This window comes from Sabethes cyaneus, chromosome 2 (assembly GCF_943734655.1).
Source record: "Sabethes cyaneus chromosome 2, idSabCyanKW18_F2, whole genome shotgun sequence".
NCBI lineage: Eukaryota > Metazoa > Arthropoda > Insecta > Diptera > Culicidae > Sabethes > Sabethes cyaneus.
In genome coordinates, this window is record NC_071354.1 from 246418003 (window position 1) to 246562181 (window position 144179).

Here is a 144179-nt window from a genome sequence, read left to right on the forward strand (position 1 = left end):
TACATAAATAAAACAGAATAGTAACCGAAGAAAATGTTGCGGCCATTTCAATTTTCAATTAAACCATTGGGGCAGGAAAAAAAATAGAAAAATGCTACCTATTTTTATGATTTTCTTGTTAGTAAAAAATACTTGTATGCTTGTGATCTAGTGATAATTGCCCCTTTATAGATTTTCAGTTGATTGATGGGAATAAAACTTTTATTTAACTGTAGAATGTTGTTTTGAAAGATTCTTTTTAGTGTTTTAGCTCATCAATTCGGATTTTTTCATTCTTGAGATTTTGATTTTTATTTACTTTAAGGTTTGTTAATGTTCTTGAGAACATGTCTCGCATTTCAGTTATCTTTACATTTAAATATAAATAACTATCACTTTTGTTAATTTGGATTACTGGTTTTACAATCGATTACTTTGAAACCATAAATAAATATGGTATGATTTTCGCTCATTGTTCGAAAATGAAAGAAAATAAATATTTTTCGATGTAGTTTGTCGGGTGTGTTGAGAGATACGAAAGGTATAAAATAAATAACTACACTATTACGCTTGGAACTTTGATGTCGCGAGGGGAATCATTTAATGCTTCCCATGGTTTCGAGGAATCGTTTCCGTGTCATTTTTATGGGAATCGCAAATTTGCTATAGGAAATCAATAAATAAGAGACTTGCAGAAGCAGATCTTCTTACAGGGCAAGTGTGGGAAGCTAAACTTACATCGTGCGATCGTCGAGGGAGAGGAATAAAGGAACTTTTTTGCTTGGTTTGGAGTGTAAAACATACTGGCCACAAGCCTGGCATCATCCTGATTAATCAATTATTAATTTTTATACAATCTTTTACAGATAAATCAAAGGTCACTAAGTTGAAGCCGTTTATTTTCTATTTTTATTCCGCAGTCATTTAATAGGTCTTCCCTTCTCTTTGCCACCACATAATTTTCTTCCAGATTGTATTATGTTTGTGTTCGAAATAGAGGTTGATTAATTTTAATATGCTACGAACATTCAAGAGAGCGAAAATTATAACCATTTTCCACTTGTTGAGTGTACTTTTTCGATTTATTTGCTTGCTATCAGTTAAGTGTCAGCTTGCTTCAAATATGTATATATGCGCGTGTGACTTAGTTTAAATTTAGTTAGCTGTATTTGCAGTATATTAAATTAATGTTGCATGATTTCTCAATTTTTGTACACTTTTGATTAAAATTTAATATCATTAAGTTTAACATTTTACTTAAACAATTCTCGTACTTTTTGTTTTTTCTTAAAATAATCCTTTAAGATCATTTTTATCTCTATAAAACAGAGTGATCCACTTTTTTCGAAATTAAAGGTAAAATAATATACTAATCGTCATCTGCGATCTTATTTTGTACAAAATAAATAATTTCCTTTTCACAAAAGACTAAAAACTATTTCATGGAAAATAAATATTGAATTACAAATTAATGCTGTAAGCATTCCATGTTTTCTCAGTGACGAAAAATAGGTAGAAGGTTCCAAAACCATTTTGGCTATCACTTGCAAGGTCCTTTTATTTGTTTGTTCGTTTGTAACCTATGATTTGAATTAGATTAGCGCCACATTCGAAATCACATTTCATTTTTATATATACTTAAATAGAGTGTTCGTTTTTACATAATTCTGTTTTGCATTTCCAGCGAATTAAGCGATATTCTTTACACATTTAGGAAAACAATTGATCGTTCTGTACAAACAATTTTGACAGTGTTCTGACAGCTGAATGAAAACAAAAACAAAAATCATCACATTTTAGCTTACATTACGATTTTCTTTTTCTATTAGTGTTGACTATTGTGACACGATCGAGCCTGCTGCTCTAGTCGAATAGTGCCGCCAGAATGTCGTCACTGTTGGCATTGTTGCTGGAGCCACTAGAGGGTGGTGTGTTCAGATCAGGTGGTGGGTCTAGATACGATAACAACTCCATCGGGTCAACCACGTTGTCCGGAAGTAGCTGGCAGAGGAGAGGATAATTGATTTCAAATACAGCATTCAGCAGCATTAGAGATATTTACTTACATTTAAGTCGTTGCCACTTTCACCTTCAATAACTGCGGCAGGATCGAAGTTTAAATCTACCGGTAAATCTACATCTGTTAAACCGACCAATCCAGTCTGATGCTGGCCTTGCATCATCGAGTTCATTGTGTTCATCAGATTCTGCTGGAGATTATTTGCCGAATTTATCATGCTTTGAGGAGAGTTCATCATATTTTGCGGTGAGTTCATCAAACTCTGGGGTGAATTCATGATGTTGGCCGCTGGATTGTTTGTCATTGCCATTGCTTGCTGTTGTTGTTGTTGATGTTGAGGTGAATGCATCAGACTGCTTGCACTCGGGTTGCTATGGCTACTGTTATTTTGGTTGTTGTTACTAGCTGCGTTGCCGGGATTGTTGCTATTATTATTGTTATTGGAACTACTGTTGTTGCCACTGTTGCCACTACTACTGCTGCTACTGTTGCTAACGTTTCCGGCACCACCCGATTGACTGGAATTGATATCGCTTGCAGACGGTACACTGGGAGGACCACCTGGGGTCATTGGGTGACCGGAAGAATTTCCACCACCAGGCGTATGTGGAGTGTGAGGTGTATGTGGCATCTAGCAGAAATTTTTAAATTTGGTTTTTGGTTTGTTACAAACTAATGATTTCGTACACTACCTGATCGTTCAACGACTTTTCCATGGCATTTAGAGGATCGAGTGAATTGACTGAATCACTTAGATGTGCTAGTGGATTGTTTCCGAAATCACCGGTGTTGCCGGCACCACCGCCGTTAACTCCGGTTTGTGAGTTAGAGTTGGCTTCCTGCTTAATGGCATTAGCGAAGGTTTCTTGCTTTATAGGGTTGCTGAATGACTCAAATTGCGTTCGCTGATTATAGTTGCTGAAAAAATATCAATCTAATAAGAATGTTCGAGTTTTTTCAACAGCAACACAACTTACTTTGAACCCATCATGCTACCGCTAGCGATTGAGCTCATGTCCGGACTCATATAAGGACTCATTGCATTCATATTATCCCACGTTGGAAGAGAGGTCGATCCAGGAGACATAACCTTACTGAACTGCTTGTTTTCACCGTCTGGATCCGACTTGATGCCTGTCAGAACCGGAGTAGACCTACCGCGTACGCTACCGTCTGCCCCAGGAGTATTACTACCCGGAGGTACTGAATTTCCTCCATTGGCTGGTTTTATCGCTCGCCAGTTGGCCTGTGAATCTATAACAACTTCTTCAGTTTCCATACCATTCGGAGTGTTGGAAGAGTTTAGTGTGTTCAGGATTGCCCACATGTACTGATCGATTTCAAGACCTTCGGTCAGAGCTGGTTTACTGGAAGTAAATGGAATTGATAAAGTAATTCTAAAGAATAATTAATCTGCGGTCGATTTTACTTGCACACAGGACATCGCCAGTTTCCTCGTTCACAGTTAAGTGCTAGATACGCCTCTACATCGAAACATTGAATGTGCTTGCAGTCATGGCCACGGGCAGGAAGTGCTATGCGTTTCGAGGTGATAGTACATTTGAGGGAGACCTGAAACAGTAAGGATTATACCTTAATATGCAGACTTTGAAATCAATAAACAAAAAATTACTTTAGTTGAGACCGCAGGTTCAATTGATTCCTTATCAACACCTGATCCACTTCCTCCCAAGGATTGGTTGGGGTTTACAGTATGGCCAATTGCAAAGTTTCGTTTGATTTTGGCCACTGCCTGCTCGGCTGAGAGGAGGTTACGCTTCAGCAATGTGTGTAGTACGTGATTTACAGAGGGCCTATGTACTAGTTGCAGTACAAACAAATGAGACTAGAGTGGAAATAAAGTTTAATAGTAGTAAAGAATCCAATCACTGATCTATTTATCTAACTTACACAGCAGCATGTGCTAACAGTAATCTGAATTGTATTTCGGCCAGGTTGGCAGACTTGCTTCAAGTAAAGAGGACGATGCGAATTCTTGTTGTCACCCCGATCAATTTCCAATGGAGTTGAGTTGGCAGATACTTGCACACTTGCTGGCCAGTTGGTATTCATCTGTCGATCTTCGTGGTGAAAACATTTAAGCTGCAGTTCAAGATCCGGCCGGCACATGAGGGTATTATACACTGTCGATTTCAGTTGGAAAACATGATTGCTCACGGCCAAGTTATGTTCTAATCGAAACGGTGGCAAGAGAATACCGTCCCTCACAGGAAAGGTTAGTCGTAGCTCTTCATCTTCTAAAAAAAAATATATATATATAATTAAAATTCCAAATAGATATTTCCAAAAGTGACATACTGTGTGGTAAGTTTGGCTTAAGATCCGGATTGGGACTGATGTACGGTGTCATGGAAGAGGCAGGGGTGAGTGGAGGTGTAGGATTACCGGGCACTGGACTATGCTGATAATTCATCCGAATGTCCGGTTGATAGCTTTGCATATTCTGGTATCCTGCGTTATAATACTGTTGAGTATGGCCACTGTTGGCACTATACGGAGGAGTGTTTTGTCGCTGCTGCATCATTGGAGGCCCTCCACGATAGCCCATTGGCATTGGACCATGCCTTCCATAACCGGTATTAGCTTGCATTGGTAAAGGAACGCCGGTTGATTGATGAGGTGGAAACTGTGAAGTTGTACCGGGCATCGCTTGTTGGCTCATTCCGTACATTGATCTCTTTTGTGCCATCTGCATCTGTGGGTTTGGGTACGGTGTCATCCGCCTTGGGTGCGGAGGATATCCATTGGCCATTCCTTGCATCTTCGACATCGGTGACATCTGGTTCATTTGACTAAGTGGATTCATACTATTCATCTGATTAATTCCGTTTATGCCAGCTCCTGGCCCCATCTGACTTCCCATGCCCATGCCCATATTCATCATCTGTGCCATTGGGTTCATTTGCTGGTGATGCCTACCGTAATTGCCCATTCCATTCATCGAACCCATCTGGTTCATCTGCATGCCTGCCATTCCACCCATATTACCAACCGTCCCACCACCTCCACCTGTTCCCCCACTGCCACCTCCAATACCAGCTCCACTCATCTGACCCATTGGATTCATTTGGCTAAGGGGACCACCACTACCTACGCCACCACCACCCATTTGATGATTTATTCCCACTATTTGGTTCATTCCGTTCATTTGGTTCCATGATGTCTGCGAATGCATTGCCATGTTGTTCATCTACAAGAGACGGAAACGTTGAATATTAATACAAAATTCAAGATTTTTTACCTTCTTATTGATTATCATCGTGGGAGCTGTATCTCTACATTTGCATTGGTCAGAGGAAATACTGTTCAACTTAGGGACTATATGCTTCAAGAAATGCTTCATTAGTTTCTCTCTGCATGGTTTTTGCTATCAGGTATGGTGAACCAATTAGCAATAAGTCATTATCTTCATCTTCATAAAAATCGCCAAGAATTTGATACTGTTTCGCAGTGGTCAATGTTCCTATTTTATTTTTGTTCTAATTATTTATGTAGCAAATTATTATTCTCAGTTTTCGTTAGTTGGTCTGAGTTGTTCAGGTTCTAAGTATTTCATTATAAGGGATCAGCATCACTTGCTTTCGTGCCTCGTTCGTTGCAAAAACTTTAATAACAACCTTTTTCCGAAGCCGTGACAATTACGCAGTTGTAAATTCAAGTCTGCGGCTTTGTATTATTGAACACGTAAACTAACGGTATGCGGAAATTCACAATAATATTTGTCTTAGGTGGAGACCAGAATACATGAGTCCCGTACCGTGGTGGACGGACGCCAAGATACGTTACTTGCGTATTTTTTGTATGAAACGAATTCACGCGAAAATGTTAAATCAGAACATGTTCTAGTACTCAGAGACTTTGCAGAAGTTAATTTCGTTATCTATCGCAATAAATTGTCAACCTCATCTAACAAGATGGACGCAATGTTTTCCATCTTTAGTACAGATTCACGCGGGATCAGTTCATATTTTTCTTTTAGAAATAAATGTTCAAACAATTATATTTTTGTTTGGTAGTTTTTACAATAGATTAAATGTAATTACTGAAGTGCGTATTGTTTCGTTGGATCAATTGAACCGTATATTGGAACACAATGTTCAACTTCTGCCTTAAACCTTTTCTTCTGATACCCATATTATGGAGTTTTTGCAATATTTCCAGTCATGTACGATCATTTTGAGAAAACCGGAAGTCGCCATTTATTGACATTTACAAATCCCGTGGATATAGACCACTATATTGCGGAACATTTTGGGGATTTCAGATAAATTATAAATGAAATCGTGGTCTATGCACATTGGCATGAATAAATCGCATATTTTGACAAAAGTTGTGATTTTTATGTATTCTCATGTTGAATCCCTTTATACCCTACCCATCAGAACAGTTGGTTTGGTGAAAATGATTGAAATTAACTTTTTATAGCTTTCTATACACTTGTGTATCCTGTAAAATTTGCGAAATAGGCCACTATAATTCGAAACGGCTCAATGGATCATTGAAAAAGCTGAAAAATCTCACAGATGACTCCATGGACAGCATAGACATGTTCTGTCAAATATACTCGACGAACGTCTGAGGACGACTGTCAAACTGAATTTCGACCTGATTGGTCCACCCAAAAAGGCCGATTCAGATTAACCATCAGCAACCGTCAACGACAACGGATCGGAAAGAAATTATGACGTGTAATCTGTATCAGCCTCAGTATCAGTTTACTCTAAATATGGTACGTGGCGCTATAGTGTCCATCTAGCGGAAAGCATGAGCAAAAGCTACCTAAAATGATCCATTGTTATCCAATGGATAAGTGTGATCCAATTAAAAAATTAAATATCTCAAAAAGCACATAATTTGAAAATTTTAGTTTTTAACACAATAAAAAAACAATTTGCTTGTCGAAGCCTAATCATGGACAAATAATTATTTTTTTTAGAATTTCATGTTTTTACATTTTTACCAGAAACAATTTTTACAGCTATACTGTACAAATTTTCTGAAGACCTTTAATCAAAGAAGCCGTTATTCGGATTATTACATTAATTAGAATTCATTAGGATTGATTTCGCCAAGCCACTATTCGAAAATATATTACATTTTGTTTATTGATCTTCGGCATAACCAAATATCGCTAAGACATAAAAATTATCTAATATCCAAATCTAAAATTATCCAAGTGAATTTTATTTTGAAATTCAAAATGACAAGGTGGTTTGCAAGAATGCTATGACCTTGTATTAATTATTAGTAAAGTTATTTTGCCGACCAGGTCAATAATTTATGGGGAAATTAAAATTGTTGAAAAAATCATTTTTTTCATTTCAGTTTTCGATTTTGCAGACTTTTGTTTGTTTGTATTTGGATTTTATAATTATCTGAAAAGAAATCATGGAAAATGGATGAGAAACTATCATACATATAAACAGTGCCGCACGGAACAAACTCGACGGAATAATACACCGCTCTTGTAAAAACACGGTTTTGCCTTTCTACTATATAAATATATAGTATAAAGGTATAGAAATCACTTGAAAAACCGGAAATGGAAAGAAGGTCCTGCGGACCGAATGTCATATACCATTCGACTCAGTTTCGAAAACTGAGCATTTTCTGTGTGTGTGTGTATGTATGTGTGTGTGTGTGTGGGTATGTAACGCTTTCAATCTCACTCACTTTTCTCGGAGATGGCTGGACCGATTTTAATGTTCTTAGTGTCAAATGAAAGGTCTACGCGTCCCATAGGTTGCTATTGAATTTCATTTTGATCGGACTTTTAGTTCAAAAGTTATGTATAAAAATACGAAAAATATGGGACTTCATTATCTCACAGGTCCCTTAACCGATTTGAACAAAATTGATTGCATATGAAAGAGGAGTCTTGCAAACCCTTAACTTCCAAATTTCATGACGATTGGCCTTGTAGTTTGAAAGTTACATAAAGAAATGTGAAAAAATAGTATTTAAAACATATTTTTGAAACATATAAACATTAATTCAATGAAAAACATCACACATTTTATTATTATTTGAAAATTACTGCTGAGATCTATCAAACGAAACCGAGTTATTTAAAATCGGACGGTTCATTCAAAAGTTATTCAAACTTTAACACTTGAGCACCGTATATTAAACCGTTAAAACGTGTGAAATCAAAACATATCAATCAAATGTTGATTGTATTCAATGTATGTATGTATGTATGTATGTATGTATGTATGTATGTATGTATGTATGTATGTATGTATGTATGTATGTATGTATGTATGTATGTATGTATGTATGTATGTATGTATGTATGTATGTATGTATCTGCGTGTGTATGTGATGACAATTTGCAATTTTCTAATTTGCATTGAAATTCAAGAAAAGTGAGAAACATTTCAATTGTCTGAAGTTTTTGAAGCCTCTTAGTGGAATACGATCTCTGAAATTAAAGAAAAGAAAAAAACTTTTACCGACTAAATTCCACTATTTAATATTCATTCGCGACAGATACGTATACGCTTTGAAATAAGACACTGATGAAGCCTGCACGTCGTAGGCGAACTACGTATCTGTTGCAAATAAATATTAAATAGTGGGATTCAATCGAAAAGATTTTTCTTTCTTTGATTTCAGATTTCAATTGTCATTTTCTTCACTTGCTGTTACTCACAATTGTACAAGAAAAGCAAAAAGCGAAAAAAGCAGTTAATACAAGCATGTCGGTAAAGTGGTGTATAGGATTAAAAATACTAGTGAGTTGATTTTTCCAAATAAATTTATACAAATTTCAAACAAATTTTGCGCATCAATAGATGTTCTTTTCAATCATTAGATATTAGAGCTTAGAAATGTTATTTGAAAAATAGGAAGTAAACGGTGCACGGTAGTAATTTTGTAAGATTTGTTTTCGTTAGTGACATTTTATAGGACAGATGTCTTATGTCCGGTATCGTGTTTTAATAAATAAATCCAAAATGACAAGCGCTGGAAATCATGTCGATCATATTTTTCATTCTCAAGCATGTTTATGGCGCAGCTTTTGCACTATTTTTCGGCTTCTTCTTGTTTTCCTAACCCTCTAACATTGTAAAAACGATGCGATCAGGCTAATGACTATCTTTTCATGAAAGTACATTCAAAAGAGGCTCAAGTTTTGATTTGTATGCAAAAATAATTATCTGAAGGAGCACCAGCTAAGAAATTTCTCTTTTTCATATCTAATGCTCTAATCAGTTATTTTTTCTAATTCAGATATGTTGCAAAATTGAAGCCAAACAAACTAATAGTAAAATTTTCAGATTAATCATTTTGTTGTAGATATCCTATTTCTTCAAAAGTGAAGTATAATAATAATTTTTCTGAATTCTTGTTTTTCAAAGATGCTAACTTTTGAACGCATGGTATTAATATCAAAATATCAAAACATCTGCTGTGAACACATATTTCATATTGTCAATTCAAAACAAACCAGTGTAAGTTAGTTAGATACTGATGAAGGTCACACGCCGAGACCGAAATACGTATTTATCAATAAAACACAGTAGTAGAATTAAAGGATATAAATAACTTTTTGTTTTTCTTCTTTTTTATCAATTCAAAACAAGTTTCGTATGTGGCTCTGAAGCTCGAAAGTTAAGGCCGTCTGTAGACCCGTTAGAGGATTAATTTATAATTTTCTATATATATTCATTCAAGTCTGCAAAAATTATCTTTTGTGTTAACATTATTTTTCTGTTCAGATGTTTCTGAGAAATTAAATAATGATTATTGTGGCAGTAGAAAGGCTAGGTCACGCCGCTAGGTGGATTAATTCGGGTTTTTAAACTTCTTGTCACAATTTGCTCGGAAACTAACCAACGTATTGAAACAAACTTTGTTTGTTTTGTTGTTAGAAACAAAACAAGAGAAGGCATTTATAACTTTTGAGCTTTGAGCACAAAACACAACCAGAGAAAAAGGAAAAGAAGACAAAATTTTATTTTTCTAACTCAGAGAATTCAGGTTTTGATATTTCACTTTAAGCTTTCGAAATTTACTTTCAAAATTCACTTCATAGAAATAACTACGCCACAGTATAGATTAACGTGAAATTAGCAGTGATTAACTTTTCGCCGAAAAGCCCAATTTCGGACGCAGTTTTTGGGCTCAAAAGCGGGGTTCTGTTTATAGAAATGTATTCACTGCCAATCTGAGCACAACGAATATATTTTCATGAATAAAAGTTTTGTTTCATACAAAAAAAACTGCTTTTGAAATTATCAGAATAGATGACGACTAATTTCACCTTAACTTTTCCAAATAATAAATACAAAAGCGAAATATAGATTCTCGAATATAGGATACACATTTTAAAGCACGTGGAAGTTGCAATGATAGCAAAATTTTTATAAAATACTACTAGTTCCTTTCAGTGAGTTTGAAATAGTCTGTAATACTTGTTTTCTCCTATTTTTATAGTCTACGTTTTGATAATGTTCCCGCTTATTTTTTGTTTGTTACTGTTCCTTTTTTTGTAAAAAATATTTGAGAAAGGTCTTAATCGATAATGGCATAGATTCTATACTTCATGAAAGCACTTACCTGAGGGTTATAGCCGACGTCCATCCCACCTTGTTGCCCTCCGGCTGCAGCAACCATGTCTAACGTACAAATTTTAGTTTTGATGGAATAACTATTCGCTGATTGCCCTGAGCACTGCACGGTAAAATTTCGCACTAATTGTTCTCGATGCCAATGCCACGTATTTCGCTACTCTGTGTGTTTAAGAAATTGATGTTGTCTTATGCCCAAAGTTGTTTTCTACTGAGATTGAATTTGAAGAATAATTTTGAAAAAAAATGAAATATCTCGTTTACTTACCAGTAAGTTGTCGTAAAGCAGAAACAAATCTCCTGTTAGCGGAGATCTGCGATTACCCAAAGATGGGACCCCTAGGGAGCCCCCCTGGGCACTCATAGCATCTGCATATCTGAAATCAAACGATAAACGAGAATAGTTTTTATTAGGAACGTTTGCTTATTTTTAGCCGACACGGAACGTTGGTGTAGGTATAGGTAGACGAGATAAAAATCCTTTGCGGATTGAGTGGGCGGTTGGGGAGTTATTTGGCACGCATGGAAACAATCACGACTGGGCGAGAGTCTGGAAGTATCCCAAAACGTACTACCCACAGATTGACGGTTCTTGGAATGCCCTGAATTATTGCGTCACCCATCATTGTATATAGTGAAACAACCGTCTGCCAGCAAGGATAGTATATGTAATTTATTTTTATATTCTCTCTTCCCTTCCGAGATGACAGCAACTGACGTCATTGATAAAACGGATCGAGTCGCGTGGTGATTTGAAGACGGCGTGCTTGCATTTCGACTTCCACCTCTATCTACTGAGTGGATAAAGGGACGCGAATAAGTGAGTAAAAATGAATTCATGGATATATTTTCATGGTGTATTTTCTGCAAAATTTTATAGGTGAAGGTGATAATGAACCACAAAAAAGATATATTTATTTTGCCAATGTACGTAGCATTCAGAGTAAATCGTCACATAACATATGTTAATAGCTGACCTTCTATGATTGAAAAATATTTTTTATAAGACATGTGAATTCAAGCATCGCGGTTTTCCGAATTTAATTAAATAATTTTTGGACTAAATATATGTCAAATGCATATCGGTAAATATGCACGAAATATAAATATGATCATAACAATAAAAGTGAAATAATTACAGATCTATCTACCGTTGGCAGCATTCACGCTTTTTGATTCCATTCACAAGAGTGGCTGTATTATGTTGCTGATTCGGATATACCGATTGCCTAGCAGTTGCGGCGGTAAGCACGCAAAAAATCAATTTCGGCAATAATTATTAAGTCACTGGTCCAAACTGGCCACGTTAAATGTATCCATATGCTAGTATGTGTGTGCGGACGTGTAAATGGCAAACGCAAAAAATGCAGAGCACTTTTAATCGGAATTAATTTTATGGACAGACGGATTTTTCATCGCTCGGCGTTGCTTCTGAAGGTGTACTTTACGTGTTTGCAACGATGCACGAGGCCAGCCGATTGACCGATGTTGGTTTAATTTTTCATGTCAACAATAGCCGAGCCGATTTAATAATGTCCAATAGCGTTTCGAGAGAAAACAATAGCAAACATTGTCATCCATCTAATATATTATATCGTAAGAACGAATCATCAAGATCTTAAAACAACTACCTACGAGCAATAGTTTAAAAAAAAGTAAAATTTTATTTCTTCTTATCATAGTACATTGTCCATTATATATAATTTATATAGTCTGAATAATGAAAAACTATTTGAAATGCCGGCCATTGCACAGTGGTTTGATTGCTCGGATTCGTGAACTTTTTTAATAACTCTTTTCATAGTGTTTTTTTCAATATGGCGTCTTCGAAAGAATTTCTGTATATCAATAGACGCAACGACTGGTGGTTAGTATTAGTTCGGAACTCAACCACAGGTGGCGCTGCAAAATGTAACTTTCTTATTTGACTATATAGAGCTATAGTATGTTCTAAAAAGTTTTAGATAATCTTATTATGAAGCTTTTTGCTGAAAACATTATTCATCTAAGTATCACAGTTTTCGAGATATTAATCGTCTTTCATGACGGACCCCCACAAATCGGGGTTTTCACTGTAGCTTCAAAACTATGTGATTTAGGGAAAAATAGTGTTCTGCAAACATTTGCATCTATTAAAATCACACACTTTTGCAGAAGAAAGTGAACACGTATCTTCTATACAGAGCGAGTTACTGAACGATTTACGTAAAAATCAGCCATACTTCGTATTGCTATACAATAAAAACTTGGAAAAACTGGCGGCCGAGATATAATTAAAGTGAAAGTACATTCAAAACTGATCTTAAAACATGCTAAGTCATTTGTCTCTTTAAGTATCTTCATCATTTAATTTGCATTTCCAAAAAGTGTTACTCAGTCTTTTAGAGACATATATGATATATATCATAATGTTTACTATATCCCATCGCCCTGTTAACCACAAGGTACGATGCTAATCTAACAAGCCAGTCGTCGTATGTCTAATCTCGGCTGTGTGGTACTGCTAGAGTTTAATAGGATCCTTACACTAGTCCTGTAATGGTCCTGTACTCTAATAACCGGCTGCGAAGCCTGCCGATAAACAAGGGCAATGTTCTCAAGACGGTTATACCCAAAGCTTTGCTCTACTTGTATCGCAAGAGACTAGTAAGAAAAGCAAACTAATGTTAGGTAATTAAAAGTCATTACTTTGAGCGTCTTAGCAGAATCTCGAATACGGGAATATTGTGATAGATTTTTGTTATGTAACAGAATTAAACAGAAAACTTTTTCTTCAACTCGTAATGTTAGGGGTTTTTAATTTTACATAATTGTAAATAAATATATCAAAAATAAATATATAAAAAATAAATATATAAAAAATAAATATATAAAAAGTAAACATATAAAAATCTATACCTATAAAGAAGGATTTCTGTCTGTCTGTCTGTCTGTCTGTCTGTCCGTATGTTCCTTATAGAATCGAAAACTACTGAACCAATCAGCATGAAAATATGCATGTAGAGATTTTTTGGGGCCAGGAAAGGTTTTAGTGATGGTTAGAAACCCCTCCCCCCACTAAGAGGGGGGGCTCCCATACAAATGAAACACAAATTTCTGCATAACTCGACAACTAATCAAGCAAATAGAACAAAATTTGGCATGTGGGTGTTTTCGGTAACAAGAATTTATTCTATGGTAAATTGAGACCCCTCCCCTCTTTATAAGGGGAATTCTAACTCCTCTGCTCTTTAAAAGGGGGGGCTTCCATACAAATTTCTTCATAACTCGAGAACTAATCAAGCAAATGGAACCAAATTTGGCATGTGAAGGTTTTCGAGGGCAAGAATATTTTCTATAGTAAATTAGGACCCCTACCCACTTTAAGAGCCCCCCCCCTCTCCTGTACCAAAGAAACACAATTTTCCTCATAACTCGAGAAGTAATTAAGCAAATGGAACCAAATTTGGCATGTGGGTGTTTTTGGAGACAAAAGTTTTTTCTATGATGAATTGGGACCCCTCCCCGTTATAGGAGGGGGGGATCCTATACACATGAAATACAAATTTCCTCATAACTGAAGAACTAATCAAGCAAATGGAACAAAATTTGGCATGTGAAAGTTTTCGAGGGCAAGAATATTTTCTAAGGTGAATAAGGACCCCTCCCCACTTTAAGAGGGGGGGGGGCTCCTATACAAACGAAATACAAATTTCCTCATAACTCGAGAACTAATCAAGCAAATGGAACAAAATTTGGCACGTGGGTGTTTTTGGAGACGAAATTTTTTTCTATGATGAATTGGGACCCCTCTCCACTTTAGGAAGGGGAGCTCCTATACAAATGAAATGCAAATTTCCTCATAACTCGAGAACTAATCAAGCAAATGGAACCAAATTTGACACGTTGGTGTTTTTGGAGACAAATTTTTTTTCTATGATGAACTGGGACCCCTCCTCACTTTAGGAGGGGGGCTCCTATACAAATGAAAAACAAATTTCCTCATAACTCGAGAGCTAATCAAGCAAATGAAACCAAATTTGGCATGTGAAAGTTTTCGAGGGCAAGAATATTTCTATGGTGATTTAGGACCCCTCCTAACTTTAAGAGGGGGGGCTCCTATACAAACGAAATACAAATTTTCTCATAACTCGAGAACTAATCAAGCAAATGGAACCAAATTTGGCACGTGGGTGTTTTTGGAGACAAAAATTTTTTCTATGATGAATTGGGACCCCTCCCCGTTATAGGAGGGGGGGATCCTATACACATGAAATACAAATTTCCTCATAACTCGAGAACTAATCAGGCAAATGGAACCAAATTTGACACGTTGGTGTTTTTGGGGACAAATTTTTTTTCTATGATGAACAGGGACCCCTCCTCACTTTAGGAGGGGGGGCTCCTATACAAATGAACTGAAGAACTAATCAAGCAAATGGAACAAAATTTGGCATGTGAAAGTTTTCGAGGGCAAGAATATTTTCTTTGGTGAATAAGGACCCCTCCCCACTTTAAGAGGGGGGGGGCTCCTATACAAACGAAATACAAATTTCCTCATAATTCGAGAACTAATCAAGCAAATGGAACCATATTTGGCATGTGGGTGTTTTTGGAGGCAACCATTTTTTCTATGATGAATTAGGACCCCTTACCTTTTTAAGAGGGGGGGCTCTCATACAAACGAAATACAAATTTCCTCATAACTCTAGAACTAATCAAGCAAATGGAACCAAATTTATCATGTGGGTGTTTTTGTAGGCAAGAATATTTTCTATGGTATATTTTCTATGGATTTCCCCACTTTAAGAGGGGGGGGGGGCTCCTATACAAATGAAAAATAAATTTCCTCATAACTCGAGAACTAATCAAGCAAATGGAACCAAATTTGACATGTAAGTGGTTTTGGACGCAAGATTTTTTTCTATGGTGAATTGAGACCCCTCTCTTCTTTAGAAAGCGAGTTATGGCCCATCTCCTCTTTAAGAGGGTGGGCTTCCATAAAAAAATGCAAATTTCCTCTTATCTCGAGAACTAATCAATCAAATGGAACCAAATTTGGCATGTGGGAGTTTTAGATGGCAGAATTTTTTTCTATGGTGAATTACGACCCCTTCCCCTTTTAAGAGGGGAGGTCCCATACAAATGAAATTCAAATTTCCTTATAACTTGAGAACTAATCAAGCAAATGGAACCAAATTTGGCATGTGGTAGATTTTGGAGTCTTGAATTTATTTTACGATAGTTAGAGACCTCTCACCCCTGTGGTAGGGGGGTATGGACTCTCATACAAATAAAACAGAAATTTTTGCGAAACTCAAAAACTAATCGAACTCGAGAAATTCGAGACTCTTCCATAAAACATTAGTCAATACAAGACCACAAAAACCATCTATAGTAACACTAGATCATTCAGGACGAGACGGTCGCGAGTGTTACCGGTGACCCGCCGTCGGAAGCGCCGCCCACTGGGGGGCTTGCAAAACTCGAGATTATGACAAAGATCATCCGAGATTCATGATTTATGTACAACACAGGTTAATTTGTGGCAATACGAAGTTTGTCGGGTCAGCTAGTGAATATATAAAAAATAAATAGAAAATTAAATATCGAGCATGTATTTTGCATCGCCGCATAGTTCACTCGCCGACTTGTCTCGCGACGCCCTTATGCTACTAATTCAGGGATCTGATGATTCGAGAAGGCGATGCAGCAAATCCATGTTTGCTGCCGTTCTAGAACATTTTCTGGTTTGGTTATGTTGTAATTTATCTGAAATTAAAAGCCCCTAACATTACGAGTTGAAGAAAATGTTTTCTGTTTAATTTTGTCACATAACAAAAATCTATCACAATATTCCCGTATTCGAGATTCTGCTAAGACGCTCAAAGTAATGACTTTTAATTACCTAACATTAGTTTGCTTTTCTTACTAGTCTCTTGCGATACATGTAGAGCAAAGTTTTGGGTATAACCATCTTGAGAACATTGCCCTTTTTTATCGGCAGGCTTCGCAGCCGGTTATTAGAGGACAGCACCATTACAGGGCTAGTGTAAGGATCCTATTAAACTCTAGCAGTACCACACAGCCGAGATTAGACATATGACGACTGGCTTGTTAGATTAGCATCGTACCTTGCTGTTAACAGGGCGATGGGATATAGTAAAAATTATGATATATATCATATATGTCTCTAAAAGACTGAGTAACACTTTTTGGAAATGCAAATTAAATGATGAAGATACTTAAAGAGACAAATGACTTAGCATGTTTTAAGATCAGTTTTGAATGTACTTTCACTTTAATTATATCTCGGCCGCCAGTTTTTCCAAGTTTTTATTGTATAACAGTACGAAGTATGGCTAATTTTTACTTAAATCGTTCAGTAACTCGCTCTGTATAGAAGATACGTGTTCACTTTCTTCTGCAAAAGTGTGTAATTTTAATAGATGCAAATGTTTGCAGAACACTATTTTTCCCTAAATCACATAGTTTTGAAGCTACAGTGAAAAACTCGATTTGTGGGGGTCCGTCATGAAAGACGCTTAATATCTCGAAAACTGCGATACTTAGAGGAATAATGTTTTCAGCAAAAAGCTTCATAATAGGATTATCTAAAACTTTCTAGAACATACTATAGCTCTAAATCATTAAATTAGAAAGTTAAATTTTGCAGCGCCACCTGTGTTTGAGTTCCGAACTAATACTAACCATCAGTTGCTGCGCCTATTGATATACAGAAATTCTTCCAAAGACGCCATATTGAAAAAAACACTATGAAAAGAGTTATTAAAAAAGTTCACGATTCCAGAGCTATCAAACCACTGTGCATTGGCGGAACTAAGGGGTATTAGGAGGGCCTTGGCAAAAAATCAACCTCCCACCCCCTAAAAAATGGATGGAAAGTTGTTTGTTTCTCGATGAGAGTAAATGCCAAGGTGAAGAAAATTTACTTCTTCAGTATAATAGACTGTTTGCGTTTTCTTCTCGTTCGTGTGTGATTCTCTTCCTCTGGAATAACTATCGAACTGTTAAAAATAGCCATGCTTCGGAGGAGAGTTATTTTCCACCGAAGTGGAAATAGCTACTGATCTGTTAGATTTTAACTAAAAGGTAAATAATTTCACCAAGTGGTTCACAGCCTAAGCGACATTTTGAATGACAATCAAATTCACGAAACAGTAAAAAGGTTGTAATATTTGCACCAGTAAAATTTATTGGAACATTTTCTTTTTTTTTATTTCAATGTGGTTTTAACACGTTAGTGATTCACCAGGAACATTTTCTTAACGTTCCCTTAAAAATTAAAGTAGATAAAAATTTTGCGAATTCTCCTGCTAATTTCTAGAATTTCCTTGTAATTTTTTATACTGACCACAAAGAAACAAAACTTAAACAAAACAATAAACTATTAAACAATTGATATATTCCAATATTGGTGGCACCATCTAAAACGTGACAGAATATTTTAACGCCCTTTAACACATTAGTCAAAATAGAAACACCGCGACGAGAGCCACAAAGCAGAACCCAATTTATTACCTCACACTACTTGTTCGTAATACTCTTCATGTAGTCTTGATGCCGACCATGGTAAAGTTGTTATATTTGTCAACCACACCGACCGTCCCCCTTTGCCATGTACGACGAGTATTGTGTTACTCGGTTATTAAATAGAAGGTGACGGTACCGTGCGATCTTCTATATCTTAGCGTCCTGCTCTGTTCGTCCTTATAGTTTTGCCCTGGTAGCATGATGGAAATGAAACTGCGACACGCATTAGACCAACCAGTACTCTTCAACTCCCACTTCTCGTCATCTAGGTTTGCCGCTCGATTGTTTGCACTCAAAGCGGGCCCAAGCCGAGCCGGAGCGAGCAGGATAGAAAAGGATATAATCAAAGATAATATGAAATCATACCCCGGATAATAGGAAAATGACAATAGGAGTCAGCGAGGCGGCTTACGACTGAGTGGTCCGGTTGAGGAAGGGCGATGATGAAATGCGAACGACAAACAGAATGTCCTTTTTCGTGCCAGTCTAACATGAGCTAGGACACCGGGACTCTCGGGACTACATGGAATGGTTCAGGGTAGGGAACGAAATGGAAATGAAATTGAAATAATAAAAACGACGACAACTTTTCCTTTCCTAGAGCCCTCGAGATACAACACAGTTTGGGTTTATTGGTAGGTACAAGAAGCAACAGGATTGTCGGTTCAATTCTCAAGTTTTAGTGCTGCGACTATTGCGACTATTATGTGATAGCCACGTTGAGAAATTGAAACGAACATGAATTCTGAAAATAAGAGTGACAATAGTTAGCAGAAGTTAAAATAATAATTCCCTAAAACCTACCACTCCGATTAAATAACGGCTTTCAGTTACAGTAGCAACTGGTAACATCATTTATAATTTTCGAAAACCCAGCATATCTTTTAGTTAGTAAAAAGTCCTGCGATTGTGCACATCCAAGTTTTACCGTAAGTACCAAATAGTGAAGTGATAGAAAATAACAGTATAAAATCCATAATTTTAAATCAGATTTGTCTTTATAAAATAGTTCCATAAGCATAAAACAGCACAGAGAAATCCTGTACATGTTCAACGCCAGCGAATAATTGGCCATTTCAGATTAATAAACAATTTAATTGAACCTCTCGTCATCGACAACATTACTTTATTATAGCATCCTGTGGTGTGGTGGCCGCTCATAGGAAGGGTGTTTGGAATTGACCGTTTACCAGATACCAGTAGCAGCCATGTGCGGTTACAACAGAAAATACAAATTGAACAATAATTTTATTCTACCGTTTCCAGCCGCTCGATAAATTGGAGTCGTTCTGCCGAATCAGATTGATAATGAATTTTCAAATTAATCAAAATACAAATTTTCCCGCCCTGTTGACCAGAACATGCCATTTGGGCGTTCACTTATTGAAACGAAAGGAAGTGGGTAGTGGCACAAGGTGAGTTGACACTTGATGTTGAAAATGAGTTGAATTATTTTTTATGTGGCCTTTCCTGTCTTGTCCTCCACCGATCGCAGGTAGAGGTTTTGTTACTTTGCGCTTGTTGCAATTATCGAAACGAGTGGCAAATTGATGAGGGCAGTTTCAGCCTTCTCGCGTTACCGTGCCATCCATGAGGTGAGATAGTGGGGGAAAGCAGAAAAACCAGTGCTGTATGTTTTCGTAAATAACACTATTATTTAATATGAAATTACATTGCAACTGCGGTTGGTTATCTATAGCATTGGATTCCTATATGCTGCCGGGGTAGACAATTAAATTAGATTTAAAAAAGACCAAAAATTTCGTTATATTGTTGTATCTAATTGTCCAAAGCGGTTCTTTCGATATTTTTTTAAATTTTAACTTTTATTATGTGTACACAAACAAAAACTTTTCGAAGAAATCCAAATAACTACTCAATCATCTTCTACCCCATCTTTAATCAAAACTGATGACGCATCAGGCGTCTAATCGGTCACTTGGTTTTCATCTACTCGCCCACTGTTTGTCATTGGCATCGAAAATCACCCCGAACGATTCAGTTTTCCATCCTACTCTACCCACCCCAAGGAACAAATCCAATCCAATGCAAACCAAATATGGTTGTAGGTTACAAAGTGATTCGATCTCACAGTGTTCCGAATTCAATTGTGCCACTGTGAACTGTGGCTGTGAAAGCTACACGTAACAACACACAGCACACGCCATACCGAAAAATTGTATATGAATTCAGATTAAAACTTCCTGATGGGATGGGTGGCAGCCGTCAAGAGGGAAACGCAAAAGGCAAACATATTTCCACTGTCTCCGCAGCAGCAGAAGCGCCGATTGAACCCCGCTCATGTCTCCATTCACTACTTCCGCAGAAGAAAAGCGATGAGTATTCCTGCGCTTCACTGTATGTGTTTGTGTTTGTGTGTGTTCTTAAACACATAAGCTATGTACACACATCTGTAAAAGGACATCGTTCCAAATACGGTGTTCGTCAGTAGGTGAAAGGAGTATGTCCAACAAAACAAAAAAGCTAAAAACCGTTTAAATACTAATGCACTTTACGGTGAGTGATTTCTTTGTTTGTTTGCGCCAGTCATCAGGCCTGGCATCCACCGGATGAAAATTTGAGTAAACCTCTGTTTATTTTGCTTGAGATGGGTGGTCGGTGAGATTTTCCACACTCATTTCCCCTTTTGTCATTGAGAACTGCGCAGTTGTATTGGTGTGTGACAAAAGCGAATGATAGAGAAAGGGGGAATGCAGCGACTAAAGCGAGCGATAGAGAGAGGAAGAGTGCAGTTTTCAACCGAGAACGCTTGAATAAGTGCGACGAGGGGACGGCATTTGAAACGGCATTTCGCCTATTGCTATGTGATAGTAATGTAAATAGAGTAGTGTATGTTTCTCTTGGTTGCACTGTTGATAGCGACATAGGGAATATCATTCAACATCAACACCACACCAGGGTGTTACTGTTGCGTTTGATTATATAGCCTTCGTCGTTGTCATCAACGACCTAACCACCACTACCGCTGCTGCCCGGAAGCTCTCACGCTCATTTTCCGGCTACTGTACGGGAAGTGTTTCCAGATTGTACTATTGTTAATCAGACCAGGTTGAAGAGATATTCTAGTAATTCAAAATTATGTGCTAAAATGCTGGCAATGTTCTATGCGCTAAAATCGTCTGCGGAATCAAATTCTGAACATGAAAAAGAATGACATTTTGTGTGTCTTGCGAATTCAATTTGGCAACCCTTTCCAGTTCTTCCTGTGGGCAATTCAGGAATGTCGCTGAGCTTCCTTGCTTTTAGGAAAACAACCGCGATAGGTGCTTGCAGGCAGTTAGTGTTGATATTGGTGGTTTATGAATAAATTTGATTCATTTTGGGATAATACGTTTGCTCTCTTCTGTATTTTGTACTATGGTCGACCATAACATGTAACACCGTTTCGCCCTGTGTCATCATCATTTGTGTGTGTTTGTATTTTTTTAGCTGACTTAAATACCACTTCGCTTCTATTGAGTGACTTTTCCACGGGAGGGTGCGAAATCACGACATTGTCGATAAATTTTATGTATGCAGTTCGACCGGTGTTGCTGTGAACCGATGGCGATGAATCGAACGCGTTTGTTTTTAACCCTATCACTCTTTCCCCTGCTATCGTCGCGTTTTTACAATCCCCGCGGGTAGACGAAATTTCGCCAATGTTGCGCGGTTTTGTCGAACATGTGGCTATAATGATTTGCTTGTTTTGAACTTAATTTAGCGCGTTGGATAGTGTTGATTCGACAATATTTCACTCAATAAGTTCCACTGGCAGTGACATTATACAAAAATTTGGGACGAAAGTTTCGTGAAATTTAACTTACTCTTGTTGATACAAATATAGCGACAATTAAAGGATGACAAATTGTTTTTAGATACCTATTATGGAAAGGCTGATATAGTATATACTGATGAAAATTCTAATCACTAAAGAGGCGAACCAGCCACTGGCTGAAAACCTCTTAAATAAAGAATAATAATAATAATTCTAATTACTATTTTTTATTTTAATAAATTTGCGGTTTATTTTACATGGTGAAATATGTTTGTTCTAATATCATTGGGGATTTCTCCAATACATAATATGATAATGATACAATCTTTTTCCATCAATAAAACCGGCCAATCGAATTATGCGCAATAGTTTAACTGGCATGACTGAGAATGTAGCATGTACGTGATCGTTTCCATTAGAGTTAACCGAAACCTGTTTTAAAATCCTTAAAATTGCCCCATTGCGGAATCACTATATGCCTATCAATTTTCTTATCAATTAGTCTTGTTGCACTCTGTTTTGTATATCTTGCAACCAACAATAAGCAATTGTAAATTTGCGCCTATTGCACTTAATTCCTTAATCAGAACTCCTAAACATGTATAATCGGTGTCTGCATGCCCCTAAAAGGTTCCTTTAGATTTCGTAGTTGAGAAGCATTCATTCGCTAACTGACGCCATCAGAACTCTCAAACCTTTCTGACGAAACCAATCCGTAATGGACAAGTGTGCTGATAGGAGGGTGACATATTGAATGAGTGGACGGATGGCGTCATAAAAGTCGTCTCATTCGTTGGTCTTCTTACTAACAATGTGCACGCGCGGCAGGGAAGAAATATTTGCCAATTTTTCGGTAAGGGTGTATAGAATTGCGCCTCGAGACGCAATAACCCGATATCGAGATTTCGGGAGCTGCGGTGATTGTGACGAAAGGATCATTTTTTCGTTGATACAAATTTCAGTTAGATCCATACAGGGTAAATTTACATGTAATCTATTTGAATTAATCGAAGATTGGAAGCATCATATCTATTTTTATCGGGTTTAGCATCCCTATTTGACCACGAGGTCTGACATTCTAATCATCGAATGTTCGAATCTTACCTGTTAGAATCGAAGGTTAATGGAATCGTAGCACTTGCCCCGCAATTGTGTTGTACTCTAACCACTAGCTGTCAAAGGCCTAGTTCGGAAATGTAGCACCTATACTTTGCTTTACTTTTTTAGCCGAGTTCTCCATACGTTTGTAAATTGAACGTAAAAACTGAAAATTAGTCTAGTAGTACCGTGCTGCATTAAAATCCGGACACGGGACACCTTCATTCATTTATCCTTATTAAGTAGTAATATCGGCACCATCTTTTTAAAAGGGCAAATCTGCAGAGATTGTAAAGAATCTACCCGAGTAAGTTCGGGTGATCAGCTAGTATTGATATAATAATTAAAACTATTTGGTATCAGTATACTGATAGGAAATCGAACAAATCAATATTTGTTAATATTGGTGTAATATGAACTCAAATTATTATATTTTATTGATACCTAAACCTAACACATTTATTACGCCCCAGTCACTTGTAAATTATTTTAACATTTTTATAACACTTTTATTACGAAACTATAAAAATCAACCAGTTATCTATTTCTCAGAGGTGACCAAATCAATTTATATGCTATTAGACTCGTTCGAAAAGCATTATAGCCAAGTTGATTGCTATTGCTAACTAACCTAACTTTAAATCAAAATAATTTATTTAGCCGCGATAAATTCAAAGCTGTTTGTCGGATATACAATGAAGTGTAAATCTCATTGCGTTTGTGGACATTCCACATTGAGCGAAGCACATCCTCTGGTTCAAGCCTTCAACCACCACAAAAGCCACTTGAAAGCTTAAAACGTGTTATCTTCGTTTCAGTTTTTCATATTATTCATTTTTCTTCATCTCCGCATATCCTCAGAATATTTCGCACTGACAAGGCAGAATCGCAGCACCCGAATGAAAACTGCTGGCTTTTACCAAGACGACGGCAACGGTGAAGCAGAAAATACTCATTCCTTCTTCGGAAGCAACCTGCAACGTTGTTTCGTACACGGTACAACTCCTTTTGTAAAAAAACCCTTTTCGATCTATAAGGGTGGACAATAATTAACAAAAAAATCATCTTTAATTCATGAGAGAATACGTAACGTCAAGCGTGAGCAACAAAATTATTAGGTTTCAAAAATAACGTTCAGATAGCCCCAGAAGTTGCTGACAAAATCACATGAAAGTATTTGGAGACTTAAACACTCTTACACGCATAGACTTTTGCTTAGTTCCCAAAACAGAGTCAACTGGTATACATAACATTGTTCTGCAAGCTTTAATTAGAAAACTTACTTTGCCGTAGCACAATTGTTTCTCTTCTCGCCGAGGGAGGCAACAGCCATTGCAAATGTGTACTGTTTCGAATAGTTGAACATGTACTTGCTATGAGGAAGGCGCAAGCCCGTATTTTATATTTCCTGTATAGCATTAAGAAAAAAAACACTCATTTTTAGACTAGTTGTTTTGTTGGTACCACCCTATATCTCTCGGTAGTCGGACCGGTAAAGGCGAAATCGAGAACCATAATCCTGAACCTAGTATACTGTGCCATATCGCTCTTTTTTGTTCGTTTACTTGCTCTGCTCATGTTGCCTGTTTGGTATGGACGGACGGTCTCCGTGTTTGCTACTTGCTATATATACAGTTGTTCATTGAACAGAGGAAAAGCGGAGCCTTCGGGAAAATTACGGACGAGAAGAACTACCAAGCAATGGGGGTTGAAGCGGGTTTTGTGATTCGTAGAGAAGAAAGGACTATAAAATATGTGTGTAACTCTGAAGCAGAAACATCGTACCTGAGAGCGGTGAAACCAAAACGTTGAACGAGAAAGTCGTTCGCTTGGGAACAGGAGAGGCGTCGTGAGAATGACAACGGGATGTGCAAAACCATCGTCGGATGTTGGCACCGTCACAAGCGTGAGAGATAGTCCATTTAAAATCTGACTAACATTCAGTGACGGTAGAAAAGTTTGATTTTGAATTCGTTTCAGATGTTCATGGCCAAAATATGTTAAAAAATTTACAGTTTCAAAATATGTTCACTGCTGAATTTTTCAAACTTACTCTTAATATTTTTTTGAAACGATGGTTCTACAATTGATGAAGGGACGGTATGGGAAAGAAATGAAAATGTTTGGTGAAGGTGGACTCCAGCGCCTCTATGGTTCAAAGGTACAAGTACCAGCGAACCACATGCCCTGGCGGGTGTTGTGGGTTTGAATCCGGTTATAATCTTAGATTATAGCTTGGTTCGACTCATGCTCCCTCCAGCATTGGACAAAAGGTAGGAGTCAAAATGACTACTTGTCAAGCATAGCTACCAATACCTCCCCCCCTTCCTTTCCGCTCTTCCCCAACTTCACCAAACATTTTCATTTCTTTCCCCTACCGTCCCTTCATCAATTGTAGAACCATCGTTTCAAAAAAAATATTAATATATATGTAAGACCGCATTTCAAGGTCAAGACTAAAAACTTGAGATTAGCCAAACTTACTCTGTTTATGTTTATTTTTACAATTTATGTTACGATTATTCGTCAATTTTCAGCACAATATCGAAGCGTAATGTAGATATTTTAAAGCAGTCATTTTACAGGACTGATGCTACGGTCTTATTGACTCCGAAAATCACTCCCAGCCGGGCTTCGATCATAGGACGACTATTTTTAAAACCAGTGTGTTTTATCAAGGTCAACTGAGGATAAAGATATTTAAGACATGTTGAAAGTTCATATCTCGTTCATAATATAATATAGACTAGCTGAAAGCTGTATTTACTTGAAAGACTACTTATGAGACAATGTGATTTATGATGATAATACATAGTAAGGCTATCTATATACATAAAAATGACCTAGAATATGTTTGTATGTTCCGCCGTAACTCCCGAACGTCGTGACCGTTCTCCACCAAACTTGGTACACATATTCCTTGACATTCACATCAGCATTGAGATTAAAGGGGGTCCCTAACAAGAGGGGGGTCCAAATAAGCAAGAAGGGTTGCGTTTCTCTGGTATTTAGACCGATTGCTGTTGTGTAAGTGTTTGTGAGAAAAGAGAGTTCCACCTATCCCTCTTCGGTGGGAAAAAACATTTGTTTCATTATAGGGATTTTCAAGAGCAAACAGATGCATAATTAGCTACGTGACAGAGGAGGAAACTGACTGGGAATGAACCAAAAGGGGGGGGGGGGGGAGGGTGGTGACGAGGAACGTAAGTATGAATGTATGTTCCACCATAACTCCGGAACGTCTAGACGGTTCTTCATCAAATTTCGTTTGACAGACATGTTTATTGACAAGAGAGTCGGTTACCAGGAGATGGAAGCCCATAACCCATTTAGAAAGCATTTCTCTTGCATTTGGAACGATAGCAGTTGTACAAGTGGCTGGATTTCTGAAAGGGGGAATAGGATGGCCATTAACAAGGGGGAGGTTCAAAAACGTAAAAATGGCTTTGTCTCGCTTTATAGGGATTACCGAGAAGGAGACAGATTTACAAGTAGCTGTGGGATAACAGAAGGGGAACTGACAAAGGGAATAAACACATTCGAATGAAGAAAAAAGGGTTTGTTTCTTGCATTATGAGATTTTTTCTTACAATAACAGATGTACAAGTGACTGAGATACAAAGGGGCCCCGAGTAAGATTGGGCAATCAGTTAGTTAGAAATAGTTTTTAAAAAAATTCCTTCCTTTGTTGGGCAACTAAAGAGGGGGCGAAAAGAAAACAATGTGATTTATTTCAAAAAACAAAAAAATTAAGCGATTTAAGCGTTTTTACTTAAGTTGTGATTGTGACAACCAAATCTGTTTTCGCTTTTCTTATCACGTTATCATTTTCCATGCAAAAAACTTCCAGAAGAGAGGCCAAATCGATAAAAAAGTTTTTGCACATTTTGATAAATACATTGTCTGAACTTTCACTTCTGTTTCGTGCTATAAGCGTTAACACTCATTCTTCGAGTCCTTTAACCTATAGAGCCCGCAGACAATTGATTTTATTCAAAAACCAACATTTTTTTTGTCTCCCGATTTTTAGAGCCAATTTCGAAGGGAGGGGGGATGAAAAAAAACTTTTAAAAAATTTGCAATGGCCTAAACTGTAATTAAAATTTGAACATATTGTAACATGTGACCATGTCCCATAGCAAATGTAAACAGTTGTAAAAATTGTATTTTGTATTTGCATGTTAGGAGGCAGGAAATAAATTATTAATTTTTAAAATAAAATTCCCTCTCGAGACGCCGCGGTTACCAATGGCTCCATTATACCGATCGAACGGGAGCAGAGAGATCGCGTAACGCTTGGAAATTTGGCTGAAGTCCGCAAGAGGAAGTTGCCAGCGGACAGCAACTGGATCGGGGCTTTTTGGATTCGGGCAAGCAAGGCGATCGAACGTGCCGCAAAGTCCGCTCCTTGAGTCGGTTTGAAATTTTACATGCGGTTTCCACGTGGCGGTAAAAAGTGGTTATAGATCCCATCGTCGGTAGATCGAGAAGTGTGTATATGGCCCGGGAAAAATCCCCGCCACATAATTATCCTAGAAATGCCCAGAAAATCGTGTGACCGTGTTCAAACCCGATAGGATATAATTCTGCCAATCTGCCAGAAAATCGCACTAGAATACGCGGTTTTCACCAGTGTCCTGTGAAGTGCTGAAAAAACCACCCTCCCGTCATCGATCCCGGTCGGAGCCACCACGGTTTTTACTAGTGTCCCGTGAAGTGCAAAAAACCACCCTCCCGTCGTCGACCCCGGTCCGAGCCACCAGGAGCCGCCAAGCGTCCGGGGAAAGTTGCTCCGTTTATATTCGATCAGTTAGGCAGCCCCCTGGGATATGGTAAGTCTGCAATGCTCTAATCTAGCCGTAAGTGAACCCCTTACTTACAATATTTCTTTTGGTTCATTACGAAACTATTAACTTCAGTGAACATATCTGCAATAGCATCAAGCAGTTTTCCTATGATTTTCGAACCTTTTTGAATTGCACATATGCATATTAGCGGAATAAGCGCCTCCCAGTTGGCATCGACGTATGCTGGTTTAATAAGCCAGTCGTCGTGTATTCGAATCTCGGCTAGGATAGACTGTTAGATTTAATATGATCGTAGCACTAGCCCTGCAATTGTCCTATACTCTAACAGTTGGCTAAGTCTGAACGAGAACGAGGAACTTTCTCCATCTCGAGACAAGGACAGTAAACTGTGGTCTGTTTAACCAAACAAGGTACATGGCAGCCCAGTTCAACACAGTCAACGAATTATTCTATTTTGTCATCTCCATCGATACTTTTAAAAGACGACCGTCCCGAAGACGAAAGTTATGTGTTTCTTTGTATTTAAAGTAATTGTACATTGCATTATTTTATTATTAGGATTTATCAACCCGAATCATCGCAGAATTTCTTCGCAAAATCAGTCTAATTTCTTTTTATTTTATGATAAAAAGTATAAAATATGTCAAGTGATGCCGTATGATATCATTGGGCTAATTCGAGTTAAGGAAACAGACGTGGCTAGGAGACAAAAAGGAGGTAGCTCCAAGCAAGAGCAAAACAAGGTAGCGAAACTCAGCTATCATGAATAAAAGCTCTTATGTATATATAAATGCCAATGTTTATATATTTATATGAGTTCCACCAATAGAAAATATTTCCGTAAATATGACTAGGAGATGGTCGCAGTGGTTCAATGCCTCGAACAAACAAAAAAAATGTTCCGCCATAACTTCAGAACCTCTGGATTGTTTTCCACCAAACGCAGCATACGTATTCTTTCACATAAGGGAATTTGCATACGAGATTCGACAGAAACTGAGGTAGCCCTGGGGAAGGCCCAAGTGAGGAAATAGGGAGTTGTTTCTCTCGCATTATGGATGTTTCCGCAACGAAGACCAGAAAGTGATGGCTTAGTGGGTAACTGGGTGATAGAGTAAGCAAGTTGAAGGGTTGATGGATGTTTAATTAAATGGGTGAGCAAGTAAGTAAGTGTTGTGGGCAGTGTCAAAACTAAATGACTAAAATGACATTTATCAAATTACTGGCTTCATATTTTATAAACATTTGTATATAATGTTGATGCACTACGCCAGATTCAAAGTTAAAGTTGTTGCTCCATATCCATAATAGCATCGACCAACACAACATAATCGCACAGTTGTATATACGCTTTCATTCCAGCGCATCCGAATCATAATCATTTGACTGGTTTCGAGTATCAGGATCTCTCTCCGCGATTATGATACGAAAATGCAACAACTAAGCTATTCTGCAAGATCTTAACATATCACGCCGAGTCAATGAGTAATGGTTCTCGACAAAATGGCCAAATATTCATGCGTGTCTTGGACGGCCGGTGTATATGAAGCGATTCTTTGAATGAATCGGTTAGATTATCTGCGGGTCGTTGTCGATAAGCTGATACTTTAATCTTCCATTAAGTTTTTCACAACGGCCCCATGGTTAAACCCGTTCTCAAATCGTACGCGAGCTCAAATACTAGTACACCCACCTACCTTGGTTGATCCAGATCAACACCTTTCCACATAAACTGCTTCCTACGACACTTGTGAATGATGCAGAAAATTCCTTTTTTTTCTTTTCTAATGAATAAGTAAAGAAGTCCGTTTTTCTTTGCAGGGTGAGAGATTAACAAATACAAATTTAAAATTTTCAAATACGTTCGTAACTTGCAGACTCATACAGTCACTAGCTAATCATATCAGCCCTGGTAAACTAGGCGTCTCCATCGATTTAGCACTGTGTAGACCAAATTCCGTTTTAACATTTTTCTGTCTAATTTCAAAAGGAGTATCATAAGAAATACTACACTCACATAGAGTTTTACTGCACTATGTATATAGAAGAAATACTTCTAACAGAGCTTCATATAACAGGTCATTAATGTTTTTTACTCTAAATATACTCATGTAAATTAGTGCGTAATGCAATTTAAAACACCTATATCATATACATTAGTAACAATAACAATTTTTCCGTTCATATTGAAGAAATATCTCAAATAGGCCTATTTTGAGAAATCACTTTGATTCTTCAGCTATGTACAATGGTACAGCGAGGCATTATCAGTTATTGATCATTATCGTATAAATACAGATTTTCATAAAAATTTTAACAATGAAAAGTTTGGAGAATATTTCATTAAATTGTACTACAACCATTTAATTTTATTTCACTTGAAGTAGAACGCGGTACATACAGATTGAAGATGCAAAACAAATTTTGCACACATTTCATTCAATTATAAGTCACTTTCACTGACCAATTATTCAATGACATCTATTAGAAGAGTACCGAATTAATCGCACGATTCCACATGGTTTATAATCCTCTCCAAGCACTTTACCTATCCGACCTTTTCCGCCCCACAATCTGCTATTCACCAACCTTACAGTACATAAAAGTGTGCTCCTTATTTCGCATCCCTCAAGGTTTATATAGTTATAAATATATATGCTGATAAAATCAGTAACCCGAAACCAGTCCACCTTCTTCGTCATGTCCTGACGGTGACTGGTTGGCTGGAGCGGTCGCCACTTTTCGTCGCTATATTACTACGCTCCTTTGTGTCCTTTTCACCGAGGCAGCACAAAAAAATAATAATAGCAAAGCGCCACGAAAGATCGTACATTGCTACACACGCTAGCCAGCCAGCGAGCAAGCAGACGAACCGATTTCAGCTGCTTTATTTTCTTGTTGCGCGCTCCTTCTGTTGTATCGTCTCGACATATTTTCTAGACTCCTATGTAGCTAATGCAAACTATACACCATCAAGGCAGGTCGTAAAGCACTACCAACAATAGCAGCAGTTCAGATCGCCAGTCTATATATTTCTGTATATAAGAAAAAGCACCAGACATCATTGCCGTCATCGTCGTAATGTTTTGGGGCCAACCGATCCAACCATCCGAGCCACGAATCACCCACCACCCACTGTTGGGTGACTGACAGTGCAAAGTACGACCTACACTACACAGGCTAAGGTACTCACTCTCGCACTATGATGCGCCAAAGCGGGTCACTCAACACTCGGGTTCTCTTTCGAATGGAGTCGAACGTTGTGGTTTCTAGTAGTATATAAGCAAGGAGCGGAATGTGAACACGACGAGGAACAAACAAACCGAGAATATAAAGCAAAGGAATAAAAAAGCTACACGTTCTTTTTGGTACATAACACAGTGCCAATGGCAGCAACATGATCTGTGTGAACATGTGGAAAAAGCATCCTTTCGTATAACCATTGTGTCCTTTGCTGTTGTGGGGGTCCATACCATACTAAAGATCCGAGCACAGTGGTTCACTGCCGCTGTCATTTCGGTCGAAATTTACTGTCACGTCGATGTTTAGACATGTCATCTCTGACAATGCTGATAATACTGCTTGAGAATTTTTGCCAGCAAATCTAAAATTAAAATAATACTTTTTCCCAGAAGAATGGTAGAATTCATCGTAACAATCTTCATAATTCCATTCCTGAGCAGCCGGCAGTGAATGGGACGATGTCAGGTCGCCAGCGACAAACTTCGTCGGTATACTTCTCGTATACATTTGATCCTTTTGCCTGAATACCATTCCGTAGGCGATGGGAGCTAACCCACTTCATTTCACTCGGGTAGAACCTCACCACACCGTTCCTGTTGGTCCCTTCTCCAGAATGCCACCTTTTCAACGAGTAAAAGCCACATCGAGCTGGAAGCGTATACATAGAAGTTGGTAAAGCTGGTTGCTTCTACAGAAGAAAATCACTTTATGTAGATTTGTTCAACGCTTGCCTTTGGTACATAAAACAGGTCCTGTTCGTACGAATGACAACTCATCCCAACTGTTGGCCCGCAGGGAAAAGATACGAGAAGGAAGAACGTGCGGTTGTGCTTTACTGGTTTTTACTGAAAACTTCTACCGCGTACGAATATTTCCCATCAGAACGGAAAAGTTCTGTTCTCCACCGCCACCGATTGCTATGATCGAGTGGTTTATGCTTTCGTTTTCCCACACTGTAACCTCACAGAGTAACATAGTAGGTACCAGAAGGTAATAAATATTGAAGAACAGAGTGTAAACGTATGGGTCATCGTGGCAATTCCGTTGGAAAAGTTTCGTAGGTAGGTACCTAAGCGTCAATATCTGGCTGTATTTGGAATAATAAATAATATTTAGGATATTTTCCATTTTAAGATAATAGTTAATAATAATTAATAGATAATAGAAATTTTGAAATTATTTTGGTATAATTTGTATTACTATTATTGTAATAATACAGCAAAAAGTAATGACTTTGTATTCGAAAAGAAATGTTAGACCTAGATAAAAAGATCTATGAAAGATGCAAGTGATTCTTCACTCCCAATGACTCGCTGATATACCTTTGAATTAATTTTAATTGTTTTTCAATGTTTTTAAATTTAATAACAATTTGAACTTCACGAATCTTCATAGTTCAATGTATTACTTCAGTGACAGTACATTATCCCTAGATCCGTTTCACTTTCCGTTACGTATAAATAAGTGACAATAAATGTTTCACAGCCATATCATAATTAATTGACCAAATACATTGTAGTAATTTATTCTACAGAATATATAATTGTTAAATATTCGAACTTTTACATTTTTACTTTTAAAACGCAATGCATCTTTGTTCAAAATGTGTTAATACCTCAAAATGGGTACAGATCTATAATTTCACAATAAAAACCAAATAAACTTCAAAAATATTTCTTCAACGAATATTTCTTACATCTGTTTATTAAACGATTTATCGATTTATCTTAAGGTAATGCCGTTCATCGCAACGAAGACATACAAGGAGGTCTAATTTTTTACTGATATAACAAATACAGCAAATTTTGAATGAGTAGTCAATATTCTTTATCGTAAAATTACTTGATATTTATGATAATGTACTTTCGACAAGAAACCTTGATGATCAAGCTTCATTTATACCCTAACCAGATACAATTGAAAATTTAACATTTTTTCACGTACCTATTCATAACTAAGAATTTATGGAGACGCACCATATTGGTAATAAGTCAAACTGCGTGGCGCATACATATCTTATGCATTGTAACTTATCTTCCCCTGGCCCTGAGTAACTACTAACGATCCATATAATATGTATGTGCTAAGACGAGAGTCGTATACTGTCAAGATGAAGCACGCCTTTTTACTTCAGATACAGCTTCGAAATATTCCAAACATCAGGCGAAGAGAAAATAACTTTTCTAGGATTGTGCAACCTTGTGCTGCACACAGCTAAAAGCAAATGCGCAGTGAAATTGCTACTTTTGCTCTTATCAGTGACATCCCTCTCAGCTGTCTCCTTCGTTCCCAGTTAAGATTTGACTTCGAACTCTATAGCCTTCAAGGAGCGCAACAGGACGTGAAGGTATTCTCTCGAACAACGGAAGGCAACGTGACACACCTGTGAGAAACGTTAGAATAAGCGAAAGGTAGATGTTTTTCTGTGAGAAAAGCGTTAAGAGAGAAAATGTTCATTCAATAAGTACTTGGCTACACGTTTTGGATAAAACTCCTTTGTAGATGATTTAAAGTTAACTTGGTGTACCATCTTAAAGCGGTGGTAGAATAATGCCGGGTTATTTTTTCTGCAAGCTTGGAACGTAATTGACAAAATGAAAAAAAAGATGTTTAAACTTTTCTCGTTTCAACATAGGCTAAATATTGATGGTTCCGCTTTTCCAGGGTTTTCTTACATTCCAGTCTGCTTAGAAAAGTTGTAACTTCTTTATTCTGCATACCTTTTGCCTTGTCATTCGCTAACACTAGAATACGAAACTATGGAAGTTATAGTAGGGAGCGTACAAAATGATTATGCAGGTCAGAGGTTTACAGTATCAAAAGTGGATGCTCTTGACAAAGAGGGCATACATTATTAATATCGTGTCATCTGATTAAATTTGTACCTTTCGCAATAAGCTGGATAACCTAAACCAACTCTGCTATATTAAGAGGGCATAGAAGTTTTACTACTTTAGAAAATTAATTTTTTTATTTATTATTTCCAAAGATTAACATTTCGGTAACAAAGATTAACGGTCGGTATCATAAATATATTAAGAACGGCTCAAGCGATTCAATTATTTTATCTTAAAGCTTATAAACTTATCTAGTGTTTGGCCCACCCTTTTTCGAAATTGCAATTTTAATAGTTTTTAGAGAAGATTGAAGTCAATTTTTTAGCTAAAAAGCAGACTTTTATGTTTGATTGTCCGCCATCTAGTTACGCACTCGAATTTAAAAAAAAAATTATTGTTCAAACAAGAGATAATTTAAAATACTTTCAACGGTGCTTAAGTGTTAAAGTTTTAATAACTTTTGAATTAGCCGTCCGATTTTCAATAACTTGGTTTCATTTGATAGATCTCAACAGTAATTTTCAAATAATAATAAATTCTAGGTTGTTTCTTATTGAATAATGGTTATATGTTACAAAAAATATTTAAAATACTTTTTTGTACATTTCTTTGTGTAACTTTCAAACTAAAAGGCCAACTTTCATTAAATTTAAAAGTCAAGGGTTTGGAAAGCTCCCCTTTCATATGAAATCATTTGGTTTAAATCGGTTAAGGGACCTATGAGAAAATGAAGTGTCGTATATTTCATATTTCTATATATAACTTTTGAACTAAAAGTCCGATCAATATGAAATTCAATGGCGAACTATGAGGCAACTAGCTCTTTCATTTGATACTAAGATCATCAAAATCGGTCCAACCATCTCTGAGAAAAATGAGTGAGATTGGAAAGCGTTACACACACACACACACACACACACACACACACACACACACACACACACACACACACACACACACACACACACACACACACACACACACACACACACACACACACACACACACACACACACACACACACACACACACACACACACACACACACACACACACACACACACACACACAGAGAGAGAGAGAATGCTCAGTTTTTAAAACTGAGTCGAATGGTATATGACATTCGGCCCGCAGGACCTTCTTTCCATTTCCGGTTTTCGGGTTCTTGCTACCTATATATTTTTATAGTAGAAAGGCACAACATACATACATACGTGTGGATGTACGTGTGTATGTACGTACGCACATTTTGCATGATGAAACGTGCAAAAGAGTTAGTTTATCATACAAATTTGTATACAAATTTACAAATTTTAATCAAATTTTGCGCAAATTGGACCGCAGAGCCAATCAACATGTGTCCCTTTCAATATCACAGTAAAAGTAAATAATAAATTAACTGTGTGATGATAGAAAATATTTACGCACAGCAGGAAGGAAAATATATTAATTGCATCCAGTACATTCCTGGATTTTTCTTTTGTTAAATAGATTTAAATTTATCTACTTTAACTGATTTAATTTGTTTAAAACTATAGTTAACGGAAATATCAATAATATTTATGTGCTAAGAAATTAAAATAATAGTTGTGACAGTATAAAGCCCAAGTCTCACCGCTAGGTGCATTAATACAGGTTTTTTTTTCTGGAAGCTTTACAGTTCTTTCTTCAAAAATAATCTGCTTTACTGAATCAATACCACCAAAACACTTATTCATTCAATAATACATACAAATTTACAAGTTTTAGGCAATATCATAGTTATGTTACAAAATTTAAAATTTAATTTTCAATGGTAGGTACGCTAAACTAAGCGCGGTTGTACGCGATGTATCATAGCGTTCATTCGGGTCCTATCTTGAATATTTTTATCGAGATTTACTGGCTGGGAAATGAGTGAACATGTGCAAATATATCACCACTGTATCCAACTCCTATCTCTACCTCCACGTGGTGCCGGCTGGGGTACGGCAGCCAAAGTCCCAAACCTTGATTGTCGTACGCAGACAGAGAAGGTGGAACATTCGCCGTGTGGTTTCCGGCTACCTAATCATGCAGTTCGGCGCCGGTTTTTCGGAGGGCGTGGCTGCGGGGTCTGGGCACACCGAGGGAGAGTTATTTTCTCTGCTGAATTAGCACAGAGAGAGAGACTCTCATTCGGTCCGTTTACACATTCTGCAGTTTTGCAGAATTAGAGGTTGGTGCCGAATTGTACGTTTGGGCAAAAATTGAGCCACTGGACCTGACTCTGCCGTGAAAGTCGGCAAATCAGGAGCTCCTAAGTCAAGGTCTAACTCCGTGCCGAGGACTGAATGGCTGGAAGGGTGAAAACATGCCAGTCGCGAACGGAGTGCTTTGGGCATCTTGCCCCTACTGTGCCATGTGGGGCTTTGGTGCGGTCGATCTTTGTTGTCCCTTGCGTCTCGTGGGAACAACATAGGAATCCTACCCAATTTTCCTTATGGGTATTACGCCAAGTGCGTCCTTACCAACATAATTGGCTTCGCTTACAATTTGCTGTCTGATCTGTGTTGGAGATTGTTTGTGCATATACTCCGCTAGTCAAATAGTTAGAGTTGCACAAATAAATCTTCAACACATACGGGCAGCAAATTTGTATTTATGCGAAAAACTTTTTAATGGCTCTGTCACCATCGCATTGGTTCAGGTGCCATATTTTCGCAAGGGTTGCTTTCATTCGACGAATATTGGAAGCCAGAACTTTGCTTTTTTCAGCAAAACTGGTATGACAAATCCTCGTTTGATGCCCAGGGCATGCATATTGTTGCATAGGTCAATAAGTGCATGCCTCATCTCTGAGTTGACTACTAGAGATATTTGTGCAGTCACAGTAGAACTCGTCGTGGATGATGTCCATAGGTCTACTGTTCTGCGTACTTACCACATGACAAACCGTCTCCCAGCGACGATTTCAGAAATGTGGTGAGATACTGCCAATCTAATGGGCTTCCGCTCATTGTAGACAGTGATGCCAATGCCCATTACATCATTTGGGGCAGCTCGGATATCAATCCCAGAGGCTCTGATTTGATGGAATATTTGAGTAGTACCAACCTTGGAATACTCAACATTGGCAATTGTCCAACTTTCATACGAGCTGGTAGAGAGGAAGTGTTAGATATAACACTCTGCTCTAACAGGATCAGTCATGAGTTGGCACAATGGCATGTTTCAAATGAGACACCAATATCTGATGATCTGATCATTGCTTTATATATTCTGATCTTTTGGGTGTCTCCTTGAACGCTGCAACATTTCGCAATCCGAGATTTTCCGCACTCTTTGAGGATGAACTGGCGACGAAATTTCAAGGATTCGAACCGACGATTAAGTCATCGATAGACTTGGATGTGGCTGTAGATGTCACAACATCTTTTATTGCGGAAGCTTTTGAAGTAGCTTGCCCGCTAAAAACTATTAAAACAACTAGAGGAACCATGGTGGAACTCTAATCTAGCGGAACTAAAAAAACGATGCAAGAGACCCTGGCAAAGACGTCATAGGGATGGCGTGGATCCTTTCAAGCAGACCCGGAAAGCCAATGCAAAGGCTCTACGATCTTCAGTACGCACGAGCTGGCACAGGTTCTGCAGCAACGTTTCCAGTTTCGGTGAGGCAAGTCGACTAAATAAAATACTGTCAAAATCGAAAGATTATCAGGTTAATAACATTCAAAGTTCGAACGGCGAATACTGTTCGAATGACAATGAAATCCTGGAATGTCTCTTTTATAGTCACTTTCCAGGCTGTGTGGTAGCTGAAGTACGAAACGATCCAGAAATCGTTTTAGGTGGCTTAGACTCATGGACTTATGCTCGGAGACTTGTCACAACTGAAGCGATTGAGTGGGCCGTGAACAGCTTCTCTCCATACAAATCTCCTGGAACAGATGGAATATACCCTATTCTACTGCAGAAAGGATTCAAGTACTTCAAACACATTCTGAGAAGGATGTTTGTGTGTAGTATTGCTATTGGGTACATCCCAACTCAATGGCGTGAAATAACCATTAAGTTTATTCCTAAAGGTGCGACATACGAGCAAGTAAAAAGTTTTAGACCAATCAGTCTAACGTCTTTCTTGCTTAAATCACTTGAGCGGATTGTTGATCACCACATCCGCGAAACAAGCTTAGTAGAAGTTCCTCTTCATTCAGCACAACATGTTTATCAAAGTGGCAAGTCTACAACCACTTTATTACATGATGTGGTGAATAAAATTGAGGTTGCTTTCTCACAAAAGGAATCTTGCTTAGGAACTTTTTTGGATATTGAAGGCGCGTTTGATAACGTATCTTTCGCTTCCATTTTGGAGGCTGCTCGTTATCATAATGTGCCTTCAATAATCGTAAAGTGGATAGAACAAATACTTAGTAACCAATTGCTTTTTTCGTCCTTACGGCAAGTAAGCATTTGGAAGCAAAGTGTTTGTGGATGTCCACAAGGTGGCATTCTCTCGCCTCTTTTATGGAACCTTGTGGCGGATGGCCTACTGAGGAAACTCAATGGTCTAGACTATCCGTCATATGCTTTTGCGGATGACTATCTCATCCTAGTAGTTGGAAAGTGCATAAGCATATTATTTGACTTAATGCAGTAGGCACTACGCGTCGTGGAAACGTGGTGCCGAGAAACTGCACTTTCGGTAAATCCGAGTAAAACATCTATCGTCTTATTTTCAAGGCGTAGAAATACCAATGGAGCACGCGCTCTGCGCTTTTACGATTCGAATATTGATGTTGTAAACGAGGTGAAGTACGTGGGATTAATTCTCAAATCCAAGCTTGACTGGTCCATAAATATTGATATCCGAATTAAAAAAGCGTGCATGGCCTTTGGGCAATGTAGACGAGCAATTGGCAACTCTTGGGGGCTTAAACCCAAATACATACACTGGTTATACACGGTCGTTGTCAGACCAATACTGGCGTATGGTTGTCTTGTATGGTGGCAGAGAGGAGAAGTTGTGACTGTCCAGACAAAGCTAAACCATCTTCAAAGGATGTGTTTAATGGCAATGTCTGGTGCATTTACTACAACTCCTACTTCCGCCCTAGAAGCTATTTTCAATATTAAACCTCTACACTTCCACCTGAAGCAAGAGGCACTAATATGTGCTTATCGACTATACGCGATTGGCCTTTGGCAGTCTGTGGACGGTTCCACTGGTCATACTCGATTGTGGTCGCAAATTGTTGCTGAGGACATGTTTGCCCTTGCTTCTAGCGATGTAACGCTCATGCGTACTTTTCCGTATAGGACTTTCTCAAGTGACTTTCCTCCTAGAGAGGAGTGGATGTCAGGCTACATGGAAAGGAAAATTTCCGACTATGTGGTTTGTTATACCGATGGTTCCTTGTACGAAGGTCGCGCGGGTGCTGGTGTTTACTACCGTGAGCACGAATTGGAGGAATCCTATTCGTTGGGTAGTTACTGCATCGTTTTTCAAGCTGAAATCTTTGCAATTATGTGCGCAGCTCAGTTTGCACTTCAGAAAGAACTGATAGGCCTACTTCTGTTATGATAGTCAAGCTGCTATAAAAGCCCTTTGTGCGGCTGATTCTAAATCTAAAACAGTCATCGCCTGCCACACCCAATTAGAAGAACTAAGTATTCTAAATGCCGTTCATCTGGTTCGGGTTCCTGGTCACTCCGGTATAACCGGAAATGAATGAGCTGATGAACTAGTAAGATTTGGAGCAGAAAAGTCGGTTTGCGGCATGTTGGATAAAACTTGTGAGAAGGTCGCGAAATTTCTTTTGCAACACTCAAAGGTAAATTGCAGTATTCTTGTCAGATCACTGACTGGTCACTGCAGACTAAATTATCATACGGCTACGATTCAGCGAGCTGAATTGTTTCATTGTAATTTATGTGAATCCGACTACGGTACACCATATCACGTAATTTGCAACTGTCCTGCAGTAGCACAATTGCGTCATAGGATCTTTGGATCCTACGGCTTAAAATGAATCGGATTTTAGGAAACTAAAATTACGAGACATTTTGATGTTTCTTACCGAAAGCGGTATTGAGCTATAAGCTCTTATTTATCATGAGTATACCCCCAGGGGGTGTACTATCGATAAGTTAACTACCAAGGATTGCAAAAATCTCTCGGTATGTATGTGTTTGTGTTTGTCCAAATTCCTCATCCACCCCTTCCTATTCCTCCTGTTTTCCTTCCTGTCCTCGTCAGGTAAATGATGACACGGGCAAGATGGGCAAGGCACAAATCTTCCACATGACTGTGAGGAACGTGCTGCTCGAGCCAAAGATGCTGATACCTGATACTGAATCAATATCACCAAAACACTTGTTCATTCAATAATACATACAAATTTACAAGTTTTAGGCAATATCATAGTTATGTTACAAAATTTAAAATTTAATTTTCAATGGTAGGTACGCTAAACTAAGCGCGGTTGTACGCGATGCATCATAGCGTTCATTCGGATCCTATCTTGAATATTTTATCGAGATTTACTTGATTAAATTTAGTATTTTTGCTTAATATTTACAGTTTAAAAACGAAACATTTAAAAAATGACTACAAATATTAATACTCACCTTGAGTATATTATTTCTTTCAAAAAGTGACAGCAAAAAACTAAAGCTTACAATTTAGGCATATCATTCAGTTCATTTTGAGACAATATGAAGCTTATCGAGGCAGCTAGCGCGATAATAGCTTTAAGTGCTACCTGATATTTTCATCGAGAATCTATAACGGCTTGATAATATTCTCCAAGGAACATAAAAAATTCAATCTTTGTTTCCATCGGACGTCAACCATGTGCAGTAACCATTTGAGTTGGAAACATACTGTGCGCCTCCACAGAATTTAATTTAAACACTTCCACCAGTGTATCAGCCTCTTCCCATTTCAAAGGCTGAGAAAACTGTTGCAGGAATGAGAGATACCATTCATCCGTTTGCCCTTCCGGTAACTCTAGCTGAAAAGCTCTTTCGATGCCCTGAAGACAGGCAGGCAGCAATCATATTGTAAATTTTCTGAGAAATCTCAACACGTATAAGACTTAAGTGGGCAGCAGCTACCGGATGGTGGCGGTGGCTGAGCAACAAAAACAACAGTAGTAGCTTTTGTGAATATCTCATCTGGATATATACATGAGTGTATGTGTGAGAGTAGCTAGGCTAGAAGATATTTTGTGAAGAGAAGAAAGCAAGTATAAGAACAAGTTTCATCTTCATCAACTTTATCGAATGCTATAAATGTCGGAACCTCTTTTAATCCCAATTCCCCACTGGAGCGGTTGTGGGTGAGGATGGTGAATCCTTCAGCACCTTTCACTACTGTGCACACATACACTTCTTCCTCTTTTCAATCCCTGCGCACATTGAATACACCGACTGGTTGGTTCTTGTCGTCGACCGCTTCTGCCACTAACCGAGTCAAGACTCTTCAGAGTAAGCTGAAAGTTAACCAAGAGGAAGATTTGAGTTCAGACTTGCTCGAAACTGGTAGTCACCGTCTGCCTGCTATCCAGTTGAACATTTCCCTGGGATGGGATGAATTTTCAGGATACAGCGTGATGGTATGTATATCATTCGTGGAGAAGAACGAGCGAGCGGAGTGGCTATGTAAAGTTGTATAAATGTATAGTTTTGTATTTGAAAATTGTGTGATGCTCGCTTGGTGATGTTGTTGCTGTTTTGCTACGAAGAGGCTGCTTGCGAAACTTTCAAAACAGTTCACAACGAGTGCTTTTGGCGCTGCTAGCTTTAGCAAACGGGTATGCATGGGAATATGACAGACAGTGGGAACCCAGGGAAATTGCTACCAGAAAGCACTTTCCATGGTGAAGGCGTTTATCCATTTATATTTGAAGAGATTAGAAGGTTTAAAGGTAAAAGGGCAAAAACACGAACGTAGAGTATGGATGGGTAGCAAATATGCAAAAAGGATAACTAGCCTAGTATTTCAAACAGACTTTTCTCCTCGACGATTCTATCAAGGTCGGGTAAAATGTCAAAAGTGTGTACTGTATAATATTTGCATGTTGCAATAAACTGATTATAAAAAACTAGCAGCAATGCTAGTTTGATTCAATATTTTAAGATCTTCAAATCGTCTTTACCCAGGATTGTGAAATATTTGAAAGGTGGTAATATTTTCAAAATCAAGATAAAATCAGATAAAAAAATTTACTGCCACTAAAATACTAATACTTCTAATATTACTACTAGGACTGGTATCGCTATTACTACTATTATTACCGCCACTACTAACATCACTACTCTACCCCTGGTACGTCCATTACTCACTGCTGCTACTACTGTTGCTACTACTATTTACCATGCTGCCCACATGCATGCAGCGAACAGTGATTTGCACTGCTCTTGTACGGGAATGGAAAACTTGTTTCTAAAGAATGAAAAAGGAATAAAACGTTTAGAGACAAACGTAGATGTACCACCGAAAAATAAGCTTAGAAAACGAGAAGGTCAACTGCGGATTCTATTATCACCTGCGTAAATATGTAACAGGGATAGCAGTGGCAAAAAAAGTGGATGAGTATCGGACTTGTGAGAATTGGTGTGAAAGAACTAAGAACTTTATTAAAGGAGCAGGCCTAACGGATGAAGTCTATTAACCAATAACGAAAAGCTACTATGATGTCAATGATGCTAAACGTTGTTGGAGAGTTGCTCAAGGAAAGAGCTAAAGCTAGTCATTTTCAAACGACGAAGATGATATTCCGATCGTTTGGCTTTTCATGTGTTTTGGACAAATCTTTGAAAGGATTGTGCATAGATAGATTCAGAACTGCCTCAGAAACAATCAAGATGTATAAGATGATGTCCTCTAGGAAAACCGAGAGTGTAGAAATCCAGCGCAGCAACCGAAGCGTTTTGAAATATACAACAGGAAGTGAGGGAAAATTTATTATCCTTCCTCGGTATACAATGTTCACCTCCCCTGGTTGGAGCCAAAATGACAGTAAGTGTTGTTATGTATTGCTTATGCCTTATGGCCCGACTGGAGCACACGAACAACATAAGCAAAGAGACTGTATCGCTTGTCTCCGTTCAGTCGTTGGTCGGTTGGTGTCACTTGGTCGAACATGTTGCTCGGATGGCCTCCAAGTGTGTATGTGTGTGAGTGTATGTCGTCTTTTCCGGCGCTGTTACGTACGCTATTTTGCCGTCTCAGATACAAACGCCGATAGACAATGGTTTCGGACTGACATGACTGCTAGTCGTGTGCCTAAACATACTATATTTTTGTTAGTACATTTACGAAAGCGCAAATTACTCTGGATATTCAAAAATCAGGAATCACGTTTACGTTCCAATTGTCCTTTATATTGCCTATTACGGTTCATTTAATTACTATATTTGAGAATTTTGATATCGTTTTATATGCTAAGAAATAAGTACGATGACACATCGTTTTCTGGACTAAATGAAGCTAAAATTAATTTTAGCAGTGTAAATAAGAAGATAAATAAAACTTACAGGTTATCTTAATCGCGATTCGCGTTGAACATTAGAATTTTTCTTCAATAACATACAATGTGGTAATATTTTTTAAAGTAAAAGTAACATAGTAAGCTAAATGGTAATTCTATTCCGCAAGTGGGTTTCATAAACTCTATTGAAGAAATGTGTAAATCACCACTTCACCCCTTTCTACATTGTTCAGCAACCATCACACAAGTCAGCTACGCATTAAATAATCATAATAATGGACCAAAAATTTATTTTCCTGCTCTCAACACAAACCTGCTCGACGACAGAAGCACTTTGAAGACTTTTGTAGGAAATCGGTGGCCGTGAGGGTGGTGGAAAGCGACACATAAACTTCTGACTTCCCCTTACCTACCCGTATTCCGGTTAGGGTTTGATCCTTTGCTCCTACATGGCTTCGTTCGGTACTTTTAAAGGCGGAATGGTGATATAATCAAACCATAAGCATGTGTGCCGCACAATGTTGATCGCATAGGAAGCAGATGAACGGGTGAAGAAATGAGGTAAATAAAATGGGAAAAGTTTCCGCCGCTTCTACATTCATACATCAGCGGTAAGCATGATCAGGAGAGAAAGAAAAGGATGCTGCGAAAACAGCAATACATAAGAAGGCAAATGGGAAAACATATCTCTGCCTGTTTGCAGCAACCGTTTCTACCGGGAAAAAATAGCTCGACTCAGTCGGTTTCAGTCAGATTTGTGCTTTTCTTTTTTCGTACATCTATTCCAATGATGTTTTCAGAATTTACCCACGTAGCAAAGCGCTCCGCAAAGCTGGAAAAACGAGATCTATTGTTGTCCACTTTATGTGTTTATTGATTTTATCCTTCGCCTCGACAGAAATCCTGCTCTATACAATACTCCCGTCCGGAATTGGGTAGCTCGAAAATTGACCTTTTTCTGTATGTATTCATGTCTCTCTCTCTCTCTCTCTGTCCAGCAGTCTCTTCTTCTTTCTTAGGTCATGTGAATTCAAACTAACATGAAATTATGACTTTTAGCTAGTTCCAAATTGAAAATTTCACTTTTTTCTTTTTATTTTAGGACAAATCGACTAGCTTAAGTATAGTTGACGAAATTTAGGTATTCAAGAAACACAAAAGGACTGGAAAAAGAAGAAAAACAATGAAACTTGACAGAAGTTTTTGGAGCGTCTTAGTAGAATACGAAACCAGAAATTCAATTGAAAAAAACTCTGTGTCTGTTTGCGAACTTCGTCCATCTGGTATTAGTCCAGATAATTATAGGATAAAACAAAAATTTGAGCTTCTTTTGAATGATTTTCATGAAAAAATAGTCATTCGCATCGTTTTTAGGATGTTGCCCCATTGCCCGTTAAAGGGTTGTAGGAAAAAGGCTAGATCATAACACTTGGTGCTTTTTATACGATTAGTGCGCATAAACCGTCTACGTAGATATATTACATCATTAAAATAAAGTATGCATGTTATTCATAGAAAAAATTTGAGATCAATCATTTTGTTCTAAATGTTTTTCAAAAGTAAAAAAGGGGAAAATTAGTGCAATGATGTTTTCGCAATTTTTCTAAATTCTTGTTTTAGGAAAATGATAAATCTTGAACGCATGGTCAGAATGTTTTTATATTAATATCGAAATGTCAGGGAATCTGTTCTGAATACATTTTTTATAATTCCTGAAATTAAAGAAAAGTTAAAAAATTTTACCAAATTACATTCCACTATTAATATTTATTCACGACAGATACGTATTTCACCTACAACTTTGGAAAAAATTTCCTTACTTTAAGTTCAGGTTTCGTACTAAGATCAACAACTTCAGTCATTTTTTATATTAACAATTTGAAACAAATTTTTTATATGACTCTGAATAGCATAGCATAGCATGAGCCCATTATCTATATGTCGTAGGTTGCATACTAATGACTCACAGTTCCTAATCCGCTTGAGGACCAATGTTTGGGTATAAAACTACTCCAGTCAAAGTTGGAATCTTACCTGAAAGTTGGCCATGCTCATCCTCATCATAGCTTGCGAAAGTGGAAAGAAAATGATGTTTACTTTATAGGAGACTTCAGATTCAGCGACTCTGCCATAAATACCACTGAATTGGAAGGGGGTCATAGGACAAAGGCAATAGTCAGGATTCACTTCAAGCGATTTCATCGTTTGGAAAAAATAATTAGAATTGACCTAACATCATTTAATAGGCTAATAAATAGATGTACGAATAAATAAATTTAATTATCAACAATTTAATTTTAATATAATTAATAAGTTTTCAAAAAATTTACATTTTTCTAATATGCTTTTCGTATAAACAAAGTAATAGTTACGATCAGTATCTAATATCAAAACACTCTCACCAAAGTCCACTATTGTAATTTGATACGTTTTTGTTTTGATTATTGACTTATTGCCCTATAACAATTGATTTTTTCACGAAATGATAACAACTATAACAATGTATTACTACCTGAAAATTTCTTTATGTATATTGAAACTTTTCAGTGTTTAAACGTTAAACACAAAAATCTAAACCTTACGATAGATCTAAACTAATTATTACCATCATTAAATTATTCACCCGCTCCATGCAAAATTAATTATTTACCACCCTTTGGCGGGGTAATCTTCATCAGTTTTCCAGTTATTGGGAACGGCAGATGGCAGAAAGAAATGAATACTTCTCAAACTTTTTGCCGGTTCTCTGGTTTGAAAAGGTGTCCCTCACAAGGCGGCAGCAAACTTAATAACCACGTGATTGAGAAATCCGAACCCTAATTTAAAACTTTCTATTGAGCAAATCTTTTCCACGGTGGTGTAGAAAGCCTGTTCTTTTTTGCATTGGAGACGTTACGAAAAGAAACAGTTTTTGCAACATCTTACCACATTTTTCTCATTATCATCTTGGTCCTTGCAAGACTGTTTCCTAAGTTTGGTTGTAAAAGGGGAAATCGGTCCCGAGCGGAATCTTATGCTTGCTTCCGGTGCAAGCTTGCTGAGAGTGATCAGTGGAAAGAGGTCGCGCGAAGGTGTGAGTAAATTCCTTTGCCGTCATCTCTTGAACGGAACAGTGTATACCTTTTCTTGCTCTGTTGCCGCTGAGTTGAGTGTGAAGCACCAGCTATCAGATAAATTAAAATTAATATTTTATAAGAAGAAATGAGAAGAAGGGATTTTTTTTCTTGTTTCATTTTTTTCTTTCGGAACTCAAACCATCTCATCTTGTCACGGATCTGGATTTCAGCACTTGGTTTTTGCTGTGGCTTGGGATTGAGAGACCAGGTCTTGGATGTGTATTTGAAACGTGAGGAAAATCATGAGTAAAGTAGCAGTATTGAAGCATAGTTAATGGTCTACAGGATAAGAAGGCGTTGTTGTAAGGGGTGGCAGAGATAGGAAAGAGATGATTTTCTACAGACGGGTAAAATATCGATGTGCTTATATGAAAAGAGAACCTAGTGGGGAAGGCATAAAAGGAGAAAAAACTTTCAGGGAAAAATGAACAGTTTGCCTTTTTGGTTTTTGACAGGGTTGAAGGTATGGATTCATTACGATAATAGATTGGCTAAAATATTTCTACAACAATTGGATGGAATCTAGATGCACTGATAAGTGATCATGAAAAAATATCAAATGAAATACAACCCTGTCAGCTTTGCAAGCAACCTTTCCCGCATCATCAACTGACTTCGAAGAAACGATAGCAGCGAACAGTAGAGTGAGTGGTGCTATCAGGAAGGCAAATCTTTTTTATATTATTTTCCTTATTTATTCTTCCCGCGTTCCTCAGGACACTTCTCATTCCAGCCCCAAGGGTAGGGTGCTTTGGATACCGAAGTCTAGTTCTTGACACGGTATGTCACGCTCTTCCATTTTATCCGAACGACGACGACGACGGCTGACAAAAGCAGATGAGAATTTTCACCACCCAAGTGCCACCTACAATTTTACCAAGCGGTGGTGGGCTGTTCAAGGAAAAATAGGATCCTTGGAAAAACGCCCAGCGGGTGGATTAGGAACGAGGAAGGATTTGGTGGAAAGAAACTTTCGGTAACGCTTTTACCGCTGTGATCTTTCGTCTCGCTTTCAACGGTGTTCTCAATGCTTCCGCGCTTACCACCGTTTATCCTGCGGGGGCTGAGGCCGAAGTTTGGCAAAGTGTCAGGTAATACGAAGAAACCGGGGAAAAGATTCGGCGAAGTAATACCAGCACTTTTTGTGCGTGTGCGAATCTTTACAGTTATATTCTGAGCTGTTTTGCCCAGGCAAGTTTGTGGTACTCACTTAAGGTGGCGTAGAGATGGAGGATTTGTGCGTTTCTTATTTTTATTAATATTCCCCCTGCTTAGATTAGCTTTTTCTTTCCTGACCTTTTTTCTTGAACAAGGCGGCGGTTGAGTATCTCCTATGTATTCGGAAATTTGTCCATTTCTTATGTTTGCTACCAATATGCAGCCCACAAAGTGGTACGAGTAGCTTTTGTTGGTAAATAGGTGCGCATTAATATTTATAATTCTTCTCGATGCGCTCGCTCTTTTTTAGGCGAACTGCAATATTTTCATCGATAGAATCGCGCCAAATATTATTTCGTTCAAATCATGTAAGTATAATGTTTTATACCTTCAAACTGATGAATAAAATAAACGCAATCAAATCTTACTCCAGTCTCATAAGAGCAAAGTAAAAATCAACCACATGTTCCACACATCCTTCAGGATTGTTCAACACGGAACCACCAACATACCAAACAAAAAATAATAATTATTCCCGGCTTGTTACAGTTTGGACAGTAAATTTGTGTGGCAGAATAAATAGATAGTAACTTTCCAAGCACATATATCTCGGACAAACAACATTCTCATCACGACTTGCCCAGTTAGATGAGATGACCATAGGAACCATCGTCAGTACCGCAAAATACTATACAGCAGCCCACCAGATTAAGTTATTTTTTATGTTTCTTTCACCAAAACTCATAAAAATGTAAGTAGCGAAACTTGCTATCCATCAGTAGAGCGATCTCAATTTGAATGAAACGACGGCTACAAACTCCAGCAGAACAACCCTAGTGAAAGTCATAAAAACTTCTGAGCTTCAGCCGTCCTCCACTCCATGCCGCTTACCAAGCGTCCAACAAACACGCACGCCTCGTGGCCGATGGCTTGCTTTTTTGAGCTTATACATAACGTTCCTGGTGAGTGTCCTGTTGACGCCACCGGATATAAAAAAGCACACAACTAACCTGTCAGTGGAAACAGCTGCGTGCAAGTTACGCGTAGAAACAGTCAGTTACATTATGCACTAACAGTCAGTGACCGGCCGAGTTTGGTGGGCAAACATAGTTTTTCGTAATGGTCAATGGGATGATATGTACTAGGAAGGCTCGTGGTTGGATATTGTCAAAAATATCGAAAAAATGAAATCTGAATAGGAACAGTTATAAATATTACAGCGAGGTTTTTGCTGCAAAATAAGATATTTTTTACGAAACAGGTTTAATTTTTCATTATTGTAGACTAATACGACCTTTGTTTATTTCTATTCGTCTTTCTCGTCTATTAGCTGTTTTGTTTATAAACTTAGTTTTATTTTTATTCCTATTTCATCGCACTTTTGCCTACAGTTCTCATATTTAGGAGATTTTGTCTTTTTTAAATAGTGAAAAAGCAGCCTTCGTCCGACGAGAATAGTAATATTGAATTTTATATTCTGTTCAGTTAGCCACTGTCGCCAAGCCTTACACCAGACCAGTGAAATATTGTCCTCTACGAGTTTTATACGAAGCGATGTTTTCTCTACCACATTCAGATGACTTTCAGTTGTAGGAAGCCTTCGGCAAAAGGATCCATATCGAAACCTATCCACCTAATGCCGTCAATGTCTGCACGCACTGAAAAATTTACTAACCTACAATGAGGACGATCGATCATGACAGAGTGTTTGACGTCGTTGAGGTCGTCGGTAATGATAAAATTTCATGCCATCAAACCCGAAAGCGAAATCAACAATGGAAAATTGAGGGATTTCCAAACCCAAAGCGCAGTATGAAGCGAAGCAGACCAGGGATGTGAGTGGATCGGTTTGAGAAAAAGTTCATTATATGGCACAGAGCAGAACTCCAACTTTTTGTTGCCACTTTGGGCTTGCCTCCTTACCGTGTTCGTTGTCATTTTTTAGGCATGAGTGGGTGATGGTGGGTGGTATATAGATGCCAGGGCTTGAATACTGAGATGGTATGAGAAACGGTTCACGGCGAAAATGTGAAGCAGTGGAGAATTTTTATTTCAATTTTATGTGTATGGGAACCCGAAGGGCAAAATCGGAGAAAAAACAGAAACAATCCTGTATTAGGGATCGGTAGAGGAAAATAAAAAAAAAGTTAGCGGCGTGAAACTGACTGAGATTAGCAACGTATTTGCAAAGCATGGAATGAGTTAGCTGCATGTTGAAAAGGCCGTAGTACGAGGCGCTTCTAACTAAGAAACTTTGTCAAAAGCTAACCGTAAGTTTGGAAATCTTTTTTGAAGTTTTTTTAATTAATCATAGTACCTACTTATCCATAGTACTAGTATTGCATGATATTAGTTCCCAAGTGCTCACTGTGCCCATACATTTGAAGACGAGTGCAACGTTTTCGTGTCGTGAACATATTTGTCGAAACAAACCTGGTCAAAATTTATTAACACCAAGCATATTCAAATATAGGATATTTCACTTCTAATAAGCTTTTTATTTGGTTATCGATCCTTAATAGGTCATCATTCGGGTATTCCAGGCTTCGACGAGAGTCATAAAAAATGTCAACGGTGCCGACATTTCCGGAAAACTCCTATTAAAGTCAACCAATAACCAATGAACAAACTTTCGTTTCCCCATTTTTTTACTTTTAAAGTTAGTTTATGCTAGATTTTGTAATCCCCCCTTAGTATATTTTCTTGCTACCGCCCTGAAGTCATCATATTTAGTCAAAAATCCTAAAAGCAAATAATCGCAAATTACAAATAATCTGCGTAACAAGAACATAAATCTTCAATAGCCGGCAAATGAAAACTATTAAAAAAAATTAAGCGAAAGAAATTTCATTGGCTTTCTCCTTTGACATAGAAGGCGCCCCAATTTCGGTTTTATTACACTCTTACGATGGCATTTAAGACCAAAATTAGTCATGAAACCCACCGTAAGAGTACAATGAAACTCGCATTGTTGCTTGGGGCATTTAATAACACATCTCATAATTCAATGATTGGGTCATGATGAAAGGGGGTTTCAACATATAGTCAACCTCAAATTGTTTTCCACGTGGAAAGTATATTTTTTCCATTCGTAAGACTGAAAACGAAGTTTTCCGACAAATTTTAATAAAATACTAGAGTTCCTCGTCAGCGGGCTATTAGAATCTTCTGACATTTGTAGAGCAATTCTCAGTACAGTAGTGCACTTCATCAGAAATGCATAACCAGGCTGGACCAACGCTGTTAGTCAAACAATAACTTTCACTCAATAAATAAAATTTATCACTTCAAACCATTTATCACTGGGAATAAAAGCACCCAACAAAAAACTGAACGAATCCTAAACAGTTTAGCTTGTCACAACTCTATATTTGATTCCAACGGGATGCTGTTTCTGTCTTTTCTTATATCAATAGAGCACCACACGAACCGTTGCTTTTCAAGAGATGGCGCTTTTCTAATGGTAGTCAAATCAAAAAATCAAAATTTCTCATTTTACCTACCTTTATTTTACCTACCTGAAAAACAATCACTAATCATATTTTATTTGTGGTATAGTTACTCTGTTATACTTAATTTTCATGACTTCTGCCTAATTTTGATAAAAACAAACTTTTGCTATACCTCTCCATAGCATCTTACTACCATTCATCCGAGAGCCCGGAAAAGTGATTTGATACCGTACGAGATCCAGGAGCTGAATATGTTTGCGATATTTCAATTAGAAAAAAATAAATTTCGCAACATGAACGCAATAATTAAAAACAATGTTTACCAACTATTCATTGGTTCAGGTGTCAAACGTTATATTGCGATTAGCGATAAATACAAAAGAAACTGAGATGCATGAGAGAGTAATGTTGATACGTTGAGTAAATTTGTTGTCGCGCAAAATTGAGCTGTTTCCGAAATGTGCAATATGCGTTACAAAGTACCGACATCTGTTGTATTCAACACGGAATTTCAAGCATACTCTCACGCATGGCGCATGATGAGACACTAGCGCCAACTTCTGTTATTTATTTATTATCAGAAACTAGAGGCGATGTTCTATCATTCACCATTTATTGCAGAAGTGGAGAAGCCTTCAAAAAGAAACGATATACATTCAATGGACATGTGTGTCTAATTCGCTTGTTTAGTGAAATTAATTTTCTGATCCTGCCTCTATATTTTAATCATCTATAAAAAAAACAAATGGTCCCACTTGAAACATCAGATCACCTCGGATCCTTGTTTACTATTGCGAAAAGAATCCTGCAGCTTGAAGGACGAATTTCCAAGAGCAGGATCTCAAAAGTTTGTCAGAATAAACTTTTACGAGAAAAATTATGCAACAAGAATATGTATGATTATTGAAATAATTGAAATATTGAAATATTATTGAAATATTGAAACAACGAACACTAATTAAAGAAAATATATGGATTTCAATCCATTGACCGGAGGGAGGGCCTACCAGCATTAAACCTGGGATTTTGATTTTTTGGCGTAAAATAAACAAGATTGCCTTTTACAGCCTCTCTAAGTCCAGATTCGAATTTGCGACGTCTGGTTTGTTAGGCTAGTGTTATAGGTACCTCGACGCGACCTGGGAAGTTTTTTTAACTAAATGTCATAAATTGTAAATTTCGGATGCATTCAAAATATAATTTAGGTTTTGCATGTTTTTGTTGAGAAGTTTAGCTTTTGGTAGAGTAGTTAATTGACTTCCAAATTTTCACAGAGCGTCTGTTTCTTGCAGCTGTTGGAGGTGGTGATCTTTCTGCAATCTGGGAATTGATTGCCAAGTATCCGTTGGATACATGTGCCAAAGATTGATTTTTTAATTCCCAGTACCGGACAGTTGTGTTGGTTTTCAGTTTATTTTTTAACCTAAAAATAAAAAATAAGAAAACTTATCCAATTTAATTCTACTATGTGTATTTTATTCACGACAGATACGTATTTCGCCTACGACTTGCAGGCTTCCTCAGTGTCTGTTTTCGAACTTCGAACTCGAGTTCGAAAACAGACACTGAGGAAGCCTGCAAGTCGTAGGCGAAATACGTATCTGTCGTGAATAAAATACACATAGTAGAATTAAATTGGATAAGTTTTCTTATTTTTTATTTTTAGGTTTCGTATTCTACTAAGACGCTCCAAAAACTTCAGTTTATTTTTTGTAAAAGCGCGTAGCTCTGTATGATGCAGTTGATCGTTTAATGAAATGCAATATACATTCAAAACTTTTTGAGAAAACAATCATTTGCACCACCAACTACATTCTAATTACCGCTGAAATATGTAATTGTTATGTTAAATGCCATCAAGATTTGTTCCATTAGCCTTGTGTATTCGCCGCATTATTAGTTTGCAATTTGAATGTTTTAAATTAATATTAAGCCTATAATTTGTTGACACCTTTGAGTATATTTCCATAATATACTATATTATTATAATATAATATATTAGTATATTTCTTAATCAGAGCTTCGTTTCGATTTTCACAGTTCTTTTTAAGTCTAAATTTGCCATTCTGATATGTATCCGATGTCAATGGTCATCAGATCTTTAATTTTATTTGATTAATTAATCGTTGATTGGTAATAATTGGACTACCGAGTTTCAATAGCAATTATTCTCAAACAACAATAATATTATTACCGAATTGAAAGAATTTATTATTCCTTAAAATGACCCTTAGATATTAGATTGTTAATTTTATTTCTAACTGTAAAAATACCTTGAATATGCATCCGAACAAAAATACGTTAGTATAACTGATTAATAGGTAGCAAGAATAAAGATTTCGGTTCAATATGTATTAAAGTTATTTGGACGGTTAACTGCAGCAGGCGAAATGAGGTGTTATCTAAAGCTGTTGAGCCCATGTGCATACGATGCCTTCTGTTGAAAAACAGTAATTACTTATTTAAGGACATGATATATGAAAATATGACGAATAATATAGGGAATCATGAAATTATTTTACTTTCCATCCACTGTGCATTAAACCGTTTAATGTACGCGCGAAAAGAGGCTTTGCCTTCGCAGCATGAGCCAGTAACCCTTTCCGACGGGAATGTATGTAAGTCTTAGCACCCTCTCCTCCGCAGGTCTTAAGAGCAGGTAGACAGAGAAAAAAACATCAAGCTCTACCAAAGTCAGCAGCACAATTTCAACCGACGACTGGCCGATTTGCACTGTTCTTTCACTATACTATTACTATTTTTCTTCATTCCACATTTTTGTTTTGTTTCGGTTTGTCGACTTTTCCTTGGGAGACCCCATCAACAACGCGCTATTTCTGTGCCTGATCACTATATGTTGGAACCCCTGCTTGTCTGGCAACTAAAACCCGGTCGGTACTGGTACAGCGAGACAGCGGAAGGGTCCGCGGAGCAACTACGACGGGTTGGTCGCAGCTTTATGATCGATTCATGGTTTCAAAAGTCAGGTCATTGATTTCTTTTTCTTGCTGGTCGTGCGCTCGTTTTGTGTACATGCAGAGGTACGACCGTCACCTCGTGCGCCGGATTGCGCGTCGAAAGAAGAAATTCAAATATTTCCACTCCAACTCTGGCGAGGGAGATGAGGTAGTAGAAGACATATTCCCGAGGTGTTTCATAGCGGTAAATAGCAATGGAAATGGAAATAGTTTTGTATGCATAGGTACTAGAGCACGAGATGGGTGTGAGCGAAGAAGATTATTTCAATCGAGAAGTAAATATCAATGTGTTCAACTGGAAAGGTCTTTCCTATCAATTAGGAAGAGGAAATGTGTACTTGTGACAAGCCGAGAGATGTATGTATACATGAAACTGGGTCATTATGGGGGTAATATTTGGAAAGATGCTCGGTCAAGGCCTTTTGATTGAATTCGTCTTTTAAATTACAGTTGTTAACGTTAAAGTTACATTATAATTACATAATTTAGGCTTTGAATTGGATTTGGTTTTGCATTGCGGAATAAAATCAATTAATAAAGTTCTGAAATAGTACATTCGGACAATAATACCTATTCAAAGTAAATATGTTGTTGATACTTGATGAAACCTGTAAAAAATCTGATTAGGGTAATTTGGGGGAACTTTGACACCCTAAGGCCTAAGCAAATCACCTATTATCCCAAAATCTATGCATCAAAACTCAAAAAAGTTGAATCGTATACTGAGATTTACTTGTTTTCTGTTTACCAGCGGAGTTTAACAATTGTATCTAGCTTAGTTTTGATAAAATATGTTAAAATAAAAATAATGATTTTTTGGCATCAATATTTTGTTTGAGGTGATATGGACACCCATTGCATTGGAGTGAAATGGATAATGTGTAAAAACTGTTGTTTTTAACGCAATAACAATATTGTCGCACATAGCAGATAACTTAGGAACACATATTAACTAGTAATAGTGTTTCGAGCTCAATTCCATCTACTAATATCACTTCAATTTTTTCGCTAGTAAACAAGACCATACTTTGATGAAGTGCTCGTGCATTAGTTCCTGGTGGCTCAGTGAGGGTGGTCAAACCTAATGCTGAAGATAAATGACAGTTCAACATATCGTTTGGGATAAAATACCTACGATAACAAATTGAATGTACACAACCATAGGCATATTTTAATATGAATCTGAATATGAGGGGAAATGACCAGAGAAAAATGTTACATTCAGTTTATTCTCAAACACGTCGAAACCCAAGTAAAACCCCTGACTTTTGTTGCGAATGTTCCCTTTGGCGATCATACATTGGCGGGACTGCAAATACTCTCAAACCTTGATCACTGGAAACACATTGAAACCTTGAGCATAAAAATAACATCTGGTGTCGTTTCAGGCAGTTGTTTTGTTAAGGTTTATATCTGGGAATATCAAAGTTAAGCCCAATTTTTTACGTAAATAAATGATGTAAGAAGATAAGGAAGAGGTTGAGAATACTGTGAAAGCAGAGAAACGGGTACTTTTCGAGATAAAGCACCTGTCCATTTTACACCAGGTGTCCAACTCACCCCAAACGGCCCTTTTTTGCTTTTTTACTTTTTTCAAGACACATGACGATAATTGTACGCCATTATTCGCTAAATCATGTTTATCTGTCGTGTGTTTTTGGTCAATCGCCGCACTTGTGCCAAATTCATAAAATTCTGTTCCAGGCCCTGAGCAGTTCGGTATCAGATATAGTGTACAGGTTGAAAGTCAGAGACGAGACTACCGCTTCCAATATTCTGATTATTTTTCCCTTAATTTATACACTGCACTACTTTAAGAACCAAGTGGGTATGAAATGGGGAAGGCAAATGAAGAGTGTCCAATATAGCTCTAGCTATCCCAAGCCCCTACCTAGCGCCTCCACGTGGCCATACCTGGTAATGCTCTATTGAGTAGCCAAGCTAGGAAGTGCGATGCTGGGTGGATCCTGGCTGCTTGATTTCAAAACCGCGGTTTAAGGCAGACGGCGGAGCCGTACGGCCTTGCTAATAGGTGAGCCTAATACAAGTTATTTTAATTATTTTTTTCGTTTTATCTCCTGCTATATAATAAAAACTTTGGCCAAAACGAGATTGAATACTGCACATGGATACCAGATGTAAGAATTAAATTATTTATTAGAAGAACTTATGGAACCTCAAAGGACACAACTCTATTCCATTCGAAAGACTACTCGTGAGATCGTTCCATTTTTGCCCATATGTACCACATTTCATCTTAATATCATTGTACTATTATTGATATCATATCTGTGGAAGGCTGGCTGATGGAGTGGATTGCCAATCTGAATCCTTATGGTCTAAAGCAAATATGGCAGTTCTCAATTCTCACAAACAAATCATCACGTGGGTTAAAGTTGGTACAGCGAAATTGATTATTACATGGAAGGATCCATTTTCATGTACACCAAATAGCTGCAAACTCTGTCAAATAAAAGAACGTTGAGTTCCGCAAGCGGAATTTAACCGAAATGCTTTGTTTTTCAATATTTTTAAAATGTAGTATAATCAGTGAAGAAAATAATTACACCGTATATTTGACAATAATAGTTGCATGAACAATGAAACAAGTGATATTCTTTGACAGTCATATAGCTTGGAACTTTGGTACAGAAAATCATGAATGGATAAGTGAAAAGTTTTATTTAATTCAAACCGATATGCACATATTTCTCGATCAGTAGTGAAACCGTTAATATTTCTACACCCACTTAGACACTTGTAGACCAGAAGGCTGCTGAAGTTCATTCCACCCAGCTGAATCTTGCCTAAGGCCATAAGATTCAACTCCGCAGTAGTAAGTACGCGCATTGGTTGAACCATTAATCATGGCGGCTTTGCCGATGAACACTGTACTCCATTACGCTGAAAAAGGTGATGCGTGAGAATTGAAATCGATTCCGGACATCTTACCGAAGAAGATCGTGGAAATTCCAGCTTGTTCGACTCAATCGATACCATAAAAAAATTCGATTGACAATAAATAATATTTACTTTTAATATTTATGTTTGCAAATACTGATATTTTTTAAAACAACATGACTTTTCCATTTACTCTTTTTTTCGGGTTTTAATTAGCCGTAAAAACATCCTTTTTCTCGAAAATACTGATACGCTTTTAATATCCGAACTAAATGCCGAATTGGTTCTGGAATCACCTATTAAAGAAGTTCATATTTTTATATAAGAAAAAAAAGAAAATGTATTTAAAAAAGAGCAATAATAGCTAAATTTTAAATATTAGTGTTTTCGACATAAATAACTTCGTTGAAGTATATGATATATTAAACTTGTTAAGTCATATCCTAATGCTGTAAAGAGAAAATACCAATTGTACATTTAAAGCCCTGCAATTTTCTTTATCTTATTTTTCCTGCTCTATGCTGATAAATCAAAGGGCCAGTCGCGACGATGATCTCTACACCGCCTACCAACCATCTATATCGCAGTTGGAATACCATGCTCTAGCTTTGCGCAACCAGTAAAGCTCTTCCCGACGATTGCTCGCAGCCCGACGGCGAGGCCGAAGATCAATTCCTCGACATGTTCGTACGTACGCACTAATATACATGTGATGACGGTGGAAGGTTTGTACATATTTTATTATTTCTCGCTTACGTCTGTACATCGCGTACGAATAACGAATAAGTGGCATTCAGTGGGCTGGCGATTCAAAGATGGGTCAAAATAATAACTATCCTCAAATGTATTCTCACTAGTAGGTTCATCTAACAATCGGTGATGTTAAAATTACGTTTAGTTAAAATTGTTAACGCATCTGTTGTTAATATTATGACATGTCAAATAGTTTTTTAAAGAGTTAATTTTTTCAACCCAGCCCGATGTCCATAAACTCACAGACTTACAAAAAATATCGTTCGCTAAAGCTCTGCCACCGCCAGCGAGCAGTACACAAGGAGTCAAACTCGTGCGCCCGCTGTAATTGGTCCGTAAATAAAAATAAAGGTTATCTACATCGACTTACCTGTGTGTTTCGACCCTGCTAAACACCCAGAACCACCCCGCCCAGCCCTAGCAGCTGTGCTCACATGCATGGCATAATTTAGTCCGGCACGTCTCCCATTTCGCTATTTAGCTATACATTATATTTCTGCACTTTTCTCTCATTCGCTCATTTGCGACTTGCGGATTTTGTTACTTATTTGCTGTTGCGGTTGCTATTATTTCTCTGCCACATTAAGGCAACCGATTTTCGCTTCTTCACGCGCATTTCACACGTTTTAAGCTTGCGCACCGACTAACGTATTCGATATTGCCTCAAATACGTTCTTCTATATAAGCCTCACACACACTCCTTCTCACTCTACCCAGCCTTCGAATTCGTTTCTTCGAGCGCTTGTCGGACCCCAGGTAGGTTTTGACTCAGATATTAGCATAACAAGAGGTGGCCAGTCGCCAGTACCGTCGTTCTCATACTCAATAAGTTGCGATAAAATTATTGAAAATCGTCGTACATGCCTTCGGTTGATCGCATCGATATAGCTCTAGTGGATTTATGAACTGCAAACCAATATTGAGGGCTTAACATGATATCAGAATATTCTACTTTACATACGTATTGAGCTTGTACTGTTCTGATTCAAACTTCGAACACTTAAGTTATGCTGAAACTTTCTTCAAAGAAAAATGTTCAAACACATTCTTATTCTACCCCCATAAATGGTTTAATAGCATAGAAATTTAATTATTTTCGAGTGAAAATTTTTAAAAATGAGGATAAAATGTTAATTCACATTGAAAAACACTAAAAATCTGCAGTTCGATTTTGATTCAAACTTCGAACACTTTCATGGTCGACATTCAAAGTAGGAATATTCTTGTCTCAGACATCGAACACTTTCATGGTCGACATTCAAAGCAGGAATATTCTTGTCTCAGACATCGAACACTTGTATTACTTTCATAAGTATTGATGTTTTAAGTGTCATTCATCTTAAATAAGAGAAATGTTATCCTTTTTCTAAACACTTTTAAATCCACCTAACAGTATGATTTTAATTTTTCACACAATAAATTAGTTTCAATCCGTACTTCTGCAGGCAATTGCTAATATTTTCGAACTCCATGTACCACATCTAAAGCAAATTGACTTTGTACAGCTTTACAATGTAGACAATTCATTTTCCCGAAGGAAAACTCGGTAAAACCTAATATTCGTGGTTGTTCGAAGTTTGAATTACTCCTCGAAACGTGATTTAAACTTCGAACACTTTAATTTATCTAATAGCTTTGAACTAATGCATGAAATATTGTATTTTAACTATGCCTTAGTCCAAATATATTTAAAAAAAACCGCTACTTTTGCACGAAACGCTAACAGTTTGTACAAGGGTTTATTTTAATCCGTATTATGAAACTATGGAAAAACGACAGTAAACCGATGAAACACTTGCAGCGTGTGGAACAGGAAAACATAAGTTCATATGGTTCATGCTTATTTGATTTAATTTTAACAGATAAACATATGGGAATGAATTACTGTGCCATATAGTTTCTTTAGAAAAAGCTAAGTATGAAATATGTTTCCGGACGCTCACAAGTAAATTTTGCTTACATAGCACCCCATCTAACACCGAAAAAACAAAAATAAGGTTATAGTTAAAATTTCAAAGCCATACGTCTTTGTTGTTGTTGTAATTTTAGGAGAATTTAACAACAAAATTAACTCAAGATCAACTCGCAATAGTTTATTATAAAAATTTAAAAGATTGGGAATGAATGGCCTGATGGGTAAACTTGCACGGTTAAAAACGCAATGTTAATTTTTATCGGCACTAACCAGACAAGATTAAAGAAGTCGAGTATTTGCACTCAATGTAGACAGCTGATATGCAGACTGTAAAGTATTCGTGCTGTAGTATTCTGATCAAATATACTTGTGCAAAGATAATGTTAGACACGTGTTGACTAGTACGAGATTTACTTCTCGAGAACGATTGTCGTCTGAGTAAATCAGCAATAGTGGCGTTGTAGATATTAACGATCGATTAGGTTAAAAACTATTATCAAAGTTGATTATCACCACAGTCAAAGTACTTTTTCTAACATGTGAGTAAAAAATATTTGCAACATATGTGATGCCTTCTCTGCTGTATGCAGGTGCTAAGAGCAGTTATTTGGTTATTGACATAACCTATTTTTGAAGAGTAACCATGTTGTCAATATTGTGATAAATTTTAAGTCAAACTGTTCAAAGGTATATTCCGTTATGCAAAATTGGAATATTTTGAACATTACCACAAAAAGAAACCTTTCCACTCGAACGGATGTGGAGGTTAGTAAGCATCCAGCAAATGCAAAACACTGCGCAAATGCGTACTTTACCTTGCCTAATGCCTTCTTCACATCAGCTGTTCCACCCCTTGCGTTCGTGATGTATTCTATTTATTTACTATAGCATAACTGCTACGTGCACTATAGTCGGCTAGATCGTACTCGAGGGCAAAAAATGTCTACGTTGACAACAGCGGACTGGCGACAGTCAGTCAGTCAGTCGGTTTACTAGCAAGTTACAGTGAACGTTAGGAAAAGGTGGAGGAGAAATATCGCACACACAACCATGAAAAATTGCGATCTCTTGCACAACAACGACAGCAGCCGCAGCACCATGCGAGCAACCGTTAGAGCTAAATGTCAACAGGTTTCAATTCTTTTACGATCGCCTTTACTATTCGAACCAAGTGTACACTAAAATAGTTACCAGTGCTTGAGTACTTATATACAAGAGACCATCGAAGTGAAGAAATCTGTCGTCTCGTCATCGAGCGGTATAATGATATATACAAAGAAGCATAAATTTTCATGCTTTAGTTTGCACTATTACCTTGCCACTACTCGATTGAAAGGATGACGAGCCGATAGCTAACACGGCACGGACCTTTACAGGGCCAATTTTAGGTATTCCTTGAATGGAGAATCCCTGAACGACGTACGGTCCGTTCTTCAGTATCGTCCCGATCAAATGAAAATAACAAATTTATAAAAGATTGAGCTCTAAATAACAATTTTTATAACATCTTTTGCGTTTTACGTTTAAAACTGGTCTCGTTAGTAGTTAAAATGATATAAATTGTAACAAAATCTCCTCTAGGTATATCATAAACATAAGAAATTATGTTATAATTTTATCTAGTTTATATCAAGATTACTTACAAAAAACCAGCTAACTTTGAATAGATATATCAACTTGTTGAGTTGCAATCCTGTAGTTTTTTTGTTGATACATCTGATCGGGATGCTGCACCAAAAACTTTATATCCGGACACCTACACCATCATAATCCATTAATCATAATTAAATTGATAGTTTATACGGTTTACGAGGTATCATTATGTAGAAAAAATTACATATAAACTAAAGACCGTTTAATTTTGGCCGGTTTTCATTTATTAAAAACTATAAGAATGGAGATTTTTGAACACGACATGTTCGTACGTACGCACTAATATACTAATATGTATACTAATATACTCGTGAAAAATCTCCTTAAAACTAGCGTAGTATTTCGATTGTAGTAACGAAAACTTGTTGAACATAAACGTAGAATAGATATGCACCATTGAATATATCGTGGATTGATGAATGGTAAAACTTGAATGGAAAAAATTGAAGTTCGCCGACTGTCATCCACAGCCTAGCTACGCCCTCGATTATTTGTAAATAGAGGGCTCATTATTTGCATCACCACTAGACAGCGAATGAATCTTATTTTCTGCTTTAGGCTCTAGGAAACTGCCATCACCCAGCGAAAAGGTGAAAGAAATGTTCGCGGCTGGTAAATATATACCTGATACGTTCGGCGACGCAAAGCGAGGAGGTCCAAATCGCGATCAGGCAGACCTAAATAGTGAGCATGAAGGAAACTTTTTGCACGCCTGATGTTGATGGTAGGCCACTGCAGTAGCTTGGTTCGCAATGATGCGAGAGAAAGAAAGATAGAAGGGTAGTGTCGATGGGAAAGTATGTAAAGCTTTTTGAAAGTAAAAATATTTTTCAACTAGACCTCAACCAGCATTAGAGAAAAATACGACGACTGGGCGTTTGATAGCTCAAAGAAAAACGGAAGGCAAAGAAGGTATGAGCTATGCACAAAGTGAAAGAATAGGATAAAATGAAACGTAATAAAACATAAAATTTGCCTAGGACCGTTGATGAAGAGAAAAGTTGCTGCTGCGAAGATGCAGTGAAAGAAAACAATGACTTTCAAATTTTAACAAAGATCTCGGATATATTTACAGTTTTGAAGCTGTTTCTTTTTCATGATGGCGCGAGCATAAGCAATTAAAGTGGGACAAGTGAGACGGCGTGTGACCAGCCACCTCCGAACCATGTCATGGGAAATCGAAGTGACCCAGCTGGTGGTGGTGTTCCCGCCGGATGATCAAATGGTCAGGGAAGATTTGTTTGCATTGCTTTTTCAGTGTCGTCATGCTATCAAACGCAGTTCAACATACTTGGGACAAAACTTGCTCCCGCCAAATCAAGGTTATCTGCTATTATTCATTCTTCGTACACGGCAAGAGGCGCGCGCCTACCGCTAATGTTGCTGGATGGGCAAAGTCCCATCAGAGAAGAATAATAAAAACTGCGACATCCATTTACGGTATGTAGCAAATAGCAGCCGAGTAAGCGAATGAACAAACGAACGTCCGTCCGTTGTCAGACAGAGCAGACAGACGAGCACAGATAAAGAAATATACCTCCCCTGGCAAGACTATAATGCAGTCGAACACATTTAGAGACGAAGTCGAAGTAACCAAGAACAGAAACAGGCGCGAGCGTGGGAGTTCCAGTCGGATTGTGCGTGATCAACGCGATCTCTTTTTGTTGTCACCATGGAAGAAGTCAAGGAGGTGCTTATACATAGTGTCCATGAACTGCCGTTCTAAGTTTTTCTTTTGATTATTATTTAAACTCGCGTCAATTTGATTTGTCCTTAAACTATCGTAGGGCTCAAAAGGATTTTCTTAAACTTTGCCAAAAAACTCTTGTTAAAGTGTCGAAACCTTACGATACCTTCCAGTAAGTTAATCAAATGGCCCGTTTTGTATCTTGCTTACTGAGGATCAGTTCATGTGTTTAACGGTTGTAAATATAGTGTTAAATTCTATGGTAAAATTATATTTACAGTAGAAATAATTGAATTATATGAAATGAAGAAATTTTGATTGGATAAACGACTTACTACTATTTTGCTCGTCCGCACCTTCGACACCCTCCATTTTAATTTCTAGTGACAAGTTATTCAGAATTAAGAGGCTACATACCTGAAAAAGAACAAAAAAGAAACAATGATCATATTCAATATGCTATTAAGATATTGGAGTCAATAATTAGAATTGCAGTAAAATGCTTTCGCAAATAATAGCTAACGACATATGTTGTTTTCGTTGTTTTTAACGTTGTTCTCAACAGCGACCGTTGTGTGTTTAGTGCAATTTATCATTAATCATGGATACGAATACTAAAGGATTTCAGTATACCTTCGCGAACTATTGTAGGTACTTATATTAACCTTTTTGAAACTGGGCTCAACCGACTTATACCACGGGCTATTAAAACCGACCAACTAGCGGCACTATTGCACAAACCTTCACTACTTCTAAACTTTCCACTTGGTTATATCTGAATTATTGCGATGACAAATTACAAATTTAATGTATCGGTTTTTACTGTATTAGTAGCCAATATATATTCTAGAACAGAACTCAGAAAATGTTAAGTCAAAAGCGAACAACTTTCTAATGTATCGATTCAAAGCTTGTCACTCTACAATTCATTTTTCAGAGAAGCACGAAAGTGTTGATAAAAATAGCTTTAAAGCTTTCTTGGTTTTTCAAAGCTCATTTTTTATCAGCCGGTCCATCGATTGATACTGTAATAGTCACTTTTACATATTAGCAATAAAATATTCACACAAGCAAAAATATCAACTGGTAGCACTTTTAAAAAAACTTATGAAAAACAAAAGCTCTATAGGGGAGAAACGTCTACAGTGAGACACTTTTCTCCAAAAGTTTTAATTTTTTTTATGATAGCTACCAACGAGCTGTTCATTTCATTTGAAAGGTATATCCTTCTAGTTGTCTGAAAAAAGTTTCAGTCGTTTTGGTTATAAGCTAAATTAGCTACAACCACAAATGTGAAGGTGTAATTTTGACTCACTGTTAACCAATAGGTGGGAAGAGTGAGACAACTAGTACATATTGCATACTTAGACACCTATTTGAAATCAATTTCAATCAGATTTTTGGATAATAAAGAATAGTTTAGAGGTCGTGCTGTTTATTGTGTCTATAAAGCATACATTATTGTTTGGGTATGACTGAAAATTCGGATTATTTTCACATATACATTCTTACTCATATACAGGAGAAATCCTGGCCATCTGACTTGTAGCTTACACTACAGAATTCATTTACAGTCAATCCCTATGGATTGATTTGCAATTGAACACACACAAAAATTTAAAAAATTGCATGGCGAAAGCTATGTCTCAGTGTCACACACACGCACCGTTGCCAATAGGAATGTTTTATGAAAAATAGTGAATCAGCAGAGTTAGCAAACAATTCGATTATCATATTTTTATAAATATCAACTCTTATTACTATGTGATGTGATGTGACTGCTTGGTACTTTAAATTTAAATTTAATATGTATTTTGTTGTTGAAAATCACTTGAAGATGATTGTAAAAAAATTTACTTTGAACCACACTCCCAAAATCGATTTTGGTTGAAAAATACATTAAAAAATCAACAATTTTTTTTCAAACTACACACTCCACTTTCCATGAAAATATCATGGATCTTGAATGATTGATGATGTAGCTATTCCCCTTGACTCACTGTTCTTGTTGTCTCACTATTGACTACTCTCCCCTACTCGAGCCTTGAAAAAGAATGTAAATTTTTCATAACTTCGATAGAAAAGAAAAAAACACTGTTTTTTCTGCTGCGTTTTATGACTGTAAAGCCGAAAAAACTCAGAAATAATCACAATAAAGCGATTTCAAATTTCAAACGTGTCTATCGCTTTATGCTAAACATTAGCTTTGTGATCCATATCATTTTCTGTTTAAATATTATAAGTTAATATCCTCTAACATTTACGAAACTAACTTATCGTTAATAAATATGGACTATTAGTAAGATTGAACCGTTAATTCGTTAACGAATAGGTAATCTAAATCAAACATTTTAGCATAGGTTTCCCAGAAAAATTTTAAACCTAACCAACTCAAGTGAACAAAAGCGTCGCGTTAACAAGAATTAGAATCTTTCCATACTAGCCGAGACTACTGGATTTGCCCGAAGGCCGTCACTCGTCACCAAAGAGGAAAGAAGGCGCACATGAACCGAGTCGCGCAGAGCAACCTATCTAAAGAGGGAAAAATAATTTCCCACATTTTCGATACTTTCCATATATCTATCTACCGACACATGGGCCGCGGTGCTGTGTCTGGTGATGTCCTAAATATGCGCGTTTTATACGAATGTATAGGAAACACGCATTCGAGTATATCCAGACCTAAAACAGCCAATATGTAATATCTATTCAGCCCAACGCAGTGCAGCCGCTGTTGATCGGTTGAAAGTAGTGTGAGAAACGTATATCAAAACGTTTTATATTTGTACTGTGTAGCGGAGTTTAAACGCGGTCACATAAAGCATTTGTGATTGTGTCGGCTCATGCCAACATGGATGTCTAGGGAAAAACTACGTGCCTATAAATTATTTTGTTTACTAAGAATTGAAAACAGCTGTTTAGTTCTAGGGTTGATTTTAAAATTTAGGAAAAATGATAACACATTTCATCAATAGTACCACAAACAGCTGTTTATCACAGAAAATCCACTAAACTCTCTTTTAAAAGGCATAGATAGAGGAACCTTTCCCCGTAGCACTGTGGTTTAGCAAGATCGACTAACTAGTGCTCTCATCTCATCACATAAACAGTATAAACAGTATAGCGAATCAATGAATTTCAACCATATAAACATTTAGCGTAAGAAGGTCTCAGGGAAGCTGGTCTAGCTCACCGGTCTAGCAATTATTACTAGGTAACGTTGCTTTACTAAGTGCATCGAAGTTGCTAGCCCACCGCATTATCCATTAATTTGAACTATTTCGATGTATTCCTTTTTAATTTACTTCACTTCCAACTAGCCCTTATTAAGGAAGTGATGGGTGTCAATCCGGAATAATATGGTATATAGAACCAATCACCCTTTTCGGAAACGGGCCAGGTAACATTGTCTTATCATTAAACTAGTGAATGTGCCGATATTTTTTTTGTGGAAAGTCACAAATGTTCAATAATTTTTATATTTGAAATTATAAACTTTTTTAATGGGATAAGCATTCACACGGTCAACTAATTGACCATGACTTCTTTGCTTTTCCGCTGCTCTAGCTCACTTCCGCAAACTGGTTCTAAATCAGTTACTCGAATGCTGTATGAGCTTTTAGGTAATGCATCTGCAACTGCATGCTCTTTTCCCGCTATGCCAGCAGAGGATTCCCCAGAATTATTCGCAAAAAATTTAGCAGTAATGGCGACAATTTGATTCTCTTACGTTTATTAGAAGCAAGCATTTATTCTTCCTTAACAGAAAAGTAAAGCCGATTGCTATACGTCGTTAGAAAAAAGTTAGAAGCAAATTCATCAGAATAGTAAACAATCTAAAACAAGAACATTGTGGATAAATTGTATAGTTAATTGTATGAGTGTGAGCTGGGAAGTAACCGTAAACCGATCTTCCATCTAGGAATATTTAAAAAACAGAGCATTCGAAAATGGGGCCCTGCACAGACTTCGGAGGAATAAAGTCGATTTTGGGTAGTTGACTAGGTTATGCCAAATACCAACAATGTACCAAAAATCAACTTTATTGATCAATGGACAACTAAGAAATCTCCGTGGGCGTACACCACCACCCACCGCGTTATTCGGAGGACTGCTGTAACTTATTGGGAAAGTAGCCCACCGTTTTTCAAGCAGACGTATATGTAATTTACATCTATTCAAAAATATGCTGTGGATTTTTTTAAATGGATTTTTTAAAATTTGATATAGGTAGAAGCGCCTAAATTGATACGTATTGTGGGTTGTGCCTTGTCTTGTCTATCAATCACATCACATTGTGGTGCTCTTACGATGACGCATAAACTTAACAAAACATGCTAAAGCTACTTGACTGATAGTCTCCTAAGTCCCCGTTTATTTATCCTCTGTTGATTTATTATGAATAATTTACTGATATAAGATTCATGCCGTACAATGATTCTATGCTGCAATACTTCACAGCATAATTTGAATATTTCTATTATTAGCAGATAATAAGGTACCGGATTGTCATTTTAGGTATAATGAACTAAACATTTGACTTCTACAATTATGGAATTTGGTTGCAATAGTTGAATTGTAGACTATCATATCCTTGATTTTGATTGACTCATGGATGGAATTTGCACACAAATATAATATGATCCTATATAGGAGCAGTAAAGAAAAGTAATTATTGTCAGCGGGTATAAAATGAATTATCGATAAAATAACTAATGTTTGCAATAATTTTGTAAAAAAGCAAATTTTTTCAAACTTTTTTCGAAACTTAGTTTTAATGTTGATAAAACACTGAAAATGCTTAATGACCCAACTCTAAATACAAACAAGTGCATGCTTTGATAAGCTATATATGTTGATTTTTTTCCGTCAGACTTCAAAAGAGTACAGGACAATGGAGGGGATGATGCTACAATCCCATCCGAGATTCGAGCATAGGACAATTAGCTTATTAAACCAGTGCTCGAACCTCTCCACTAGTAGGAATGGTTAACAAAATGGAAAAATCCTTTTTATTTCCTAACCATATACACTATAAGTAACAGTTTGTTCACGACAATCTTTTTTATTCTACCCGTGCAATATATTTTCATTCAAATACTTCCACCAACGCACACTGTATGCCAACAGAAAACTTTATTCGATACTGTGATACACCCTGCCGTGGAAAATTTGTAATACCGTACATATCCACCACTCATCGCCCATACTGGATTAAACTTCCAAAAAATCCATATACTCAACCAGTATTCGCATCCGTTCGTTAGTCTGCGCGGTCGATGACGAGAACGACAATGACTCTGGATCTAGCTGCCTGCCTCGCTGCACGATGGTGATGTATGGTTTCGTATCAACATAAACAAATCGAAGCAGGCAGGGGAGAAAGCCGCAGAGCAAGATGCTATGTGTATGCTCACCGTTCAGCAAACTGCGACTGTACTGATGCTGCCTATACGGGAATAGAACAGCAGAACAGCCTATTGCGATTGAATGCTAGAGGGACTACCGTTTGTTTTGTAGGACTATACCGTTCAACAGAGCGACATCATCGCATTGCACAAAAAAGACCAGATTCCTAGAGCTAAAATATATTCAACTACTAATACATAGAAAGTTGCATATTGATTCTTCAAAAGCAATGTTGGACATAAATCCGATATCTAAGTGTTTGTTTCGACTTTTGTTTCTCAAGCAAGAATGACGCTTGTGGCCTGATAATTTCAATGCATTTCTATAGTTTAAAGCGCCACCCTAGGAGGGCAATATGTGGATGCTGGAGACAGAAAGATGAAAAATATAAACATAACAAACGGCGACATTGTAGCGAAACACAAACTCATGTATGATGCTATAGCACTACGAGGAACCGATTTTTTTCGGATTTTTTTTTTCATATCATCCAACGACAATGGATCTACAGCTTGTTCTACCAAAAGTACCCAACAAATAGCGTATTTAATTTAACTACTACTACGACCAACTACCAATTAAGCATCTACAGCTTTTTTACCAAAAGTATTCAACAAATAGCGTCTTGGTTTATATAAAGACGGTCCACGATAAAATTGCAACACACAAAAATAATTTGCAAAATTCGAGTTTTTATCCGATTGTCATCAAACTTTCAGGGTATCAAATAAAACAATTAAACTTAGTTTTAACGTTTTTATTTTATTAAATTTCGCCTCCATATTCGAATGCCCGTACTTTGGCCTTCACTCCTCCAATAAGATTTGGCACAACCATAAAATCGGCGTGTTTTGCATTTGACCAAACCTCGTAATTGAAATGCGATCAGGCATATATTAATATTTTTTTGAAACGATGGTGCTACAATTGATGAAGGGACGGTAAGGGAAAGTAATAAAGAAGGATTTTTTGGAATGGAGGGGAAAGAGGGAAAAGGAAGGGGGGGGGGGGGTAATAGGTAGCTACGCTTAACAAGTTGTCGTTGTGACTCCTACCTTTTGTCCAATGCTGGAAGGAGCATGGGTCGAACCAAGCTATAATCCGAGATTATAACCGGATTCGAACCCACAACACCCGCCAGGGCATGTGGCTCGCTGGTACCCGTGTACCTATGAACCACAGAGGCGCTGGACAAAAGGAGTCTGCACAACCCCCCTTATTAATGTAGAGACATGGGTTGGGCTATTTTTAGACACAAATTATACCTCTTCCTACACGCTACACCTACTGTAGAAACCACCGACCGAGAAGTTAAATCTAACTTTGTGTTTACTGGCGGGACGACGGCACTATGCAGGCCCTTGCGACTTACAAAGTACTGCGTGTGAACGCTGATCGTCTGCCAGCGTGTTAGTCGCGGTTCTTAGCGCGGGGTTTCGGGGGAAGGCCCCGCCTAGTATTTCTCGATTGGCCGCAGCACCGGTGTATTTGTTTTGAGGGTTTAAGATCTTTCGGCGCGAAATCGACATTATTTGCCTTATGCTACTCCAGCACGACCTTTGCATAATGGCATGAAGTCAAATACTACCAGAAGATCATAGGACAGTTGTGAGACTTCAGAAGAGGAAGAAATCGCTTTTGGAGACACTTTCAAATACACCTGCAACACCTGTCTATGTTTATGGTACCTGGGGTCGCGAAAGGTGTACTCCGCTTTCCACATGAACAAATTGCTTTCCAAATCAAGAATTTCTTTGCAAAGCTTGACATTTCTGTTTTCGGAAGTTCTCTGGAACATCAAACTTGTCCATTGCAGTAGGTAGAATTTGGGATTCCCAATTTTTTACCGATGGCACGATGTGACAGATTCTGATTTTCGATGTACTTGTGCAGAACTTTTCCGCAAACGAGCTGTTTTTTCGACGGCATTTTTCATATCTTTGCGCACCTGATGGAAAGACTCACACAGTATAAACAATGCACTTTGAACTTTCTCTATGCAAATTTTCAATTGATTTTACCCAACGGTTAAAAAGCTAGAGCAATTTGAGTGTGTTGCAATTTTACCGTAGACATCCTTTAACTTCGAAGTTCACCAATGAATTAAATCAGATTTGCAAAAGTTTACATCTATTACAATAAAATGTATATGTGAAGCGGTAAACTAAAAATCACGGAACTACGCTTGAGCAATTGGTAGGTATTTTTGAATAAAGTTGACAAGGTACAGCGAACCAAACTCTTTTATTCATGTAAAGAAATGCTCTTTTATTCATATAACCTCGATTCAAAAGGCACGATTTGAGCTATTCAGCTGAAATCATTTTTGACAACTTTAAATTTTCGCCTTGTACGTTCAAATCATGAATACCTTGTTATAGTTCTTTTTACAGAAAAGTATAAGCTTAAATACGTTGCTTCTTTAATATATATATACATATCTATACCTATAAAAATGGAATTCTGTCTGTCTGTCTATCCGTATGTTCCTTATAGAATCGAAAACTACTGAACCGATCGACGTGAAAATTTGCATGCAGGGGTTTTTGGGTCTAGGGAAGGTTCTCTCGATGGCAAAAGACCCCTCCCCCACTAAGAAGGGGGGATCCCATACAAATCTATGCCTATAAAAATGGATTTCTGTCTGCTCTATGTTCCTTATACAATCGAAAACTACTGAACCGATCGGAGTGAAAATTTGCATGTAGGGGTTTTTGGTGCCAGGAAAGGTTCTTACGATGGTTAGAGATTCCTCCCCCCACTAAGAGGGGAAGGGGCTCCCATACAAATCTATACCTATAAAATGGATTTCTGTCTGTCTGCCCGAATGTTCCTTATAGAATCGAAAACTACTGAACCGATCGGCGTGCAAATTTGCATATAGGGGTTTTTGGGGCCAGGGAAGGTTCTTATGATGGTAAGAGACCCCTCCCCCCATTAAGAGAGGGAGCTCCCATACAAATGAAACACAAATTTCTGCATAACTCGAGAACTAATCAAGCAAATGGAACAAAATTTTACCTGTGGGTATTTTTGGAGACAAGAATTTTCTCTATGGTGAATTGAGACCCCTTCACCCTTTAGGAGGGGGGCTCCCATACAAATGAAATACAAATTTCCTCATAACTCGAGAACTAATTAATCAAAGTAACCATATTTGGCATGTGGGTGTTTTTGGAGACATGCATTTTTTCTATGATGAATTAGGATCCCTCTCCTTTTTAGCCCCCCCCTCCTAAAAAATGAAAACTGAAATACAAATTCTAGAGTTATGAGGAAATTTGTATTTCATTTGTGTGGGAGCCCCCTCCTAAAAAGGTAAGGGGTCCTAATTAATCATAGAAAAAATTCTTGCCTCCAAAAACAGCTACATGCCAAATTTGGTTCCATTTGATTGATTAGTTCTCGAGTTATGAGGAAATTTTTATTTCATTTGTATAGGAGCCCCCCCCCCCTCCTAAAGTGAGGAGGGGTCGTAATTCCCCATAGAAAAAAATTCTTGCCTCCAGAAACCTTCACGTGCTAAATTTTATTCCATTTGCTTGATTAGTTCTCGAGTTAAGAGCAAATTTAAATTACATTTGTATACGAGCCCTCCCTCTCCTCTTGATGGGGAGAGGATTCATAGCTCTCCTCCTAAAGAGGGGAGGGGTCTCAATTCACCATAGAACAAATTTATGTGTCCAAAAACACCCACATGCAAAAATTTGTTCCATTTGCTTGATTAGTTCTCGAGTGATGCAGAAATTTGTGTTTTATTTGAATGGGAGCCCCCCCTACTAGTGGGGGGAGGGATCTCTAGCCATCATAAGAATCTTCCCCGGCCCCAAAAAACCCCACATGCAAATTTTCACGCCGATCGGCTAAGTAGTTTTCGATTCTATAAGAAACATACAGACAGACAGAAATCCATTTTTATAGGTATAAATATATTATTACATATTATTTAATATGTAATACGAAATAATGTATGTAATATATTTAACATTTTTAATATTATTGAATATACTCAGGTATTTAAAGATATAGAAACGTAAATGCTATACCGTGGCCGAACAACTCGAGTGTAAAAAAAGTTTCACTCAACATTACGTGGATTAATTCGGGTTTTATCTATTGTTCGGACCATTGGGCTAGTTCTTGTGGATGGACTGCTGGTATCTTAAAAGGGAGACGAGTAAAATGCGCAATATTGTTTGGTTAGTGATAAGAACATAGGTAAAATGAGGTATTTACTGGCTCGGGGTAATCAATTACACTGACGTATCTCTTTCAGTCGGTATGATGAGGTAACCGAACAGGTTGCGCGATAACAGCTTTTCGATACGTTCCATGTATTGCTAACAGTCGATAGCTGATTTGTCATTGAATTGGAATGTAGATTTTTTTAAATAAAAATGTTTTTTCTAAATTGGAGTTTTCAGGAGCAATTTTAACGACTTTTATTAAGTCAAAAAAAATTCTAAATTTCTATTAAAAAATTTCTAATTTTTGAAAAGGCATTTCGTTTAGTAGTGGAAGGGTAGTGCTAATCTAGAGTATTAATTAGTGATCCTAAAAGCAGTCGGCGGAAACTGCATTTATGGTAATTTGCCATTTATTACGCTCCACTTGTATTACGCTCTACTTGTTGTATTCTTGAAGAAGACAAGTTACGCTTGAATAAGAATTGTTTGAATTACTTGAGGGCACCAAGTTTTTGCAAGATAATCATTCTAGTATAAACAAAGAAAACGTCAACGATAAGTATCGACGTAACGTGTTGTTTGTGCTGTTTGGACTGCACGACAGTTCCAAGCGTTTAATTTACAATTGGTATTGGTACAACTGTTTTTAAAAATTATCACCCTTATTCTGTATTTCGAACGAATCTTTATTTCGTTCGACTTGCTTCGAACGAGATGTTTTGCCCATTTGATTTTGCTGGTGGAAATTTCGTTCGAACGAACTTTCGTTCGAAATACCAAGTCGTTCGAAATATAGAATAGCGGTGTATGCTTCAACTGCTTCAGTGCCTTCAAACATTTTCCATACAAAGACATCTGACTTATGAACTCTATATTTAGTTTAAAAAATACAAAAAGCTCTAGAGTTTCCTCTAGAGTTCCCGCACCGCCACTGGCAAATGCATCATTACCGGCACTGTCCTTCCCCAGTTCAGTTAGTCCTGAGATCTTTATTGTTATGTGACTTCGCTGATTGTTCATATGAAAGAGTTTTAAAAATATTACACAGATTTTCGCTTAATTTTCGTTTAAAAGATCTGTATTCTTCAATTTTCTCCAGGTTCAGACGCCCATTTGACAGATTAGTTGTTTACGTTAGATTGTTCTTATTCAAGAGTATAATTTCTCTTTCAAGAATATACGATTTTAAGAGAGTTTTATGGCAGTATTGTTAAGATAAACGAATCTTGAAGAAGAATGTCATAAGTTTTTGTCAAAACTATTGTTAAGTTTTAAGGAGCATCGTTTTTAAGCAAAAATGAAGTACCGTTCTGTTTCAAACTTCGAACACTTAAGCTATGCTGAAACTTTCTAGAAAGAAAAATGTTCGAAAACATCTTTATTCTACTCCCAAAAATGGTTTAATAGCATGGCAATTTAATTATTTTCGTGTTAAAATTTTAAAAATGAGGATAAAATGTTAATTTACATTGAAAAACACTAAAAAACTGCTGTTCGGTTTTGATTCAAACTTCGAACACTTTTATGGTCGACATTCAAAGCTCGAATATTTCAGTCTCACACATCGAACACTTGTATTACTTTGAAAAGTAGTAATGTTTTTAGTGTCATTCAACTTAAATAAGTGAAATTTCATCCTTTTTCTAAACACTGTCTTTTTAAATCCACCTAACAGTATGATTGAAATTTTTCACACAATAATTAGTTTCAATCCGTAAGGGTAAACGGGGTAACAACGCCCGCCGGGGTAAAACCGCCCACCATGGTTTTACAGGGCCTTGCTCAAATTGGTGTTAAATGTTGATGACAGTCATATTACTGAATGCGTACGCAATATTTTACAATACCTTGTACAGCAATATCGTATAAACTATCGGAGAAATAAATAAAAATAGATTTTTCGTTATAATCGTTTCGTTTTTTATAACTTTGTTCCCGCAGAACTTAGGTTTTATTCAAAATGTTAAAACTTTCAGTAAATCCAACCCACATCGCTTCTCTGATCCTGTCTTCATCCGACAGTACCTAAATTAGGTAACTGTTCATGCAGTTTTGTTGAAATAAATAGTGAAACGTGTAAATCGGTCATTTGGGGGTAAAACCGCCCACAACGAACGGCGCAAGATCGTCGTGTATAATGCTAGTGCGATAAGGAGATTTTTAAAATAATTGCATAGTTTGGACCAAAGAATCTCAGATTTACATAAAACAATATAAATGTGCTTAGTTTATAGCTGGTAGACTGTTTGGAAAAATCTAAATCGCCAATTTTCCCTGCGGGCGCTATGGACATTTTCTTGTTTTCTCGGATATAGCTTTTTTTAATAATTCCTCCCTTTTGGAACAAATAACATGGAATAAACATATTTTTTATGAAAATATAGCAAATTATCTTAGCAATGGAAAAGTAATATGTATCTGCGTTATCAATCAGAACATTTTGAAATGTCACAAAATGACCTACCGGATCAATTGCAGGAACTTTAATACCCATATTGTTATATTTTATCTTAGATCCTCTCTAGTCCTTAAAGATTGACTCCAGGATGCCTAACCCGATCCATCTTGTTGTCTAAGGAAACTACACGGTATCAATTTCAAGACTGTTGGCACCTATATTACTGATATTCTTCCAATACGAGTGGTTGCCGGACACTCTTTTGAACTTGCGAATCTCGGGAAACTATGTATTGTTTGATAGCAAACTGATTCAATTTGTTTAAATTAGATAAATTCATAAATCCAATGCCACCAGTTTCATTCAAATCGGTTGAATATTGTTAAAGTTATACGCTATGGCGGTTTTACCCCGTTAGTGGGCGTGTTTCACCCCGCATGGAAAAAATACTCTATTTTTTGGACGTGTTTCCAAATCGCAATAAAAAATAGAAAATCATTACAGATATTTATGTTTTTATTTTTTACATGTAGGTAATAGATCAATTGTTCATTTAAAGTAGATAAATTAGAAATTGAGCTACAACTTTTTTTTATACAGGTGGTTTTGCTTAGGCGGGCGGTCTTGCCCCGCTTACCCTTACTTCTGTAGTCAGCAAGTTAACTTTGTACAGCTTTACAATGCAGATAATTCATTTTCCCGAAGGAAAATCCGGAAAAACCGGATATTATTCGTGGGTGTTCGAAGTTTGAATCACACCTCAAAACGTGATTCAAACTTCGAACACTTTTTATTTATCTAATATTTTTGAAATAATGCATGAAATATTGTATTTTAACTATGCTTTACTACGTATATATCTTGCACTTACCTAATAATCGCGAAGTGGGAAGGTAAATGTTCTAAAATTCTTAAAATAATGCAAACGAAAAAACAGCTACTTTTGCACGAATCGCTAAGAGTATGCGAACGAAGTTAAAATCTGAGTTCTCACTTTTTCCAGCGCTTGCTGATTTCTTACAAGGAGTCCTACAGTTCAATGTCATATCTCACCGGATAGAGGACATTCTGACGAACACTGTGGTGTACAATAAGCATAATATTTGATCATATTAGCGATACTACGAGCATTTTATTCTGAAGTGTTCGAAGTTTGAGACTGTTCTAAGTTTGAATCAGAACGGTATCCTTTAAAACCCCTTATAAGGTGAATTACGCTTATTGATAATTTAGTTTTATGGGTGATTCTTCAAGTCTCCTTCAGTCATACTTCAGAAATGTTAGTCAAATAAGATAAAATTCACTTGAGGAGGAACATTATAAAACCGAACAGACTTTGAAATGCTATGATAAAACTACTATAAGAAATGAATAAGACCAATTTGCTATAGTATTGTTACTTGGGTAGTATCGTACCCGAACCATCTAAGCGGTTGAATATTTGCAAATTATTTTTAAATTGTATCTATCATTTTCATAATTTATCGCAGTTTTTTTGATTTCATTTTCAACTTTGTGGTGCTACGGTTGGGTCGCAAATATGCAAAATTAGATGAAAGTGGTAAATCAACTTGGCAACAATGGGGAATTTACGCTGTAGCAAAAGAACTTTTACTGCAAAATATTTTTGCATTTATGACATTTATTATGCATTTAAATTCAAATATGTAAATAATAAAATAATTAAAACTAATTCCGTTATTACGTGTTAGTGGTTAATTAGAATAGCTATATTTTAGTTAGAGTGTAATTATAGTATAGTGACATTTTGTAATTATTAGTCATGTGAATATTGTGTAGGTTTTTGGTTATGTAGCAGAATAAAACGGAAAACTTTTTCTTTAACTCGTATGATAAAATAATGTTTAATCTTTACACTTCGAAAAAATCTTGTAAATTTACGTTTTTCGACATGCACATAAATGGAGCATGGCAAATCATATAAAATTACGTATTATTTCACTTAAATGCTTATTTATTACATTGGGCTTGATGTAAAAATAAATTTTTCAAAACGGATTAGGCTATTTACATTTTTTCGTTCTGTGTTGTTACATTTTAAAGAATCATCTCTATGGTGAATGTTGTTCTGTTGGGCTGGTCGATTTATTATTTAGTTTCTACACGCTTATAGTATTTAATATATAATATTAATATATAAAGTAATAAAAATAAATATTATTTCAAACAAGATGTGCGTTTGGGATTAGCTCTGACAAACAAATTGGCTGAGTAGACATTAGATTGAATGATCCATCCGTTGATTGATACTTAATTGTAATCCATTATTCATGCCTCGATAGTGAACCGAGACAAAATATTCGAAATATTTTCCTGGATCCAAAGCATATTTAAAAGAAACTAATATTTACTAATACATACAGTGAAGTGCATACGAGAGGAACAAATATCAGTATGGACAGACCACTGAAATACCACGTTCTATTCTCCAAGTTCCGCATTCATAAGGTGTAACTTACTACTAGTAAGTACTACACTGCTTATTGACGGGGTAAGCAAGTTTCGTGTTACATGCGACATTTTATGCGATGTCATTCCATGCGGCCTCGACACAGTAGCAATAGCAGCTTCGTCAGAAGAGCGACCGATAGCTACACAGCAAAAGACATTGGTGACATGTGAGTTTTGTCAACCTCATTGCACCGCGCAAGAGCAAAGAGTGAAGTCGTTTTCATTAAACCAATCAATTAGACAATCTGCGGTTCATTGACGAAAAATTATCAAAAAATATCTAAAACCATTAGAAGAACAATCATTACACATAATTTCTTTGTCCCTTATGCTTGACAATATCTACATGGTTTACATTTACGAGTACATTATATTTTGTTGCATTTGAATTTTTACCTTCCCTTTTGTAGCGGAAAGAAAGAATAGAAGCAAAACCCGCAAATAAAAATCATCCATAGATGATGTTTAGCTTACCTGTATTAAGCACCCATCCAGAATGAGCCACAATATCTAGCGTGTGTTCTTTACAACTCCCTTATACATTCATTCGAAGCCAGGGAGGTCAGGTATTCTCACACTTGTTTCACGATCGGCCAAACAGCGTGTCATCTTCGACCGACTCCAGCCACACTACCGTAAGGAATTTAGTCTTGTATGGGCTCCGGTTTTCCGTTCTTTCTATGTTTTTCAAGCGAACCAAGTTTATGAGAATGTTTTGTCGCTTTCATTTTCCCGCGCGTTCAACGATTAACGTCATTTGCTTCAAGCTCTTTCTAAAACCCGTGGAATCCTCGTTCGGTCTTTTATTCTGACCACTCGGATAGTTTAAGACGGTGGTAAGTGACCGAAACATCTAAATATTACATTCATTATCTTCACCAAAACCCATAGTAAATATACTGTCAGGGCGTAGCGGTGAGGAAGAAGGGAAAAATTTCGGGTGAACTGTAATACTTTTCCTCTGCTCTTCAGGTGGCGAGGAATTATTTAGCGGTTGTCTATTGTTTGTTTCACTAGCTATATATACTTGAACCTACGCATCGGTTGATATTTCTTTAATTTTGAATTCATTTTTAAGGTCTACTCTATGGAAATGAAAGAAAGGAGAATTGCTTGTTACAAGAGTTGAATGAGTGAGCGACAAATCAGTCGGCTGCTCACTGAGGAGAATCTGAGGCTGAATTCGGCCAATAACCGAGGTTGAACAGTCTTTAGTTGTAAAATGGTTTTGTGGTTTTAATTACATGTACTTTGTATGTGTGGTTAGCGTAGTTTTTGTAATGTTATCGATCATAATCTTTATATTTATAGAATTTTCTTCATGAGAAAGCTGGAACTCTGGAGCTGGAAATAATAATTTTTTTGCAATAACTTGAAATTTTGGGAGTGTTAGAATGATGTCAAATATGTTTTCATGATCTACTAAGTGCGACTAACAACGTACACTAGGTTACTTGCAAAATATATTAAAAAATTGTAACATCGTGTTATAGAGACTTGATACACACTTTGAAGAAATCTTTTAAATATATGTTTCTTTATCAGCACATGAAAGGAAAATTGCAAAACACGTAAAATTATGTATTAACATGTAACATAAAGTAATACAGTTTAGTTTGCATGCATAATCTATACCTATAAAAATGGATTTCTGTCTGTCTGTCTGCCTGCCTGTCCCTATATGTTCCTTTTAGAATCGAAAACAACTGAACCGATCGGAGTGAAAATTTGCATATAGGGGTTTTTGGGGCCAGGGAAGGTTCATATGATGGTTAGAGACCCCTCCCCCCACTAAGAGGGGGGGCTCCCATACAAATGAAACACAAATTTCTGCATAACTCGAGAACTAATCAAGCAAATAGAACCAAATTTCACATGTGGGTGTTTTTGGAGACAAGAATATTTTCTATGCTCAATTGAGACCCCTCCCCGCTTTAGGAGGGGGGGGGGCTCATATACAAATGAAATACAAATTTCCTCATAACTCGAAAACTAATTAATCAAATGGAACCATATTTGGCATGTGGGTGTTTTGGAGGTATGAATTTTTTCTGTGAGGATTGAGACCCCTTACCTTTTTAGGAGGGGGGGCTCCCATACAAATGAAGTACAAATTTCCTCATAACTCGAGAACTAATCAAGCAAATGGAACCAAATTTAGCATGTGGGTGTTTTTGTAGGCAATTTTTTTTATGGTGAATTGAGACCCCTCCCCTGTTTAGGAGGGGAATAATGACCCCTCTTCCTTTTAAAGGGGAGGCTTCCATACAAATGAAATACAAATATCCTCATAACTCGAGAAGTAATCAAGCAAATGGAACCAAATTTGGCATGTGGGTTTTGAAGGCAGGAATTTTTTTAATGATGGTTTGAGACCACTCACCCCTGTGGTAAGGGGATATGGACTCTCATGCAAATAAAACAGAAATTTTTGCGTAACTCAAAAACTAATCGAACTCGAGAAATTTTAGACTCTTTCATAAAACATTAATCAATAACAAGACCACCAAAAACTATCAACAGTAACCAGTGCTGTTAATATTCATCAGCACAACGTTCAAACTGCTGGATTATTAGTCTACCCTGCATTGAAAATCTGCTTGCTTTGATTAAACGTTCATAATAACTAAATACAGCAAGCATTAGCTTCATGCACGAGAATATAGAATATCAGCACGCTATGATATTGTAATAAACTGATATTCACGCTTAAGCAGTGAAAATCAATAAAAAAAAATTATGTTGTGGTGTAGCATCTCTTGCGTTGGACAAAAGATTTTTCTTTTCATGGACTGCATTTAAAATTGTTTTTTACCAGAAGTGAATATCACTTTCTGAATATGAATATCACTTTCTCCTGTTCTATTTTCACGATATATTGAACTTGTATACTATGATGAAAATCACTATGCAGTTGTACCACAGACAAACAGACGAGACACTCGCGTTAATTCCATCGCCCTATCAAATACCACTCATTTTTTTCAATAAGCATGTTTCGCAACATGGCCACCCCGCGGCGCGCGAGTGTTGCTTCGAGTTTTCAGTATAAACCCATACAAATGTGAAAACCCTACAGCATAAAACTCTGCAAATGCAAGCAATTCCACAACATGCATAACAGAGGGTGCTAGTGTGCAAGCAAAATGTGTAGGACGATGGTTTTTAAAGGATTTTCTTCTATGTGTCATGTCAGTTCGTCAGTGGTTGTACATATGAAACTCAGAGGTACAAAACACAATGTATGCTGAGAAAAAAGATTTTCTGTTTTGTTTGAAATTCTGTGATAATTACATGATAATACGTGATAGTAACATTAGATAATTCAGCGCGAGACGGCCACAGGCCGCGAGTATTGCCGGCGACCTGCCGTCGGAAGCGCCGGCCACTGCGGGGGGCAGCCCCCCGTAGAGATCACCTCTATCTAGGTTTATTTATTTTCTTAGATCTACTGACCTCTATCACTTTCCTTCAGTTGGGTCACCTCTGCGAAATGGTACTTTCTACGAAAAGATTTTCCGTGAAACGGTACATCCCGTGTAAGGTTTTTCGCGAAATGGTATTCTGCGAAACTCTATATTCCGCGTTATGGTCAACCGAGAATTGGTGTTCCGCAAAATGGTATTCGGCAAAATGGTTTGTAATGATGGCGAATATTTAAATGCTATCCGCTTTATTTTATCAGGCTAAGCAATGGGGGAAGTTGTTTTTTACTTTACTGTGAGGAAAATGTGTATATTAAAAACCCATGAACTCCCCAGAAACTTGCAAAACTCAAGATTGTGACAAAGGTCATCCGAGATTGACGATTTATGTACAACGCAGTTTAATTTGTGGCAATACGAAGTTTGTTGGGTCAGCTAGTGTATATATATATATATATATATATATATATATATATATATATATATATATATATATATATATATATATATATATATATATAATCTACACACTCTGGGTTTTTAATCACCCATCGGTACAGATGGTTCTGAGCGCTTTGGAGTGTCATCTTTTAAAAATATTAATCGAAAAACATGCCAATGTATAACATAATATAGCTAATTCTTGAATTATTAATAAAATATTATTGAATCGTAAATCAAACTACAACAGGGATTAACAACATCGCATAATCGTCCATCATTCTAAATATTTGCTTGTTTGCTGTGTGACGCCTATGTTGCTTTTTCTCATCACACATTTTCCCACGCAATCCACTGCATCCCATACATTGACACGTTGAACACACCTCTAGCGTTGCAGACTCGAATCTTCGTATCTTGCTGGCCTCGGTCAGTTTTGTGATTATTTACCACACTAACAGCAGCAAGTAAACCAAACCAAAAAGTTCGCCCAGCAACCAATTCGGATAAGTAAGGTTAACTCTACGGCTATTGCATTGCAACCGACATTACCTGTCTCGCTCACGGACATAGTATCAAAATTAAGCAATTATTTGGTTCATATTTTTGGCTACGCACAATTAAACGTCAATGAATGGTACCCTGAAATTCTGATTTAACATGTATGAGATTTTGCGAATAAAACAAAACAAATTAATATATATCCAACTAACCATCTAATCTATCTAAGAGCAGAACATTCACAGCGTTACAGTAAAAGTCCAACAATAATAAAATAAAATTTTGATAAAGTAGACTGATTGTAAACGAAACATTCCATAACAACTCAACAAAATCAGCCCGACGGACATCGAGCAGACACAAGCGAAACTCTTGCAGAAAACAAAGCAACTGATGTGCTCTGATCACATCTCGCTATTTTCATTACGAATAGGAGCTTAAGCTCTCGGTTCATCATAGAAAGTTCCAAGTCGAATGCAAAGCTAGCAATCGCAAATCACGTTGTTTGCAACCGCTTAAATTGCTCTCACCCACCAGCAAAAGCCGCCGAAGTATACTGATGATTTATGAATGTTCATTGCATTCCTCAGGTTTCCATCTCTGCAATAAACTATCCAGTACTGCCCTCATCACTGTATTAATATGGTACTGTATCAGTTGCTCGATACTATGCACGACTACTAGGTACGAGTGCAAAAATCTGTATCTTCGTGTGTATAATAATTAAACACATATAAATATGCGCAGAAATCGGTTCACTAACAGGAAGGTCCACAATTTTCAGTTGGTCTGAAAAATATTGTTGGTGGATGACAGTAGCTTTAGTAGGAGCGCATCGAATTCATTTATCCTTTGAAACCGAAATCGGCACTCGGCAATCATAAGGCCAAGTTGTAACTTATTCCACTAACCTCCATATATTTATTACGTTACGTAGCAGGAAAGAGAGGAAAGATGACAATTTCACGTACAAAGATTGATCCGCAGTAATAAGCTCGTGTATCTATGTGTCGTCTGTGATTGGAAACTGTATGGAGAACTTATACTTTATTTATACTTTACACTACTCGGTTGGCAGTACTCCCGAAAAAGCTCACAGAGCTTGTAAAAAGGCTTTAATAAAAGAATTGACAAAGTAACTCACTCTCTCGAGCTGTCCTGTTATTCCTAAACCTAATTTGCTCCTTGATGATTATTGTGCGTGACTGTTTTTAAAGTTTCTCGAAAACGTTCTAACAAAAATTTCAACATTTGGGTAATATTATTAACTGCATGCTACAAATAGGATTGCTTACAGCTTTCGTTAGGCCGCATGGATCGATTTCGTAATAATAATATGAGACTTTTCGCCACTTGATTGCAGTCATTATTTTCTTCCTTGATCGACTAATACTCTGTAAGCTTTCGAGCAACAAGTTCAGAAGTTTACATCGACTTTCCACCTGGTTTCGATAAAAGGAATGTGAGTTAGATGTCAATTCTTCTATTTTAGCTTCTTTAAGAGCAAGAGATCGTGGATCATGGATCACTGCGTTGGAGCTACGTGGATGTGCAACCACTCGGGTGTATACAGGCGCATAGTGTGCTTGGTTTAGGCTTAAACGTCTTTCTAAGACTTGACCCTCCTTTATCGACAGACATTCATAGCCGGTTATTAGAGTGTGCTCTACAGTTACGGGGCTAGTGCAACAATCTTACTGACTCTATCTAGCAGCACCGCCTAGCCTAGATTCGAACATACGACGACTGGCTTGTTAAGCCAGCATTTTACCTCGAAACCACCTAAGCGGTTTCACTTTGCAGTACGTACCGGATTCTACTCTTCTTCAGCCGGACTCGTTTTGTTACGGAAACTATTGAAAATCTGGCCAGTGGCTGGCTGTTTCAGCTTCTCCTCATACAGATTGCTAATTGAGTTCAGCTGTTGCAATTTAATTTACTGGCATCCCAGCAATATGCAATGACGGAGTGGTAACCAGCTTCGCGGGAAATGGATTCTTCGACGGATAACCGGATAACCGGTAATCGATCGACGGGTAACCGACAAGAGCTTATTGACTTCACCGAGAGCTTTCTTAACGATTAGGGCCAGTAGCCCAAGGGTGCAGCAGGGTCATCGGTCCCCGGTCTCTTTGACGGTTAGGCGTAGACGCTATATTCCCTCAAGGGCGACCCATATGCAGTAAGCTATCGACAACAAATTCTAAATCCGATGCTAAAACCAACAATAGATCCTGAACAATTCTGTCATTCACACTCCTTCAACTTATTTTTATTTTTTTTTTTTTCAAATTTCACACACTCACAAACTCAGTAAAAAGCCGCGGTATTTTGGACTGTTTCGTGATTTTTCTATTCCTTTAATTTTGCTACCGACGATTCATCCTAACTAGCTCCTTTCCACACAGGGCTGCAATTTCTTACAGTTACAACTTTCTTACTTATTATCATCCACTATTATGTCCACTATTTATTATTCTAAATAGCACAAAAGAATTCATACGAATCAATGGGTAAAAAAGAGTATGCTCCCTTTCCACAAGACGTACGGTAAAACCTCGATTTGATCCACCTAAGGGGACAGAAACCTTTGTTATACCAACACATTTACCATCGATAAATTAACTGTGGTAAATCTTATACGCAGATTTTCGCCGTATTAGTCGGTTCGTAACAATTGTACGGACAGATATTTACTTTAACAGATTAGCAAATAAAATACATAAATTGTTCCGAAAATATTAATTCGAAACATACTCAGCTATCATAGTAAAACATTACTGACTCGTGTACGCTTAACGAGCTTTTATGTTAAAATTTTCACCTTGCTTGAACCAGTTTCGGATCTTATGTAACTCATTCCTTTAATCTTCTACATATACAGGTAAAATTTTGACGAAATTCAAACGGCTATAACTTCTAAATAAGACATTGTAGAATGAAAATAATTGCATTCGACAGGGAATTTTTTCCAGTTTTTCTAAAATATTTCAGCATTAGCAGTAGCCAGTGAACAAAAATCGAATCGAAAATCGAATTGAATCAAAAGAAGACTAATGTTAAAATTTTGCCTCCCGGTTGGAATCGAGGTACGTTGTATATTCAAATCTCGGCCGGGAGAAGCTGTTAGAGTCCATAGGGTCGAGTCTCTTCGAGACGCAGCGATGGCCCAGACATGCTAACAGCTTGTTCTGCATGCTTTTCCATATCGCTCCTGAGAGGGCGACCCGATGAGTAAATTTCAAAACGAGAGGTTTGGTAGTCAGCAAAGATAGCAAACTTCTTGGCTACGCAGGTAATTTTGATATTAGGGCCAAAAACTTGCGAAAATGCCGTGGGCACCAACCCGCAATAAATGCGTCGAAGATTAAATAATCAAGACTCAAACGAGACGAATGTGCGCCTTTCGCGTATGGTAATCGTAATCGTTGACGTGGTATGGTGCATGGTAATCGTTGACGGTGACGAACCAAAGGTGGTAGATGAGTTCATATATGTGGGATCACTGGTGACCGCGGACAACAACACAACAACATATTCAAACAGGACATCGAACCTACTTAGCCCTTCACAAAACACTACGATCAAGAGGCATGAGCCGCCGTACGAAGCTTACAATATATAAACCGCCTATTAGACCGATAGTTTTTATGGAATTGACAATGCTCACGGAGGACATACGCACCTTTGAGGACAATATTTGGTGGAGTACAAGCGGAAATGGAGAATGGCTGAGGTGCATGAAGCAAGGGAAACAGACACTTCTTGGGAAAATTATCAACGTGCATTTGACGAAAGTTGGTAAGCTACGGTAAACCGGACATGTGGCAAGGAAAACGGTTCTATTCACCAACCCCACCGTCACCTAGAGCAGAGTGGCTCAACATTGGCGTGGCGGCATTTTTTTAAATAAATAAAAAACTGCTACTTCAGAGACGCCTGGGAAATGGATTCTTCGACGGATAACCGGATAACCGGTAATCGATCGACGGGTAACCGACAAGAGCTTATTGACTTCACCGAGAGCTTTCTTAACGATTAGGGCCAGTAGCCCAAGGGTGCAGCAGGGTCATCGGTCCCCGGTCTCTTTGACGGTTAGGCGTAGACGCTATATTCCCTCAAGGGCGACCCATATGCAGTAAGCTATCGACAACAAATTCTAAATCCGATGCTAAAACCAACAATAGATCCTGAACAATTCTGTCATTCACACTCCTTCAACTTATTTTTATTTTTTTTTTTTTCAAATTTCACACACTCACAAACTCAGTAAAAAGCCGCGGTATTTTGGACTGTTTCGTGATTTTTCTATTCCTTTAATTTTGCTACCGACGATTCATCCTAACTAGCTCCTTTCCACACAGGGCTGCAATTTCTTACAGTTACAACTTTCTTACTTATTATCATCCACTATTATGTCCACTATTTATTATTCTAAATAGCACAAAAGAATTCATACGAATCAATGGGTAAAAAAGAGTATGCTCCCTTTCCACAAGACGTACGGTAAAACCTCGATTTGATCCACCTAAGGGGACAGAAACCTTTGTTATACCAACACATTTACCATCGATAAATTAACTGTGGTAAATCTTATACGCAGATTTTCGCCGTATTAGTCGGTTCGTAACAATTGTACGGACAGATATTTACTTTAACAGATTAGCAAATAAAATACATAAATTGTTCCGAAAATATTAATTCGAAACATACTCAGCTATCATAGTAAAACATTACTGACTCGTGTACGCTTAACGAGCTTTTATGTTAAAATTTTCACCTTGCTTGAACCAGTTTCGGATCTTATGTAACTCATTCCTTTAATCTTCTACATATACAGGTAAAATTTTGACGAAATTCAAACGGCTATAACTTCTAAATAAGACATTGTAGAATGAAAATAATTGCATTCGACAGGGAATTTTTTCCAGTTTTTCTAAAATATTTCAGCATTAGCAGTAGCCAGTGAACAAAAATCGAATCGAAAATCGAATTGAATCAAAAGAAGACTAATGTTAAAATTTTGCCTCCCGGTTGGAATCGAGGTACGTTGTATATTCAAATCTCGGCCGGGAGAAGCTGTTAGAGTCCATAGGGTCGAGTCTCTTCGAGACGCAGCGATGGCCCAGACATGCTAACAGCTTGTTCTGCATGCTTTTCCATATCGCTCCTGAGAGGGCGACCCGATGAGTAAATTTCAAAACGAGAGGTTTGGTAGTCAGCAAAGATAGCAAACTTCTTGGCTACGCAGGTAATTTTGATATTAGGGCCAAAAACTTGCGAAAATGCCGTGGGCACCAACCCGCAATAAATGCGTCGAAGATTAAATAATCAAGACTCAAACGAGACGAATGTGCGCCTTTCGCGTATGGTAATCGTAATCGTTGACGTGGTATGGTGCATGGTAATCGTTGACGGTGACGAACCAAAGGTGGTAGATGAGTTCATATATGTGGGATCACTGGTGACCGCGGACAACAACACAACAACATATTCAAACAGGACATCGAACCTACTTAGCCCTTCACAAAACACTACGATCAAGAGGCATGAGCCGCCGTACGAAGCTTACAATATATAAACCGCCTATTAGACCGATAGTTTTTATGGAATTGACAATGCTCACGGAGGACATACGCACCTTTGAGGACAATATTTGGTGGAGTACAAGCGGAAATGGAGAATGGCTGAGGTGCATGAAGCAAGGGAAACAGACACTTCTTGGGAAAATTATCAACGTGCATTTGACGAAAGTTGGTAAGCTACGGTAAACCGGACATGTGGCAAGGAAAACGGTTCTATTCACCAACCCCACCGTCACCTAGAGCAGAGTGGCTCAACATTGGCGTGGCGGCATTTTTTTAAATAAATAAAAAACTGCTACTTCAGAGACGCCTGGGAAATGGATTCTTCGACGGATAACCGGATAACCGGTAATCGATCGACGGGTAACCGACAAGAGCTTATTGACTTCACCGAGAGCTTTCTTAACGATTAGGGCCAGTAGCCCAAGGGTGCAGCAGGGTCATCGGTCCCCGGTCTCTTTGACGGTTAGGCGTAGACGCTATATTCCCTCAAGGGCGACCCATATGCAGTAAGCTATCGACAACAAATTCTAAATCCGATGCTAAAACCAACAATAGATCCTGAACAATTCTGTCATTCACACTCCTTCAACTTATTTTTATTTTTTTTTTTTTCAAATTTCACACACTCACAAACTCAGTAAAAAGCCGCGGTATTTTGGACTGTTTCGTGATTTTTCTATTCCTTTAATTTTGCTACCGACGATTCATCCTAACTAGCTCCTTTCCACACAGGGCTGCAATTTCTTACAGTTACAACTTTCTTACTTATTATCATCCACTATTATGTCCACTATTTATTATTCTAAATAGCACAAAAGAATTCATACGAATCAATGGGTAAAAAAGAGTATGCTCCCTTTCCACAAGACGTACGGTAAAACCTCGATTTGATCCACCTAAGGGGACAGAAACCTTTGTTATACCAACACATTTACCATCGATAAATTAACTGTGGTAAATCTTATACGCAGATTTTCGCCGTATTAGTCGGTTCGTAACAATTGTACGGACAGATATTTACTTTAACAGATTAGCAAATAAAATACATAAATTGTTCCGAAAATATTAATTCGAAACATACTCAGCTATCATAGTAAAACATTACTGACTCGTGTACGCTTAACGAGCTTTTATGTTAAAATTTTCACCTTGCTTGAACCAGTTTCGGATCTTATGTAACTCATTCCTTTAATCTTCTACATATACAGGTAAAATTTTGACGAAATTCAAACGGCTATAACTTCTAAATAAGACATTGTCGAATGAAAATAATTGCATTCGACAGGGAATTTTTTCCAGTTTTTCTAAAATATTTCAGCATTAGCAGTAGCCAGTGAACAAAAATCGAATCGAAAATCGAATTGAATCAAAAGAAGACTAATGTTAAAATTTTGCCTCCCGGTTGGAATCGAGGTACGTTGTATATTCAAATCTCGGCCGGGAGAAGCTGTTAGAGTCCATAGGGTCGAGTCTCTTCGAGACGCAGCGATGGCCCAGACATGCTAACAGCTTGTTCTGCATGCTTTTCCATATCGCTCCTGAGAGGGCGACCCGATGAGTAAATTTCAAAACGAGAGGTTTGGTAGTCAGCAAAGATAGCAAACTTCTTGGCTACGCAGGTAATTTTGATATTAGGGCCAAAAACTTGCGAAAATGCCGTGGGCACCAACCCGCAATAAATGCGTCGAAGATTAAATAATCAAGACTCAAACGAGACGAATGTGCGCCTTTCGCGTATGGTAATCGTAATCGTTGACGTGGTATGGTGCATGGTAATCGTTGACGGTGACGAACCAAAGGTGGTAGATGAGTTCATATATGTGGGATCACTGGTGACCGCGGACAACAACACAACAACATATTCAAACAGGACATCGAACCTACTTAGCCCTTCACAAAACACTACGATCAAGAGGCATGAGCCGCCGTACGAAGCTTACAATATATAAACCGCCTATTAGACCGATAGTTTTTATGGAATTGACAATGCTCACGGAGGACATACGCACCTTTGAGGACAATATTTGGTGGAGTACAAGCGGAAATGGAGAATGGCTGAGGTGCATGAAGCAAGGGAAACAGACACTTCTTGGGAAAATTATCAACGTGCATTTGACGAAAGTTGGTAAGCTACGGTAAACCGGACATGTGGCAAGGAAAACGGTTCTATTCACCAACCCCACCGTCACCTAGAGCAGAGTGGCTCAACATTGGCGTGGCGGCATTTTTTTAAATAAATAAAAAACTGCTACTTCAGAGACGCCTGGGAAAAGGGCGACGAGTAACCCAAGAACGAGTTAAAATAGCACCAACCTCAGCTACTGATGACGACCACGACGACGAGCCGTACGGCCAGCTCCATAAATTTTCCTGTGCTCTAAACATTCGGCTATAAAATTTCTAGCTAGAAAGTGTAAAACAAATTTTCCTCTGGGGGGGGGGTGAATTCGCGGTAGATACATATTTCGCCTACGACTTGCATCATGCATCATCAAGTTTTCGGTCTTTTTTGTTTTAATCGGAAAAAAATCTTTTTTTACCTTTGTTATAGTATATAACAAAGGTTTAGAAATTGGTCGAAAAACACGAAGTTGATCCGAGGCCGAGTCACATATACCAATCGATAGAGCTCGACGAACTGAGCAGTGTCTGTGTGTGTGTGTGTGTGTGTGTGTGTGTGTGTGTGTGTGTGTGTGTGTGTGTGTGTGTGTGTGTGTGTGTGTGTGTGTGTGTGTGTGTGTGTGTGTGTGTGTGTGTGTGCAGCTCATTTTCTATCACCTGTTTCTCGGATATGGCTGAACCAATTTATGCGTTATTAGTCTCATTTGAAAGGTATTATTGCCTAGTATATCACTATTGAATCGTTTTGTTGTCCGATGTTTCGTTTTAAAGTTATAAGCAAAAATGTGAAAACTACGTGACACGATTTTCTCCGGAACCACACAACCGATTTCAATGGTCTTAGTACCAAATGAAAGCTCTTGCTATCATAATAATTTTCAGGAAGTTTTGTTGAAAACAAACAAGTAGTTTAAAAGTTATGCTTAAAAACGTGTTTTGACAATGTAATAATTATCGTCTGTTTCTCAGAGATGGCCAAGCCGATTTATGCGCTATTAGTCTCATTTGAAAGGTAATATAGCCGGATATATCACTATTGAATTATTTTTTGATTGGATTTTTAGTTTTAAAGTTATGAGCAATTGGAGGTACACGTTAAAATTTACAATACTTTATAGCGATTTTTTAACCAAGATAATTTATCTAGTTTCAATTGTTTTAACGAGAGGTTTTAACACTGCAAATTTATTTACCAAATTTCATAAGGATTGGTTCTACTGGTCAAAAGATATTTAAAAATGATTGATGAAATTTATTCAAGAAAACTTTAATGACCAAACCTTTAATGGGACCAAACCTCAAAAACAGAATAATATAGTAAAAATGTGTAATTTTTCAAAGGGTGTTTCTTTGGAGCAGTTAATTAATAAAATATAGCACATTTTCTTACACTTTTAAGGTGACCGTAAACCCGTGACACAAATTTTTGTTTTTAAAACGAGTCCAAAAAATAGCGTCTTTACAAAAATTGTGCAACACACTAAAATAAGCAACTTTGCTGCATATAGTAACTATCTATCTCTTACTGATTGCGAAATTTATTAATTTTTTTAAAGAACCCACTTTAAAATCAAACAAAGCAAAGCCATGGGTGTAAACGTCCTTCAGAACTTGACCCTTCTTTGTCGACAGACTTCGCAGCCAGTTATTAGAGTACAGGAGAATTACGAGGCTAGGGCAAAGATCCTACCCAGATAACACAAAATCGTAATAGAAAGTTCATAATAAATCGTTTTCATGTCAATTTCACATTGGAATTGTATAATAATTAGAGTATGTCAAATCGAAGTGAACAATAAGTTGTTTTGCAGTCGTGCGTACCTTCATATACAATTCATGACTGTGAATTATAAAGCTGGATAGACAGTTGCAATATTTGATTATATCTTAATCATATATTCAGGAGTATTTAGTTGCGTGTTATAAAAACTACGCAAAAAAGAATTACAAATAATTGTCAAAGTTTTCGCACGTATATCGCCTCCACTTTGGTACATATATGTTCTTATATGGCGTGAAATATAACTTTTTCGTTCAGATATGATTTCTTATATCTCAGTTGCAATCGAGATATACAAACCAAATGGTTTACTGGGTATTAACTTTGTAGCGGCACCGATCAGTCGAGAGTCGAACATATGACAACTGGCTTGTTAGGCTAGTATTGTATCCCGAAGCTAACTGCCACTTTGAAATCAGTTCTGCTTAAAAATTCTATACACGCTGTTTTCATTACTTTTATATGTTCTATAAAGTTATTTAGTAGGTTAAAATACACTTTGAAAATTGTTTATCGCTAGGATACATTTGGATGATAACTAGCACAGCGTTAACAATTAAGTTCCAAAGACGTATCGATTTCTATATGATCATTTCCAGCTCAAAACGCTAAAAAGCCATTTTTACTCGACTATTTTCGATTGGAATTTGAATGTGAAAATAGTTTCTTTCTAAACCTAATATTTGACGAGCAACATTTCAAAAGGTCCAATGTGCAAATGAGAGATTCTTTTTGCGTCTCCTCTCTTAGGCTTATTACGGCGGCATAAATGCACTTGAATACGTCTATTTTGCATGAAACGGTTACTGGTGTTATTGGAAAGCTAATCCTTTAGAAAAATTGAGTTGAAATGCATTTATGCCGCCGTAATAAACATTAGAGAGGAAACGCAAAGAGAATCTCTCATTTGCACATTGGACCTTTTGACATGTTGGTCGAGAGTTCCATGTTTATCTGTAAGCAAAAAATAAAAAGGTTTGACAAAACGGGTCTTTACTTTTAAAAAGGAGGTACTATCACCAATCGTGGGGGGTATCAATCGGTACCAAATTTAGGATTTTTGGTTTCTGACCTAAAATGAACAATCTGACAAAATTTGGGTCAAATCCGGGCAGGTCGATTACACGGTTATCGGATACTTTGCATGTGTTGACTCTAACAGATAATTTTTAGATTTCACATCTGAATAACTTGAGAACGGCTGGGCTTAAGAAAAAGTTCATATAAGAATTTAGTTCAAGTTGATGCGTATAGAATTTGACTCTGTCAGTTTTATGAAAATTGCAAATTCAAATACAAATCAAAAATAATTTTTGAGCTGGAAATGCCCATATCAAATAACATATAAGATGGTATAACAAAGGTTCCTTTCACCACTAGGTGGATTGAATCGGGTTTTTAATTTCAGGTTTCGTATTGCTCTAAGACACCCCAAAAACTTCAGCCAATATGTAACTCGACCCTTTGGGCCTCACATTTTTCGACCAATTTTTAAACCCATAGTATAACAAAGGTAAAAATGTTGTACCAATGTGTTTAGTTTCCGAGAAAATGGCACATGAAGCTTAAAAACACGACTATATAAGAAGCAGCATTCTAGTGTATGTTTTATGAACATACACCGTAAATAATAATCATGATATCAAGAATTTCTTGGGGGACAAAAACAACACTAGATCATGTATTATCATTCATGCTTTTGTGTTGCCAGATTTGTCGGTTTAGTAGTCATAATTTCATGGAATTTCAAACTTATTGATCTCATAATTTTATTCATGGATTCGGAATCAGAATCTTTCCGTGTAGCGCAGTATTTGACCAGGTTATCCCTTCAAGTCTGATACGGTAATTCAAAAATTGTAGTTTCATCAAACATTGTGTTTACAACTTGCCTGTGTGCCAAATCTTATGCATAGAATAAAAGAATTCTGATCGCTAATTGTATATTAGGGAGATCACACATTTTGTTTTCCATTTTATTATAAAATTGATCAAAAAAATTGGCGAAGAACGAAAATTTAATAAACTGGGAAAATAAGTAATGTGCAAACTGTAAAAGATAATTAACTGGACTGATTGGGAATTGCGGGTTCAGTATTTTTCATTGTTTGAATATCATTTTTTCCAGTTCATCCAATTGGAAAAATATATTTATTCGTCCCATAAGAAAGTGCAAAATAACTTATATACCTAGTAAGGCGATATAAAAATAGTAAAACTAAATTATTATCTTTTTTCTACTGTATAGAGACCCTAAGGGTTGCAGATCTTAACTCCATTGTCTTCCGTGAATGGAAAATAATATCCACTGTGTTACGTATAATATTTAGGGAGCTCTGTCCGTGTGTCGTATATCTGTTGATCTGCCACTCTTTCATTCACTTTAACCAAAATAACAGCTTGCCTCTCTCTATCAGCTGTCTGAAGCAAGCTTCAGTAGGACCACCTGCCTGTCGCACTCAGCGATCAAACCAAATGATGTTTCTATTTGATCTTAACAACAGGTTTCCCACTATATTAAACATACCTGTTATTGAATTAAAGTTCGTATCGTTGGTAATCCATTTAAGTGATTCGCGCCAGGGTCGTACGTTATCAGATGATTCGAACCAAATCAGTTTTTCTAAATGGACGAACAATACAGTCCTCCGGGATATGATTCCAGCTTTCGAGTATATGTTATGCGAGTCTGGAACAGCAAATCAATAGCAGGATCACTATGGAACTTTTATTTCACTGGTTTTCACCACAGAAGAAAATATGATTTTACCACTAGATGACCAATACAACTATCATGATGTATGCTCCTCCTGTTTCTCATGATTAAATTTCCTGCTGACAACTACAGTTTTTCTCCGCTTTTCGGCTCTAGAGAATCTTGCACTCAAACACCTTTCTTAAATTAGACTTTTTCCTTTCTTTTTTTTCTAAAACATAGCTTTGAATTACACAATTAAAATTTCTTGTTATGCGTTATTGTTTTACTTCGTTTTGCATGTACTTATCTTCTTTAAACTGAACCATTTTTCCGGTAATGGGTTGCTACCAAACAAAATTGCACATGGCTATTCACCACAACACTTCTGTGACTTCTGGAATAATTGCGATTTTTCAAATTTGTTCACTTATAGTTGACTAGATTTAACTTTGTATAGTCTTTTATTGATAATTTATTTTCTGCTCATTACAGTACACATTTTAGTAACTTGTCTTCAGCAAACAGATAATTATTTGGTTTGCATTTCATTTGTTAAACAATACTCAAATCACAGTAGACAAACGTACTTGCTATTGAAGTAATTGCGAACAATAATCACGACTAACTGTATGTTAATGCTACTTTGCGATAAATTCGACACAAGATTATTCACCAAAGAGGACATTCAGCAAGGCTCAACCGTCACACTTTGTCATCCCCTCGTAATGCCTTTTATTATTTTCATCAACTTCTAACCCCGAAACATTACAACATGCTGCACATTTTCCTTTCACATCCACTATCCTTCCTTTCCTTCCTGCGTTTATATTTTCGTTTGTTGAATGGTTTGCGCCTCACTGGATTGCACGGTTTCAAAACACAACGCGGGCGAGCTCTTTCAGGACAGTTGTTTGGAGTTGAATCTGACAGATGCAACTTTTGTCCAACCCAACTTCTTATTTAAAATTTCTTGCTTCCTTTTTCGGTTTTCACTATTTCCATTGCTTCCCACTCGTCATGCATTTTTTTTTTTCTTGGTTTACCAGATTAAATTCGGCTATCCACAGGATGTATTTTCCCAATCCGAACTATCGGTCGCTGCTCCTTGCATTTGTCTCTAAGGTCGCACGTTAAGTCGAGAGGTAAACGATAGACTAAACAGGCCGTCTGATATTTGCCTCGGTCACAGTGACGATACCACCCAGCACATTGAATAGCTAGGAATAATATCAACACTATCAGATGGTTCGGGTTCGGATCGCCTTCGGTTTTGATTCGGATTGACTGAGTGACCGTTTGCAGATACAAAAGAGAGACACGCACTCACACATATCCAAAGTAAATGAGTGTTAACTACGGCTATGACTGCCGCGAACGGAAAGAAAAATGCGAAAATCCTCTGGAAAAATACTCCATTTATTACAGAGCGGCATAACGACACTACAGAAGAGCAAGCGTGTGAGCAATGCGATAAATTGAGAGAAACGAAAATTAACTCATACGCTGCATGAATAAAGTGGCTAAAAGGAGAAAACATTGAAAATGCAAGTACTATTCTTACGGTTATTGTTATTAAGGTGTTAAACTCTTACAAAATATGTTCTATTTATTAAGTTTTGCTATATCGACTTCGTTTGCTTTGTTATTTTCTTTTATAGATACTTTTAGGATCGAATTGTTTGAAAAATATTGTTACATGAATGAAACCTGTCAACATTTGTAGATTTGTAATCTATAATAATTCTGATGAGTGGATTTGTCTCACCGGTTATCATACATCATCCACAGAGAAGCGCGGAACGACGGTCCCGACTCCTGATATCGAAAATTTCACTTGAAAATCAAGAATGGGAAAACGTGAAATACATGCGTGAATAGAATAATAGCCATTCAGCTCGCTTTAGAGTAGGGATGGGTGAATAACAATGTTTATGGCACGAACAGCGATGACAAAGCCTCTTTGACATTACTTAGTGCGGACGCAGTCGAATTGACTCGAGGTCGAACAAATTCATTCATTTCTACACTATTTCAAGTTTTCCTTCTTGCTCGTATCGTTTCAACTACAATACTACTCCCAACTTAGGTTATGTGATATAAAAATACAACTACGAGCGATCGAACCTAAGTGAGTACATCCTGGAGAAATGTGAAAAAGTGGAAAACGATGAGCGAGCTTGATTTGAGAATTCAGATTGAAAAATTTATAATTCGTTAAATACTCTACATGGACATATTTTATACGACTATAACCTGAGAGTGAGCGATTGCTTTGATCGGAAATACAAAAAAACGAAGAGAGTTAAAATGAACCGCGACCACAGAGAACGAACGCTCAAACGCTAAAAAAACAAAAACAAACTGATCACGTTGACAGAGGCAAACAGCCTCGCGTGCGAGTTCCAATATTAGTCAAATGCTTGTTATGTGCACTCACTGTGTACGAGATGCAGGGGTATCATCACTTGTACAGCAAGGGGGAAAAGCGGGCAAAGCCTGAAAATACTACAGAGGATAGCTCTGATGTGTAAGAAAATATAAGCGATCAGTAAAGAATATTTAACTCGAATACAACTATACTGCACGGCGAGTGAACTAGGCCTGAGTATGCGCTCTCAACGGTAACTCATTCTCCCTTATTTTCTCAACCATTATACACTGCAGGTAGACATATTGGCCAAATGACAGCAAAAAATCTTCTTATCGTCTTATTTGTCGTTGTTATTGTTGTTATTATATTATATTTATATTTTTATTTATGCTCAATTGTCATATCGGTGTCGGTGCTCTTCACACTGAAAATATGCACAGCCAGTTTGCTCAGTGAGTATGAACGCGGAGCATGCATGGTTACATTTGGCAGTGTGAGTATGTCTTGGCTTACCACAGACTGAATATATTCAGCTGAATACTCCCGGCAACACTGTGTGTGATCTTTTGCATGAGAGAAATTGAAATGAGAGTGTAACCGAGAAACATCTTTATGCTATGAATTTGCTTTTATGTACATTTATTTGATTTTATTACACATGAAACTCCGTCGCTCCTTTTCTTGCTTAGTTGGAATGATTATTTTGCTCACCGATGATTTAACGTTAATGGTTAAACAATTTCAACAAACTCAAGCAACCTACCGGTGTTTAGTCAGCAACCATGACTAAACGATTTTATATTGATCACTTGAGATACTGTCAAGTTACAAATCAATTATTTTTTTAATTAAATAAAAACAGAAAAAAAGATATTTAAATATAAACAGAACAGATGCGTGTAATTGGTGTGTTTAGAAGTGAAGAATACTTGACAAAAATACTTAAATAATTTCGTTGATTTCCATTTAATTTAAATTTAAAATTAAATTTAAAATTTTTTGGAAAAAAAGTGTCTCGCTGTAGACGTCTCTCCCCTACACCCAAAATATTCTGCACATAACTAATACTAAATTTCCATATGAAATCCCATATGATTATCATGAGCCGCATATAAACACAATCCTCCCAGAAATACACATAAAAATTATACGCGTATGAATAGTATGTGCAATTATACACATAAAAATTATAAGCATATGAATACCATGTGTTAATTTTTCGCTTGCACTTAAATGATGACTGTTTGGCACATAAAGATCATTTACTGGGCACATTGCAAAAATCTATATGTGGGACACATAGAAACTATACGAAAAGTTTTCTCAGTGTACTTATGAATCTGGTTTATAAATAGCCCACAATTGCGGTGGGCGTGAAGAACATTGTCATTTAACTGAGCTAAGTGTGATGTGCAAAATGTAGATAATAAAAGTTCTGGTCTATAAACCAAACTAAGCATTTGATTAATCTTTCAGCAATGGTGCGAAAACTAGCACAGGGTCGAAAACTAGGTCCCTTACCCTATCATTAAACAATGGCAAAAATAGCGACATAATCAGTTTTAAACATAGCTGCGATTTTTTAAACAATCGCTATGCAATGTTACAATGAAATAAATAAATAGAAGGCTATTACCGACAAAATTTAACATTTCGTTACTCGCGCCAACTTCGATTCATAGGCATCCTAAAACAGAACAGAATACACTGGAATACTAACGCCACTTAGTGAAACTTCGTCCACCGATTGAAAGATCTTGAACTGCGGATCAACCTTGCTGAAAACAGTAATTTTCTTTATTGTCAAAATCCCCAGATATACCGAGATAAAGTTAACGTTTCATAGGCATTGTACAAAATACAAAAACGCGAGTAAGCGTGGGTTAATACCTGGAATTAAATAAAAAGAAAACTTGTCCAATTTAATTCTACTATGTATCCGTATACATAGTAGAATTAAAATGGATAAGTTTTCTTTTTATTTAATTCCAGCTTTCGTATTCTACTAAGACGCTCCAAAAACTTCAGTCATGGGTTAATAACCCGATCAAATGAAAATATCAAATTTATAACAGGATGAGTTTTAAATAACAAGTATTCTAAAACAAAATCTTCTTTGCGTTTTGTTATAAACTTGGTCTCGTTAGTAGTTAAAATAACAAAATTTGTAACAAATTCCGCTCTAGGCATATCACAAATGCATCAAAATTTGATATAATTTGATCTAGATTATATCAAGATGATTTACAAAACTCAGCATTCTGCCCTGCTTTATAACAAAATTGTAACAAAGTGTGTTGTAAATAACATAACGAGATAGAATCTTTGTAGAACAATTTGTGTGTCGCAAGTTTTTCTATCGCGTTTATAACAAAGTTTGATAAAAATATCAACTTGAGCTACAATTCTGTAATATTTTTGTTAGAATCATCTGATCGGGAAGTTTTCTCCTATAAGTAGTAAAATTACCATGCGCACCCCTTTGCTGGGAATTGATGGAGGCGCCATCATTATCAGCACGATGATAACGTGACTGACTAAATTAAGACTATCCTTGAGATAATAATTAAAAATTTTAATAATTAATTCACTTAATTCACTTATTCACTTCGCATAAGGTCATAGCAGGCAAACTGAAGCAGCTTCTCGCTTGATCATTAAAATGAATAAAAGTCATACACCATGCACCCCTCTTCCTTTAGAATTGATGGAGGCGCCATCGTGTGTTGCATGATACAATGGTAGCAGTGCAAGCTCACGCTTCTTTAAAAACAACTACCCTATTTGCACAAAGAGTTCGATTTTCAGCCTTTGTTTGTACTTGTTACTACAACTGGCCTGCAAAAGCATTCGCGGGTTACTTCGGAAAACTCCTCGTATGCCAATAGAATAAACTAATATGTATAATAGGTTTTCTGCTTCAGGGATAAAATTACCATGCGCCCGCCTTCCTTTGGAATTGATGGAGGTGCAATGATAACGTGACTGACTAGACTAGCTATCCTTGAACTAAAAATTAAAAAGTTTAATGATTATTTCACTTATCGAATAAGGGCATAGCATGCAAACTCAAGCAGCTTCTTGCTTGATCATTAAACAATGACAAATCTAGCAACATAAAGTCTACGGCAAAATTGCAACACACTGAAATTGCTCTAACTTATGAGCCGTTCGGTAAAATTGATTGAATTTTTACATGGAAAAAGTTCATAGTGCATTATTTAAACTGTGTACGTCTTTTCATCAGATGCGCTAAGTTCTGAAAAATGGCGTCGAAAGAACAGCTTGTTCGCGAAAAATTCTGCACAAGTACTTGGAAAATAAGAATCTACACATAGCGCCATCAGTAATAATTTAGAAGTCCTAAATTCTCGTGTCTCCAGTTTCTCGTGTCATAAAATGATTTGACGAACGTCTGACTGTCGATCGTAAGACAAAATGCGAGGAAAAAAGTTATCCGCACAGTGTTAATAACCAGTAGCGTCTAGCAAGAGCCTTCGACCAGAAACCAAATTCTTCCGTTCGAAATATGGCAAAAAACTGAATCTGAGCAAAAATCTCGGGCAAGATTCCATACATTCAAGATTCAGATGGCCCCATACCGTGACGAAAAACAGAATACGCTCGTGAAAAGCCATGCTCGGAAGTTATAGATTCAAAAGCTGACAAAACCACACTGCTACGTTATGGACGACGAGACCTTTGTGAAAGCGACCAGATCAACCAGATTCCGGAGAACCAGTATTTCGCTCTAGCTAATAATTAAAAAAATTAATGAGTAATTCACTTATCGAATAAGGGTGACAAAATTTAATAAGTTTTCTCCTGTTGGTAGTAAAATTACCATGCGCCCCCCTTTCTATGTGGTTGATGGAGGCTCCATCATTATCAATGTTGCGCAATGTTGCAATGATAATGTGACTGACTGCAGACTATATTCGCGCTAATAATTAAAAAGTTTTATGATTAATTCACTTATCGAATAAGGTGCAAACTCAGACAGCTTCTCGCTTGATCAATGGGGAAAATAGCGATATAATCAGTTACAAAAACAGGCGAGATTTCTTAAACAATCCCATTACATCGTTACAATGAAATAAATGCATAAAAGTTATTATCGGTCTAATAAACCTTATCGACCAAATTTAATACATTTTCTGCTGCAAGTAATAAAATTACCGTGGGTCCCTCTTTCTTTAGAATTGATGGCGCCATCGTTATTTGTGTAGCACGTTGTTGCAATGGTAGTACACTCAAGTACTTTTTTTACACGGTTTAGTTTTTTGAGTATTAAGAACGGGGTAACTTAGAGACCATTAATTTATTTCTCAATACATCTGGGAGTAGCTCGACATTCCTCACGTAGATTATAAATAGTTCCTTAGCTGCACCATTTTTGAGTAATCAACAAAAACAAACCGTGTAAAAATAGACTTGAGTGTACTACCATTGCAACAACGTGCAATGCAAACATAGAGGTAGGCTGTATTCAGCAAAGTTGTGTGTTTTTACTATTTGTACAACTTTGTAATACATGAAAAAGTCATACAACAATTATAATAAGAGCAAAAATAGAAAAACTAATATTACATATTCATGTACAATAAATAAGATTTTTCTATCATCGCTGCAGAGATAGAAGGTTGTTATCTATAGCAAAATTTTTTGTAATAATATGCTCTATAACTTTGCAGAACACATCAATGTGTTATATTGACACTGAGGAAAAAAAAATTTTTTTTTTTCACTTTTAGGGGGATTAATCAAAATTTAAATTCCACCAGACGATAGAGCTTTCAATTTCAAGAAACTCTTCCAAAGGTTCAATAAACCTAAAACTAAGTTTTCTCAATCAAAGCTCTAGTGCGCACGTTTTCTTTAGTTTTGGGCTATTGTGCGCGCGATTAACCGTGTTACAAAAGTTGGCGCGAGTGTTCGAGGGGTAATATCATTTAACCAGTAAAACCAATTCTTATGAAATTTTGCATATATATTCGTAGTGTCAAAACCTTTCGTTTGATATTAAAATAATTGAAATTAGGTAAATAATCTTAGGTAAAACCATTATAAATTATTGGTAATTTTGGTGTGGTGTATACGGTTGCACATAACTTTCAAAATAAATGTCCAATCAAAAAATCATTCAATAGTGATTTATTAGGATACATTACCTTTCAAATGAGACTAATAGCGCATAAATCGGTTTGGCAATCTCTGAGAAACAGGCGATAATTATTACCTTGTCAAAACAGGTTTTTTAATCATAACTTTCAAGCTACTTGTTTGTTTTCAATAAAACTTCCTGAAAAAAATTAATGTTAATGAGAGCTTTCATTTGATACTAAGATCGTTGAAATCTGTTATGTGGTTCCGGAGAAAATCGTGTCAGGTAGTTTTCACATTTTTGCTTATAACTTTAAAACGAAATGCCGGACCACGAAACAACTCGATAGTAATATACTAGGCAATAGTACCTTTCAAACAAAAGTTAAATCGAACGAATCGGTTCAGTCATCTCCGAGAAACAGGCGATAGAATATGAAGCGCACACACACACATACATACATACACACACATAGACAGGGCAACGCATCGTCGTGCTGCTCAGCTATGAGGATGTGTAATTACTTCTACGCATGTGATGGATTTCTAACGTTTTCTAATGGTTTTCTAACAATTCAGTCTAACAGCACTATTCCAATTAATCGCATGTTCACTTCTAATGGCATGCATTGCCACACTGGAGTTTGTTTGTTTTCGGTTACGGCTTTATGTTCCTTCATGAGGATCATTCCCCCAGAAACAGGAAAGAAAGAAATAAGAAAACCAGAAATGGGGTAAAATGATCGTTTTTCCAGCACTAGTCTATTTTAATCCACATGAGCGATCCCATACGCGCAAAATTTGTATGGAAAATCAATCTTGCTATCCTACAAGCCACTGTAACCAACTGCTTCTCTTCGTATATCAGGTCCCATTGTGAATAATAGTGGAAAAAATGAAGATTGAAATGTTTCATAAGCTGCAAATTCTACACATACATAAGTGCATACATACGTACATACATTCATACTATTTTTTGTTTATAGGAAACGAGAGCACAGCGACCAGTATTTAACTCTATTGTGGTATGCTCCATCCTATGCGCACTGTTTGACATATCACCAGTAGTTCGAATGGTTGTCAGTACTCCACGCACAGTTATTCCAATAACTGCACAGCATTTCTTATGATGGTAACCTTATTGGGATTTTCAGTCCAGATATCCAAGCGCTCCAATATTGCTTTAAGGTGCATTAAGGCACCTCACTCGCACAGTAGATGTGCTGATGTTTCGGTGTCATATTCACAAAAGTGACATGTATCTTTACCGAGGGGGGGTTGAGTGTCCTGTAAGAAATCCTGTCATTATGCGTAGTTCTTTTTTGTTTAAGATAAGCAGCTCCCGACTTTTCCTACAACTAGGTATAATAAACTTCTTTAATGCAATCTATACCTATAAAGAAGGATTTCTGTCTGTCTGTCTGTCTGTCCTGTGTTCCTTATAGAATCAAAAACTACTGAACCAATCGGCGTGAAAATTTGCATGTAGAGGTTTTTGGGGCCAGGAAAGGTTTTAGTGATGGTTAGAGACCCCTCCCCCCACTAAGAGGGGGAGCTCCCATACAAATGAAACACAAATTTCTGCATAACTCGAGAACTAATCAAGCAAATAGAACCAAATTTGGCATGTGGGTGTTTTCGGTGACAAGAATTTATTCTAGGGTAATTTGAGACTCCTTCCCTCTTTACAAGGGGAATTATAACTCCTCTCCCCTTTAAGAGAGGGGGGGGGGGGGTTTCCATACACATTTCCTCATAACTCGAGAACTAATCAAGCAAATGGAACCAAATTTGGCATGTGAAAGTTTTCGAGGGCAAGAAAATTTTCTATGTTGAATTAGGACCCCTCCTCACTTTAAGAGGGGGGGCTCCTGTACAAATGAAATACCAATTTCCTCATAACTCGAGAACTAATCAAGCAAATGGAACCAAATTTGGCATGTGTGTGTTTTGGAGACAAAATTTTTTTCTATGATGAATTGGGACCCCTCCCCACTTTAAGTGGGCGGGGGGCTCCTATACAAACGAAATACAAATTTCCTTATAACTCGAGAGCTAATCCAGCAAATGGAACCAAATTTGGCATGTAGGTGTTTTTGGAGGCAAGAATTTTTTCTATGATGAATAAGAACCTCTCTCCACTTTAGGAGGGGGGACTCCTATACAAATGAAATACAAATTTCCTCATAACTCGAGAACTAATCAAGCAAATAGAACCAAATTTGGCATGTGGGTGTTTTCGGTGACAAGAATTTATTCTATGGTAAATTGAGATCCCTCCCTCTTTATAAGGGGAATTGTAACTCCTCTCCCCTTTAAGAGGGGGGGCTTCCATACAAATTTCCTCATAACTCGAGAACTAATCAAGCAAATGGAACCAAATGTGGCATGTGAAGGTTTTCGAGGGCAAGAAAATTTTCTACGGTGAATTAGGACCCCTCCCCACTCTAAGAGGGGGGGCTCCTGTACAAATGAAATACAAATTTCCTCCTAACTCGAGAACTAATCAAGCAAATAGAACAACATTTGGCATGTGGGTGTTTTTTTTTGGTGACAAGAATTTATTCTATGGTGAATTGAGACCCCTCCCCTCTTTATAAGAGGAATTATAACTCCTCTCCCCTTTAAGAGGGGGGGCTTCCATACAAATTTCCTCATAACTCGAGAACTAATCAAGCAAATGCAACCAAATTTGGCATGTGAAGGTTTTCGAGAGCAAGAAAATTTTCTATGGTGAATTAGGACCCCTCCCCACTTTAAGAGGAGGGGCTCCTGTACAAATGAAATACAAATTTCCTCATAACTCGAGAACTAATCAAGCGAATTGAACCAAATTTGGCATATGTGTGTTTTTGGAGACAATTTTTTTTCAATGATGAATTGGGACCCCTCCCCACTTTAGGAGGGGGAACAAACGAAATACAAATTTCCTCATAACTCGAGAACTAATCCAGCAAATGGAACCAAATTTGGCGTGTAGGTGTTTTTGGAGGCAAGAATTTTTTCTGTGATGAATTAGGACCTCTTCCCACATTAGGAGGGGGGGCTCCAATACAAATAAAATACAAATTTCCCCATAACTCGAGAACTAATCAAGCAAATAGAACCAAATTCGGCATGTGGAGGTTTTTGGAGGCAAAAATATTTTCTACGGTGAATTAGGATCCTTCCACACTTCAAGAGGGGGGGCTTCTACACAAATGAAATACAAATTTCCTCATAATTCGAGAACTAATCAAGCAAATGGAACCATATTTGGCATGTGGGTGTTTTTGGAGGCAACCATTTTTCCCAATATGAATTAGGAGTTCTTACCTTTTTAGGAGGGGGGGGGCTCCCATTCAAACGAAATACAAATTTGCTCATAACTTTAGAACTAATCAAGCAAATGGAACCAAATTTGGCATATGAGAGTTTTAGTTGGCAGATTTTTTTTTCTGTGGTGTATTACGACCCCTTTCCCTTTTAAGAGGGTGGGCTCCCATACAAATGAAATACAAATTTCCTTATAATTTCAGTACTAATCAAGCAAATGGAACCAAATTTAGCATGTAGGAGATTTTTGAGTCTTGAATTTATTTTATGATAGTTAGAGACCTCTCACCCCTGTGGTAGGGGGATATGGACTCTCATACAAATAAAACAGAAATTTTTGCGAAACTCAAAAACTAATCCAACTCGAGAAATTCGAGACTCTTCCATAAAACATTAATCAATAACAAGACCACAAAAACTATCTATAGTAACACTAGATCATTCAGGACGAGCCGGTCGCGAGTGTTGCCGGTGACCCGCCGTCGGAAGCGCCGCTCACTGGGGGGCTTGCAAAACTCGAGATAGTGACAAAGATCATCCGAGATTCACACAGGTTAATTTGTGGCAATACGAAGTTTGTCGGGTCAGCTAGTTATTCTATATAGTATTGATTTCTCACTCTTAGAATTTCATTTTTGTTGAGCCCCGCAAAATGGTTCTGGACCAATAAAGTTACTGGGTGCCCCTTTTCTTCAGCTTACTCCGCAGTATCGTGAAATCCAGCACAAGTTTATTTAGTTCATTTCAGCTAACCATCAAAGAGAACGGACACATTCCCATACTAATTTGAAATTTGGGTGAACTTAGAGCGTTCAATGCTGCCTGGTTATCTGAGATAATGCAGATGTTTGCATATGATTCTCAATATAATGTCTGTATAATTCTTAAATTATATTTCATCAGTTAAAAGTTTTCTCTAATTCTTTTTATATGGCAAAAAAGCAAAGCCCGGATTCTACATTCAGTTATCGCAACTTGACCAGTTGAGATTCAAACATACGACGACTAGCTTGTTAGTCCAGCATCATACCTCGATGCCGTCTGAGAGGCTTTCAAATGGCATATAGGCTTAACAACCAAACTAGCTATTCTCAATAGTAAAGGCAAACACATAAAATAAAATACATCCCCAATAGTAATAAAAAGTTATCATTCGTAATTATTCAGATAACGTAATTTATTAGGTAAATATAAAATAAATGCTACAGTATAGTTTTAACTGATCTTATTATTTTGTGGAACATTCTACCAACTACCGGTGATTTCTTTTATTCTTCATTATTTGATTTCTGGATTCGGTTCGACTACTGCTGTTGCTCCCACCGCCTTATCGCTCCCTCATTCGTCATCCCGCCTGTCTAGTACCCATTCCATTCGCTTACGGTTCAGTTCACCCACCCTTCTGCGTTGTGACCTCTCAGCCTGTCGAGGCCGTGGCTCTCATATATTCCATTGCCAGTCAGCCAGACCAGGCCACTCGTTTCCACGTTCCCTTGGTTTTCCCCTGACCCTCTTCTTTAGAGTTACATGGCTCTTCTGTGTGTCGGCAACGACAAACCGTGTGCTAAGTGTATGCCCTTCAGATCATTCAATTTCTGATACATACTTGCCCCGGTGTGTGGTATATACTCACTTACTCACTTACTCTGCTCAGTTGAAGCTGAAACTCAAACGTCTCGGGTCGTTTTCTCTGGCATTCGAGTTTACGTCGTTCAATTTTCATACGCCTCTCGACCCACTGCCGTCCCATTCTTCCCGAATTCATACAAGCAATCCAACCGCCACCCATCATTCACCACCCAATTCCACAGTCAGCATGCTAGCCAGCAGCGCTTGACTTGAAATTCACTCGCTTGTTTAGTCCCCAAGACCCATACCCCAATACTCGGCTTTAGCCAGTCGGTGCCAGTGGTGTTATGAGAAACGAGCACTTTTGGTATGCATGCATGCCCGCGTGCATGCCGGTCTGCCTGCCTGCCTGCCCGAATGATTGCTTGCTTGCTCTGGCATTACCTTCCATAAGAAACTCTACCGCAAGTTATTCAGCAGCTCTGGTTTACGGTTCTCAGTGAAAGCCATGGTTCCTGAATCTATTAAAGTGAATTTCACTTTGCATGGCACAGTGGTCTAGAAGTAGTTATTAAATTGAAAAAATATTGGCATTTGGCACAAAACGAAAAACCAAGGAAGACGATATATTCACTATGCATATTGAAATTTATAACAAAATTTACAGTGACTTTTACTAAAAAGTGGAAGATTAAAAAAAAACACAACCGTATTTTTAACGTAGAACTACTCAAAGTTGATGTTATAGAAATACCTGTAAAACATTTATTCCTTTTAGAGGTAATAAAAAGGCTGAATATAGTGCTGTTCACCCGTTACTACACCTCAATATTCTTTAGGTCAATTAAGGGAGCATAGTACTTTTTCAATTCTAAAAAATCGAATTTTTTTTTATTGTTTAAATCAAAAGATTAACATTTTTAGCATATGTGTTTGAAGCCGTTTGGATGAATTCCAAAAATTGACAAAGTTACAGCTATTTGTACTGCGCATGTCTGGAGCGATTACACAGCGAATAAAAACTTCAACGCCGTTTTTCTCGAAACCAGGTTTTGAAAGTCGGTACCATAAATATCTCAAGAAAGGCTCAAGCAATTCTCATGATTCTTTTTTTGTTTCAAAGCCAATCAAATTATCTAGTGTTTGACCCATCCTTTTTTTGATATTGTAATTTTTGTATTTTTTATAATGGTTTAAAGTCAATTTTTTCGACTAAAACACTTACTTTTATGTTTGAATATCCGCCATTTTGTTATGCGTTCGAATTTCAAAAAAAGGATGGGTCAAACACGAGATAATTTAATATACTTTCATGTCGTTTTGGAACTTTTCATTTCGGATAAGCCCTCGAGCGCCAATCCATGGTACCGCAATTCATGTTTTTTTCGAATGAGCATGTTCAAGGAGTCGTAGAGGAGGGGGGAGAGGTTCCCATATGTAAACAAAATTGTAAATATTAGTACAAAATACAATGTTTACAATGCAAAAAATCCGAATCGATTCGCCTTTCGCATTATCAAGAAAAAAAAATATTTGAAATAAGGGCAAAAATATGGTGTAAAAAAGTACTATACCCCCTTAAGCTAAAACTGCAGATGAAAGACAATGCAAGATATAGAATGAGCATGATTGAAAAAAATAAATGAAATAAATAATAATAGTTTCGTACACTTGCATTTCGATAAATAATAAATATACAAGATAGTATGGAGGAGAGAGAGAGAGAGAGAGAGAGAGAGAGAGAGAGAGAGAGAGAGAGAGAGAGAGAGAGAGAGAGAGAGAGAGAGAGAGAGAGAGAGAGAGAGAGAGTACACGAAATGCTCGACAAAACGATTTGAAAAATGTTGCAAGAGCCATCATTCGATTCTGTGTCCTAATTTTGGAGTATGAAGTCGAGTTTTGACTTCACGAAAGAAAACGATTTTAAGGACACGACAGACAGCACTATCCATCGCTATATTTTGTGGAAAAGAGGTTCTGCAGATTCCATAAGGAAGGATTCTGGTTTAAACCAGGAAATTAGTAAAAGTTTCATCATTTTGTGGGCAACACTTTTTAAAATTTACTTGATCGGTGTAAATGGTTTATCCGGGTGATTCGGATTTATTTTATCGGTAAATTTGTATACCAAATTAACATCAACCTGAACGAAGAACTGGTAATGATTAAATTAAGTTATGTTATGAAGTTGGATATGTTATGAAGGGGAAAGACGAATCGAGTTACACAAAAATATAAAGCAAATTGTACAAACATCGATTGATAAGACACAACACGTATCACTCTTAGGAAACTCTTACAAATGGTGCTCTTATGTTGGCACTGAACAGAAAATATTTTTGTGGTGCTCGGAACACAAACGTAACTGAACATTTTTAGAAAATTTCAGTCCCATCTTTGCAACTTGATTTACAAACTCTTGTGGAAAAAATCATTTTCAATCCTTACTTGTAGCCGATTGAAGGATGATTTATTAAGCTTATTCTGGAATGTTTTATTGGAACTCGTGTACTTGTCTGATACTTTCAGAGACAGCGATCTTGCCCAATTAACCTATCAATAACAGACCAATAGAGATCTGTACTTCCCGAGAGGCTATCGTAGTGCGCTTGATGTGGTCAACCAGACTTGAAGCACCAGCAGCTATCCATTTAGAAAATGCTTTCGCGATATTTTTCATTTTCGAAGAAATGCCAGGAGAACCAGCTTTAGGACCTTGTATATGTCAACATCATTCATTATGGCGGGGATTCTCCTTTTTTCTATTTCCCTTGATAATATTTTTTGATAATTCAATTTACTTACAACACGCTAGAACGCTTAATATAAACTAATTAAAGAATAATCTTTAAGCACACCTTTTTTAAGTTCTTCCATTTCATCAATTAAGAGCGACCAAACTCATAAAGGAAGAGGTGGAAAGAGATTCTTTCTAATCGTTTCTTGCTAATACTTCGTTTGAGTCGCCTAACAAAAATTGGAACAAAAATGCAGATTTCCGGCAGATTTTGGTACATTAATCTGTTAAACAGCCTGGGCAATTGCTAATGAATCCTAGAATTTCTGCAGTTGCATGCTTCTTTACAGCAGATGGATTGCTATTTCCATATCGATCCTAGTGACGAGGCAGGAGCGAAACTGTACCTTGAAGACCAGCAATTATTACAATATTTTATCAGCAATTGCCGTTTTCTCAAATTTTACAGCGAAGAATTAATCTTCACACATAGTTTCAGCCGCTTAATGGAATTAGTGAACTTGAATAACCAAGCGATAGTTTCATTCCCATACCGACTTGATAAATGCAAACGAAGCGTATATTTCACGCACGCTGTTTGGCTGAAATGATTTAACTTTATACGAGAATTTCAGTAGTTTATTATGAATCCGATGGCATTATTCCCAAAATATGTTTTAAAATAGCAATGGTTAGATTCTAAAAAGTATAAACATTGGTTTTCATTGGCACATCTATCTGATAAGTGCAATTTAAGCATCGTTTCGTTTTCAAAAATACTCTGACGCCTTTTCATAGAAGCCACACAATAGGCTCTATTATAAATCGATTGAAAAGTGAATCTTTACAATACCTTCAAAATTGGCTGAAGCGTTCAAAATCATTCATTTTTTCGTGTCACTATCAAACGTGCATTTGTAGCAGCCAATTAAAGTAAGACGTAATCCTACGTCAAAAATCGGTTTTTGTGCAGATGTTTCTAGATGTGCAAAGAAATGGTATCAAAATATTTTCTAGCGAAATAGTCCGTTTTAATTATATGATGATAATAATTTTTTAGCAACATAAAAATTAATTTTGATTTCTCATTAGGATATTGCTTAACAGCAAAATTAGAGTTCCGTTTGATATTTTTGATAGCAAGCGTAGTATACAACTTAAGTTCAAAATGTGTCATTTTGCAATCAATTTTGTCATTTTAAGGGGTAACTCAACCAATAAGAAATCACACGAAGTAGTCAAAATCCCCATAATATCGAGACATCAACGTTGGCTCTCAACTCTACAACTCGGAAATCGTTACACATCGAATCTCCAGCGGCACTGCTAGGTAGTGCATCCTGAAGAACAGGGTTACCCCCTCTAGAGTCGTGTTTATTCTCCACTTAGCTTTAGCACACAGTTATGGGCTAACTGTTTCGTGTCTCATCCACGCGCGCTCCGTCTTGATGATGGTCTTTTTGGATTCGCTTTGCTTTGGTGCGCTATTCTTGCTTTCTGCCGCGACTGGAAGCATTCTACTTTGCTACTCCAACTCTACACTCGCGGTGTTGCCGCTTTGAATCTTACCCACGAATTGCTGCTATACGATCGATTTTTAAACTTCCTTTACAGTCTAACAGCTAGCTAGCTACTCGTTGATAGTATTGGGAGCCCTTGCCTTATCTAAAAAAAATTCCGGATACGCTGGTGTTAGTAACCGTGAGAATAAATTAGAGAGTCTAAATGGACTGACAACCAAGAATTAAGATCAAGAAGAGTCAGAAGTACAGAGATGAATATGGATAAAAATAATCAAAATATAAGAAAATCAGTTCTCTGCACGAAGTCATCGTCGCTTGTTTGGCTGTTTTGGATTCTCCCATCTGACGATTAAATACGGTTGTTCCGAGTGAATTAAACTAAGGTAGCATTGGGCACAGTGTGTTCTCATTAAACGCGTGTTTTTTTGCAAGAAATTTCAACGCGGTTTTATGTGGTTCTTTAATTTAAAACGTTTTTAAGCAAAGGAGAAAATTGTTCTTTTTTTAGGGCAAACTAACTGGTCAGATTGTTATGTGACTTTTGAGCATCCATTGATATAGCCAGCATTATAGGTATCTTCGGTTGAACGTACTCAATGTCTACAAAATTCAAATTATTTGATGCAGTTTGTTCTTACCGCGTAAAAATCTTGAGTGTTGTTGGTTACAAGAGAAGCGGTAGATCGGTTTAAAGCATTGTATATGAGAAAAACTCTGTCTTACACTGTTTATATTTTTCCTTTCCTTTCGTGATGCCCTCTCTCTTAGATATTTCCTTCATTGCCGCATGTTTTGCAATATTGAAACTTGTACAGTGAGTTTTCTTTTTCATCGTATTTTAAATTCATCATCCTTACTGCTTATATATGTATATATGTATACCTTATATTCAGGTATACTCTGTCGACACCTTTGAAGTCTTGTGTCATCCGTAGAATTTTGTTAGTCTCGTTCACACTTAAGCCCCGTCTGCTGATGTTAGTTGCATCTCACAATCACTTTTCGATGACCTTCCCTGTTTTGTTTCATATGAAACTGGAATGTCATATTAAACGTTATTTTATTATTTTCTTGACATATCCACTTTTAAGCTGATTAGTAAAGTAGAGTGCAACGTAACCAGCATTAAAACATCGCCCTAGGTCCGCATCTTACAACCAATGTGTGTACGAATGCAATTTTTCCATTCTACCTTTGTTATACTAAAAATAAATGTATGGAACTTGTCCGAAAACAGTGTGCTTAATGGTACAAGGTCAGTATTAATTTTTTTTATCAATCGATTAGCCTTCTACCCCACACAGTGGTGTTTTTGAGGATCACCGATCACCGAGAATCTTATCTGGCGAGAAGTTTCCTTAATTAGTACTAAGAAACAACATTATGATGTGCTCATCATAATGTTGTTTCTTAGTGCTCCAATAAAATCATTGATTGACCAATACTATACTAAGGTAGTAACTTTTTCGTGAAATATTTAAACAATTAACCGATTTTGATAATGAATAATAATAATTAGAGGCGAATGCACGAAAGTGTAAAACCTTTCAAATAAAATAACAACAACAACAACAACAATAAATAATAAGTTTATATTGCTTAAAAATTTCCTTCCAGGATTCGTGAAACTTAAGCGTTATAATTATATCTGGCTTTTAGCAAAAACATTCCATCAAGAAGACTGGCAGCTCTGCCGAAAGTCGCGAGACAATAACAGCAATGCTATCTGCCGAGTTAAAGTTGAACTAATACACACTAGTGTGTGTAAATCAAAATATGGATGTACACAAGCACGTATGCAATACACGCCACGCTCGCACACATATTTTCCCACTAATACATATACACACAGGTTCAACTTTTGTCGGGAGGGGTGCGCTTTTGCTTGTCATTTATATGGACGCGAGGAAGAGATGCCAATGTTCTTGATGGAATGTTTTTGCTCGTAGGCTCAGCCCCCCCTGGTTCCACCAATGTAAAAGATACGTTAATAATCAGGAATTCCAGTCTTCACAACGATCATGAACAAGGCAGAGGGACAAACCTTTGAACCTGTGACTGTTTTCTTGAGCAGTCCTGTATTTTTCAAAATTTGTTGTCTACCTCTATTACCACCACTATCGGAGGCGGCTACAGCTGACAACTCATGGACACACTCAATTATATATCGAACTTTGATTATCAAAAAAGTCTGAATTTATCAAAAAATTTCATTAAGAGACAAGATTGTAATGAACATAACGTTTGGTTACGCGGAACGAATTGTTCCGTGATGTTGTTGCTAATTTAATTTTCAAACAATCAATCTAATTGTTTCATTTTTTTGACGTAGGACTACGTCTAACGGCAAGGTGGGATAGGGTCATTCCAAAAAATCGAAAAATGCGAGCGTTATGAAAAATGAAAGATTTTGAGCGCTAATCAGGGATGGAAAAAAATCGCTTCTAGCGATCAAGATCATAGGAGCGATCAGAGTCAGATCCATTGACATCACTACCATCGACAAACACTTTGTCACGATCCGCACAGATTATGACAAACCTCTTGTCAGATCATGTTCATTGCATGATTGCGTTGAGAAATATAACAGATACAGATGATTGGTTGTGTGCATCGTATGAATCGCAATAACAAACAACATGTGTGACCTTTTTTCTCGCAGCTAGGGAAAATGTAATACTGTGATCGACTGCTGAGACTGTTTAGAGAACAAAATCTTGTGATCAACGCTAAAGATTCACTGTTTGTCATGATCTGTACGAATCGTGATCTGTGCGTGTGGCGATAACTCAACGATTTTATCAAAATCACTGATCTTCCATCCCTAGCGCTAATAGCTTAGCGATTTTCAGATCGATTTTAAACATTTTTACGCCAATCGATCGGAAAATCTTCTATGCATTCACACCAGTAATGAAACCTATTGATACCAAAGTACGTACTATTGGAAAATTGAAAATAATGAAGCATTGTCCAACTGCAAATCCTCGCTTCCTGATTGATTGGAAAATTCTTTACGGTGATCTAACCTATACCCATTGGCGTAACTAGCGCTCATTTCTAGGGAGGGCTATAGCCCCGGATTTTTTTTTCGCCCGTTGTATTGGTCGGCCAAGTCAATTTTTCTAGGGGGGGCTAAATCTCTCCTAGGGGGGGCTATATGCACATACTATACCATAGTAAGCACGACTTCCGCTGATAATACGCCTCCGAATCTCACGGCTGGCATCATTGTCCGCCGTTACCAGTGAGCCAAGGTAGACAAATTTGTCGACTACCTCAAACTCATCGCCGTCGATCAATATACTACTGCCCAAAGGGATTCGTTCGGTCTCGGTTCCGCTGACCAGCATGTTCTGCCGATAATATTCATGTCATCGGCAAAGCAGACGAATTGACTAGATTTGTTGAATATCGTGCCCCGTGTGTTGATATCCGCTCGGTTCATGACACCTTGTAACGCTATGTTGAACAGCAGGCATGAAAAACCATCACCTTGACAAAGCCCTCTGTGTGATTCGAATGAACTTGACAAAACACCAGAAATCGGAACACAGCACTGTGTACCATCCATCGTAGATTTAATCAGTTTGATGAGCTTCCTGGGGGAGCTGTTCTCGTTCATGATTTTCCATAGCTTTTTCCGGTCGATGGTATCAAATGCGGCTTTGAAGTCAAGGAACAAATGATGCGTGGGAACTCTGTATTCACGGCCCTTTTGGAGGATTTGTCGCAGTGTAAATATTTGATCCATTGTAGACCTACCTTCGATGAAGCCGGGTTGATGAGTTCCCACAAATCTTTTCGCAACAGACAGCACTTTATAGGCGGCATTGAGAACGGTGATCGCTCGATAGTTCTTACAGTCCAACTTGTCGCCCTTTTTATAGATCGGCACTCCTCCGGTAGCTGTTCCGTATCCTAAATTATAACAATTAGCCGGTGCAGACAAACGGCCAGCTCTTCTGGTCCCATTTTAATAAGCTCCGCTCCGATGCCAGCTTTCCCGGCTGACTTGTTATTCTTTAGCTGCATGATGGTCTCCTGCTCCTTGCCTATTGTTGGGGCTGGCACATCTTCCCCGTTTATTCCACCGTCGAAATCGCTTTCCCCGCCTGGGCGCCATTCAACTGTTCATCGAAGTGCTGCTTCCACCTATCGGTCACCTCACGATCGTCCGTCAGAATACTGCCAGTCTTATCCCGACACATTTCGGCTCGCGGCACAAAGCCCTTACGGGATCCGTTCAGTTTCTGGCAGAACTTTCACGTTTCCTGAGAACGATGCAGCCGCTCCAACTCTGCATATTCCTGCTCTTCCAGATAGCGCTTTTTCTCCCAAAAGATTTGGTTTCGCTGCATCTTCTTCTGTTTGTGTCTTTCCACGTTCTGACGTGTGGCACTGCGCATCTCGGCCGCCCGCGCAGCGTTCACCTCATCCTTCACTCTCCTACATTCATCGTCAAACCAATCGTTCCGCTGATTCCGGGCCACATGCCCGATGGGGCTTGTGGGGTATGAGTTACCCTGTTATGCAAGAATCCCCTCGTTACGTCGATGGTGAGTTTACTTATGGGTATCATCTCACCCCTGCTGCAAGCAATGTCCCATTAGACTGTAAACATGAACTCTCCCTCTTTGCTCTCTCCCAATCGGCGTACACATGCACATGCACACTTAGGCCTTCACGAAGCAGACTCGGACTCTTTCCATTTTCGGACCATCGAGCAGTCAGGACTTGTAAATAGTTTCATCCCCAAGCAGCAATCGATGGAAGTAGGTGCATTACAGAGCTCTCCGCTACACTGCTGATGGCTGTTTTGATTGTGTTCCAACAGTCCCCAAGAGGGGCTTCGTCCAGCTCGTCCTCTTCCGGCAGCCCAGCTTCGAGTGAATGCGCGTAGTTTGCGCCGACGTCTGGCTGCTTCATCCGCGCGAGATATAACCGAGGCTGGCGTCGGTACCGAATGTTGTTCACAGCGGAGAGCCTTGGGCGCATCTTAACCATCACTAGGTAGTGGACAGAGTCAACGTTAGTGCTTCGATAGGATCTGACGTCGATAATGTCTGAGAAGTGCCTACTGTCGATCAAAACGTGGACGATCTATGATTCTGTCTCATTTGGTAACCTCTAGGTGCACTTGTCATGGATTCTGTGCTGCAAAAAGGTAGGACTACGTACGGCCATGTTCTTGGAGGCAGCAAAGTCGATAAGTCTTAGGTACATTTACAGACAATATAAAACGTCTATGTTAGCTAGCCAGCGCAGCGGCATTCGTGCAATCGTGCAGTTTGCTCCTGCGCTTTTTGCAGTTTTCCCGTTTCACTGCCAGGGCGGCGCAGTAGTGCACAGCTGGTTCAAGCTTCAGCCAGCTTCAGGCGAAAGCACGAAAGCGAACAGTACGAGTACGGCCGCAACGTGCAACGTCGGCTTTTTGCCGAAGCGTATTCCAGTCGGGTTGCGTTGCGTCAACGCCCCCAAACCGATCGTACGTTCTGTTCGTGTTCGGCATTCATTCCTGCTCGCCCGGGTTCTCCCGCTCAGCTCTGCGACTCTGCGCGTTCGTCATATTATTCTCATTCTCTGCGAACTGGACAAACCGGGTTGCCAGCCTGGCGGCACGGGTAAATTTGTTCGTGCTACCTCTTTGCTGGTCATGCGCTCCTGTTACTTTTCCGACCAGCTGAGCGGGCCGGTTTGCCGCTGAACGGGTACAGCTGGGAGTTTCAAACTTGGCAACAGCGCTCCGGCCGACGCATTTTTTTTTTTTTTTTCTTTCTTTCTTTTTTTCCTTCATTTTCGTTTGCTGAGCGAGCAAGCAAATGAACGACTCTCACGAATCGAAATGGCGGCGATTGCTAGCGTTGTTTGCTAGCGCCACGCCGGTCGGCACTGGAACCAATCCACCCACTGGTGACTTGAATGCCTTCTAGGGCAAATATTTACCGCAATTTATTAGCAACTTTAAGCAATATTCTGTTAATAAAATGCTTACATATGATGCGCGTACCGGTCCGGGGATGGATTGATTCACCTAAGGGAACTTAGAAAGCATTCATAGGGCAACATAATTAAAACTTTAGCATACATTTTAGTGCGCTTTTCCGGTGCTATTTCGGTAACATAAATTCGAACTTTAGCCTACATTTTAGTGCGCATTTCAAGGTGACATTTCGGTAACATAAATTCAAACTTTAGCATACATTTTTTGGGCGAATTTCCGGTGTTATTTCGGTAACATAAATTCGAACTTTAGCCTACATTTAGGTGGCAATTTCCGGTGTTATTTCGGTAACATAAATTCAAACTTTAGCATACAGTTTAGTGCGCATTTCAGGTGATATTTCGGTAACATAAATTCAAACTTTAGCATACATTTTTGGGCGAATTTCCGGTGTTATTTCGGTAACTTAAATTCGAACTTTAGCCTACATTTAGGTGGCAATTGCAGGTGATATTTCGGTAAGCAAAATGCTACCAAGCGTAGACCATGATGGAGGGTGCATTTGTACCGTAATAATTAGAACAGTTACGCATTTTTTCCGTTCAATTTCCGGCGATAATCTGTTAGCAAAATGATAACTAACGCCGGCTGTGTTAGGTGCAACGTTATCAACCATGCGTTACTGCAACTTGCGTGCCATGTAGGCAACGGTTACAACCGGCGATCAGGCGGTCGAGCAGTTTGCTCCTGCGCTTTTTGCAGTTTTCCCGTTTCACTGCCAGGGCGGCGCAGTAGTGCACAGCTGGTTCAAGCTTCAGCCAGCTTCAGGCGAAAGCACGAAAGCAAACAGTACGAGTAGGACCGCAACGTGCAACGTCGGCTTTTTGCCGAAGCGTATTCCAGTCGGGTTGCGTTGCGTCAACGCCCCCAAACCGATCGTACGTTCTGTTCGTGTTCGGCATTCATTCCTGCTCGCCCGGGTTCTCCCGCTCAGCTCTGCGACTCTGCGCGTTCGTCATATTATTCTCATTCTCTGCGAACTGGACAAACCGGGTTGCCAGCCTGGCGGCACGGGTAAATTTGTTCGTGCTACCTCTTTGCTGGTCATGCGCTCCTGTTACTTTTCCGACCAGCTGAGCGGGCCGGTTTGCCGCTGAACGGGTACAGCTGGGAGTTTCAAACTTGGCAACAGCGCTCCGGCCGACGCATTTTTTTTTTTTTTTTTTCTTTCTTTCTTTTTTTCCTTCATTTTCGTTTGCTGAGCGAGCAAGCAAATGAACGACTCTCACGAATCGAAATGGCGGCGATTGCTAGCGTTGTTTGCTAGCGCCACGCCGGTCGGCACTGGAACCAATCCACCCACTGGTGACTTGAATGCCTTCTAGGGCAAATATTTACCGCAATTTATTAGCAACTTTAAGCAATATTCTGTTAATAAAATGCTTACATATGATGCGCGTACCGGTCCGGGGATGGATTGATTCACCTAAGGGAACTTAGAAAGCATTCATAGGGCAACATAATTAAAACTTTAGCATACATTTTAGTGCGCTTTTCCGGTGCTATTTCGGTAACATAAATTCGAACTTTGGCATACATTTTAGTGCGCATTTCAGGTGATATTTCGGTAACATAAATTCAAACTTTAGCATAAATTTTTTGGGCGAATTTCCGGTGTTATTTCGGTAACATAAATTCAAACTTTAGCATACATTTTTTGGGCGAATTTCCGGTGTTATTTCGGTAACATAAATTCGAACTTTAGCCTACATTTTAGTGCGCATTTCAAGGTGACATTTCGGTAACATAAATTCAAACTTTAGCATACATTTTTTGGGCGAATTTCCGGTGTTATTTCGGTAACATAAATTCGAACTTTAGCCTACATTTAGGTGGCAATTTCCGGTGTTATTTCGGTAACATAAATTCAAACTTTAGCATACAGTTTAGTGCGCATTTCAGGTGATATTTCGGTAACATAAATTCAAACTTTAGCATACATTTTTGGGCGAATTTCCGGTGTTATTTCGGTAACTTAAATTCGAACTTTAGCCTACATTTAGGTGGCAATTGCAGGTGATATTTCGGTAAGCAAAATGCTACCAAGCGTAGACCATGATGGAGGGTGCATTTGTACCGTAATAATTAGAACAGTTACGCATTTTTTCCGTTCAATTTCCGGCGATAATCTGTTAGCAAAATGATAACTAACGCCGGCTGTGTTAGGTGCAACGTTATCAACCATGCGTTACTGCAACTTGCGTGCCATGTAGGCAACGGTTACAACCGGCGATCAGGCGGTCGAGCAGTTTGCTCCTGCGCTTTTTGCAGTTTTCCCGTTTCACTGCCAGGGCGGCGCAGTAGTGCACAGCTGGTTCAAGCTTCAGCCAGCTTCAGGCGAAAGCACGAAAGCAAACAGTACGAGTAGGACCGCAACGTGCAACGTCGGCTTTTTGCCGAAGCGTATTCCAGTCGGGTTGCGTTGCGTCAACGCCCCCAAACCGATCGTACGTTCTGTTCGTGTTCGGCATTCATTCCTGCTCGCCCGGGTTCTCCCGCTCAGCTCTGCGACTCTGCGCGTTCGTCATATTATTCTCATTCTCTGCGAACTGGACAAACCGGGTTGCCAGCCTGGCGGCACGGGTAAATTTGTTCGTGCTACCTCTTTGCTGGTCATGCGCTCCTGTTACTTTTCCGACCAGCTGAGCGGGCCGGTTTGCCGCTGAACGGGTACAGCTGGGAGTTTCAAACTTGGCAACAGCGCTCCGGCCGACGCATTTTTTTTTTTTTTTTTTCTTTCTTTCTTTTTTTCCTTCATTTTCGTTTGCTGAGCGAGCAAGCAAATGAACGACTCTCACGAATCGAAATGGCGGCGATTGCTAGCGTTGTTTGCTAGCGCCACGCCGGTCGGCACTGGAACCAATCCACCCACTGGTGACTTGAATGCCTTCTAGGGCAAATATTTACCGCAATTTATTAGCAACTTTAAGCAATATTCTGTTAATAAAATGCTTACATATGATGCGCGTACCGGTCCGGGGATGGATTGATTCACCTAAGGGAACTTAGAAAGCATTCATAGGGCAACATAATTAAAACTTTAGCATACATTTTAGTGCGCTTTTCCGGTGCTATTTCGGTAACATAAATTCGAACTTTGGCATACATTTTAGTGCGCATTTCAGGTGATATTTCGGTAACATAAATTCAAACTTTAGCATAAATTTTTTGGGCGAATTTCCGGTGTTATTTCGGTAACATAAATTCAAACTTTAGCATACATTTTTTGGGCGAATTTCCGGTGTTATTTCGGTAACATAAATTCGAACTTTAGCCTACATTTTAGTGCGCATTTCAAGGTGACATTTCGGTAACATAAATTCAAACTTTAGCATACATTTTTTGGGCGAATTTCCGGTGTTATTTCGGTAACATAAATTCGAACTTTAGCCTACATTTAGGTGGCAATTTCCGGTGTTATTTCGGTAACATAAATTCAAACTTTAGCATACAGTTTAGTGCGCATTTCAGGTGATATTTCGGTAACATAAATTCAAACTTTAGCATACATTTTTGGGCGAATTTCCGGTGTTATTTCGGTAACTTAAATTCGAACTTTAGCCTACATTTAGGTGGCAATTGCAGGTGATATTTCGGTAAGCAAAATGCTACCAAGCGTAGGCCATGATGGAGGGTGCATTTGTACCGTAATAATTAGAACAGTTACGCATTTTTTCCGTTCAATTTCCGGCGATAATCTGTTAGCAAAATGATAACTAACGCCGGCTGTGTTAGGTGCAACGTTATCAACCATGCGTTACTGCAACTTGCGTGCCATGTAGGCAACGGTTACAACCGGCGATCAGGCGGTCGAGCAGTTTGCTCCTGCGCTTTTTGCAGTTTTCCCGTTTCACTGCCAGGGCGGCGCAGTAGTGCACAGCTGGTTCAAGCTTCAGCCAGCTTCAGGCGAAAGCACGAAAGCAAACAGTACGAGTAGGACCGCAACGTGCAACGTCGGCTTTTTGCCGAAGCGTATTCCAGTCGGGTTGCGTTGCGTCAACGCCCCCAAACCGATCGTACGTTCTGTTCGTGTTCGGCATTCATTCCTGCTCGCCCGGGTTCTCCCGCTCAGCTCTGCGACTCTGCGCGTTCGTCATATTATTCTCATTCTCTGCGAACTGGACAAACCGGGTTGCCAGCCTGGCGGCACGGGTAAATTTGTTCGTGCTACCTCTTTGCTGGTCATGCGCTCCTGTTACTTTTCCGACCAGCTGAGCGGGCCGGTTTGCCGCTGAACGGGTACAGCTGGGAGTTTCAAACTTGGCAACAGCGCTCCGGCCGACGCATTTTTTTTTTTTTTTTTTCTTTCTTTCTTTTTTTCCTTCATTTTCGTTTGCTGAGCGAGCAAGCAAATGAACGACTCTCACGAATCGAAATGGCGGCGATTGCTAGCGTTGTTTGCTAGCGCCACGCCGGTCGGCACTGGAACCAATCCACCCACTGGTGACTTGAATGCCTTCTAGGGCAAATATTTACCGCAATTTATTAGCAACTTTAAGCAATATTCTGTTAATAAAATGCTTACATATGATGCGCGTACCGGTCCGGGGATGGATTGATTCACCTAAGGGAACTTAGAAAGCATTCATAGGGCAACATAATTAAAACTTTAGCATACATTTTAGTGCGCTTTTCCGGTGCTATTTCGGTAACATAAATTCGAACTTTGGCATACATTTTAGTGCGCATTTCAGGTGATATTTCGGTAACATAAATTCAAACTTTAGCATAAATTTTTTGGGCGAATTTCCGGTGTTATTTCGGTAACATAAATTCAAACTTTAGCATACATTTTTTGGGCGAATTTCCGGTGTTATTTCGGTAACATAAATTCGAACTTTAGCCTACATTTTAGTGCGCATTTCAAGGTGACATTTCGGTAACATAAATTCAAACTTTAGCATACATTTTTTGGGCGAATTTCCGGTGTTATTTCGGTAACATAAATTCGAACTTTAGCCTACATTTAGGTGGCAATTTCCGGTGTTATTTCGGTAACATAAATTCAAACTTTAGCATACAGTTTAGTGCGCATTTCAGGTGATATTTCGGTAACATAAATTCAAACTTTAGCATACATTTTTGGGCGAATTTCCGGTGTTATTTCGGTAACTTAAATTCGAACTTTAGCCTACATTTAGGTGGCAATTGCAGGTGATATTTCGGTAAGCAAAATGCTACCAAGCGTAGACCATGATGGAGGGTGCATTTGTACCGTAATAATTAGAACAGTTACGCATTTTTTCCGTTCAATTTCCGGCGATAATCTGTTAGCAAAATGATAACTAACGCCGGCTGTGTTAGGTGCAACGTTATCAACCATGCGTTACTGCAACTTGCGTGCCATGTAGGCAACGGTTACAACCGGCGATCAGGCGGTCGAGCAGTTTGCTCCTGCGCTTTTTGCAGTTTTCCCGTTTCACTGCCAGGGCGGCGCAGTAGTGCACAGCTGGTTCAAGCTTCAGCCAGCTTCAGGCGAAAGCACGAAAGCAAACAGTACGAGTAGGACCGCAACGTGCAACGTCGGCTTTTTGCCGAAGCGTATTCCAGTCGGGTTGCGTTGCGTCAACGCCCCCAAACCGATCGTACGTTCTGTTCGTGTTCGGCATTCATTCCTGCTCGCCCGGGTTCTCCCGCTCAGCTCTGCGACTCTGCGCGTTCGTCATATTATTCTCATTCTCTGCGAACTGGACAAACCGGGTTGCCAGCCTGGCGGCACGGGTAAATTTGTTCGTGCTACCTCTTTGCTGGTCATGCGCTCCTGTTACTTTTCCGACCAGCTGAGCGGGCCGGTTTGCCGCTGAACGGGTACAGCTGGGAGTTTCAAACTTGGCAACAGCGCTCCGGCCGACGCATTTTTTTTTTTTTTTTTTCTTTCTTTCTTTTTTTCCTTCATTTTCGTTTGCTGAGCGAGCAAGCAAATGAACGACTCTCACGAATCGAAATGGCGGCGATTGCTAGCGTTGTTTGCTAGCGCCACGCCGGTCGGCACTGGAACCAATCCACCCACTGGTGACTTGAATGCCTTCTAGGGCAAATATTTACCGCAATTTATTAGCAACTTTAAGCAATATTCTGTTAATAAAATGCTTACATATGATGCGCGTACCGGTCCGGGGATGGATTGATTCACCTAAGGGAACTTAGAAAGCATTCATAGGGCAACATAATTAAAACTTTAGCATACATTTTAGTGCGCTTTTCCGGTGCTATTTCGGTAACATAAATTCGAACTTTGGCATACATTTTAGTGCGCATTTCAGGTGATATTTCGGTAACATAAATTCAAACTTTAGCATAAATTTTTTGGGCGAATTTCCGGTGTTATTTCGGTAACATAAATTCAAACTTTAGCATACATTTTTTGGGCGAATTTCCGGTGTTATTTCGGTAACATAAATTCGAACTTTAGCCTACATTTTAGTGCGCATTTCAAGGTGACATTTCGGTAACATAAATTCAAACTTTAGCATACATTTTTTGGGCGAATTTCCGGTGTTATTTCGGTAACATAAATTCGAACTTTAGCCTACATTTAGGTGGCAATTTCCGGTGTTATTTCGGTAACATAAATTCAAACTTTAGCATACAGTTTAGTGCGCATTTCAGGTGATATTTCGGTAACATAAATTCAAACTTTAGCATACATTTTTGGGCGAATTTCCGGTGTTATTTCGGTAACTTAAATTCGAACTTTAGCCTACATTTAGGTGGCAATTGCAGGTGATATTTCGGTAAGCAAAATGCTACCAAGCGTAGACCATGATGGAGGGTGCATTTGTACCGTAATAATTAGAACAGTTACGCATTTTTTCCGTTCAATTTCCGGCGATAATCTGTTAGCAAAATGATAACTAACGCCGGCTGTGTTAGGTGCAACGTTATCAACCATGCGTTACTGCAACTTGCGTGCCATGTAGGCAACGGTTACAACCGGCGATCAGGCGGTCGAGCAGTTTGCTCCTGCGCTTTTTGCAGTTTTCCCGTTTCACTGCCAGGGCGGCGCAGTAGTGCACAGCTGGTTCAAGCTTCAGCCAGCTTCAGGCGAAAGCACGAAAGCAAACAGTACGAGTAGGACCGCAACGTGCAACGTCGGCTTTTTGCCGAAGCGTATTCCAGTCGGGTTGCGTTGCGTCAACGCCCCCAAACCGATCGTACGTTCTGTTCGTGTTCGGCATTCATTCCTGCTCGCCCGGGTTCTCCCGCTCAGCTCTGCGACTCTGCGCGTTCGTCATATTATTCTCATTCTCTGCGAACTGGACAAACCGGGTTGCCAGCCTGGCGGCACGGGTAAATTTGTTCGTGCTACCTCTTTGCTGGTCATGCGCTCCTGTTACTTTTCCGACCAGCTGAGCGGGCCGGTTTGCCGCTGAACGGGTACAGCTGGGAGTTTCAAACTTGGCAACAGCGCTCCGGCCGACGCATTTTTTTTTTTTTTTTTTCTTTCTTTCTTTTTTTCCTTCATTTTCGTTTGCTGAGCGAGCAAGCAAATGAACGACTCTCACGAATCGAAATGGCGGCGATTGCTAGCGTTGTTTGCTAGCGCCACGCCGGTCGGCACTGGAACCAATCCACCCACTGGTGACTTGAATGCCTTCTAGGGCAAATATTTACCGCAATTTATTAGCAACTTTAAGCAATATTCTGTTAATAAAATGCTTACATATGATGCGCGTACCGGTCCGGGGATGGATTGATTCACCTAAGGGAACTTAGAAAGCATTCATAGGGCAACATAATTAAAACTTTAGCATACATTTTAGTGCGCTTTTCCGGTGCTATTTCGGTAACATAAATTCGAACTTTGGCATACATTTTAGTGCGCATTTCAGGTGATATTTCGGTAACATAAATTCAAACTTTAGCATAAATTTTTTGGGCGAATTTCCGGTGTTATTTCGGTAACATAAATTCAAACTTTAGCATACATTTTTTGGGCGAATTTCCGGTGTTATTTCGGTAACATAAATTCGAACTTTAGCCTACATTTTAGTGCGCATTTCAAGGTGACATTTCGGTAACATAAATTCAAACTTTAGCATACATTTTTTGGGCGAATTTCCGGTGTTATTTCGGTAACATAAATTCGAACTTTAGCCTACATTTAGGTGGCAATTTCCGGTGTTATTTCGGTAACATAAATTCAAACTTTAGCATACAGTTTAGTGCGCATTTCAGGTGATATTTCGGTAACATAAATTCAAACTTTAGCATACATTTTTGGGCGAATTTCCGGTGTTATTTCGGTAACTTAAATTCGAACTTTAGCCTACATTTAGGTGGCAATTGCAGGTGATATTTCGGTAAGCAAAATGCTACCAAGCGTAGACCATGATGGAGGGTGCATTTGTACCGTAATAATTAGAACAGTTACGCATTTTTTCCGTTCAATTTCCGGCGATAATCTGTTAGCAAAATGATAACTAACGCCGGCTGTGTTAGGTGCAACGTTATCAACCATGCGTTACTGCAACTTGCGTGCCATGTAGGCAACGGTTACAACCGGCGATCAGGCGGTCGAGCAGTTTGCTCCTGCGCTTTTTGCAGTTTTCCCGTTTCACTGCCAGGGCGGCGCAGTAGTGCACAGCTGGTTCAAGCTTCAGCCAGCTTCAGGCGAAAGCACGAAAGCAAACAGTACGAGTAGGACCGCAACGTGCAACGTCGGCTTTTTGCCGAAGCGTATTCCAGTCGGGTTGCGTTGCGTCAACGCCCCCAAACCGATCGTACGTTCTGTTCGTGTTCGGCATTCATTCCTGCTCGCCCGGGTTCTCCCGCTCAGCTCTGCGACTCTGCGCGTTCGTCATATTATTCTCATTCTCTGCGAACTGGACAAACCGGGTTGCCAGCCTGGCGGCACGGGTAAATTTGTTCGTGCTACCTCTTTGCTGGTCATGCGCTCCTGTTACTTTTCCGACCAGCTGAGCGGGCCGGTTTGCCGCTGAACGGGTACAGCTGGGAGTTTCAAACTTGGCAACAGCGCTCCGGCCGACGCATTTTTTTTTTTTTTTTTTCTTTCTTTCTTTTTTTCCTTCATTTTCGTTTGCTGAGCGAGCAAGCAAATGAACGACTCTCACGAATCGAAATGGCGGCGATTGCTAGCGTTGTTTGCTAGCGCCACGCCGGTCGGCACTGGAACCAATCCACCCACTGGTGACTTGAATGCCTTCTAGGGCAAATATTTACCGCAATTTATTAGCAACTTTAAGCAATATTCTGTTAATAAAATGCTTACATATGATGCGCGTACCGGTCCGGGGATGGATTGATTCACCTAAGGGAACTTAGAAAGCATTCATAGGGCAACATAATTAAAACTTTAGCATACATTTTAGTGCGCTTTTCCGGTGCTATTTCGGTAACATAAATTCGAACTTTGGCATACATTTTAGTGCGCATTTCAGGTGATATTTCGGTAACATAAATTCAAACTTTAGCATAAATTTTTTGGGCGAATTTCCGGTGTTATTTCGGTAACATAAATTCAAACTTTAGCATACATTTTTTGGGCGAATTTCCGGTGTTATTTCGGTAACATAAATTCGAACTTTAGCCTACATTTTAGTGCGCATTTCAAGGTGACATTTCGGTAACATAAATTCAAACTTTAGCATACATTTTTTGGGCGAATTTCCGGTGTTATTTCGGTAACATAAATTCGAACTTTAGCCTACATTTAGGTGGCAATTTCCGGTGTTATTTCGGTAACATAAATTCAAACTTTAGCATACAGTTTAGTGCGCATTTCAGGTGATATTTCGGTAACATAAATTCAAACTTTAGCATACATTTTTGGGCGAATTTCCGGTGTTATTTCGGTAACTTAAATTCGAACTTTAGCCTACATTTAGGTGGCAATTGCAGGTGATATTTCGGTAAGCAAAATGCTACCAAGCGTAGGCCATGATGGAGGGTGCATTTGTACCGTAATAATTAGAACAGTTACGCATTTTTTCCGTTCAATTTCCGGCGATAATCTGTTAGCAAAATGATAACTAACGCCGGCTGTGTTAGGTGCAACGTTATCAACCATGCGTTACTGCAACTTGCGTGCCATGTAGGCAACGGTTACAACCGGCGATCAGGCGGTCGAGCAGTTTGCTCCTGCGCTTTTTGCAGTTTTCCCGTTTCACTGCCAGGGCGGCGCAGTAGTGCACAGCTGGTTCAAGCTTCAGCCAGCTTCAGGCGAAAGCACGAAAGCAAACAGTACGAGTAGGACCGCAACGTGCAACGTCGGCTTTTTGCCGAAGCGTATTCCAGTCGGGTTGCGTTGCGTCAACGCCCCCAAACCGATCGTACGTTCTGTTCGTGTTCGGCATTCATTCCTGCTCGCCCGGGTTCTCCCGCTCAGCTCTGCGACTCTGCGCGTTCGTCATATTATTCTCATTCTCTGCGAACTGGACAAACCGGGTTGCCAGCCTGGCGGCACGGGTAAATTTGTTCGTGCTACCTCTTTGCTGGTCATGCGCTCCTGTTACTTTTCCGACCAGCTGAGCGGGCCGGTTTGCCGCTGAACGGGTACAGCTGGGAGTTTCAAACTTGGCAACAGCGCTCCGGCCGACGCATTTTTTTTTTTTTTTTTTCTTTCTTTCTTTTTTTCCTTCATTTTCGTTTGCTGAGCGAGCAAGCAAATGAACGACTCTCACGAATCGAAATGGCGGCGATTGCTAGCGTTGTTTGCTAGCGCCACGCCGGTCGGCACTGGAACCAATCCACCCACTGGTGACTTGAATGCCTTCTAGGGCAAATATTTACCGCAATTTATTAGCAACTTTAAGCAATATTCTGTTAATAAAATGCTTACATATGATGCGCGTACCGGTCCGGGGATGGATTGATTCACCTAAGGGAACTTAGAAAGCATTCATAGGGCAACATAATTAAAACTTTAGCATACATTTTAGTGCGCTTTTCCGGTGCTATTTCGGTAACATAAATTCGAACTTTGGCATACATTTTAGTGCGCATTTCAGGTGATATTTCGGTAACATAAATTCAAACTTTAGCATAAATTTTTTGGGCGAATTTCCGGTGTTATTTCGGTAACATAAATTCAAACTTTAGCATACATTTTTTGGGCGAATTTCCGGTGTTATTTCGGTAACATAAATTCGAACTTTAGCCTACATTTTAGTGCGCATTTCAAGGTGACATTTCGGTAACATAAATTCAAACTTTAGCATACATTTTTTGGGCGAATTTCCGGTGTTATTTCGGTAACATAAATTCGAACTTTAGCCTACATTTAGGTGGCAATTTCCGGTGTTATTTCGGTAACATAAATTCAAACTTTAGCATACAGTTTAGTGCGCATTTCAGGTGATATTTCGGTAACATAAATTCAAACTTTAGCATACATTTTTGGGCGAATTTCCGGTGTTATTTCGGTAACTTAAATTCGAACTTTAGCCTACATTTAGGTGGCAATTGCAGGTGATATTTCGGTAAGCAAAATGCTACCAAGCGTAGACCATGATGGAGGGTGCATTTGTACCGTAATAATTAGAACAGTTACGCATTTTTTCCGTTCAATTTCCGGCGATAATCTGTTAGCAAAATGATAACTAACGCCGGCTGTGTTAGGTGCAACGTTATCAACCATGCGTTACTGCAACTTGCGTGCCATGTAGGCAACGGTTACAACCGGCGATCAGGCGGTCGAGCAGTTTGCTCCTGCGCTTTTTGCAGTTTTCCCGTTTCACTGCCAGGGCGGCGCAGTAGTGCACAGCTGGTTCAAGCTTCAGCCAGCTTCAGGCGAAAGCACGAAAGCAAACAGTACGAGTAGGACCGCAACGTGCAACGTCGGCTTTTTGCCGAAGCGTATTCCAGTCGGGTTGCGTTGCGTCAACGCCCCCAAACCGATCGTACGTTCTGTTCGTGTTCGGCATTCATTCCTGCTCGCCCGGGTTCTCCCGCTCAGCTCTGCGACTCTGCGCGTTCGTCATATTATTCTCATTCTCTGCGAACTGGACAAACCGGGTTGCCAGCCTGGCGGCACGGGTAAATTTGTTCGTGCTACCTCTTTGCTGGTCATGCGCTCCTGTTACTTTTCCGACCAGCTGAGCGGGCCGGTTTGCCGCTGAACGGGTACAGCTGGGAGTTTCAAACTTGGCAACAGCGCTCCGGCCGACGCATTTTTTTTTTTTTTTTTTCTTTCTTTCTTTTTTTCCTTCATTTTCGTTTGCTGAGCGAGCAAGCAAATGAACGACTCTCACGAATCGAAATGGCGGCGATTGCTAGCGTTGTTTGCTAGCGCCACGCCGGTCGGCACTGGAACCAATCCACCCACTGGTGACTTGAATGCCTTCTAGGGCAAATATTTACCGCAATTTATTAGCAACTTTAAGCAATATTCTGTTAATAAAATGCTTACATATGATGCGCGTACCGGTCCGGGGATGGATTGATTCACCTAAGGGAACTTAGAAAGCATTCATAGGGCAACATAATTAAAACTTTAGCATACATTTTAGTGCGCTTTTCCGGTGCTATTTCGGTAACATAAATTCGAACTTTGGCATACATTTTAGTGCGCATTTCAGGTGATATTTCGGTAACATAAATTCAAACTTTAGCATAAATTTTTTGGGCGAATTTCCGGTGTTATTTCGGTAACATAAATTCAAACTTTAGCATACATTTTTTGGGCGAATTTCCGGTGTTATTTCGGTAACATAAATTCGAACTTTAGCCTACATTTTAGTGCGCATTTCAAGGTGACATTTCGGTAACATAAATTCAAACTTTAGCATACATTTTTTGGGCGAATTTCCGGTGTTATTTCGGTAACATAAATTCGAACTTTAGCCTACATTTAGGTGGCAATTTCCGGTGTTATTTCGGTAACATAAATTCAAACTTTAGCATACAGTTTAGTGCGCATTTCAGGTGATATTTCGGTAACATAAATTCAAACTTTAGCATACATTTTTGGGCGAATTTCCGGTGTTATTTCGGTAACTTAAATTCGAACTTTAGCCTACATTTAGGTGGCAATTGCAGGTGATATTTCGGTAAGCAAAATGCTACCAAGCGTAGACCATGATGGAGGGTGCATTTGTACCGTAATAATTAGAACAGTTACGCATTTTTTCCGTTCAATTTCCGGCGATAATCTGTTAGCAAAATGATAACTAACGCCGGCTGTGTTAGGTGCAACGTTATCAACCATGCGTTACTGCAACTTGCGTGCCATGTAGGCAACGGTTACAACCGGCGATCAGGCGGTCGAGCAGTTTGCTCCTGCGCTTTTTGCAGTTTTCCCGTTTCACTGCCAGGGCGGCGCAGTAGTGCACAGCTGGTTCAAGCTTCAGCCAGCTTCAGGCGAAAGCACGAAAGCAAACAGTACGAGTAGGACCGCAACGTGCAACGTCGGCTTTTTGCCGAAGCGTATTCCAGTCGGGTTGCGTTGCGTCAACGCCCCCAAACCGATCGTACGTTCTGTTCGTGTTCGGCATTCATTCCTGCTCGCCCGGGTTCTCCCGCTCAGCTCTGCGACTCTGCGCGTTCGTCATATTATTCTCATTCTCTGCGAACTGGACAAACCGGGTTGCCAGCCTGGCGGCACGGGTAAATTTGTTCGTGCTACCTCTTTGCTGGTCATGCGCTCCTGTTACTTTTCCGACCAGCTGAGCGGGCCGGTTTGCCGCTGAACGGGTACAGCTGGGAGTTTCAAACTTGGCAACAGCGCTCCGGCCGACGCATTTTTTTTTTTTTTTTTTCTTTCTTTCTTTTTTTCCTTCATTTTCGTTTGCTGAGCGAGCAAGCAAATGAACGACTCTCACGAATCGAAATGGCGGCGATTGCTAGCGTTGTTTGCTAGCGCCACGCCGGTCGGCACTGGAACCAATCCACCCACTGGTGACTTGAATGCCTTCTAGGGCAAATATTTACCGCAATTTATTAGCAACTTTAAGCAATATTCTGTTAATAAAATGCTTACATATGATGCGCGTACCGGTCCGGGGATGGATTGATTCACCTAAGGGAACTTAGAAAGCATTCATAGGGCAACATAATTAAAACTTTAGCATACATTTTAGTGCGCTTTTCCGGTGCTATTTCGGTAACATAAATTCGAACTTTGGCATACATTTTAGTGCGCATTTCAGGTGATATTTCGGTAACATAAATTCAAACTTTAGCATAAATTTTTTGGGCGAATTTCCGGTGTTATTTCGGTAACATAAATTCAAACTTTAGCATACATTTTTTGGGCGAATTTCCGGTGTTATTTCGGTAACATAAATTCGAACTTTAGCCTACATTTTAGTGCGCATTTCAAGGTGACATTTCGGTAACATAAATTCAAACTTTAGCATACATTTTTTGGGCGAATTTCCGGTGTTATTTCGGTAACATAAATTCGAACTTTAGCCTACATTTAGGTGGCAATTTCCGGTGTTATTTCGGTAACATAAATTCAAACTTTAGCATACAGTTTAGTGCGCATTTCAGGTGATATTTCGGTAACATAAATTCAAACTTTAGCATACATTTTTGGGCGAATTTCCGGTGTTATTTCGGTAACTTAAATTCGAACTTTAGCCTACATTTAGGTGGCAATTGCAGGTGATATTTCGGTAAGCAAAATGCTACCAAGCGTAGACCATGATGGAGGGTGCATTTGTACCGTAATAATTAGAACAGTTACGCATTTTTTCCGTTCAATTTCCGGCGATAATCTGTTAGCAAAATGATAACTAACGCCGGCTGTGTTAGGTGCAACGTTATCAACCATGCGTTACTGCAACTTGCGTGCCATGTAGGCAACGGTTACAACCGGCGATCAGGCGGTCGAGCAGTTTGCTCCTGCGCTTTTTGCAGTTTTCCCGTTTCACTGCCAGGGCGGCGCAGTAGTGCACAGCTGGTTCAAGCTTCAGCCAGCTTCAGGCGAAAGCACGAAAGCAAACAGTACGAGTAGGACCGCAACGTGCAACGTCGGCTTTTTGCCGAAGCGTATTCCAGTCGGGTTGCGTTGCGTCAACGCCCCCAAACCGATCGTACGTTCTGTTCGTGTTCGGCATTCATTCCTGCTCGCCCGGGTTCTCCCGCTCAGCTCTGCGACTCTGCGCGTTCGTCATATTATTCTCATTCTCTGCGAACTGGACAAACCGGGTTGCCAGCCTGGCGGCACGGGTAAATTTGTTCGTGCTACCTCTTTGCTGGTCATCGCGCTCCTGTTACTTTTCCGACCAGCTGAGCGGGCCGGTTTGCCGCTGAACGGGTACAGCTGGGAGTTTCAAACTTGGCAACAGCGCTCCGGCCGACGCATTTTTTTTTTTTTTTTTTCTTTCTTTCTTTTTTTCCTTCATTTTCGTTTGCTGAGCGAGCAAGCAAATGAACGACTCTCACGAATCGAAATGGCGGCGATTGCTAGCGTTGTTTGCTAGCGCCACGCCGGTCGGCACTGGAACCAATCCACCCACTGGTGACTTGAATGCCTTCTAGGGCAAATATTTACCGCAATTTATTAGCAACTTTAAGCAATATTCTGTTAATAAAATGCTTACATATGATGCGCGTACCGGTCCGGGGATGGATTGATTCACCTAAGGGAACTTAGAAAGCATTCATAGGGCAACATAATTAAAACTTTAGCATACATTTTAGTGCGCTTTTCCGGTGCTATTTCGGTAACATAAATTCGAACTTTGGCATACATTTTAGTGCGCATTTCAGGTGATATTTCGGTAACATAAATTCAAACTTTAGCATAAATTTTTTGGGCGAATTTCCGGTGTTATTTCGGTAACATAAATTCAAACTTTAGCATACATTTTTTGGGCGAATTTCCGGTGTTATTTCGGTAACATAAATTCGAACTTTAGCCTACATTTTAGTGCGCATTTCAAGGTGACATTTCGGTAACATAAATTCAAACTTTAGCATACATTTTTTGGGCGAATTTCCGGTGTTATTTCGGTAACATAAATTCGAACTTTAGCCTACATTTAGGTGGCAATTTCCGGTGTTATTTCGGTAACATAAATTCAAACTTTAGCATACAGTTTAGTGCGCATTTCAGGTGATATTTCGGTAACATAAATTCAAACTTTAGCATACATTTTTGGGCGAATTTCCGGTGTTATTTCGGTAACTTAAATTCGAACTTTAGCCTACATTTAGGTGGCAATTGCAGGTGATATTTCGGTAAGCAAAATGCTACCAAGCGTAGACCATGATGGAGGGTGCATTTGTACCGTAATAATTAGAACAGTTACGCATTTTTTCCGTTCAATTTCCGGCGATAATCTGTTAGCAAAATGATAACTAACGCCGGCTGTGTTAGGTGCAACGTTATCAACCATGCGTTACTGCAACTTGCGTGCCATGTAGGCAACGGTTACAACCGGCGATCAGGCGGTCGAGCAGTTTGCTCCTGCGCTTTTTGCAGTTTTCCCGTTTCACTGCCAGGGCGGCGCAGTAGTGCACAGCTGGTTCAAGCTTCAGCCAGCTTCAGGCGAAAGCACGAAAGCAAACAGTACGAGTAGGACCGCAACGTGCAACGTCGGCTTTTTGCCGAAGCGTATTCCAGTCGGGTTGCGTTGCGTCAACGCCCCCAAACCGATCGTACGTTCTGTTCGTGTTCGGCATTCATTCCTGCTCGCCCGGGTTCTCCCGCTCAGCTCTGCGACTCTGCGCGTTCGTCATATTATTCTCATTCTCTGCGAACTGGACAAACCGGGTTGCCAGCCTGGCGGCACGGGTAAATTTGTTCGTGCTACCTCTTTGCTGGTCATGCGCTCCTGTTACTTTTCCGACCAGCTGAGCGGGCCGGTTTGCCGCTGAACGGGTACAGCTGGGAGTTTCAAACTTGGCAACAGCGCTCCGGCCGACGCATTTTTTTTTTTTTTTTTTCTTTCTTTCTTTTTTTCCTTCATTTTCGTTTGCTGAGCGAGCAAGCAAATGAACGACTCTCACGAATCGAAATGGCGGCGATTGCTAGCGTTGTTTGCTAGCGCCACGCCGGTCGGCACTGGAACCAATCCACCCACTGGTGACTTGAATGCCTTCTAGGGCAAATATTTACCGCAATTTATTAGCAACTTTAAGCAATATTCTGTTAATAAAATGCTTACATATGATGCGCGTACCGGTCCGGGGATGGATTGATTCACCTAAGGGAACTTAGAAAGCATTCATAGGGCAACATAATTAAAACTTTAGCATACATTTTAGTGCGCTTTTCCGGTGCTATTTCGGTAACATAAATTCGAACTTTGGCATACATTTTAGTGCGCATTTCAGGTGATATTTCGGTAACATAAATTCAAACTTTAGCATAAATTTTTTGGGCGAATTTCCGGTGTTATTTCGGTAACATAAATTCAAACTTTAGCATACATTTTTTGGGCGAATTTCCGGTGTTATTTCGGTAACATAAATTCGAACTTTAGCCTACATTTTAGTGCGCATTTCAAGGTGACATTTCGGTAACATAAATTCAAACTTTAGCATACATTTTTTGGGCGAATTTCCGGTGTTATTTCGGTAACATAAATTCGAACTTTAGCCTACATTTAGGTGGCAATTTCCGGTGTTATTTCGGTAACATAAATTCAAACTTTAGCATACAGTTTAGTGCGCATTTCAGGTGATATTTCGGTAACATAAATTCAAACTTTAGCATACATTTTTGGGCGAATTTCCGGTGTTATTTCGGTAACTTAAATTCGAACTTTAGCCTACATTTAGGTGGCAATTGCAGGTGATATTTCGGTAAGCAAAATGCTACCAAGCGTAGACCATGATGGAGGGTGCATTTGTACCGTAATAATTAGAACAGTTACGCATTTTTTCCGTTCAATTTCCGGCGATAATCTGTTAGCAAAATGATAACTAACGCCGGCTGTGTTAGGTGCAACGTTATCAACCATGCGTTACTGCAACTTGCGTGCCATGTAGGCAACGGTTACAACCGGCGATCAGGCGGTCGAGCAGTTTGCTCCTGCGCTTTTTGCAGTTTTCCCGTTTCACTGCCAGGGCGGCGCAGTAGTGCACAGCTGGTTCAAGCTTCAGCCAGCTTCAGGCGAAAGCACGAAAGCAAACAGTACGAGTAGGACCGCAACGTGCAACGTCGGCTTTTTGCCGAAGCGTATTCCAGTCGGGTTGCGTTGCGTCAACGCCCCCAAACCGATCGTACGTTCTGTTCGTGTTCGGCATTCATTCCTGCTCGCCCGGGTTCTCCCGCTCAGCTCTGCGACTCTGCGCGTTCGTCATATTATTCTCATTCTCTGCGAACTGGACAAACCGGGTTGCCAGCCTGGCGGCACGGGTAAATTTGTTCGTGCTACCTCTTTGCTGGTCATGCGCTCCTGTTACTTTTCCGACCAGCTGAGCGGGCCGGTTTGCCGCTGAACGGGTACAGCTGGGAGTTTCAAACTTGGCAACAGCGCTCCGGCCGACGCATTTTTTTTTTTTTTTTTTCTTTCTTTCTTTTTTTCCTTCATTTTCGTTTGCTGAGCGAGCAAGCAAATGAACGACTCTCACGAATCGAAATGGCGGCGATTGCTAGCGTTGTTTGCTAGCGCCACGCCGGTCGGCACTGGAACCAATCCACCCACTGGTGACTTGAATGCCTTCTAGGGCAAATATTTACCGCAATTTATTAGCAACTTTAAGCAATATTCTGTTAATAAAATGCTTACATATGATGCGCGTACCGGTCCGGGGATGGATTGATTCACCTAAGGGAACTTAGAAAGCATTCATAGGGCAACATAATTAAAACTTTAGCATACATTTTAGTGCGCTTTTCCGGTGCTATTTCGGTAACATAAATTCGAACTTTGGCATACATTTTAGTGCGCATTTCAGGTGATATTTCGGTAACATAAATTCAAACTTTAGCATAAATTTTTTGGGCGAATTTCCGGTGTTATTTCGGTAACATAAATTCAAACTTTAGCATACATTTTTTGGGCGAATTTCCGGTGTTATTTCGGTAACATAAATTCGAACTTTAGCCTACATTTTAGTGCGCATTTCAAGGTGACATTTCGGTAACATAAATTCAAACTTTAGCATACATTTTTTGGGCGAATTTCCGGTGTTATTTCGGTAACATAAATTCGAACTTTAGCCTACATTTAGGTGGCAATTTCCGGTGTTATTTCGGTAACATAAATTCAAACTTTAGCATACAGTTTAGTGCGCATTTCAGGTGATATTTCGGTAACATAAATTCAAACTTTAGCATACATTTTTGGGCGAATTTCCGGTGTTATTTCGGTAACTTAAATTCGAACTTTAGCCTACATTTAGGTGGCAATTGCAGGTGATATTTCGGTAAGCAAAATGCTACCAAGCGTAGACCATGATGGAGGGTGCATTTGTACCGTAATAATTAGAACAGTTACGCATTTTTTCCGTTCAATTTCCGGCGATAATCTGTTAGCAAAATGATAACTAACGCCGGCTGTGTTAGGTGCAACGTTATCAACCATGCGTTACTGCAACTTGCGTGCCATGTAGGCAACGGTTACAACCGGCGATCAGGCGGTCGAGCAGTTTGCTCCTGCGCTTTTTGCAGTTTTCCCGTTTCACTGCCAGGGCGGCGCAGTAGTGCACAGCTGGTTCAAGCTTCAGCCAGCTTCAGGCGAAAGCACGAAAGCAAACAGTACGAGTAGGACCGCAACGTGCAACGTCGGCTTTTTGCCGAAGCGTATTCCAGTCGGGTTGCGTTGCGTCAACGCCCCCAAACCGATCGTACGTTCTGTTCGTGTTCGGCATTCATTCCTGCTCGCCCGGGTTCTCCCGCTCAGCTCTGCGACTCTGCGCGTTCGTCATATTATTCTCATTCTCTGCGAACTGGACAAACCGGGTTGCCAGCCTGGCGGCACGGGTAAATTTGTTCGTGCTACCTCTTTGCTGGTCATGCGCTCCTGTTACTTTTCCGACCAGCTGAGCGGGCCGGTTTGCCGCTGAACGGGTACAGCTGGGAGTTTCAAACTTGGCAACAGCGCTCCGGCCGACGCATTTTTTTTTTTTTTTTTTCTTTCTTTCTTTTTTTCCTTCATTTTCGTTTGCTGAGCGAGCAAGCAAATGAACGACTCTCACGAATCGAAATGGCGGCGATTGCTAGCGTTGTTTGCTAGCGCCACGCCGGTCGGCACTGGAACCAATCCACCCACTGGTGACTTGAATGCCTTCTAGGGCAAATATTTACCGCAATTTATTAGCAACTTTAAGCAATATTCTGTTAATAAAATGCTTACATATGATGCGCGTACCGGTCCGGGGATGGATTGATTCACCTAAGGGAACTTAGAAAGCATTCATAGGGCAACATAATTAAAACTTTAGCATACATTTTAGTGCGCTTTTCCGGTGCTATTTCGGTAACATAAATTCGAACTTTGGCATACATTTTAGTGCGCATTTCAGGTGATATTTCGGTAACATAAATTCAAACTTTAGCATAAATTTTTTGGGCGAATTTCCGGTGTTATTTCGGTAACATAAATTCAAACTTTAGCATACATTTTTTGGGCGAATTTCCGGTGTTATTTCGGTAACATAAATTCGAACTTTAGCCTACATTTTAGTGCGCATTTCAAGGTGACATTTCGGTAACATAAATTCAAACTTTAGCATACATTTTTTGGGCGAATTTCCGGTGTTATTTCGGTAACATAAATTCGAACTTTAGCCTACATTTAGGTGGCAATTTCCGGTGTTATTTCGGTAACATAAATTCAAACTTTAGCATACAGTTTAGTGCGCATTTCAGGTGATATTTCGGTAACATAAATTCAAACTTTAGCATACATTTTTGGGCGAATTTCCGGTGTTATTTCGGTAACTTAAATTCGAACTTTAGCCTACATTTAGGTGGCAATTGCAGGTGATATTTCGGTAAGCAAAATGCTACCAAGCGTAGACCATGATGGAGGGTGCATTTGTACCGTAATAATTAGAACAGTTACGCATTTTTTCCGTTCAATTTCCGGCGATAATCTGTTAGCAAAATGATAACTAACGCCGGCTGTGTTAGGTGCAACGTTATCAACCATGCGTTACTGCAACTTGCGTGCCATGTAGGCAACGGTTACAACCGGCGATCAGGCGGTCGAGCAGTTTGCTCCTGCGCTTTTTGCAGTTTTCCCGTTTCACTGCCAGGGCGGCGCAGTAGTGCACAGCTGGTTCAAGCTTCAGCCAGCTTCAGGCGAAAGCACGAAAGCAAACAGTACGAGTAGGACCGCAACGTGCAACGTCGGCTTTTTGCCGAAGCGTATTCCAGTCGGGTTGCGTTGCGTCAACGCCCCCAAACCGATCGTACGTTCTGTTCGTGTTCGGCATTCATTCCTGCTCGCCCGGGTTCTCCCGCTCAGCTCTGCGACTCTGCGCGTTCGTCATATTATTCTCATTCTCTGCGAACTGGACAAACCGGGTTGCCAGCCTGGCGGCACGGGTAAATTTGTTCGTGCTACCTCTTTGCTGGTCATGCGCTCCTGTTACTTTTCCGACCAGCTGAGCGGGCCGGTTTGCCGCTGAACGGGTACAGCTGGGAGTTTCAAACTTGGCAACAGCGCTCCGGCCGACGCATTTTTTTTTTTTTTTTTTCTTTCTTTCTTTTTTTCCTTCATTTTCGTTTGCTGAGCGAGCAAGCAAATGAACGACTCTCACGAATCGAAATGGCGGCGATTGCTAGCGTTGTTTGCTAGCGCCACGCCGGTCGGCACTGGAACCAATCCACCCACTGGTGACTTGAATGCCTTCTAGGGCAAATATTTACCGCAATTTATTAGCAACTTTAAGCAATATTCTGTTAATAAAATGCTTACATATGATGCGCGTACCGGTCCGGGGATGGATTGATTCACCTAAGGGAACTTAGAAAGCATTCATAGGGCAACATAATTAAAACTTTAGCATACATTTTAGTGCGCTTTTCCGGTGCTATTTCGGTAACATAAATTCGAACTTTGGCATACATTTTAGTGCGCATTTCAGGTGATATTTCGGTAACATAAATTCAAACTTTAGCATAAATTTTTTGGGCGAATTTCCGGTGTTATTTCGGTAACATAAATTCAAACTTTAGCATACATTTTTTGGGCGAATTTCCGGTGTTATTTCGGTAACATAAATTCGAACTTTAGCCTACATTTTAGTGCGCATTTCAAGGTGACATTTCGGTAACATAAATTCAAACTTTAGCATACATTTTTTGGGCGAATTTCCGGTGTTATTTCGGTAACATAAATTCGAACTTTAGCCTACATTTAGGTGGCAATTTCCGGTGTTATTTCGGTAACATAAATTCAAACTTTAGCATACAGTTTAGTGCGCATTTCAGGTGATATTTCGGTAACATAAATTCAAACTTTAGCATACATTTTTGGGCGAATTTCCGGTGTTATTTCGGTAACTTAAATTCGAACTTTAGCCTACATTTAGGTGGCAATTGCAGGTGATATTTCGGTAAGCAAAATGCTACCAAGCGTAGACCATGATGGAGGGTGCATTTGTACCGTAATAATTAGAACAGTTACGCATTTTTTCCGTTCAATTTCCGGCGATAATCTGTTAGCAAAATGATAACTAACGCCGGCTGTGTTAGGTGCAACGTTATCAACCATGCGTTACTGCAACTTGCGTGCCATGTAGGCAACGGTTACAACCGGCGATCAGGCGGTCGAGCAGTTTGCTCCTGCGCTTTTTGCAGTTTTCCCGTTTCACTGCCAGGGCGGCGCAGTAGTGCACAGCTGGTTCAAGCTTCAGCCAGCTTCAGGCGAAAGCACGAAAGCAAACAGTACGAGTAGGACCGCAACGTGCAACGTCGGCTTTTTGCCGAAGCGTATTCCAGTCGGGTTGCGTTGCGTCAACGCCCCCAAACCGATCGTACGTTCTGTTCGTGTTCGGCATTCATTCCTGCTCGCCCGGGTTCTCCCGCTCAGCTCTGCGACTCTGCGCGTTCGTCATATTATTCTCATTCTCTGCGAACTGGACAAACCGGGTTGCCAGCCTGGCGGCACGGGTAAATTTGTTCGTGCTACCTCTTTGCTGGTCATGCGCTCCTGTTACTTTTCCGACCAGCTGAGCGGGCCGGTTTGCCGCTGAACGGGTACAGCTGGGAGTTTCAAACTTGGCAACAGCGCTCCGGCCGACGCATTTTTTTTTTTTTTTTTCTTTCTTTCTTTTTTTCCTTCATTTTCGTTTGCTGAGCGAGCAAGCAAATGAACGACTCTCACGAATCGAAATGGCGGCGATTGCTAGCGTTGTTTGCTAGCGCCACGCCGGTCGGCACTGGAACCAATCCACCCACTGGTGACTTGAATGCCTTCTAGGGCAAATATTTACCGCAATTTATTAGCAACTTTAAGCAATATTCTGTTAATAAAATGCTTACATATGATGCGCGTACCGGTCCGGGGATGGATTGATTCACCTAAGGGAACTTAGAAAGCATTCATAGGGCAACATAATTAAAACTTTAGCATACATTTTAGTGCGCTTTTCCGGTGCTATTTCGGTAACATAAATTCGAACTTTGGCATACATTTTAGTGCGCATTTCAGGTGATATTTCGGTAACATAAATTCAAACTTTAGCATAAATTTTTTGGGCGAATTTCCGGTGTTATTTCGGTAACATAAATTCAAACTTTAGCATACATTTTTTGGGCGAATTTCCGGTGTTATTTCGGTAACATAAATTCGAACTTTAGCCTACATTTTAGTGCGCATTTCAAGGTGACATTTCGGTAACATAAATTCAAACTTTAGCATACATTTTTTGGGCGAATTTCCGGTGTTATTTCGGTAACATAAATTCGAACTTTAGCCTACATTTAGGTGGCAATTTCCGGTGTTATTTCGGTAACATAAATTCAAACTTTAGCATACAGTTTAGTGCGCATTTCAGGTGATATTTCGGTAACATAAATTCAAACTTTAGCATACATTTTTGGGCGAATTTCCGGTGTTATTTCGGTAACTTAAATTCGAACTTTAGCCTACATTTAGGTGGCAATTGCAGGTGATATTTCGGTAAGCAAAATGCTACCAAGCGTAGACCATGATGGAGGGTGCATTTGTACCGTAATAATTAGAACAGTTACGCATTTTTTCCGTTCAATTTCCGGCGATAATCTGTTAGCAAAATGATAACTAACGCCGGCTGTGTTAGGTGCAACGTTATCAACCATGCGTTACTGCAACTTGCGTGCCATGTAGGCAACGGTTACAACCGGCGATCAGGCGGTCGAGCAGTTTGCTCCTGCGCTTTTTGCAGTTTTCCCGTTTCACTGCCAGGGCGGCGCAGTAGTGCACAGCTGGTTCAAGCTTCAGCCAGCTTCAGGCGAAAGCACGAAAGCAAACAGTACGAGTAGGACCGCAACGTGCAACGTCGGCTTTTTGCCGAAGCGTATTCCAGTCGGGTTGCGTTGCGTCAACGCCCCCAAACCGATCGTACGTTCTGTTCGTGTTCGGCATTCATTCCTGCTCGCCCGGGTTCTCCCGCTCAGCTCTGCGACTCTGCGCGTTCGTCATATTATTCTCATTCTCTGCGAACTGGACAAACCGGGTTGCCAGCCTGGCGGCACGGGTAAATTTGTTCGTGCTACCTCTTTGCTGGTCATGCGCTCCTGTTACTTTTCCGACCAGCTGAGCGGGCCGGTTTGCCGCTGAACGGGTACAGCTGGGAGTTTCAAACTTGGCAACAGCGCTCCGGCCGACGCATTTTTTTTTTTTTTTTTTCTTTCTTTCTTTTTTTCCTTCATTTTCGTTTGCTGAGCGAGCAAGCAAATGAACGACTCTCACGAATCGAAATGGCGGCGATTGCTAGCGTTGTTTGCTAGCGCCACGCCGGTCGGCACTGGAACCAATCCACCCACTGGTGACTTGAATGCCTTCTAGGGCAAATATTTACCGCAATTTATTAGCAACTTTAAGCAATATTCTGTTAATAAAATGCTTACATATGATGCGCGTACCGGTCCGGGGATGGATTGATTCACCTAAGGGAACTTAGAAAGCATTCATAGGGCAACATAATTAAAACTTTAGCATACATTTTAGTGCGCTTTTCCGGTGCTATTTCGGTAACATAAATTCGAACTTTGGCATACATTTTAGTGCGCATTTCAGGTGATATTTCGGTAACATAAATTCAAACTTTAGCATAAATTTTTTGGGCGAATTTCCGGTGTTATTTCGGTAACATAAATTCAAACTTTAGCATACATTTTTTGGGCGAATTTCCGGTGTTATTTCGGTAACATAAATTCGAACTTTAGCCTACATTTTAGTGCGCATTTCAAGGTGACATTTCGGTAACATAAATTCAAACTTTAGCATACATTTTTTGGGCGAATTTCCGGTGTTATTTCGGTAACATAAATTCGAACTTTAGCCTACATTTAGGTGGCAATTTCCGGTGTTATTTCGGTAACATAAATTCAAACTTTAGCATACAGTTTAGTGCGCATTTCAGGTGATATTTCGGTAACATAAATTCAAACTTTAGCATACATTTTTGGGCGAATTTCCGGTGTTATTTCGGTAACTTAAATTCGAACTTTAGCCTACATTTAGGTGGCAATTGCAGGTGATATTTCGGTAAGCAAAATGCTACCAAGCGTAGACCATGATGGAGGGTGCATTTGTACCGTAATAATTAGAACAGTTACGCATTTTTTCCGTTCAATTTCCGGCGATAATCTGTTAGCAAAATGATAACTAACGCCGGCTGTGTTAGGTGCAACGTTATCAACCATGCGTTACTGCAACTTGCGTGCCATGTAGGCAACGGTTACAACCGGCGATCAGGCGGTCGAGCAGTTTGCTCCTGCGCTTTTTGCAGTTTTCCCGTTTCACTGCCAGGGCGGCGCAGTAGTGCACAGCTGGTTCAAGCTTCAGCCAGCTTCAGGCGAAAGCACGAAAGCAAACAGTACGAGTAGGACCGCAACGTGCAACGTCGGCTTTTTGCCGAAGCGTATTCCAGTCGGGTTGCGTTGCGTCAACGCCCCCAAACCGATCGTACGTTCTGTTCGTGTTCGGCATTCATTCCTGCTCGCCCGGGTTCTCCCGCTCAGCTCTGCGACTCTGCGCGTTCGTCATATTATTCTCATTCTCTGCGAACTGGACAAACCGGGTTGCCAGCCTGGCGGCACGGGTAAATTTGTTCGTGCTACCTCTTTGCTGGTCATGCGCTCCTGTTACTTTTCCGACCAGCTGAGCGGGCCGGTTTGCCGCTGAACGGGTACAGCTGGGAGTTTCAAACTTGGCAACAGCGCTCCGGCCGACGCATTTTTTTTTTTTTTTTTTCTTTCTTTCTTTTTTTCCTTCATTTTCGTTTGCTGAGCGAGCAAGCAAATGAACGACTCTCACGAATCGAAATGGCGGCGATTGCTAGCGTTGTTTGCTAGCGCCACGCCGGTCGGCACTGGAACCAATCCACCCACTGGTGACTTGAATGCCTTCTAGGGCAAATATTTACCGCAATTTATTAGCAACTTTAAGCAACATTCTGTTAATAAAATGCTTACATATGATGCGCGTACCGGTCCGGGGATGGATTGATTCACCTAAGGGAACTTAGAAAGCATTCATAGGGCAACATAATTAAAACTTTAGCATACATTTTAGTGCGCTTTTCCGGTGCTATTTCGGTAACATAAATTCGAACTTTGGCATACATTTTAGTGCGCATTTCAGGTGATATTTCGGTAACATAAATTCAAACTTTAGCATAAATTTTTTGGGCGAATTTCCGGTGTTATTTCGGTAACATAAATTCAAACTTTAGCATACATTTTTTGGGCGAATTTCCGGTGTTATTTCGGTAACATAAATTCGAACTTTAGCCTACATTTTAGTGCGCATTTCAAGGTGACATTTCGGTAACATAAATTCAAACTTTAGCATACATTTTTTGGGCGAATTTCCGGTGTTATTTCGGTAACATAAATTCGAACTTTAGCCTACATTTAGGTGGCAATTTCCGGTGTTATTTCGGTAACATAAATTCAAACTTTAGCATACAGTTTAGTGCGCATTTCAGGTGATATTTCGGTAACATAAATTCAAACTTTAGCATACATTTTTGGGCGAATTTCCGGTGTTATTTCGGTAACTTAAATTCGAACTTTAGCCTACATTTAGGTGGCAATTGCAGGTGATATTTCGGTAAGCAAAATGCTACCAAGCGTAGACCATGATGGAGGGTGCATTTGTACCGTAATAATTAGAACAGTTACGCATTTTTTCCGTTCAATTTCCGGCGATAATCTGTTAGCAAAATGATAACTAACGCCGGCTGTGTTAGGTGCAACGTTATCAACCATGCGTTACTGCAACTTGCGTGCCATGTAGGCAACGGTTACAACCGGCGATCAGGCGGTCGAGCAGTTTGCTCCTGCGCTTTTTGCAGTTTTCCCGTTTCACTGCCAGGGCGGCGCAGTAGTGCACAGCTGGTTCAAGCTTCAGCCAGCTTCAGGCGAAAGCACGAAAGCAAACAGTACGAGTAGGACCGCAACGTGCAACGTCGGCTTTTTGCCGAAGCGTATTCCAGTCGGGTTGCGTTGCGTCAACGCCCCCAAACCGATCGTACGTTCTGTTCGTGTTCGGCA

General features: G+C 38.8%; 1 protein-coding gene across 2 annotated transcripts; it reads right to left on the reverse strand.

Moving 5' to 3' along the window:
- Positions 1-1365: 1365 nt before the first annotated feature.
- LOC128738863 (zinc finger MIZ domain-containing protein 1) lies at positions 1366-95071 on the reverse strand. Of its 2 annotated transcripts, none has more exons than XM_053834310.1 (11): positions 93813-95071; positions 10865-10973; positions 10586-10804; positions 4319-5210; positions 3911-4254; positions 3633-3845; positions 3429-3571; positions 2977-3366; positions 2692-2917; positions 2046-2630; positions 1366-1980 (listed from the first exon to the last, which is right to left on the reverse strand). In XM_053834310.1, exons 3-11 carry the CDS (start codon positions 10640-10642, stop codon positions 1843-1845), a joined length of 2988 nt encoding a protein of 995 aa, XP_053690285.1. In that variant the 5' UTR covers positions 10643-10804; positions 10865-10973; positions 93813-95071; the 3' UTR covers positions 1366-1842. The 2 variants fall into 2 exon arrangements, with proteins under 2 accessions (XP_053690285.1, XP_053690284.1); XM_053834309.1 differs by having other exon boundaries at positions 3911-4257.
- Positions 95072-144179: the final 49108 nt, after the last annotated feature.

Excerpts from the sequence above, each read along its gene's own strand:
- LOC128738863 (XM_053834309.1), bottom strand. The coding sequence starts at position 10,642 with ATGGTTGCTGCAGCCGGAGGGCAACAAGGTGGGATGGACGTCGGCTAT. Across the intron at positions 3,367-3,428 it reads TGGCGATGTCCTGTGTGCAA|TAAACCAGCTCTGACCGAAG; the intron begins GTAAAATCGACC and ends ATTTACTTCCAG. Across the intron at positions 1,981-2,045 it reads AAAGTGGCAACGACTTAAAT|CTACTTCCGGACAACGTGGT; the intron begins GTAAGTAAATAT and ends CTCCTCTGCCAG.